The following is a 144179-nucleotide window of genomic DNA, read 5'->3' on the forward strand; positions in this document are numbered from 1 at the left end:
GTAAATGAAACTTGTACAGATGGAAGTTAGGGGGGAATAATCCGGGGTATAAACGTGGCCTGTAAATAAATAGCGGAGAACAGACTCCAGGTCTCGTCCACAGCTCAGAGATATAACATGGAGGCTCTGTAGCTATCTATATACAGTATGGGTTCGGCAGCCACCGGGATTTAGCATCTTATATAAAGGACCTGCTCCCTCTCACCACTAGGGGTCAGTCACAACCTCAGCTATACGGCCACTGTGTGAGCTAAAGCCCGGAGACAGCAGGAGGTACCCAGCCACAACCGACACTGAGGCCCCTGATCATGTGACCCCCATACTCCTCCCCTCTCTGTGACATCATCACAGGGCCTGTAAGGTACACATCTTGCCTACATTTCACTCCTCCTATTTTCCCACCCGAGGCTCCGCCCCTTCCTGTGACGTCACCGAAGCCGCGCCGTTTAGACCGTATAGTGTGTGCGGCTCTGCAGGTGGAGGTAGGTGCTGGAGATTCCCCATTACTGGGGGCATTAACCCCCTCAGTGCTGAGCCTGTTTAGTTCCTTTTCCATCTCTGTGGTGTAACAGACGTAACTTTTTGATGCTCACTGACCTATGAAGCGCAGGACACGTGACCCACACAGTCCGACATCCCCCTCCCTCCCTCCCCCTGTAGTGTGACTCTCCCGCGCTGAGTGCGGCAGGTGGCGCCGCTCTGTGGTGTGTGCGGCTCCTGCACCGGGGGGGATAGTGACGTCATTGTGTGTACTGCGCCCCCTCAGGTGATATCGGGGCACCGACCGGTCCGATACCCGGGATGGTGGCGTGTGAGGCCGCTCTCTGCACAGTGTGATGGCGGCTCCTTATCCCACAGGATAGAGCTAGTTCTCGGATGTTGATGGAGCTGTGGTGTTACCTTGTTTTTTGTGTTCAGCGTTATTTCTGTGGCTCCTTTATGAGATATCTGGCTGTTATGGTAAACCATTAACCCAAATTGCAGGAGGCCAAGATTGGAGCGATCTCTGCTCATGGCTGTTACCACAGGATCCGATAATCAATTACTAGAGCGTCACGGCGCTCACGTCAGCGTAATAACGGAGCGGAAGTTGGTTTCTTATTCGGCAATTTTTTCTTTTCTGTTTTTTTTATCGGTTTAACAACAACAAAAATCATCATAGTAACATACAATGCAGCGAGGTGCCCTGATGGGAATTCACTCAGAAAGAGCAACCAAAATTATAAAACTGGAGCAAAAATGGGCATCAAAGTGGGCACCGAAGGGCATTAATGAACGGGTTAACCCCTTAACTGGTGCCAATCTGACCAGTGACGGCTATGTGGCATCATGACTTTAAAGCCCCCCTGCGGGTCGGGTGACCTAAGTCACTGAAAGGTCACCCGACCCGCAGATACAGGGGGCTTTGTTCTTCAGCATAGGGGGCGTGGCTTCACCCCCACGTGACTACGATCGCTCTGATTGGCTGTTAAAAGTGAAACAGCCAATCAGAGCAATAGTAATATTTCATCAATGAAAATTGATGAAATATTACAATCCAGCCATGTCCGATGCTGCTGTAGCATCGGACATGGCTGGTGACAGCGATCCAACCCCCCCCCCTACCCGTTAACGGGGCGATCTGCCCCCCGCCACTGAATGACAGCGGCGATGTGCTGCCGCTGTCATCGCCTTCCCTCCGCTCCCCTCCGGCTTCCGATTGCCCCTCCTCCCACCCCCCAGTACTCACCGAGTGCCGCTATGGCTCCCGGTGTCCCGCGGTCCCTGACCATGGGCGCCGCCATATTGGAAAATGGCAGGCGCATGCACAGTGCGCCCGCCGGCTGCAATTTCCATTCATTCATTTTGATCACTGTGATAAACTCTCACAGTGATCAAAATAGAATGAAAAGTAAATAAACCCCCCGTTTATCACCCCCATAGGCAGGATCAACTAATAAAATAAAGAAATTATTTTTATTTTTCCATTAGGGTTAGGGTTGGAATTGGGGTTAGGGTTGTGGTTAGGGTTATGGTTAGGGGTGGGTTGGGATTAGGATCAGGGATGTGTTGGGGTTAGGGGTGTGTTGGGGTTAGAGTTGAAGTTAGAATTGTGGGGTTTCCACTGTTTAGGCACATCAGGGGGTCTCCAAACGCGACATGGTGCAACCATTGATTCCAGCCAATTTTGCGTTCAAAAAGTTAAACAGTGCTCCCTCCCTTCCAAGCCCCGACAGTGGTTTACCCAAACATATGGGGTATCAGCTTACTCAGGAAAAATCGCAAAACAAATTTGGGGGTCTAATTTCTCCTGGTACCCTTGGGAAAGTAAAAAATTAAGGGCTAAAAAAAAATATTTTTGTGGAAAAGGTTTTATTTTTTTATTTTCACGTCTCTGCGTTATAAACTTCTGGGAAACACTTGGGGGTTCAAAGTGCTAACCAGGCATCTAGATAAGTTCCTTGGGAGGTCTAGTTTCCAAAATGGGGTCACTTGTGAGGGGTTTCTACTGTTTACGCACATCAGGGGCTCTGCAAACGTAACGACGACCGCAGACCATTCCATCAAAGTCTGCATTTCAAAACGTCACTACTTCCATTATGAGCCCTTACGTGTGCCCAAACAATGGTTTCCCCCCCCCCCCCATATATGGGGCACCAGCATACCATGGACAAACTGTACAACTTTTGGGGTCCAATTTATCCTGCTACCCTTGTGAAAATAAAAAATTGCTGGCTGAAAATAATTTTTTTAAGGAAAAAAAATTTTTTATTTTCACGGCTCTGCGTTATAAACTTCTGTGACGCGCTTGGGGGTTCAAGGTGCTCACCACACATGTAGATAAGTTCCTTGGGGGGTCTAGTTTCCAAAATGGGGTCACTTGTGGGGGGGTTTCCACAATTTAGGTACATCAGGGGCTCTGCAAATGTTACATGATACCCGCAGACCATTCCATCAAAGTCAGCATTTCATAATGTCACTACTTCCCTTCCGAGCCCCGACGTGTGCCCAAACAGTGGTCCCCACCCACATATGGTGTACCAGCGTACTCAGGACAAACTGGACAACAACTTTTGGGGTCCAATTTCTCCTGTTAGCCTTGTGAAAATTAAAAATAGTGTGCTAAAAATCATGTTTGAGGAAAAAAAAATTTTTTATTTTCACTGCTCTGTGTTATAAACTTTTGTGAAGCACTTGGGGATTCAAAGTGCTCACTACACATCTAGATAAGTTCCTTAGGTGGTCTAGTTTCCAAAATGGGGTCACTTGTGGGGGAGCTCCAATGTTTAGGTACACAGGGGCTCTCCAAACGCAACATGGTGTCCGATAACGATTGGAGCTAATTTTCCATTCAAAAAGTCAAATAGCGCTCCTTCCTTTCCGGACCCTGCCGTGCGCTCAAACAGTGGTTTATGACCACATATGAGGTATCGGTGTACTCAGGAGAAATTGCTCAACAAATTTTGGGATCCATTTTATCATGTTGCCCATGTGAAAATGAAAATCTGAGGCTAAAAGAAATTTTTTGTGAAAAAAAGTACTTTTTTTTTTTTTTTTTACAGATCAATTTGTGAAGTACCTGGGGGTTCAAAGTGATCACTATGCATCTAGATAAGTTCCTTGGGGGGTCTAGTTTCCAAAATGGGGTCACTTGCGGAGGAGCTCCAATGTTTATGCACACAGGGGCTCTCCAAACGCGACATGGCAACCGTTAAATATTCCAGCATATTTTCCATTCAAAAAGTCAAATGGCGCTCTTTCCCTTCTGAGCCCTGCCGTGCGCCCAAACAGTGGTATTGCATTCGCCACCGTGCTCCCAGTCATCAGCAAATGCTAGCGTCCGATGGTGCCAATCTGTCCAGTGCACTATCGTACTGCATAGCGTTAGCAACCGCCAGAACGGCGCCGTGTGCAAACATTGTGCTTTCCAGCCATAAGGTTAGGCTGGTTAGTGGCGTCCGCCAGTGCTGCGCTGTATGCACCTAGTGTGCTTTATCTTTAATTTGTGTATATCCAGGCATCGCAGTAGCGACGCTGAACGCTAGTGGGTCTAGAGGGACTCTAACCCCATGTCCTTGGAGCAGGGTCCTGTGACCACAACACTAGCGCTCACTCAGCAGTATTGCGGTCCTGTGAAGCAACAGGGTCCGCTTCCTATTAACCGGGTGAAGTTAACCTGTGTGTACTAGTTATACCGCCAGTTATTGTCCGCCATTACTGAGCCTCTGAGCCGCAGTTGTCATCTCTGCACGGTGGACCCCGTGCTGCGAACGCACCTCTTACCATCTCTTTATTATTTGATGCGTTCCGCCAGCCCTAACAAGCCGGCAATTCATGTCTGGCTACTGTAAAATCACACTGACAACTCACAAAACAATAGATATATACACATAGAAAATAAATATATATATATATATATATATATATCTACACAAAAAAGACAGTCCGCACAGTAAAAAAACGGGCCCTCAACATAGGTGCACATGTCCTGAGGAACATTCTCATGTTAATGGCTGTCAATCCGAAGGAATCCCGGGTGCCTCTCCAACAAGACAGACAATCATGATCCAAATGAAAAGAAAGCAGAGGGCACTCACTGGTAAAATTCACCTTTCATTTCAACGATTAAAACGTTCATCTGGAGAATGGGAGTGCAGGAGACGATGACTGTTTCGCACTGGAGTTGCACTTCTATGGGTCACAATGAACTTTAATGAGCGGTACCACGTGACCGCTGAACACTGGTAGGAGCTGCCTGCGCTGGAGACCATGGGAAAAGTCAAGGACTGCAGAGACCGCCCCAGGAGGGGGTGAGTATGACGGAGAGGACAGGGGGAGCCATGCAATATTCATGTCCCCGTTCCACAGCCGCACACCGCTCTGTCTTCCGCGTCCTCTGGCTGTGATGTTCAGGTCAGAGGGTGTGATGATGCGGCTAGTGCGCGCCCTCTGCCTGGACAGCCACTGCAGAGACCCGGAATACAGCGGTGGTGGAATGGGGACAGGTGAATATCGCATGTGTCGGGGCCCTGAGCCAGCGCCTGGCCCCCATAGCGCGCCGGTGTCCCCGCCTGCTCAGGGCATCGGCACCTGGCGCCCAGCGACAAGAGGTGAGTATGTCATATATATATATATTTTTTTAACTCTATGGAGCATCTTATGGGGCCATTATTAACCTTTATGCAGCATTATTTGGGGCATATTTTTGTATGAAGCATCTTATGGGGCCCATCATGAACTGTATGGAGCATTATATGGGGCTCCTAATTCAATATGGATATTCAAAAACATTTAACCTACTGATGTCTCAATTAATTTTACTGGTAGGTATCTATTTTTATTTTTGAAATTTACCAGTAGCTGCTGCATTTCCCACTCTAGGCTTATACTCGAGTCAATAAGTGTTCCCAGTTTTTTGTGGCACATTTAGGGGGGTCGGCTTGTACTCGGGTCTCGACTTATACGCGAGTATATGCGGTAATATGATATTATAAATATATATACGTATCTATATACATATAAAATATATATTACATACATACAGCTCTGGCAAAAATTAAGAGACCACCACATCAAAACCCTGTCATGGCAGCCCATTCTCCAGACCTGAACCCCATTGAAAACCTCTGGAATGTAATCAAGAGGATGATGGATTGTCACAAGCCATCAAACAAAGAACTGCTTAAATTTTTGCGCCAGAAGCTGTGAAAGGCTGGTGGCAAGCATGCCAAGAAACATGAAAGCTCTTTTTAAAAATCATGGTTATTCCACAAAATATTGATGTCTGAACTCTTCCTGAGTTAAGACATTAGTATTGTTGTTTCTAAATGATTATGAACTTGTTTTCTTTGCATTATTTGAGGTCTGAAAGCACTGTTTTTTTTTTTTTTAAATTTTGACCATTTTTCTTTGTCAGAAAAAAATACAAAATTTATTGCTTGGAAATTCGGAAAAATGTTGTCAGAAGTTTATAGACTCAACAATTTACATTTTACTCAAAAATATACCTATAAAGAGAAAAATCAGACAAATTGAGCATTTGAAAGTGGTCTCTTAATTTTTGCCAGAGCTCTATATATTCTATATACAGTGTGTCCGTAAAGTCATGGTGCACTTTTGATCAGTCACTGGAAAGCAACAAAAGACGATAGAAATGTGACCTCTGCACCAAATAAAAGAAAAACTCTCCCAGTTTCATACCTATTCAGTGCAGTTTGATGTGGGCTCCATTTGTTTCCCTACACAGATCCAAACGATAGTGAAGTTCTTGCCACACACTGGTAAGGACGTCTGGTGTAACAGAGTGAATAGCGTCTGTGATTCTCTTGTTTTAAGTGCTTAAATGCATCCCTTTCGTCACGGAGTCGGAAAAATTAAAAACTGGGATGGTTTTCCTTTTACTTGGTGCAGATTTCACATTTGTGTTGTCTTTTGTTGCTTTCCTGTGACTGGTCAAAAGTGCACCATGACTTTACGGACACACTGTATATTTGTCAATGACAAATACAATTGGTATAGTGCAAAATTCTGGACATGTACTTAATTAAATGATTTATTTCACAGAAAAAAATGGCATGGGGTCCCCCTATAATTTACAACAATAGCTATGCAGACAGCTGAGGGCTGATATTTATAGACTAAAACACCGGAGAAAAAAGGGAGCAAAACGATGATTGCAAAATATACCAATGATTTTTATTTTTAAATATCATACAAAAAGTGCACAAAAATCTGATGAGTTTTGAGAAAGAACAAGCTATTGTTCGAAACACGGAATCTATTACTTGTTACTCATGTGAACACAATATTCTTTGCTCTGTTTTGGACTTGTTTTTAACAATAAATTGGACTTGAATTTGCAAAGCTGGACCTTTTTTCTTTTTCCTTGGTTACTGCGTGAAGACTGCACGTGGTCCGGGCTATCCACTACACATGCCTTCAGGTGAGCTGGCTTCTTTTTCTCTTTTTGATCTGAAATTCCCTTGTCCCATCTGATGAACTAAAACTAGAGCAGCGCAGGACATTAGCGCAGGCAAGACAGTGGCCGTATGAAACTGATCCCTGAAAAGGGCCTCTAGTGCCAAAGAAATTGCTAGGAGCAGGAACATAGTGGCTCTGTACTAGCAAATCATTAAGGTTTTTTGACCTCCGAGGCGTCATGGAGGGAGAACGACTCAAAATGGTCCCCAGAGTTGGATCAGTACCCAAGACGGACCAGTGCCTATTTAATATGCCACGCATATTTTGCCACTCATCGTTATGAGTCGAAATGAAACGAATTGGTCCGCCATCCTCAACACTTATATTCCTCTTGGTGGAGTGTAATAGACTGCCGCGTGGAGTGCGTCTAGCCCTGTCATAGCCAGCTTTTATACTCCTCCGTGTAACAACCCTGCTGGCATCACTACATGGCCTCCCATCCCCCGCACACCAACTTACTTTCTGCTTCAAGCCATGCTGTGAATACTGTCTGTTGCCAGCCCTGTGCTCCATGTGCTATGCCTCGTGTTTTCCTGCTTGCTCTCCATGTTTCCTGACTGTGTGTATAGGGGGGCGGCGCCTGAACTCTCTGGTTCTTATGCAGTCAGGGTGCACCTGGGTAATCTGTCCCTGACCAATCACCTGGAGCCCTTGACTATTTAGTTTCACTACTCCCACTGAGACATTGCCTGTGCGATGTCTATACTCAGTATCTTGCTGCTGAGGAAGCCAGGCCCTGTTCTGTGTGTCTCCTTCTCTGGAGGATTACTCTAGTCTTGCTTTGTACCTTGTCTGCCTGCCAGGAGGCTGAATATCCTGGCCCTTGAGTCTTGTTCCCAGTGCCTTGTCTGTTCTCTGTCCGCTTGCCAGGAGGCAGTATATCCTGGTCCTTGTGTCTTTGTCCCGGTGTCTCTGTCTGAACTCAGTCTTACCTCTGTCTGTCAGTCTCCCTGTTTGTGGTTCCTTCTCTTCCGTGTCTTTCCTTGTGTCCCCCCTGTCTGTGCATCTGCACCCTCGCAGCTTTATCTGTGCATCTGCACCTTCGCAGCTCTGTCTGCACGGCTCCTTAGCCGCTCTGCCTGCTCCGCACTCCTGCGGCTCTGCCTGCTCCGCACTCCTGCGGCTCTGCCTGCCTGCATCTCCTATGTGTACAGGTCCAAACCTGTCCTCTCATATACCACTCCTTCCTGCCTATATCCATACCTGCACCTCCTGTGTGAACAGGTCCAAACCTGTTCTCTCATATACCACTCCTGCCTGCCTGCATCCATACCTACACCTGCTGTGTGAACAGGTCCAAACCTGCTCTCTCATACACCACTCCCTCCTACCTACACTTGCTGTGTGAACAGGTCCCTACCTGCCCCTTCTCTTACCACGCCCGCCTGTCCTGTGTCTCCAAGCCGTGCCCGCCTGTCCTGTGTCTCCAAGCCGTGCCCGCCTGTCCTGTGTCTCCAAGCCGTGCCCGCCTGTCCTGTGTCTCCAAGCCGTGCCCGCCTGTCCTGTGTCTCCAAGCCGTGCCCGCCTGTCCTGTGTCTCCAAGCCGCGCCCTCTTGCCCAGTGTCTCAGCCTGCCTGTTAGTCACACCTGTCCGAGTGACTTGTCCCCGTGTGGGATCAGCAGCCACAGCCAGACACCACCCTGGAGTGGCACCCGACAGCTATCTGCCGCACAAGCCTGACCTCACCATCAGAGGCTCCAGTGAAGACCGAGGCAGCTGTCGTAGTCACGCCCCTTCCAGGGTAGTCTGGTTTGTGGCACAGTGGGGCCACAAACCCCCGGCTCGCGCCATTCAGCCAAGGCACGAGCGTGACACTCCGGCTATAACCACGTATCAAGAATCGATTTTTCAAATCTGTGGCTTGTTCATCAAATTTGGTATCGGTGGAACAGATTCGCCACATCCTAAGAAACTGTCCGACCGGGATGGCCCTAATGGTGGCAGAATCATGGGCGGATGTAGCATGTAATAATGTGTTGACAGATGTGGGCTTCCTGAAGACGTCCGTCTGGATGCGCCGGCTGGAATCAACCTCCAGACGCATGTCCAGGAAGTCCACAGTTTTAACGTCAAACACATATGTCAAATGAATATTAAAGATGTTATCATTTAAAGCACCCATGAAATCCCCGAGCTGGTCGGCTGTCCCATCCCACAAAAATATGATGTCATCTATATAGCGATACCAGCACAGCACATGGGAGACATCCCGCGGGCCCTTGTCGCCAAAGATCATTCTCTCCCAGGCACCAAGGAAAAGATTAGCATACGAGGGCGCAGGCCGCCCCCATGGCTGTGCCCCGCTTCTGCAGATAGAAATTGTCCTTAAAAACAAAAAAATTGTGGGTAAGGACAAAGCCGACCAGATCGAGGATAAACTCACACAAGGGGCCATCCAGGTCGGAGGTCCCCAGGAAGCGGCAAACCGCCTCAAGTCCTTGTCTGTGGTCTATGCAGGTATAGAGGCTCTCCATGTCGGCAGTAACCAAGAGGTTAGAAGATTCCACAAAGATGCCATCAAACCGCGCCAGGGCGTCCGTCGTGTCACGTATATATGAGGGGTGTGACTCCACCAAAGGTTTTAAGTAGAAGTCAACAAATCGACATATAGGTTCACACATCCTCCCAATACCCAACACGATAGGGCGCCCCGGAGGGTTGAGGGCATCCTTGTGGATCTTGGGTAAGAGGTAAAAGGTGGAGGTCCTGGGGGATCTGACCACCAAACCATCAAAGACCTTTTTATTAATCGTATTATTCTCCAAAGCCCTGTCCAGAATCAGCTGTAGTTCATGCGAGAAAGAGGCCTTGGGATCAAAGGAGAGTTTTTGGTAAGTATCAGGGTTTTTTAACTGTCGAAAAGCCTCCCTTTCGTATTTACAATTCGGCCAGATATCTATATATATTTGTAGACTAGGAAGGGGCCATGGATAGTGGTCCCCCCCCCCCTCCCCCGTCTACAAACACCAACTCTAAGCCGCCCCAGAAAAGGCGCATCTGCAACATGCGCCAATTCTAGCACACAGCCTTGCTCTTCCCACTACCCTGTAGCGGTGGCATATGGGGTAATAGTTGGGGTGTTGATGTCACCTTTGTGACATCAGGCCCTGAGGTTAGTAATGAAGATGCATCAATTAGGCACCCCCATTACTAATCCCATATAGTCAAATAGTAAGTAAAACACAGACACCCATTAAAAAATCCTTTATTTGAAATAAACAGACTCCTTTATTGTTCTTATTAAACCATACTTACAACCTCTGCTAATTCCCCAAAGTCCTCATTCTCCTGTAAAAAACATAAAATAATAAACCAACAAAATACCATACCTGTCCGTTGTTCTGTCCGACACCGTAATCCATATGAGGGGCATATACAGTTTGCAACCAGGATGGTGCTAAGAAGCAACCGTCCTGGCTGCAAGCTACTGGTGAATGAATGAAATGCTGCCAGCGCAGACTCAGTGACATCACCTCTATTCACTGAAGCTGTTCTCTAAGCCGGCATGAACTGCTGTGACCTCAAGACCGGTATTTTCCCACCAGTCACATAATGTCTGCTGGGATAACTATGTGTACTGGAAAACATAAGGCCCAACTCATTAAGGGTGGTATTGCACTCACCAATCTCAATAAACTGGCTTGCTGGTGTACCATGCATACCTTAATGAATTAGGCACATTTCTTAGCTGGTGAGCACCGCTGCCAGTAATACACTACAGTTAGACAGGAGTACATTACTGGCAAAATCTATGCCACTATAATGACGTAAAGTTTAATTAATTAGACGGCCAGGTTTAGCTGTGCCCAGTTCAGTCTCCACCCATTTTGGCAAAGCTGGTAAAGACTGGCGTGAAAATTGGTGTAAACGCCTTCATAAATCAGAGCAATAGTCTTCAGCCCCTGTGTTCTGCCTCCTATAGTCTGGTAGCTCAACACTAAGAATTTGTTTTACTTTTTTAAGCCGATTATCATGCATGGTAAATGTGGTGATGATTTTATACTACTGTCCATTATAGTAGATAGGTAAAAGAAATACAAATCAAATTAATTCTAGGTGATGATAGGGCTGGTTGATTCTTAGTAAAATCAGTTCAGTCTGGATTTACTTAAAGGAGTTGTCCAGGTTTGGCACGAAAGTCTACAGTCACTCTACTTGACTGCAGACTTGTGAATCTTTGTACCATGCGCTGTCAGGATCATCTGATGCTGGTGTTGGGACCACGATATGCACGCTTCCAGCCAAATTCCAACTAGATGTGCTCACCCTTACTCAATTCACTTAAATTGAGCGAGGCCAGACCTGTGTATTTGGAATGTGGCCGATCATATGCATGTTGCCTACTTGTGTTCACATGACCTCCCGCTCTAGGCACTAGAGAATTCTGGCAGCATGCACTGCGCGATGAGAGGATTCATAAGTCTACACTCACATGTGACTTCAGACTTTCGTACCAATCCTGGACAACCCCTTTTTGCTCTCCAGCAGGCAATACACAGGTCAGATGGCTTTTAAAGTAGAAATAGATCAGCTACTTTTGTAATTGCTGCGTCTTTCTGAAAATTCAGTCTGCTCAGAAAAATAGAGTAGTAGAAAGCTTAATATAAATGATCCTGGTGGATACTTACTGTGGCCCAGTTTTGAAGCGCCATCACTCATGTCCTCTGCAAAGGTAAAGTCTGCCTTCTCCACTGCTAGGCTATGTTCCCACAATGAGCTGTTATTGCTAGGATTTTCGCTCCATCAAAAATCTGTGGAGCTCAGCCACAGTGATCTTGGGGTTCTTCTTTACATCGCTCACTAAGGCTCTTCTCCCACGAATACTCAGTTTGGCTGGATGGCCAGGTCTAGGAAGACTTCTGGTGGTCCCAAATTTCTTCCATTTAAGGATTATGGAGGCCACTGTGCTCTTAGGAACCTTGAGTATTGCAGAAATTCTTTTGTAACCTTGGCCAGATCTGTGCCTTGCCACAATTGTCTGAGATCCTTAGCCAGTTCTCTTGACCTCATGATTCTCATTTGGTCTGACATGCACTGTGAGCTGTGAGGTCTTTTATAGACTGGTGTGTGCCTTTCCAAATCAGGTCCTATCAGTTTAATTAAACACAGCTGGACTTCAATGTTGCGTTCCCGTGCGGTTGGCGGGCACGTTAAAATGACGCCCGCGGACTCATCCACTTACAACACATGTCCCTGCGTACCCAATGTTAAGGATAGGTACGCATGCGCATCTATGCGGATCTGAAGGGAAGAAGTACGCAGCCCTATGCAGAGCACCCAAACGCAAGTGTGAACTTAGCCTAAGTATGGAATGGTGAAAGAAACACCTGGCAGGAGCCGTGAATATGAAATAAATGTGAAAAGGATAAAATTGCTAGATAAAATAGCCTTTATTATTAGAATGGCACAACAACAAGAATAAAGATAGTGCATAAAAAGGCAATTTAATACCGCTATACTAAAATGAGCGTATGTTTATAATTTTATATATGACCATAAATAAATTAAAACAAAATTAATATAATGAACCAAATAACAATATGCTCTTATATCATATATGCCCAAGCACCTCAGGCCCAGTTCAAAAGTCCCTCTGTAATTTACCCAAAAATTAGGCTTAAAAGATAAAAAAAATGTGCAAAATGGTGCAAAAAGTAATTGCTTCGAAGATGTGCACAATTGCAAATTGTGCAAAATTGCAAAAGTAGTGCTGCAAATATACAAACTGCGGCAGTGTAAAAAACATCCAAGAAATATATATGCAATATATAATTCAGTGCACTTAAGATGTCCTAAACAACCGCTGAACATGTGGACTCAAAGGTTTGAAACATAGGGTTAATAATGGGGCCGTAATCTCTGTGAGGGTGGGTAACGCGGTGTGCCTCTGGAACGCGCCCCGACGCGCATTTCGGAAAATTACCTTCGTCAGGAGGATGGTAACAGCTCAATCGGCAGGTTATTTATAGACCTGCACATCCAGGACACCAGATGAAGCGGCGCATGCGCCGTCGGCGTGAAGCGGAAGTGACGCGGCAAGTGGCGTCATGTGGGTAAACACAGCAGACGGAACTGGCGTGTCACTGCACATGTAGACACCGTTGCCGCGCAACGAACCAGAACACCAAGCTGCTCATGCGCACTATCAATGTCTGGATAGTGCCAGGAATAAGATGTAAACAAATCATAGTAATCGGCATGGCGATGTAATATATAGTACTTAGAGTGCACATATAAGATGGAGGTTAAAAATTAGCCAATAATCCTAAAAGCGGACATATATAGAGAGAATAATCGCATATAGCAATATATGTGAAATATATATACATATGTACATGAAGCATATCCATCCATGAGCAAATAATGCAATTATTGCACAAAAAGTCCAAAAAGATCAATTTAGTGCACAACAAGTTATGTGTAAGCAATTATATAAATATGTAATTGCTTACACATAACTTGTTGTGCACTAAATTGATCTTTTTGGACTTTTTGTGCAATAAGTGCATTATTTGTTGATGGATGGATATGCTTCATGTACATATGTATATATATATTTTTCACATATACTGCTATATGCGATTATTCTCTATATATGTCCGCTTTTAAGATTATTGGCTAATTTTTAACCTCCATCTTATATGTGCACTCTAAGTATCTAAGTACTATATATTACATTGCCATGCCGATTACTATGATTTGTTTACATCTTATTCCTGGTATTATCCAGACATTGATTGCGCATGAGCAGCCTGGTGTGCCGGTTCGTTGCGCAGCAACAGCATCTACATGTGCTGTGACACACCAGTTCTGTCTGCTGTGTTTACCCACATGACGCCACTTGCCGCGTCACTTCCGGTTCATGCCGACGGCGCATGCGCTGCTTCATCTGATGTCCTGGATGTGCAGGTCTATAAATAACCTGCCGATAGAGCTGTTACCATCCCCCTGACGAAGGTAATTTTCCGAAACGCCCATCGGGGCGCGTTCCAGAGGCACACCGCGTTACCCACCCTCACGGGTATTATGGCCCTATTTATTAACCCTATGTTTTAAACCTTTGAGTCCACATGTTCAGCGGTTGTTTAAGACATCTTAAGTGCACTGAATTATATATTGCATATATATTTCTTGGATGTTTTTACACTGCCGCAGTTTGTATATTTGCAGCACTACTTTTGCACAATTTGCAATTTTGCACATCTTCGGAGCAATTACTTTTTGCACCATTTTGCACATTTTTTTTTAACTTTTAAGCCAAATTTTTGGGTAAATTACAGAGGGACTTTTGAACTGGGCCTGAGGTGCTTGGGCATATATGATATAAGAGCATATTGTTATTTGGTTCATTATATTAATTTTGTTTTATTTTATTTATGGTCATATATAAAATTATAAACATATGCTCAATTTATTATAGCGGTATTAAATTGCCTTTTTATGCACTATCTTAATTCTCGTTGTTGTGCCATTCTAATAATAAAGGCTATTTTATCTAGCAATTTTATCCTTTTCACATTTATTTCATATTCACGGCTCCTGCCAGGTGTTTCTTTCGCCATTCTCAGTTGGTTTTTCATTGTGTACGTCTGCCATCTAACTATCTGGGAGAGGGCACAATTTTTCACATAGATGAATATTATATTGACTCATTGAGTCTAATTGTTTTATTTAAAGTGAGCTCTCCCAGTTAATTAAGTATGGAATGGACAAGGCAACTGTTAGGTAGATTCATAACTAGCTTAGTGATCGGACCCAAAGAGTGGTCGTAAATGGCTGCACATCCAGTTGGAAGAATGTCTCAAGTGGGGTACCACAGGGCTCTGTCCTGGGCCCTGTATTGTTCAACATCTTTATCATTGATTTAGAAGAAGGAATTGATTAAATTAGCTGATGATGCAAATCTAGGGAGGGACAGCTAATACTAGAGAAGAGAAAGAGAGGATTCAGAAAGATATAAATAAAATGGAGCAGTGGGCAGCAGCTAACAGAAAGTTTTTTTTAACAGGGAGAAATGCAAAGCGCTACATCTGGGTTATAAAAATTAAAAAGGCATATACAGAATGGGAGGAATAGGGCTAAGCAACAGCACATGTGAAAAAGACTTAGGTATATTAATAGATCACAGACTGCACTTGAGTCAACAGTGTAATGCAGCAGCAAAAAAGGCAAATAAATTCTAAGATGTATTAATAGAAGCATACAGTCTAGATCACGTGAAGTCATTATTGCCCTCTACTCCTCTTTGGTCAGATCTCATCTGGAATACTGAGTCCAGTTTTGGGCACCACATTTTAAAAAAGACATCAACAAATTGGAGCAAGCCATGCAAACCATGTCCTATGAGGAACGGTTACAGGATTTGGGAATGTTTAGCTTCCAAAAAAGAAGACTGAGAGGAGACTTAATAGCTCTCTACAAATATCTCAAGCTGTCACATTGTAGAAGGATCATCTTTATTCTCATTTGCACAAGGAAAGACTAGAAGCAATGGGATGAAACTGAATGGGAGGAGACAGAGATTAGATATTAGAAAAAACTTTGTGACGGTTAGGGTGAACAATGAATGGAACAGGCTGCCGCGAGAGGTGGTGAGTTTTCCTTCAATGGAAGTCTTCAAACAGAGGCTGGACAGACATCTGTCTGGGATGATCTAGTGAATCCTGCTTTGAGCAGGGGGGGGGGGGTTGGACCAGAAGACCCAGGAGGTCCCTTCCAACTCTACCATTCTATGATTCTATGCTTAACTGCACCCCTCAAGGTGCTAAAAAACAAGAAATTTATTAAGCCTTCAGTTGCTTCACAAGAACTAAACCATTGTGGAAGGAAAAGATTAACATTTAACTTTTTTCGCAAAAATTTTTTAGTTTACATAAACTTTTTTTATTTTCACAAAGGTATCGGGAGAAAATTGACCACAAAATTTGTTGTACAATTTCGTCTGAGTACACCAATACCCCATATGTTGGGGAAATCCACTGTTTGAGTGCCTGGCATAGCTCGGAAAGGAAGGCGCGCCGTTTGAGTTTTTCAACGCAAAATTGTCTGGAATTGAGATCAGACGCCATATCGCATTTGGAGAGCCCCTGATGTGCCTTAACAATGGAAACCCCCATAGGTGACCCCATTTTGGAAACTAGACCCCCCAAGGAACTTATCTAAATGTGTGGTGAACACTTTGAACCCCCAGGTGCTTCACCATGTCAAGTTTGGAGACCCTCTGATATGCCTAAACAGTAGAAACACCCCAAATCTATCTCTAACCCTAAGGCTGTGTTCACACGTAGCGTTTTTTTTTTGCGTTTTCGCGGCGATTTTGCCGCTAATACGCAAAAAAAAAATCCCATGCAGTCCTATGTGATTCCGCACATGCTGTGCTAAAGCTGCGGATTTTTCCGCGGCGGAATTGCATCGCGGAAAAATACGCAGCATGTTCATTCTGTGTGCAGAATCGCGGGAAAATCCGCACACATAGGAATGCATTGTTCTGCTTTCCTTCCGTATGTGGCTGTGCCCACCATGCGAAAAGTAAGCAGAACATTTGCGGATGGTACCCACGGGGTCTGGAGGAGAGGAGACTGTCCTCCAGGCCCTGGGTACCATATCCCTGTAAAAAATAGTATAAAAAATCGAGTTATGAATCTTCCGGCGTCCCACGCAGCCTTACTGATGCTCCCGCCAACTCACGTTCCCAGTAATGCTTTGCGGCAAGGACCTGTGATGACGTAGCGGTCTCGCAAGACCACTACAGTATCGCGAGACTGCTGCGTCATCAAAGGTCTCGCAAGGCATCGCTGGGAACGGGAGCATCACGAGGATCGGGGACGCTGCTCGGGACGTCGAAAGGTGAGAATAACACCATTTTTTATTTATTTTTTATTATTTTTTACATCCAATCTTTTACTATTGATGCCGCATAGGCAGCCTCAATAGTAAAAAGATGGTCACACATGTCAAACACTATGTTTGATGAGTGTGACCAACCTGTCAATCAGTTTCCTAAGCGATGCTACAGATCACTTGGAAAACGTTGCATTCTGCAAGCTAATTACGCTTGCAAATCGCTAGTTTTTCTGAGGGAAATAGGCGGGAATTAAAATGCGGTTTTCTCGCATATTTCCCGCGGAATGACATTCCGGAATTTCCGCGGCAACTCCGCAACGTGTGCACATAGCCTAACACAGCCCTAAACCCAACCTTAACCCCAACACACCCCTAACCCAAACTCTATTTTTATCTAATTACGGAGGTGACAAAAGGGAGTTTGAATTACTATTTTTTTTTTATTTGTATCACTGTGATAGGGTCTATCACAGTGCTCAAAGTGAACCAATAGGAAAAATTTCCTATTGTTGCCGAGTACTGGCTGGCAGATCTTGGCGTACGCACTGCGTACAGTATGTGTCCGCCATTTTCTTCCAGGAAGAAGACGTGGGGATGGCGGAGGTACTCTCCTCTGGTATTCTAGATCATATCAGAGGAGAGAGAAATGAATGGAAAACCAAACCTTTCCTCTTCTTTTTTTTTTTTTTTTTTGTGTATAATGACAATCAGGTGTCAGTAAAAGCCGACCCAAATCATGTTCTTCGGAGATTTTCAGATGCTGGGGGGTCCTATACACTTGTTTCTCGGCACTGTTAAAAAGCGAGGAATAAGTTCCCTTAACTGCTGCTGTTAAAAGGCGTATCGACGGTTGTTAAGGGGTTTACTGAAATTTTTTGGCTGGGGGTGATGCTGGACTTGTTGTGTAGCCGGCATTTATTGCTTGTGACAACAGCTCAGCTCTTGTGCCTTTCCTAAAACTGTGACCTGAGCACTGACTCATCATGTACATAATTTTGTGCTAAGATTATAATGATCCCGTTCCAGGGCTGCTTGGGACTCCTGTTTAGTTTTTGTACTTACTAGTAATGACTACATTAGCGGCCTAAGCAGCTCCAGTCCTTGCGAAGCGAGAATTCTCCTTCATATTTACTCGTATCTCCAGAAATTGTTTTCTTACATGAAGTTCTTTTATGATTTTCCATCTTCACCCCATTTAGATTCCCATAATATCGGATCCTTTCAGTGGCGATCTTCTATTTATGAGAATTTTCCTGATTAAGCTGTCAAGAATGGATAGGGACAAGATGGTGGAGAGGATAATACACCTCCTCCTAGAGATCCTCTTCCGGCTTACTGGAGAGGTGAGAGATTCTGATGACGTCCACATTACATCATTCTTATCTATGGGAATAACAGATGGACACAACTGGAGAGGTGAGGACTCTGGAAATGTCTGTAGTGAGATTTATTAATTTATCTTTCCATAACCAGGATTACGTAGTCGTGAAAAGGACCTCTTCTAGTGAGCGCTGTCAGGACCCTAGGTCTGAGAGATGGGGAAGAATCCTGAGCCCAATCACGAGGCCTACACCTCACCCCCTGACACATGAGGACATCAATGACCAGAAGATCCTAGAACTCACCTACAAGATGATTGAGCTGCTGACTGGAGAGGTGACACTGCTGGGAATGCTGGGACATTATACAGTTACGCTATGGAGGGACCGGGGGATGACGGTATCATTGTATGTGTCAGGTTCCTATAAGGTGTCAGGATGTCGCCGTCTATTTCTCCATGGAGGAGTGGGAGTATTTAGAAGATAACAAAGATCTGTACAAGGACGTCATGATGGAGGTTCTCCAACCCCTCACATCACCAGGTAATACACAGGACTGAATACACACGGCCTATAATTATCTGTATGTAAGGAATGAATTCAGTCCCTGTATGTGTTTCCTCCAGTTCTATCCAGTGAGACAACACCAGAGAGATGTCCCCGTCCTCTTCTTCCACAAGACTATTTAGAAGAAAATCACATTGTTCCTCAGGATCTTCAGGTAGATGGCGAGAAGGTGTCATGAAATCTTCCCTATGATGTGTAGAAAGCTGTGAAGGTCTTGTGCTCAGTCTGGTTTTATCCACCAGTATTGAGGCCAATTTATTAGAGACATTGGCCCTTTTATGGAGTTTTCCTATATGTAAATTAGACTTGGGCCAGCTACAGCATGAAATTAAGTGTTCCATTTTTTGTTGTTCAGCTTGAAGTATGAATCCATGTTTGTACGGAAAAATCGAGTAATCTCAGCGACTTTGAATCAGACATTAGTTTTTGAAATACTGGCCCTGACTAATCTGCCACTGATGACTAAACAGTAACCAACACAAAGAGGACTTAAAAATTCTCCAAAAAATTAAGAAATCACAGCATAAAAAAGGCAGAGATGTTTACCTGCCCAGGCTTCCAAAACAAATGCACTAGCAAGATGCAGTGGACCCATTTAACACAGGTGCAAAAATGCCGATGAGACAACCACTCTCATCCTGCAAATCCATGGGGGAAGTGGGTGGTGATTTGGCATGTTAATGCACAAAAATAGTCTGTGTGCGGCGCTGTTCACATATATGTGATGCAGAGCATCTGGCTCACAGCCTATTAGTAACACCCATACTCTTAGATCAGGCGTACTGCCCATTGCTATCCAAAATGCATCCTGTGTGAACAGACACCACACACTTTACAAGACCAAATGGGCCCAACTGAGGCCTGAAAGATAAAGTGCAAAAAACACATAAATAGGTGAGGTATTAGTTAATATTATGGCCAAAATATGGAAGCCCGCAACCCTCGTCAAGTCTTCACGCTTGCAAGTCCTATCGGTAAACAGAAACCAACAAAAAGAGGACTTAAAAATACTCCAAAAAATTTAAAAATCACTGTAGAAAAAAAGGCAGAGATGTTTACTTACCCAGGCCTCCAAAACAAATGCACTAGCACAATATTTTGGAAGCCTTGGCAAGTAAACATCTCTGCCTTTTTTCTGCTGTGATATTTCAAAAACTACCAACCATGTACCATTTATATGTACAATCGTGTTAAGAGTATTCTGTTATTATTGTGATGAAGGAAAAATCCAGTTAAAGGGGATCCTGTGGATGAAAACAGCTAGTTGAGAAAGATATCAAGCATCTTTCTTATGAACACAAGGTGCTCAGTCATGCAGCTGAAGTTGAATTCAATACTGATGTCCAACTAATGTGTCTGAAGGCACTTGACGTTCATTACACATCAATGGCGCTTAATATGTCTGTCTGCTGATATAACCCATATGTGCTATGGGAAAAGCTTAATTGGGTAAGAGTGAAAGAAATTTCATCCCTGTGCAGTGGAAAATATTGAACGGTTAAATGAATCTAAATTTCTGATGAACTGTAAGAATTTGGCACCAGTATCAAGAACCTTTCCGATCGGATTTCAACATTTCAGTAGGTGTAGTAATAGTGTTGGGAATGTTTTCTTGGGACGTCTGTTAGCTGCGGATAGTTGTTTGGGCCTATTGGCGTGTCGTTGAAAATCAAGGTCATCAGCTGAGTACCCTTGGTAGAAGGACCATGCACCTGTTCGCCGCCTCACCTTGTGACGTGTACCTACTAAGTCCAAGGTCCATGTTGGTACCTGGACCCTCTGTGTTGGTGAAAACGGGCAGGAAGGGTACAAGGGGAACGGGAACATGGCACACTCAGGAATTTTGGAAGCAGCGGGACAGATGAAGTGGAAGTTAGCAGAAATTGAAGCAAGCTAAAGCGTGGTGTGTACAAAAGGTGGAGTACACCAAACTAAAGTCTTAAATCTCAATCCTGGAACACAAGTGTGTGTCCTAATGGACCTTAAAAAGCCTAGGAAGATGATGTCACTGAGCAACGCTGGGCAACCTTCAAAACCTTACGTGGAGCATAACAGAGGGCAATGGACTAAGGTTTAGGAAGCAGAGCCTGAGACGTGTGTAACAGCACCATGTCACAGTGGTAGTGTAGTCATGGATTGCTTCCAAGAGCATAACTGTTATTTCTTCTCCGCTCTTCACAGTCCTCAGATCTTTAACCTATAGAACATCTCTGGGTTGAGATAAATGTGCTGTAAAGAGCAAGTCAGATCCATGTAATGTGCAGCAACTGCAAAGACCTATCCTGTCGGCATGGGTCAGTATTACTTTAGAATAATTTTATCACCTAATGGAATCTGTGACGCAATGAATTGCAGAGATTCTGAAGGCCAAAGAAGGTACGTACTATTAGATGAATGTATCTAATAATTTGGCCATTCAGTGCATATTTTATACTTGGTTGAGATGACCGGATAAAGCTGATCATAGACTAGATTACATTTCTATTTATGCAGGCTGTTGGTTAGAATTAGGAGCCAACAGCAGACCTTCAGCTCTGTGATAACTACTGCTGTAATGACATGTTTGGTAGTCATGTTCATTTATGATCTTTTCTGTTATATGATATCCTTCTCCATCTGTCTATAACTTTTACAATATTTGTTTCAGGGTGAAGATCTGCCCCATATTAATACTACAGAGACATATGTGAGGGGTGATGAGTGGTGTAAAGAGGAGATTCCTATAGATGACTGCCCAGGTGAGTAGTGACCAGCTAAATGCAGAGAAGTCACTTAGTGTTCATTCATTGGCTTCCTTAGTTATGTGTTAAAATTTTTAGGGTATAGCATAGTTTTTTTTTGTTTTTTTTTCTTTAAAAAATATGGATTGTATTCCAAGTTATTGAATGTTTAACCCCCTTAGCATATAAATAAATGAATAAAAGCACTGCATTGAGGTTGGCGACTGTATAGGGGGATCCAAAGTTGTTGATGCTGGCTGTATTGCATATTACATTACTGGCATCTGTGTCTATCAATCGCAGCCAGACATGAGCTTTGATTGCTGCTGTTAACTATTTAGATACTGCTGTCAATTACTGGTATCAGCATTTAAATGGAATGGCTGCCAGTGCATGAGCTCCACGGTTTCAATCTGCCAACTGTGACACATTAATGACTTGTAATGTATGTGAAAAGAAAGTCAGCCCTCACTCTTCTTTCACAAGAGACTTCAATCCTTTTTAATTTTCATTATTTGGACATCTAGCAAAAAAGTGCTAGCAGCGTTGCGGCAGGTCCAGAAATTTCATGCAAAGAGACATGACGGAGAACGAACATTTCGCGCTGGTTTGCGATTCTACTGATCCATGTAGAAGTGCAAACCAGCGTGAAACGTTCGTTTGTTGTATACTTCAATACTGTGCTATTGAAGTATATGGAATAAAGGATCAAATAATCACAGGTTTATGTCCACTAATCAGATTAACACCCCCTAAAAAAAATCTGTCAAAATTAATTAACATGATAAAGAGAAAAAATAGCTAAACACTAGAATTGCTTGTTTTTTGGTCATTATACCCTTTAAAGAAACACACAAAAAAAACACAAAAGCAATCACAACATCCTATGAACCATGAATGGATATCAATAAAAATGTCAGCTCAGCATGCAAGAAGACAACCCCTCCCTCCGATCATTGGAAGAATAAAAACGTTACAGATCTCGGAAAATGGTGACACAAACCAAAATTTCTGTATTTTTTTCATTAGTTAAATTAAAAAAAAAAAAATACAAGCTTGGTAATGCCGTTATTATTGTGACATGGAGAATCATTTTTTTTCAGATTGTTTTTACCACACAATGAATGCAGTAAAAATAAAGCCCCAAAAACCATGGCAGAATTTATTTTTTTTCCCCCAAATGGATTTTTTTCTGATTGACACCATTTATTTGGCCACATGTACAAAACTACAACTTATCCCACAAAAAAAACATGCCCCTTGTATGCCTATGTCACACTAGATAAAAACAATATGTCTCTTGGAAGAATGAGCGGAGAAGATGAATAGGCAAAAAAAAAAATTGTCCCTATACTGCAATTAGGTCTGTCCTCGAACTATGCAAATCCATCAGTCTTTTTGGGTTGATAGCTGCCTCCTCTTTTTCCATAACAGGTCTTTTTCTAAGCAGCTGCCACGCTTGGGGTGGGAGAGCCGCCCACCATTTCGTGCACTGCATTCTGATCTTGTTCCAATTTATACGGCTGTCTGACTGTGGCTTTATTCTGTGCGCTCTGTTTCTGTACAGTGACCGATTTTTAACTTCTGCCATGTACTTCGGTATAATGGCTTGTGTGTTTTTACCTAATTGTTCCCTGATTTCTGTTAGCGTTACGCCCATGAAGGGCCGTCCGTGTACCTTTTGTGTTGGGGGTTCTGAATTTCTCACTGGCTGAGAGTCAAATCATGTAAAGTTTTTCTAGTGAAGAATTCCACTGTTAAACTTTGCCTTGTCAACTCATGGTTGATTTAATTATGGCTCACAGAGGAGTTGTTGGGTTTTCATTTATCTTAACCCATAACCTCTCCGTAACGAGCAGATTTTCATATGTCGGGTACCTTTTTAAGCTGGAGTAGACTTCTGCTTTATTTACACAACTTTCTGGCATAGAGTATGGCCACGCTCTCCTACTTAGCCACACCCTCAATAAAATAAAACAAAGATTCAAATCGAAAATCGTACTTGGTTTTTAAGAATCTCAATTTTTTTTTTTTTTTGAAAAATCACCCAACCCTAGTTCAATCATAAGCTTCTTCTCTTTGGTCTCTGAGAGTATGTTTTTGCAGACATTGATCACCATCTTCTTTCAGGGATCGTTGGCTGGGCTGTCCTTTACCTTCCTTTTCCTCTGAATGCTATCTGAGGCGACAAGATGGCAAAATTTCTATAGAGGACGTCAGGACTTGAGGAGGGGAGGTTACTAGTGATGAGCGAGTATACTAGTTACTCCAATCCTGTGGAACTTATTTTTGGACTTCCATGCGCTGCTTGACAGAATACACGATTCCAATTATAATTGAAGAGTAATCATTTATTCCCAACGAGTTTCGAAGTAAAAACTACTTCCTCAGGGGATGACAGACATCCCCTGAGGAAGAAGTAGTTTTTACTTCGAAACGCGTTGGGAATAAATGATTAATCTTCAATTCTAATTGGAATCGTGTATTCTGTCAAGCAGCGCATGGAAGTCCAAAAATAAGTTCCACAGGATTTGATATATCGGCGGTCACTTGTTTGACCATTGGACGTGCAGCAGCTGACTACTAATCTTATATGCTTGATCTCTCCTGCAACAGGTGAGTGGATTCCTTATATTTTTTAAAAAAAGTATCATCAGATAAGACCCTATTTGCGCTTTTCTGTTCCTATAGTGTATTATACTATACTAGTTACTCGAGATTTCCCGAGCATGCTCGGGTGATCTCCAAGTGTTTAGATGTGCTCGGAGATTTAGTTTCTGTCGCCGTAGCTGCATGATTTGCAGCTGCTAGACAGCCTGAATACATGTGGGGGTTGCCTGTTTGTTAGGAAATCCCCACATGTATTCAGGCTGTCTAGCAGCTACAAATCATGCAGCTACGGCGACAGAAACTAAATCTCCGAGCACATCCAAATACTCGGAGATCACCCGAGCATGCTCGGGAAATCTTGAGTAATGCCGGGATCACACATCATGTGTGATGCGAGAAACTCGCATGAGTCTATCACATCACACCCGGCACTCAGGACCGGAGCTGCGGCGGCATGTATTTCTATGCAGCCGCAGCTCCAGTCCTGAGTGCCAGCGGCAGTGCCGGATGTTGATGCAAGAGACTCATGCGAGTTTCTCGAATCACACACGGTAGTGTGATCCCGGTCTAACGAGTATACTCGCTCATCACTAGAAGTTACTACTGCTGCAGGCTGGTGTCAGTGGCGGCAAATTAGATTGTGGAGTAGGTGAGAGGAGGAATCGCTAAGATAGAGAAGAAGGTGAAAGCAGAATCCTTATTGGGGTGACCAGGACATGGGAGAGTGGCCAGGGACTGTCAGACTCTGCCTTCTTTTTGGTAAAGAGAAAATACCGTATGCACTACATGGAGAGGTGCACAAGTAGGGTCCCACACCTTGTGTAAAGTAAGAAAAACTTTGCACTCAACTTCTGAATAGATGCAGTTGTATTTAATGCAGCCAAATTAGTTTCAACAGTTTTATTGAAAATGAAACATCATAAAACATGAAATACATTCATATTAGAGTACAAGGGATCCCCTCGCAGGGGGAAATATACAAGAAAAGACACAATATGTCATACGTTATCCTTGACTTCTTAATCTAAATTTTTAGTATTCTAGTCTTAACGAGGTGGGGAGGGAGAGAGGGGAGTTTGTAATGACTGTCAATAGTATAGAGTAAATAGATATGAGGTACTAGAGAGTTTGTTTTAGAGACTATAATTGTAAGAGACAGCTACCATGTCAGCCCGCTATGCAGATAAAGATATCATCCTGGAAAGGTCATCATCCCTATAAGCCTGAATCCAAGGGTCCCAGATATTTCGAAAAGCGTAGAGTGAATCAGATCTGATGGCTTCTATTTTCTCGTATAACATTATCAAATTAACCCTTCTCTTCACCTGCGTTATTGATGGCGTACTAGTCTTCCATCTGCTAGCTATGTGGTTTCTCGTTGCCATAGCAATAAAGTCAATAAGACGGCAGGTTCCACTATTGGCATTGATTGGTCTGTCTCCCAGCAGTAGTACTGACGGCGACAGAAGCAATTTCTTACCCAATATATTGTCAATTAATTTTACCACATCTTTCCAGAGAGACTTTACTATCGGGCATGTCCACCATATGTGGAGGGTATTCCCACTATCCGTGCACCCTCTAAAACAACCGCCAGGGACTGAATGGTAGATATTGTGCAGGAAGCTAGGTATGTAGTGAATCCTATGGAACAGTTTTAAGCGATGTTTCGGTGAGTGAAACTTGATTGCTACCCCTCATTATATTCTCGTAACACCTGTACCACCTTTGAGGTGTGAGGGAGATTTGTAGGTCTGCTTCCCATTGCTCCATAGATTTCTATTTAAAGCCGTCTCTAGGTTGATTAAATGTAGAATAGAGATGGGATATAAGGCCATTACCCAGGGGGTCATATAAACATTTTAACTCGTACGCTGTAGGTTTTATTTTTGGTGAGCCTACTGTTAGGTTTTGCAGAAAGTGGAAAATTTGTTCCAGTCTGAAAGCCTCATACCTCTGGACTTGATATTTCGCGACAAACTCTTGTTTTCTCTTCGCCACGACAGCACCCACTGAGAGAGGGGATCCGCCCCTAGGAACAGGAAACCTACAGAGAGATAAAAGGGGCGGTCCCCCTCGCTCCCTCAGTTGGTTTCCTGTTCCTAGAAGGAACCCATAGAGAGAAAGAAGCTCGCAAGAGGATACCTGGCCTGGTTGCCGCCTGTACAGCATCCATATGAGCTACGGGGGCCCCAGAGCTGGAAGCAGCGTTCGGGGGAGATCTGATATTCAACTCCCCGCTCAGCTGGTAATGCAGCGTGAGGCCTGGTAATGATGTGACTGGCTCACGTACGGTGCATAGAGCGGCAGGAGCCGACACCTATGGAGACTCCCCTTGGGGGACGCAGCATTACGGACCAGAACGTCCTGGCTCGGGGTAAGAGCACGACTCAGCGTCAAGGCTACCGGCATCCCCAGGTATGATGCGGAATGCAGTAAGATGCTGAATGCTGATTCCATACCTGACTCCTGGCGAGGAGAGGCCGACCTGGCGCGTATGAGAGGCGCAGCCCGGTGCAGAAGGCCAGCAGCCGGGGGCTTGGCATGGTGATGCAGCATATGGATGGAATAGAACTGGCTCCGGTCCGACAGCGTAGACCGGGGGAGGCCAACATGGCGCGTATGAGAGGCGCAGCACGGTGCAGAAGGCCAGCAGCCGGGGGCTTGGCATGGTTGATGCAGCATATGACTGGAGTAGAACTGGCTCCGGTCCGACAGCGTAGACCGGGAGAGGCCGTCCTGGCGCGTATGAGAGGCGCAGAAGGCCGGCAGCCGGGGGCTTGGCATGGTGGGCCTGAGTCTCAGAGGAGAGCCGAGGCAGATGGACTCCCCCCTCTGCTGATAATGAAGGCGTGAGGCAGGGGCCAGGTGAGGCCATCCTCGCTCACGGATGCAGCACGATATAGCTGGAATGTAACAGGCGCGCGTTTGCGCAGAGGGTCTGCAGTTGAAGGCATTGTATGGCCACGGATAAAAGTGGTAGACGGGAAAGCGAACCACGTCTCAGAACGCCTCGTATGGCGGTGCAAGGTACACCCACATGAAGTGGAGGTGCTACCATAGAGCAGCAGGAAGAGTGGACGCTCTAGATAGAATGGTTCCACGGAAAGAGGTGGTACACGGTGAAGCAGACCACATCTTAGGCGGAGTTTCCACAGCCGGTACCATGTGTTAATCATCAAGGAGATGCGGGGCTGCTCTCTTTAGGTGGCTGCTGAGCAGATGAAGGCCGGGCAATTACCAGAGTGGGAGACCAGCTGAAGATCCCTAGTCTGGTTGATGTGTGGGGAAAAAAAAAAAAAGTGCACTAACCTCACCCTGCTCCCTGGAGGGGAAGCTCAGTATAGCTAGACCCTCGGCTTGCAATTGGGGGCTACAGCACCCGGTAGGGGTCAGTGAAGCAGTGTGCAGGAGTTCACTCACTCTTCCTCCTGCTCTCCGAGGGTCGGCAGCCATTCCAGTCCGAGTGTGACTGCTCTCGTTAGATGGCAGCAGCTAAGTAGCTGGAAGCCAGGCAAGTACCAGAATGGAATACCAGTCATAGATCCTGGTAAACAGCAGCATACTGGTAGCAGTCCTAGAGGCACACACAATTTCATGTGCTGAGAGCCTTATGGGGGACTTCAGCAGCACATTGTCTCCGTGAAGATTGCCAGCTGCAGCTCGTTAATTGGCTCCTTCGGGTGAGGTCACTCTGACAATTGAGATGTACCATTCAGAGTGGAGGTTATCTGGAACTCTTGAGAGGTGCCCCCTTGAGTGTAACTGTGGGCCTGGTCTCTTGTTTAGCACCTTCAAGCGGGGCCGTAAGTCTATCTGTACCCCATGGGGCCTATGTATATCATATGGTATAATAGAGTCTGGATGTATCGTATTACGTCATAGCGCCTCTATGAATCGTACTGCATCATACTGTAGAATACTTCATGGTAATTCATAGTACTTCAGGGTACTTCATGGTGCTTCATAGTACGAAAGATATGCAGTGAAAGGTGGACACCACTGTATAAATTACCAAATACCACAAACATGCGCAAACATGCGCCAAAGATGAATCCAAAAAAAAAAAAAGGGAGAAAAAGCGCAAATAGTGATGCACATGCAGCCAATGATATAATTCATGGTACGTCATCTTTGCTTCGTGGTACTTCATGATATGTTAGAGTACTTCATAGTACTTCTGGTTGCATCATAATGCATCATAGTGTGCCATAGCTCATCAGATTGCTTCATGGTACTTCATGAGAGATCAGAGTACATCATTGTTTGTCATAGTACCTTGTGGTACTTCTTGTTGTGCCATAGTACATCATAGTATGTCATAGCGCATAATATTGCTGCATGGTTTGCCATGGTACTCCGTAGTACTTCATGATATGTTTTAGTACGCCATCGTATGTCATAGGACTTCATTGTGCTTCTTGTTGCATCATAGTAAGTCATAGTACTTCATATTGCTTCATGGTACTTCATAGTACTACGTCATACTTAGTATTGCTCCATAGTACTTCAGATTGCATCATAGTACTTCATAGTGCTTCATATTACTTCATGGTACTTTATAGTACCTTCACAGTACTTCATAGTGCTTCATATTGCATCACAGTACTTCATAGTGCTTCATAGTGCTTTATGGTACTTCTTGGTACTTCATGGTACTTCATGGTGCTTCATGGTACTTCATGGTGCTTCATAGTACTTCATGGTACTTCACAGTGCTTCAGAGTACTTCATGGTACCTCATGGTACTTCACATTGCTTCAGAGTACTTCATGGTACTTCACATTGCTTCAGAGTACTTCATGGTGTTTCATGGTACCTCATGGTACTTAGTGCTTCATGGTATGATATGGTACCTTCATAGTATGAGGAGGAATACGGTCAAGAACTCTGATATCTACCGCAGAGAGAATCCTGCAGAGAGCCAAAACAAACCTGTTGTTCCTATTGACCCGTTTTTGTCAGGGTAATAAACAACTTCAGAGCCTGTTCCTGGTTGCTCTCCATGTCAGAGGAGTGGACAATTCCGGAGCACACCTCCTCAGCCACCCTACCTGGCATCAAGAGGAATGGGTGCTCAGTCGGGGCATCTTCAGGATGATAGCGGCTATATGGGGCATGCTGGAGATAGATCTGTTCGCTACAATAGACGGGTTGAAAGGTTCGCTCCACTGTACAGGGCAAGACACTTTGGATGTACTCGACGCCCTTCTAAACCCTTGGACGGTTCACAAGACTCTCCGATGTTATGGTTGCCAGCTGTTACCAGGATGATGAGGTAATAAGGAGCAAGGGTCATCTTAATAGCCGGTGGGGCCAAAAAGCCATAGGTTTCATGGCTGAGAGCCATGTCATGGGTTCTCCCTCTGGATCGGGACCTGCACTCATAAAGACCCTGTTACACCCTCAGGTCAAAGGTCTACGCCTCACGGCACGTAATTTGAGGGGCAGTTACTGAAGCTAAGCAGATGACTTATTTGGCACCCTCTTGCAGGAAAATCTTTAAACTTTACATTTAGCAGACCTTTCCGGGGAGGGTCTTTATCCTTGCCATATTAGAATTCCGTCAGGAGGGCGTGAGTTTGGACTTGCAGGTAACACCCTAAAATTCCAAGTTTCGGCTCTGGAGGCCAAGTATAATTATAATGTGCGGGCAACGAAGGGGTAGTTCGATCTTTCTCTGCTTGCCAGCAAGCAAACCCGCTTCATATTCTTCAAAGACCGCCTTGGGGACCTTAGCTTAGTCCTAGATGCTTTCACACAGGGACCATTCGGGCCCATACACTTGACCTCAATAAAGTGTGTTTCATTGAAAGCCGCCTTATTGGTAGCTCTATTATCGGCAAAGAGGATGCATGATCTCCAGGCCCTGTCAATAGATCCTCCTTCCTGACAATATTTCAGGGCCGAATAGTGTCAAAGACTGACCCGTCCTACCTCCCTAGAAAGGCTGCTAAATTCCATAGATCCAAAAAATCTACCTTCCCTCTTTTTTTATGATAGCCCGGCAACACCATAGAATGAAAGATAGCATGGCCTAGATGTAAAGGGGGGCCATCTTAGTCTATATAGATAACTCTAGGCCCTGGAGGCAGAGCAGGGCTCTTTTTGTTTTTTTCTAGGGTAACAAGAAGTGTGGATCAGAAACGCATTGGCATATTCGGCAAAAAAGGAGAAGGCCCGCCACAAGGCGTGAGGGCACATTCTTCAGGAGCCATATCTTCTTCCTGGACCGAAAGGACGGATGTCCCAATTGAGCTAATATGTAAGGCCGCAACCTGGTCTTCTCCCTTTTATAATCACTACAGGCTAGATTTGTCTTCTTCCGATGACTTGGCCTTTGGTAGATCTGTCCTTAACACGGTGGGCCCTCCCAGGTGATTATCTCTGAAAATCTCTCAGTGGGTGCTGTCGTGGCAAAGAGAAAAAACTGGATTACTTACCAGTAATACTCTTTTGTAGAGCCACGACAGCACCCGCTCAATTCCCTCCCTTGATACATCCACATGTGGTTCACTCTGGTGGGTGAAGGATAGAAGCTGTATATAAATATGTGAAATGTAGCAAAAACTATATATATATATATATATATATATATATATATATATATATATATATATATATATATATATATATATATATATATAGAATTGCTTACTGAGCAAATTGACTAAAGCATGTGTGGCGGTTCCTCTTGTTCTCTGTAATCTAACTGAGGGAGCGAGGGGGACCGCCCCTTTTATCTCTCCGTAGGTTTCCTGTTCCTAGGGGCGGATCCCCTCTCTCAGTGGGTGCTGTCGTGGCTCTACAAAAGAGTGTTACCGGTAAGTAATCCGTTTTTTTGACATTACTTTAAAGTGAGTCGATAAATTCTGCAGCCTAGTTAATTTATTCTGGTGCCACCACGAGTGGTTCCGAGACGTAATTCCTGGTGGAAACATGGGGTTATTAAACAAGTTTAAAAGTGGGGAGGGCTGGGATTGTAGGGCAAATTGGAATCTGTTCGCTCTCCAGAGACGCAGGGAGTGAGAAGTATACGGCGAATGAAAGGCTAGATCCTTCGGTAAGGGTCCTGTGGCCCAGATTAGGCTATCCAAGGAATAAGGTGCTATTTGTGAGTTTTCTATTTGTGGCCAGATGGGAGTGTGTTGTTCTGCGTTGGCCCCTGCCAGCTGGGCAGTCTGGGCTGCCCTGTAATAAAGAGTATAGTTTGGCAGAGAGACTCCTCCCTGTCTTTTATGTCTGTACAAAATTTGCTGAGCGATACGGGGCTTTTTATTATTCCAGATAACATGTGTTATGTGCGAGTTTATCATTTTGAAAGTCATCAGAGGCACTGGAATGGGCAGAGATCGAAACAAATATAGGAATTGAGGCAAAGTGACCATTTTAATCGAATGGACTCTTCCTAAAAAAAGAGAGAGACAGGGAGGACCATTTTGATAAAGATTGCGTTAGTTTTTGGACAAGAGGGGTGTAGTTATGCTTAAATAACGTGGATTTGGATAGTGTAAGGTTGATTCCTAGGTAGGTGATATAGCGCTTCGCATGTCAAAAATGGAAGTTCTCCAATATTGAGGTTTGTTCAGTAGGGGACGTATTAAGGAACATGATTTCTGATTTATCAACGTTAACCTTCAAACCAGAAATTTCCTCAAAGTGTTAAGTGTATTTATAAGATTAGGCAGGAACACGTGGGTTCGTCAGAGTCAAAAGAAGATTGCCGGCAAACAGTCTGACCTTTTATTCATGTTTACCTATAGTTTGGCCTGTGATATCGGGGTGTAGGCGGATCTTTTGCGCCAATGGTTCCATTACCATAGCGAATAGAGCTGGAGACAAGGGGCAACCCTGCCTAGTTCCCCTATGAATAACTATTGGTTTTGGAGAAGTTGAGGGTAGTTTTAAATATGCTACTGGGTTATTGTAGAGGAGTTTGAGTGAGTTGACTAATTGTTGCGATATCCCCAATTTGTGCATTATATTAAACATATATGACCATGAAACGGTATCGAAAGCTTTTTCTATATCTAAAGCAAGTATAGTTAAGGGGGTTTTACGTTTGTTGGCGCTATGAATAAGATTTAGGTTTTTACGTATATTATCTAGGGCCTGCCTTGTTGGAATGAATCCAACCTGATCCCTATGAATAAGGCTAGGTAGGCATTTATTAATCCTGTTGGCTATTATGGAGGAAAAGATCTTGAGGTCCACATTCAAGAGGCATATTGGCCCCATCAAAGGGGCTGCGGCATTCTTAGCAGACGCATCAGCAGACTCCTTGCACCTGGCGGCTAGGTCGGCCGGCTTGGTTAACGCGGCTCAACGAGCTCTTTAGCTAAAGAGCTGAAAAGGAGATGCAAAGTCAAAATCGAAACTCTCTGCAATCCCGTGCTAGGGTGAGTTCCTGTTCGGAAAAATACTGGACGATTTACTCACCACAACAGGAGAGAGAAGGAAGGGATTCCCTAATCAATCTCATCCTTCCTTCAGGAGGGCGTTCAGAAGATGGCCATTTAATAGAAGGAAGCTATACAAACCGCAAAAAGATCACTGGGAATCGAAGGAAACAAAGCAGAGAGGCGCTTTGTTTAGTGGGTCCTCTGCAACAAAACGTAGTAAACACCGATAGTACAGACCCCCCTGTAGGTGGTAGGCTAACATTTTTCCACCATGAATGGAATCATATAACATCAAGTTAGTGGATCCTCGACCTAATAACATTTGGGTTAAAATTGGAGTTTTTTCGAATTCCGCAGGATTCATTCATAGTGACATCCCTTAGAGCACCAGAACAACAGGAGGAGCTCCAATTAGAAATTTTCACTCTTTTGTCTAAAAAAGTTCTGGTAGAAATGCCAGGAAATCAGGAAGGAAGGGGGGATTCTATTCCCCTTTATTCCTGGTTCCTAAACCTGATGGTTCATTCCGTACTATCATAAATCTTAGGAAATTGAATACCTTTCTGTATGAGCGTACCTTTAAGATGGAATCGATCAAGTCTACAATCAAACTTTTGTTCCCCAGATGTCTCATGGCCGGACTAGACTTGAAGGATGCGTGCTACCATCTTCCCATACACGCCAAACACCAGCAGTACCTCAGGGTGACGGTCAACCTGGCAGGTCAAATCCTTCACTTCCAATTTGCAGCAATGCCGTTCGGCCTTTCGATTGCTCCTCAGGTGTTCACGAAAATAATGCTGGAGGTGATGGCTTACCTACGTCAACAAGATACACTAATTGTGCCCTACCTAGATGATTTTCTAGTAATAGGAAGATCTGCCTCCTAATGTAAAGAATGCCTGTCTAACACCATTTCATCTTTACAGGCATTAGGATGGATTGTCAATTCAAATAAATATAGGCTGGTTCCAGAAACCCTCCAGTCCTTCCTGGGACTACACCTGGACTCCGTAAGTCAGAGGTGTCTCCTCCCAGAATCAAAATAGTTGACCATAATATCAAAAGTCGTCCTTAATTTCAAAAGTTAGATGAGCAAGGGATATCGCTCACATGTCATTGAGAAAAGCCATGTCCCTCCTGGAGTCTCTCACTCCTGTATTCCAGCAGTTCAATGGGCTCAGTACCATACTAGAATCATAGAATCGTAGAGTTGGAAGGGACCTCCTGGGCCATCTGGTCCAACCCCCTGCTCAAAGCAGGAGTCGCTAAATCATCCCAGTCAGATGTCTGTCCAGCCTCTGTTTGAAGACTTCCATTGAAGGAGAACTCACCACTTCTCGTGGCAGCTTGTTCCACTCCTTGATCACTCTGTGAAAAAGTTTTTTCTAATATCTAATCTGTCTCCCCTCCCATTCAGGTTCATCCCATTGCTTCTAGTCTTTCCTTGTGCAAATGAGAATAAAGTTGATCCTTCTACAATGTGACAGCCCTTTAGATATTTGTAGACCGCTATTAAGTCTCCTCTCAGTCTTCTCTTTTGCAAACTAAACATTCCCAAATCCTGCAACCTTTCCTCATAAGACAGGGTTTGCAGACCGGTCACCATTCTGGTCGCTCTTTTCTGAACTTGCTCCAGTTTGTTGATGTCTTTTTTAAAATGTGGTGCCCAAAACTGGACACAATATTCCAGATGAGGTCTGACCAAAGAGGAGTAGAGGGAAATAATGACTTCACGTGCTCTAGACTGTATGCTTCTGTTAATACATCATAGAATTGCATTTGCCTTTTTTGCTGCTGCATCACACTGTTGACTCATATTCAGTCTGTGATCTATTAGTATACCCAACCTTGCAACATGAGATTCTATATGCACAGCACCATTTTCAGGGGCGTTCAAATAGAAGGGTCACCCTTTCTGATGAGGTACTAGATTCCCGATCTTGGTGGTTAAATAAAAATCATCTGTCCAGGGGAGTTCCGTGGACGATGAAACCCTCCAAGATAATTACCACCGAGACTAGTCCAGATGGATGGGGTGCCCATTTCAGAGATAATCTAGCTCAGGGTCTCTGGAACACTGTTGAAATAGAACACTCCAATTGGAAGGAGTTAACGGCGGTCAATTATGCTTTGAATTATTTTCTTCTCCATCTCCGAGGATCTCACATAAGAATCCTATCAGACAGGGCTGTGGAGTCGGTAAGCCAAACCTGCGACTCCGACTCCTCAATTTCCCTTACACCGACTCCGACTCCCACATATATTGCTTATATTTAAGTGAAAAATTTATTGTAGAACAATGTGAACATCAGACATTTACTCATTTTTATGATACAATAATCAAGATATTTGGATAGAACATAATATATATTTATTGGAATACAACTTTAGAACACAAAAAACTGTAATAAATTGTAAATATGCAATACACTGTAATAATCGATTACATATATAATATATTGTATGTGTATATATATTGTGTGTGTGTGTGTGTGTATATATATATATATATATATATATATATATATATATATATATGGCAGCACTACCAAAATTATACACTTGGTGCAAAACCTATTCAGCAGTGGCCAAACAACCGAGTAATAAATAGAAAAAAAAAAAAAAACAGCACTCCAAATTAAATGTGAGAAAAGTGGATACTTTACTGATCCTCAAGTGGCGACGTTTCAACGGTGACCTGTCTTGATTATCAAGCCTTGATAAAGACGGGCCACCGTTGAAACGTCGCCACTTGAGGATCAGTAGAGTATCCACTTTTCTCACATTTAATTTGGAGTGCTGCCTAATATATATATATATATATATATATATATATATATATATATTTTACAATGTAATAAACTATGTAAGTGGAAAAAAACAGTTTTCAACAAAAACATGCTCAATAACATTTGTGCAGTCTATGAATTTGTTCTAGGAAATAGAATTGCCTCAATCAGATCCTCCTTCATAGATGACCTCAAATCTGACCTAATAATTTTAATGCTAGAGAACAACCTCTCTACACTTACTTGGGTTGGAGGCAAAGCCATAACCACATGGGCAACATCTCTAACAATTTCTGGGTATAAAGGAATTGCCTCGTGCACAGTCAGTTTTGATTAACGGTTGAATTTTTCTATTTCTTTGAGAGCAAGTGAAACATTTTGCTGAAATATGGTCAATCTGCTTGCTATAGGAGACGGAGTGAAATCTTTTTCCTTGCGGCAATGCTTTGCCTGCTCCATGTCATCCAAATACTTGTCAAAGTCAAACTCCTCATCCGATGAGGATGAAGATATGGCAGCAGTAGCACTGTCAGGACCCAAGTCCTATTGCGCCTAGCAGTCCTCCTGTAGGCCAGTCATCCTAACTGCTACCTCAGTCAGAGCTTCTTTTCCTTTAGTAAGCTGTTGATCATCAAGCAGTATACGATGACTTGGGTCCACATAAACAGCTGCCAGAAAAATGTTCCAATAGCTGTATCTGTCTCCGTTTCATTGAAGCAGAAATGCCATCTGCGATTAAACCTCCTCTTTGGGACAGGCAAAATAGCAAGTTCTTCCACTCCCTTATGAAAATGCCAGGAGTTAAATCCTCAGCTTGTAATTTTTTAGTCACAGTAAATGAGTGACTAAGCAGTTCCTTCAATTCAGCCACCTGTGTCCATTGACCTTCACTTAGGGTTACCTGAGGGTTCGCCATATCTATAAGAAACGGATTTAGTTCAAGCAATCGTTCAATCATTAAGTGCTGCCCCACCGAGTGGCTAGATCGACAATTGCCCCTTTCCCAGCACGTCTCTTCAAGATGGAATCAATTTTAGGGGTTCTGGCGGTAATAACCAATTTCCTCACTTTTCCAATCAGATTTCCAGCATGCCCCTTTTGCAGACTATCTCTTATTGCCAGGTGCAGCGTGTGCACAAGTTTCTCACTTTCTCCAACTCGGGGCCCAGGAATCGGATCCTGTGCAGGGCATGCACCCCTCCCCCTCCTCTCTCTGGTCAAGATGGCAGAAAACAGGACAGAGGAAGGGAGATTGCCCCCCTGCAGTCTGGGACCGGTGCAGGATGGGAGCACTGCAGAATACAAGTGAGTTTTGATAGGTGCGTGCCCCTGCTTCTAGGGGGGGCAGCTGCCCCCCCCCGCCCCTCGCTGGCTTCGGCCATGATTCACACACAGCGTTTTTGCGGATCCGTTTTTGGAGTAAAATGCAGTGACTCTGGGCATCCCAGCAAAGTCAATGGGTTTCAAGATATGACATTCAGACACATTGTTTTGTGAGGATCCCTTTTTGGGCTGAATGAGCATGTCAGTTTGTGTGGCGTTTTGCTATTGAAAACATTATATATGAGCTCAAAAACCTTTCAGGTGATGTGGTTTTTTAAAAAGCAGATCTGTTGCGCTGAAAAATGTACCCTCAAAAAACGCAGCAAAAACGCTGTGTGTTAATGTATCCTTAGGTCAGGAATAAAACAGCCATTTATAGGACATTTCATAACTTTCCCATATTCCTATGAAAAAATATTCAGCACATTCTGCATTGAACTACTGTACCCAATTTATTATATATTTTAGGAGTCGGTCCATTTTATTCCGACTCCACCAAAATGAGCACCGGCTCCACGACTCCGACCCCACAGCCCTGCTATCAGACAATATGACAGTGGTCACGTATTTAAATCACCAAGGCGGAACATGATCAGAAAGTCTAATGTCTACGACAAGGGATATTTTCGACTTGGCAGAAGTCAACTTGTTGTCCCTGATGGCTCTTCACATCGAAGGCGAAGAAAATACAAAAGCCAACTTTCTCAGTCTCCACACGCTATGCCAGGGAGAATGGACTCTCAACAGTCACATATTCAGGAGGATAGTAGATTTATGGGGGCTCCCACAAATAGATCTATTTGCTACCAGGGAAAACAGACAGGTGCCGAGGTTCACCTCCCTAAACACAGCATATCGGCCGGACATGATAGACTCTCTTCAGTTTCCCTGGCAGTTCGACCTAGCATACGCTTTTCCACCAATGATGTTAATCCCGCTAGTTATCAGGAAAATCAAGGAGGAAAGAGCAAGGGTGCTTTTCATAGCACCCTTCTGGCCGAAAAGACCTTGGTTCTCTTGCCTCCGAGCCATGTCAGTATGCGACCCCTAGATACTTCAGCAGACCCAGACCTGCTCTCTCAAGGACCATTCTGCCACCCTCAAGTGAAAGGCCTCCACTTGATGGCGTGGAACTTGAGAGGCAGTTATTAAGATCAAGGGGCTTCTCCGATGACCTTATCAACACACTGCTGCTGAGTAGGAAGAAATCTAGAACCACAATATATGGCAGACTGTGGAGAAAGTTTCTGGACTACTAAACGGAAGCCTTCTCTGAGGAAATTCCGATTACGGCCATCCTAGAATTTTTGCAGAAAGTCCCAGGTACTGTCCTATCAGTCATCACGTTAAAAGTCCAGGTGTCTGCTTTAGGAGCCCTTTATGGTGCTAATATAGCAGGAGATAGATGGGTGGCACGATTCATTAAGGCATGTGCACGAAGCAACCCCAGTCCACATCCCGCGTTTACCACCTTGGGATCTGAATCTGGTCCTTGATGCCCTAACTGGCCCCCCTTTGGCGCCATTAGTATCTATCTCTCTAAAAAAGAATCTCGTATAAGGTAACCCTATTATTGGCTTTAACATAGATCTGCCAGACGGGTTAGTGATATCCAGGCTCTTTCTGTAGACCCTCCCTTCCTATTAATATTCCAGGATAGGATAATACTCAAGCCAGATCCATCATACCTCCCTAAAGTGGCGACAAGTTATCATAGATCACAGGAGATTTTTCTTCCTTCCTTTTATGATAGTCTGTCAAGTCTGGAGGAAGAAGTTTCACACGTTGGATGTGAAGGGAGCAGTCTTGAGTTACATAGAGAGAACCCGGTCCTGGAGGCAGAGTAGGGCTCTGTTTATATCCTTTCAGGGCTACAGGAAAGGTCATGGGGTCACAAAGGCTACCTTGTCCCGACGGATCAGAGATGCCATCTGTCTGGCCTACTCGACAAAAGGCGAGAGTCCTCCAGAAGGAGTGAAGGCACATTCTGCTCGGGCTATGGCATCCTCCTGGGCGGAAAAGACAGACATCTCTATTGACCTTATATGTAAGGCCGCAACTTGGTCGACACCTTCGACTTTTGCAACCATTACTGGCTTGATCTATCTTCGTCATCTGACTTGGCTTTTGGTAGAGCTTGTCCTCAGCATGGTGATCCCACCCAGGTGACAGTTCTCTGCAAATCTCTCATGTGGGTGCTGTCGTGTTGAAGGATAAAAAGCCGGATTACTTATCGGTAATGCCCTTTTAATGAGTCCACGACAGTACCCACTCACTACCCTCCCTAGTCAGATATATTATGGATAGAGTAATGGTTCACTCACTGATAGACGCGGGTAGATAAGATAATATATTAAAATTGTGGATAAGTATTTGAACTAACATCTAGAGGTTCCTCTTGTACTCTGAAAATACAACTGAGGGGGAGAGGGGGACTGCCCCTTTTATTTCTGTAGGTTTCCTGTTCCTATGGGCGGATCCCTCTCTCATGTGGTTGCTGTCATGGACTTATTAAAAGGGCATTACTGGTAAGTAATCCGGCTTTTTTTTCTGAAAAAATTACGCGTTTGGTATTGCCACGTCTGAAACGACCTGCCGCATAAAACTGTCCCATTCAGTGAACACCGTATTAAAAAAAAAAAAAAAAAAGTTGTGCAAAAAACAATGCTTTTTTTATCATACCACCGAACAAAAAGCAGAATAAAATTTCAATCAAAAAGACAAATGGAAGGGGGCGTGACCTAGCGCACGATGTGAGAAGATGTGCAGTGGAGCTCTCCTGCCACAATCTCCCTTACTAAGGATACCTGAGGCGCCGCCGAACGCTGAAATCGCTCCAAAGAGTGTGCAGAGATCCGGGGAGTAGCAGTGAGTGGAGGGCGGTCTGGCGGAGAGGAGTCCCGCACGAGGATGACGCGCAGGAGACAGAAGGAGCTGGCAGCGTCGGGAAGCGCTCAGGCCCAAGATGGCACCGAGGCTGCAGAGGAGGCGGCAAGGGCAAGCGCGGCATATCAAAGAAGGATGGAGGTGATTGCTCGGCTGGAACGCTTTGCGAGGTCAGAGGAGGCTGCTAATGAGAGGTCAGCGGCTGAAGCTGAGAGACCTGACACAACGCATGTCCCTGGGAAACAGCAGGAAGGAGGGGGCCAGCCACAGAGTGGTGGGGAGGAACAGAGATTCCCTGTTGTGGCTGCACGTGCTGGCCAGCTTGAACAGCCGGACACATTAGATATAACAGAGCTGACGCTCAAAGATATATTTTCTGTGGTAATCTACAACAAGTCAGCCCTTGCAGCTCTGAACAGTCGTGTGGATGATATAAAGGGAGAGATGGCTGCGATTAATGCTGCAGTGCGCAAAGTTGAACAGAGAGAATGGAGGTGGTGGAAGAACAGGTGGGAAGCGCTGAAGACCAGGTTAATGAACTGTTGAAAAGGGGAAAAAAGTATGTGCAACGTATAGCTGAACTGGAATTTAAAACTGATGATCTGGAGAACTGCTCCCGTAGGAGCAACCTGAGGATTGTGGGGGTACCAGAAAAAGCAGAAGGAAATAACCCCACTGAGTACATTGAGTCATGGCTGAAAAATACTGTAGGAGGGGATGGTCTCACTAAAATGTTTTCCGTTGAAAGAGCACATTGTGTGCCCACCAGACCCCTGCCCCCAGGATCAGCCGCAAGAGTCATCTTGGCCAAAGTTCTGAATTATCGAGACCGGGATACTCTGCTGAGGAAAGCCAGGACCTGTGCGGAACTTACCATAGATGGCAATCGCATCTCCATCTACCCAGACTATTCTGCAGCGGTTCAAAAGCTCCGGATGACGTTTGGAGAAGTTAAAAGACGACTACAAGACATGGATGTGCGCTATTCAATGATTTACCCAGCTAAAGTGAGAGTCGTAGCTTTGGGTCGAGTGCACTTTTTTCATAATCCAGAGGAGGCGACACTCTGGCTTGACTCTAACATAGACAATATCAGAGCGGGACGGTCCCGTTGAAGCATACTCTGAGTGATGTTGAAACAGTGACTAACTGTGATTTTAGTTTGAATTTGATAAGTTAATGGTCATCTCTGAGATGAAGTAATGCCATGTTGGTTTATGTGGGTTGTGTTCGGCGGCGCAACGCTTATTGCAGTTTGATAAATGTGGACGGGAGAGTAGTTGGAGTGCAGAGCTTGTATTGTTAGGCTGTAAAAACGCCCTTCTAGTTCTCAAATAGAGAGGGAGAGAGAATTCTTATCAGCTTAAATGCTGTGGGAGACAGCTAATTTTTCGGGAGGGGGACGGGGGGGAAGGATGGGAGTTATTTCAGTTGGAAGGTTGGGACAGGGGGTAGAGGCGGGAAGGTGGGGATAGGGGGGGAGGACCGAGATTTCAGTTATAACGTGTCAAATGTTTGGTATTGCAACATATCATGGGGGGTAGAATTAAAATTCTAAGCTGGAACATTAGGGGTCTCGCTAACGTCTCAAAACGGGCCGCAATTTTACAATATCTGCTGAAGCTCAGTGATTTGCCTCCAAGAAACACATCTGGTAAAAGACAAAGTAGCTATGTTACAAAAAAGATGGGTGAGGAAGGCTTATCACTCGACGTACTCAGCCTATGCTAGAGGAGTGTCGGTGTTAATCCACACTTCTACTCCATATGAAGAAGTGGAGGTTATAATAGACAAGGATGGGCAATACGTGTTTATTTTATGTAGGATATTGAATAGATTATTTTGTATTGTGTCTTTGTATATCCCTCCACCATTTTCTGGAAAAAAGTCCAGAATTTCCTGTATCTTATCCGGGAAATGGACTGGGGTCCCGTTGCTTGTTAAAGGTGATGTGAATAATATTGCAAATGTTCATTGGGATAAGGGTAAACATACGGGGAGCAGAGAGGGAGGGAATGTGACACCTTTTGGAAACTACATGAGGGAAATTGGTTGGATTGACTTGTGGAGAGTTCGGAATATGGAGAATTACACTTACTCGTGCTACTCGGCGACGTATGGATCCCTGTCTCGCATTGATGTGGCTTTGGGAAATGAGGGGATGGATAACTTGGTACAGGAAGTGGAATATTTGCCCAGAGTCCTATCGGATCATTGTCCACTGGTGGTATCTCTACAATTGGGAGAACGGGGGAGGTTGACAGGTTTGGGATGGAAAATTCACCCCTTTTGGTTACGGTTGCTGGATATGGGAAAGATAGGAGAGGAACTGGGAGAATTCTTTAGGAAAAACGAAGGTAGTGCAGAGGGTCATATAGTCTGGGATACTATGAAGGCGTTTTTGAGAGGGATTTTATTCAGAGAAGTGTCTCGATATAAGACTAGGTCTCAAAATCTAGACAAAGCAGTGATGGAGGAATTAAGGGCGGCGGAGGAAGCATTGGGTGCGCAGTGTACTAAAGCTACGCAGACCCGCATGAGAGTGGCCCAGTCGGAAGTTAATAAATTTCACATCCGTAAGGCAGAGAGACGGCGGGCATTTCAGAACGAGGCATTCTATGCGGAGGGTAAAAAAGTGGGGCACCTGTTCTCAGTGATAGCTTCGGCACAACGGGAATCCTCACATGTGTATGCAATTAAAACTAAGGAAGGTAATGTGGTTACACAGGGGGATCAAATTTTAGATGTATTTAAACAATTTTATAGTGAGCTATACTCCTCAAAGATACATAAAGGTGAAGAGGAGATGGACAGGTATCTGAGGGCGATTGAGCTTCCTAGATTAGGGGAGGAAGACAGAGAATGGATGGATAGGCCGCTTGCAGCGGAGGAGTTGAGGGTGGCACTGGGGGACATGGCGGGTAATAAGGCCCCGGGAGCTGATGGCATTCCGGCAGAGGTGTATAAAATTTTTAATGAAGAAGTAATAACTAAATTGGAGAAGGTATTTAATGAGTCGTTGGAGAGGGGAATGTTACCTACATCTATGAGAGAGGCCATTGTTGTGGTCATTCCTAAAGCTGATAAGGACCCATTGAATCCGGAGTCCTACAGACCAATTTCACTCCTTACGGCAGATGTAAAGATTTTGGCGAAGGCCTTGGCCAACAGACTGACCCACGTGATTGATAAAGTAATCCACCCAGATCAATCGGGATTTATGCCCAATAAATCTGCAGCAATCAATTTAAGGAGGCTATATTTAAATATGCAAATTCCACCCGAAAATCCTGGAAAGAGAGTAGTGTCTTTGGATGCCCATAAGGCCTTTGATTGTGTAGAATGGAAGTACTTGTGGTCGGTTTTGTTGGGCCTTGGGTTCGGGCCTAAGTTTATATCTTGGGTGGGGTTGCTATACTCCTTTCCAACGGCAAAAATTAGAGTAAATAATGAACTATCTGATAGTTTCTCATTACATAGGGGTACGAGGCAGGGATGCCCCATTGTCTCCGTTGCTGTTTGCCCTCGCCGTGGAGCCCCTGGCCACTAAAATAAGGGATGCACAAGAGATAAAAGGATTTGTCTATGGAGTGAAGGAGGAGAAGGTGTCTTTGTATGCCAACGAAATTTTGTTATTTTTGGAGGACTCGGGAGAATTTGGATAACGCGGTGGCATTAATTGAGGAATTCGGGGAATTTTCCGGACTCAAAATCAATTGGGACAAATCGTGCATTATGCCCATTGATGAGGTAGATAGGGATATGGGGGAGGTGGAAAGGTCAGCAAAATTGAAGGTAGTTTCGGGATTTAAATATTTGGGAATACAAATCGCCCTTCCTTTGACTAGGTTTGAAGAATTGAATCTATGCCCTTTGTTACAAAAAATTTGTTCCAAAATTTCGGCATGGAATAAACTACATCTTTCGGTAATTGGAAGGGTGAACCTTTTAAAAATGATTGTGATGCCACAGCTGTTTTATGTACTGCATAATTCTCCAATTTTATCTCGCAGAGTAGGTTCCGAAAAATTAAATCGCTGTTTGGCGAACTAATATGGGGGGGGGGGGGGGAGCCCACGGTTTAAACAAGAAACTTTGCAGAGGAGGAAGGAGGTTTGGCGCTTCCTAACACCTGGGTATATTTTTTTATCAGCACAGTGCCAGCATATTGGAGGATGGGTGGTGGAGACGGGACAGGGACAATCGCCCAGTAGTTTGAGATATTTGTTTGGAAAATGGCCTCTGGGAGAGAGTTTGGAAGGGGGGCAGTTTTTAAAATTAGGCTCTTGGTTTCCTACTGTTCTCCTAATTCATAAGGTATCGGAAAAAGTTAAACAGATTAGGGGTGTCACGGGCCTTACCAAATACTCTCCTGTGTGGGATAATATAAATTTGCAAGAATTCAAGCAAATGGAAGGATTTGTGCCCTGGAGAGAGGCAGGAATCAGAAGGATGGGTCAGCTAATCGGTCAGGGGAGACTTAAGCCATTTGTGGAGCTGCAAACAGAATTCCAGCTTTCACATTCAAATTTATATCATTATAAAAGAATTCAGCATGTGTATCGGTCGCAATGTCGGAGAAAACTTATTGAGATCCAGATTGATATCACGCTGGCCTCCATTTTGGAGAACAGCGTGACAAGGGGGGCAATCTCAGAAGTGTATAGAGATTTATTATTCACCTTTCTAGTCAAACATCCCATCAAGTCTAGAGTGAAATGGGAAGCTGAATTGGGAGAGATAAATGACGATAGATGGGAATCTATTTTAGAATATGTGCCTAAGATCTCTATGAGCGAACCTGGGAGGATGTCTCAGCTATACGTAATTCATAGAGCTTACAGAACTCCCGATAGACTGTTCAAGATGGGTTTGAGGTCCGATTCCGAGTGTCCACGATGTTCGCAGGAACGGGAAGACATGCTGTGGCATTGCCCTAGATTGTCTACCTACTGGACAGTTGTATTGAATCGGATTGAACTGATATATAGGTGTGTAATCCCCAGAGACCCTTTGGTCTGTATAATAGGTTATGTGGAAGAATTAGTAGCGGTATCCATGGTCAAACTGGCGATTGCTAGACTGTTGTTCATAGCAAGGAAGTTGATTGCTCGGTTCTGGATCAGAGAAGAGCCTCCGACTAGACGAGACTTTCTTACGCAGGCGGACCATATAATTTCATTGGAAAAAAGTATTTATACCAAGAGAAATAAACTCTATGTATTTCAAAAGATATGGCAGCCATGGGTAGAATGGAGTTAGATTTGTGGGGAGGATGTATTATGACATAGATGATGTTCTTAATAAACAATTATATATGGATGTGGGAAAAAGTACCGGAATAGAATTGAGGAAGACACTGAGGGGGTCTCGGAGGGGGGGGATAGGGGGGAAAAAAGGGGGGGGGAGTTTTGTTCATAAAAATAAATGATTATATGTGAACAATTGCTTGATGTCATATATGTTATAATTGTTATCATTAATAAAAATGTATCTGATTAAAAAAAAGAGACAAATGGAAATATAAATGTTCTCTGAAAACGGCATCTTGTCCCGCAAAAAAAAACAAGCAACCTTCAGCAGAAAAATAAGTTATAGCTCTCAAAATTCAGCAATGCAAAAATAATTTTCTATAAAATAGTTTGTGTAAAATGCCAAAACATAAAAAATATAAACGTGGTAATGCTGAAATTGTACTGACCAGAAGAATAAAGCTTCCTTAGCAATTTTACTACACTTGGAATGGCATAAAAAAAAAAAACACAATTCCTGAATTGTTGGTTTTTGTTCATTCTGCCTCCCAAAAATCGGAATAGAAAGCGATCAAAAAATGCCATGTGCCCAAAAATGGTACCAATAAAAACGTCAACTCATCCCGCAAGAAACAAGCCGTCAGGTGAATGTCAGACCAATTATGGTAAAATTATAGCCCTCAAAATATAGCAATGGAAAGTGTTTTTTAGTGTGTAAGAGCAGCCAAACATTAAAAAAAACCTATATAAATCTGGTATCACTATGATCGCACCAACCCAAAGAAAAAAGTTATTTTATCACTTATACCGTACAAGGAACGGCATAAAAGAATAAATAAAACCTGTTCTTGACCTGCTGTTGATTTCTTAATCCCAAAGATCGCAGTATGGCTTAAGGCCCCGTCACACATAGCGACTCACCAGCGTTCACGACAACGATATCAACGTGTCAGGATCGCTGGTGAGTCGCTATGTGATCGCTGGTGAGCTGTCACACAGACAGCTTCACCAGGGATCAGCACAGCGACGCCAAGCGCGCGGCGTCGCTGTGTTCGTTAGTTACCAGCCCGCTGATGCAGGGAGCTGGTAACTAACATACACATCGGGTATCCCAAGGGACGTGCGTCCCTTAGATACCCGATGTGTACGTTAGTTATCAGCTCCATGCATCAGCGCGCTGGTAACTAACATACACATCGGGTATCTAAGGGACGCCCGTCTCTTGGATACCCGATGTGTACGTTAGTTACCAGCAGATCGCTGGTCTCCCGCCTGTCACACGCAGCAATGCGTGCTGGCCAGCGGGAGAGCAGCGACAAAAGAAAAGTCCAGAGGATTCCCAGAGCGATCAGCGACACTGGCAGGGGGGCTGATCGCTGTCACACACAGCGATCTCGCTGGTGAGATCGCTGTTTTGTCACAAAACTTGTGACTCGGCAGCGATCTCGCTATGTGTGACGGGGCCTTTAGCGCACATTTATCCTGCGCTGAGCGCGTGCACCGTGCTTTACATGGAAATCTCTGAAATAAATCAGACGAAACCCCCGGCAGAAGATTCCGTGTAATGAGGCAGATGGAGGCACTGTGGATGCCATCTGACCTATGATCCAGCTACTGTATGTCCTTTTTAGATGTTCGTAAATGTGCTTTCAAACACTTTTTGTGCACTTCTGAAAAGAACACCGCTGAACAAAGGTCAGATGGAGTCAAGGGTAACTCTGCTATCCTTGTGAAAATTCAAAAATATGGGGCTAAGAACATTTTTTGGGGAAAAAGATATATACTTTTTTTTCATTTTCACAAATTAACATTGTAAAATTCTATGATGCCACCTGTGGGTTCAAGGTGCTCACCACATGTCTAGATAAATTCCTTGAGGGATTTAGTTTCCAAAATGAAGTCACTTGTGCGGGGTTTCTACTGTTTAAGCACATCTGGTGCTCTCCAAACACAACATGGCATCTGCTAAAAATTCCAGCAAATTTTGCATTCTAAAAGGCAAACTGTGCTCCTTCCCTTCTGAGTCCTGCCATGCGCCCAAATGTGTATGGTGTATTGGCGTACTCTAGAGAAATTCAACAAATTGTATGGTGCATTTTCTCCTGTTACCCTTGTGAAATTAAAATGCTTGGGGCTAAAGTAAAATTGTTAATTTTTTCTTTTCACATTCCATTAATTCCTGTGAAAAACCTGAAGAGCTTATAAACTTCTTGAATGTGGTTTTGAGGACTTAGATGGGTGAAGTTTTTACAATGGTGTCAGGTGTTTTTACTTTACAATAGAAAAGTGTGCTGACAGGTTCTCTTTAAAGGGACTCTGTAGCATAGAATTAATCCTCATGGGGACAATCATTTATATACACCTTCCCACCTGCTTGTTTTCATCTATCTTCAACTTCTCTGGCACTATGAACCATATCTTTCAATCAAAGAAGAGGGGAGGGTGGATATTTAGGAAAAATAAGCAAAGTCCTGCAGGCGCCAGGAAAGGTAAGAGAGGCACAGCGCCAGCCAGAGAGAAGAAAAGCGTAGCAAGTGTACCACATCAACCTGCTCAAACTGTGGCAAGACAGGGAACTGGTGGAAGCTACATGTTGAGGGGCCAAGCCTGAAGCCAGGATCTTAGATGTCACAGTGGCCAGTTAAGCTATCGCTGGCCCAGAAACAACAGTGCCGTGAGTTGCTTTAGCGGAACTGGGACCTGTTTACGGAGTTGCCAGGATGTGCGCAGGTTGTGGAGCATAAAATCCTGACTGAACCGCATGTGAGGGTGAACCATAAGCCGTATCGTATTCACGAAGCTGAGACCCTGGTGAACATAATTCGAGTCGTTTTTTACCGTCCCCAGTCTCGTGATCACCGTCATTCACAAAATAACGGCGATCACAAAAAGTCCGGATTCCCATTCATTTCTCTCTCCTCTGATATGATCTAGCACAGTGGTTCCCAACCTTTTTTGCACCAGGGACCGTTTTCAAGCAAGACCATTCTTCCATGGCCCGGCAGGGCGGGGATGGAGGTGTGGCAGGGGCGGGGCTTTGGTCATAAGGGGGCGGGGCTATGGACACGGTTGTAGTGTAGCAGTGCATACTTATAATTAAATAACATTTATAATGTGACTCAACTCACCATAGGTTTTGAATAAGTGCTCCATCACCCCCTTCTCCCCATCATTGCCTTCACCCCATCACCCCCTTCTCCCCATCATTGCCTTCACCCCATCATTGCCTTCACCCCATCACTCCCTTCTCCCCATCATTGCCTTCACCCCATCACTGCCATCTCTCCATCATTGCCTTCACCCCATCACTCCCTTCTCCCCATCATTGCCTTCACCCCATCACTCCCTTCTCCTCATCATTGCCTTCACCCCATCACTCCCTTCTCCTCATCATTGCCTTCACCCCATCACTTCCTTCTCCCCATCATTGCCTTCACCCCATCACTCCCTTCTCCCCATCATTGCCTTCACCCCATCACTCCCTTCTCTCCATCATTGCCTTCACCCCATCAATGCATCATTGCCTTCACCCCATCACTCCCTTCTCCCCATCATTGCCTTCACCCCATCACTCCCTTCTCCCCATCATTGCCTTCACCCCATCACTCCCTTCTCCCCATCATTGCCTTCACCCCATCAATGCATCATTGCCTTCACCCCATCACTCCCTTCTCCCCATCATTGCCTTCACCCCATCAATGCATCATTGCCTTCACCCCATCACTCCCTTCTCCCCATCATTGCCTTCATCCCATCAATGCATCATTGCCTTCACCCCATCACTCCCTTCTCTCCATCATTGCCTTCACCCCATCAATGCATCATTGCCTTCACCCCATCACTCCCTTCTCCCCATCATTGCCTTCACCCCATCACTCCCTTCTCCCCATCATTGCCTTCACCCCATCACTCCCTTCTCCCCATCATTGCCTTCACCCCATCAATGCATCATTGCCTTCACCCCATCACTCCCTTCTCCCCATCATTGCCTTCACCCCATCAATGCATCATTGCCTTCACCCCATCACTCCCTTCTCCCCATCGTTGCCTTCACCCTATCAATGCATCATTGCCTTCACCCCATCACTCCCCTCTCCCCATCATTGCCTGCACCCCATCACTGCCGTCTCTCCATCACTCCCCTCATGGCCTTCTCCTCATGTCCCCATCTCCTCCAGGGCCAGGCTACACAAACACAGACCAACACACACACACACACACATTATACATACACACACACAGACACACACACATTATACATACACACACACAGACAGACAGACATACACACACACACCACCTCTCTCCTCTCACCTGTCCGCAGCATTGCCCGCGCTTCCTCGCTCTGACACAGCAGCGGCCGCGCTCTCCTCTCTGTGTCAGTCAGAGACAGGAAGCGCGGGCGGCGGGCAGGAAGCTGGACGGGTCCTTGCAGCTCCGCTCCTGCTATTACCTCTTGCAGGCAGCGGAGCTGCTTGGATCGCTCCCTGGCCGCCGCTAAGAACTGCTGCGCGCCGCCCAAGCCCCCGCTACGCCACTGACCGCCCCTGGCTCCCCTTGTGTCCGCGGACCGGCAAGGGCACTGCAGCGGCCCGGTGCTGGGCCGCGGACCGGCGGTTGGGGACCCCTGATCTAGCATATACAAGAGGAAAGAGAAATGTGGTCCACCGAGCATCCTCCCCCGGTATCTCTGGTATCCGTGGACCCCTCCTGCTCTGTCTCCAGGCCCCCTGGTGTCTTCTTCCTGGAAGTAAATGGTGGGTGCATGCACAGTGCACCCACCGAGATCTGCTGGCCGGCACCCAGCAACAATCAAGTTTTCCTACTTGTTCATTTTGATCACTGTGATAAACCCTATCACAGTAATCAACCCCCCCCCCCTTTATCAACCCCTTAGTTAAAAATAATAAAATAAATTTTTTTATTTTTTTCCATTAGGGTTGGGGTTGGAGCTAGGGTTATGGTTGGGCTAGGCTTAGGGTTGAGGTTAGAGCTAGGTTGAGGGCTAGGGTTGGGGTGTGTTGGCGTTAGGTTTGGGGTTAGGGCTGTGTTAGGGTTTGAGTTAAAATTGGGGGGTTCTGCTCTTTAGGTGCATCAGGGGGGTCTCCAAAAGCAACATGGCGCCGCCTTTGATTCCAGCCAATTTTGCGTTAAAAAAGTAAACAGTGCTCCCTCCCTTCTGAGTCCTGCCATGTGCCCAAACAGAGGCTTTCCCCCACATACAGGGTATTGGCATACTCAGGAGAAATTGCACAACAAATTTTTTTGGTCCATTTTCTCCTGTTATCCTTGTGAAAATAAAAAAGTTTGGGTCTAAAGTAAATTTTTTATGAAAAAAGTAGAATGTTCATTTTTTTTCCTTCCACGTTGCTTTAGTTTTCCTGAAGCACCTGAAGGGTTAATAAACTTCTTTTGTGGTTTTGAGCACCTTGAGGGGGGTGTAGTTTTTAGAATGGTGTCAATTTTGGGTATTTTCTGTCATACTGACCCCCCAAACTCACTTCAAATGTGAGGTGATCCCTAAAAAAAAATGGTTTCGTAAATTTTGTTGGAAAAATGATAAATCACTGGTCAACTTTTAACCCTTATAACGTCCTAAAAATTTTTTTTCCCAATATTGTGCTGATGTAAAGTTGACATGTGGGACATGTTATTTATTAACTGCATTTCTCGGCCTGGCTGCCGCACTTCATGTCCCAACTCCCAACCCTTATCCTGGGAGACTTCTGCATTCCCATTAACAGCCCCACTTCTACAACTGCTTCCCAGCTTCTATTACTAACCACTTCTCTAGGCCTCTCACAGCTCTCAACCTCCGAGGTACGCAAAGACGGTAACACCCTTGACCTGGTCTTTGTCCGGCTCTGTTCAATCTCCTGCCCAGATAACTCGCCACTTCCCCTCTCAGACCACAACATTCTCTCCTTCACGTTCACAAATCCTCGCCCACTGTCAGGAAATATGACATTTTTTTTATATTGTTCTAGTCACACATACAGAGCTATCGGCTGCAGCTTCTTGGGTTTTGAATGACACACTGCCCTTCCCCCCATTGGTTTGTAAAGTACACTGAGCTCACAAACATCCCCGTTCGCAGCTGCGTACCCCCTCATTGTGACTGTGTAAATCTAAACCACTCTTTTCATCTTCCTCGGTGGTTTGGTATCAGCAAAACCAGCCATTGTTTACAAGCACATGGTACATGATTCCATTGTGTATCTCAGATAAAATATAATGGTGCAGATTACCTACCGTATATACTCGAGTATGAGCCGAGACTCCTAATTTTGCCACAAAAAACTGGGAAAACTAATTGACTCGAGTATAAGCCGAGGGTGGTGCTACACAAGGGATAATATTGGTCCATAAAAATGCTCCATAGATAAATACCGCCCCATAAAATGCTACACAAGGGTTAATGATGGCCCAAGAAGATGCTCCATAGATAAATACCCCCCATAAAATGCTGCATTTTTTGGAAATAAAAAAACAAAACAATAAAAGTACACACATATTTAGTATCACCACGTCCGTAACGACCCGCCCTATAAAACTGTCCCACTAGTTAACCCCTTTAGCGAACCCCTTAAAAAATAAAAACAATGCTTTATCATCATACCGCTGAACACAAAGTGCAATAACGCGCGATCAAAAAGACGGATATAAATAACCATGGTACCGCTGAAAACGTCATCTTGTTCCGCAGAAAATGAGCCGCCACACAGCGTCACAATATTAAAAAGTTATAGCTCGCGATACAAAAATAATAATTTTTTTATAAAATTGTTTTCAGTGCATAAAAGCGCCAAAACTTAAAAAAAGACATAAATGAGGTATCGCTGTAATCGTACTGACCCGAAGAATAAAACCGCTTTATCAATTTTACCACACGCGGAATGGTGTAAATGCACCCCCCCCCCCCCCAAATAAATTCAAATGTCACGTGGCCGAAAATGGTACCAATAAAAACGGCAACTCGTCCCGCAAAAAATAAAACCTCACATGACTCGGTGGGTCAAAATATGGAACAATTATAGCTCTCAAAATGTGGTGATGCAAAAACTTTTTACAATAAAAAGCATCTTTTAGCTTATGACAGTTGCCAAACATAAAAACCCGCCATAAATAATAAATCAAACCTCCCTTTATCACCCCCTTAGTTAGGGAAAAATAATAAAAGTTAAAAAATAATGTATTTCCATTTTCCCATTAGGGCTAGGGTTAGGACTGAGATTAAGGTTAGAGGTGTGTTGGAGTTAGGGTTGGAGTTAGAATTGGGGGGTTTCCACTGTTTAGGCACATCAGGTGCTCTCCAAACGCAACATGGTGTCTGATCTCAATTCCAGCCAATTCTGCGTTGAAAAACGGTGCTCCTTCCCTTCCAAGCTCTGCCATGCGTCCAGTGGTTTACCCCCACATATGGGGTATCAGCCTACTAAGGACACATTGCACAACAACTTTTGGGGTCCAATTTCTCCTGTTACGCTTGGGAAAATAAAAAATTGGGGCCAAAAATATCATTTTTGTGGAAAAAAAATGTTTTTTTTATTTTTATGGCTCTACTTTATAAACTTCTGTGAAGCACTTGGGGGTTCAAAGTGCTCACCACACATCTAGATAAGTTCCTTGGGTGGTCTAGTTTTCAAAATGGGGTCACTTGTGGGGGGTTTCAACAGTTTAGGCACATCAGAGGCTCTCCAAACGCGACATGACACCCACAGACCATTCCATCAAAGTCTGCATTCCAAAAACGTCACTACTTCCCTTCCAAGCCCCGACGTGTGCCCATACAGTAGTTTTCTCCCACATATGGGGTGGGTTATCGGCGTACTCAGGATAAATTGGAAAACAACTTTTGGGGTCCAATTTATCCTTTTACCCTTGGGAAAATAAAAAAAATTGGGGACTAAAAGATCTTTGTGGAAAAAATTGATTTTTTTTTTTTATTTTCATGTCCGGGCGTTATAAATTTCTGTGAAGCACTTGGGGTTTCAAAGTTCTCACCACACATGTAGGTAAGTTCCTTGGGGGGTCTAGTTTCCAAAATGATGTCATTTGTGAGGGATTTCCACTGTTTTGGCACATCAGGGGCTTTCCAAATGCGACATGGCGTCCAATCTCAATTCCATCCAAAAAAGTCAAATGGCGCTGCTTCACTTCCGAGCTCTGCCATGTGCCCAAATAGTCGTTTACCCCCACATATGGGGTATCAGCGTACTCAGGACAAATTGCACAATAACTTTTGGGGTCCTGTTACCCTTGGGAAAATAAAAATTGGGGTTGAAAAGATCATTTTTGTGGAAAAAAAAAATGATTTTTTAATTGTACGGCTGTACATTATAAACTTCTGTGAATCCCTTGGGGGTTCAAAATTCTCACCACTTATCTAGATAAGTTCCTTGGGGGGGGGGGTCTAGTTTCCAAAATGGGGTCACTTATGGGGGGTTTCCACTGTTTAGGCACATCAGGGGCTCTCCAAACGTGACATGGTGTCCGACCTGAATTCCAGCCAATTTTGCGTTGATAAGTCAAATGGCGCTCCTTCCCTTCTGAGCTCTTCCATGCGCCGAAACAGTGGTCCCCCCCCCCCCCCCCCCACATATCAGGTATCAACGTACTCAGGACAAATTGCACAATAACTTTTGCAGTCCAATTTCTCCTGTTACCCTTGGTGAAATAAAAAAAAATTGGACCTGAAGTATTTTTTTTGTGAAAAAAGTTAAATGTTCATTTTTTTTTTTTTTTTACTTCAAATGTGATGTGGTCCCTAAAAATAAAACGGTGTTGTAAAACTGAGAAATCGCTGGTCAACTTTTAACCCTTATAAATTCCCATATTGTGCTGATGTAAAGTAAACATATGGGAAATGTTATTTATTACGTTTTTTGTGTGCCATATCTCTGATTTTAAGGGCATAAAAATTCAAAGTTGGAAAATTGCGAAATTTTCGCCAAATTTCTGTTTTTTTTTTACAAGCGCAAGTTATATGAATTAAATTTTACCACTACCATGAAGTACAATATGTCACGAGAAAACATTGTCAGAATCACCGGGATCCATGGAAGCGTTCCAGAGTTATTACCTCATAAAGGGACAGTGGTCAGAATTGTAAAAATTGGCCCGGTCATGAACGTGCAAACCACCCTTGGGAGTAAAGGGGTTAATGAGCGGTACCACGCGACCCCCTGAACGCAGGAAGAGCTGGAGCGCCCAGACCATGGAAGAAGCAGGGGGCGGCAGAGATCGCGCCAGGAGAGGGTGAGTATGATCTCTGACACCCGGCACCCCTCCCCCGCCAACCCCCAGTATATGACTCGAGTATAAGCAGAGGGGTGCACTTTCAGCCTTAAAAAATGGGCTGAAAATCTCGGCTTATACTCGAGTATATACGGTATATTTTTGACATCTACTTCATTAGAGCTATTCACCACAGCGTTTTTGGATCTCCTCGCTCACTAGGAACTAAGATACGGGTATCTGCTTCCCCGTAATACCTAGAGATATGATGTTTAGTCTCAAATGGAAGATGATGTTGTAAGCAGACATATAATACTTCCGTAGTCCCTCTACGAGCTTCCCCCCAAGAGTTATGGCCAATAGAAGGTTTTTCATAACTTTACAAAGGGGGCGTTTTACAGCCACCCCGTGAGGTCAGCACGGGGGAATTCCCTAAGTTTATGGGCTGACTATAAAACAGAAACAGCCATTTTGCAGGTTGTTCAGTACCTGGAGGAGGACAGCTATTTACCATCCATGCTGTGGTCTGAATCTTTGCCTTTGGGAACACCTCCCCCACTCCACATGGCGTGCCATTGACTGAAATATGTAAGTTTCTTCTTTTAATCCATGTTATTTTGTAATTGCCTGTTTATATTGTAATTGTCTCATTTGTAACATCTTTTTCTCGTTTTGTAAACACTGCCTATCTTTTCTGGAGTAAAACTATGAAACTTTGCTAGCTTCGTTTTCCTTGCTTTCAACGTACCTGGGACCTCTGGTTCTGCTAGTCTCAGTTTCTGTTTTCAGTTTGTTTCTGCAGCCTTCTCTTTGTTTTCGATTAGGAGGTGACCCGTTTTTGTACCCAGTCCTTAGACCTTTCAGGGACCCCCTTCCCCCCTATCTATAGGTCTTTGCTTGAGATTAACCTAGGATCGTCGGTGGGTCTATTCGCAAGGAATGGGTCACCCACTCCATCGTGGGGTATCAGCCTAGTTGTAGTGCAGAGTCAGTTTTCCACCTTCTTCCCTAGTCCTGTGCTGCAAATCCGTAACAATTCTGGCAGGGACGGAACGGAGGTTTTACATGTGTATTTCCTGCCTGGGACTGGGAATATACATACCACCCTCCCTGCAGAGTGCCAATAGCCAGTACACAGTGACGAAGCCCTTCTGGCGACTACTTATCCTAGGTGTAGTTCCCTGACTGACATGAGTGTAAGGAGGGTGCCAGAGAGCTGCAAGTTCCAAAACGAACTGAAGGTAGGATCGTGAAATTGGATCCCTGACATATTGGTGGCAGCGGTGGGATAATAGAGCATTAGTGATCTAGTTTGAGCAATCATTCCTTCACTAAAAACTTGCACGGTTTTTGCTAGGACCTTGCGCAAAAAGTTTTGGAGAATAAACTCGGTGTTTATTAGTTCTGAGACAATACAGTGTATATAGGGATTTCCCCCTTCCCTTTCCTTCGTTTTTCTGTCCTATCTTTTATTTGGCAACCATGGTTACGCTGGGAGAGGCCTGGTATAGGCAGCAGTCCAAGGATAACTCTTCGTGCCTTTTGCACGTTGAAGCAAATTAACCCCACAGGAAAAACCAAAGACCAAATGGTTGCAGAACTGGTGCGACTTGAAGCAGAGTAAGTCTGTCCCCAGAGCCCAGGAGACGCAGGACCCACCCCTAGCACAAATGGTGCTGCTGCGGCAGTCCATCCGCTGAATTCCGGCCTTACTTGCAACCAGGGTAGAGTGGACCGCCATCTGCAAATGGTCCTACAACAATGCCCCGCAGACTGTCGAGAGACGTTAGCAGCTGATCCAGCAATACCAGCGAGAGGTGGAGAGAGCTGAGTGGTAGGCCCATACTCAGAGAGACAATGAACTGCGGCTGGCCCAACATGGAGCAGTAACATCCACCTCCCGGGGTGGCGAATGCAGCACCGCTCAGTTCCCTAAACTCCAGCAAGAGCACTTTTCTGTGATTGAAAAGGACGGGGACTTGTATATTTATCTGCGAGGATTTGAGAAAACCTGAAGACAGTACCGGCTGCCAGTGAAGCAAAGGGCCCGATATTTAATTCCAGGGCTCAAAGGAAAAGCTTTGCAGGCGTTTGCGTCTCTCCCTCAAGATCAAGATGGAGACTGTGAGGCCATCAAGTAGGCCCTGATAAAGAAGTACTAGCTAACTCTTGAGGTTTACCATAGAAAGTTCCAGAACCTCCAACGTGGCCCACACGACAATTATAACGATGTGGTGCATGGACTGAGGACCCACTTTGATCAGTGTATCCAAGGATTGTCAGTAGACACCTTTGAGATGCTGCGGGACTTGATAAAAGAACAGTTCCTACATCTTTGCCCAGCTGAAGTGTGACAGTGCGTGATGGACCGGGAGCCAAAAGACGCGGATAAAGCAGCGCAGATCGCGACACCTATGAGGCCAACCATAAACTGACCTGATTTGGCGGCCCCTGAAGAGATTACTCCGGGGAAAACCTTGACTGTCACTGGGATCAGGGGCATCCGCTGTCCCTTGCCGATAGCCCGGGTGTTTATAGATTGGGGTGCAGGATGAAGGAAGTGGGGTTGTCCGAAAACTTGCCCACCAACGTTTTGTTGGGGACTGATTTGGGGAGGATGTTCGCGTGTTATGTCCCTGACACCCCCCCCCGAACTGACATTAAGGGTAATGCTAATGATAGTGATGTGAATTATCATGCTCTACCTGACAGTGATTTACCTGATAATGCTTTATCTGATAATGATTTACCCGACAGCGATTTATCTGATAATGATGCTGTCTCTACAGGTGCAGAAGCACTCAGCCACATCACACTGTGGGGTGAAATGACTGAGGAACCCCTAACAGGAGCAAGCGACCGTGCTAACGGAAATGGGGAGAGGCACGAGAACCATGAGGAAGGTGATACCGTGCAACTGACCAGCGCCACAGTGGAAGGTAGCTGCTCCATATATAGCAAGGAGGTAGTACCCATGTATATAAAAGATAGTACCCATAGCAGCTCTGGCTGATGGGTCTGTGGAAATGCCCGGGGAGACAGCCTACGTAGCTGCTGTCACCCACAGAGTGCCCAGAATGTAGGTAACGCCCTGCCTTCTGGACCCTCCTCAGTCAGAGGGATGACTGAACCAGAGACTGACCCCTAGCAGGTCCCAGAGGGTTCCCATGAGGAAGGGACCCTGATATCACCTCTGGCTGCCTCCAGCCCGGAGTTCCAAGCTACTCTGCACTCAGATGCGAGCCTGGAGACCTTGAGATACCTCGTCGAAACGCCCACCTACCGGGAGTCCGTTCCTGGTAAATCCCAAAAGGAGTGGTTGAGGGAAAGACAGTTGGTCGTCCCGTACCAATTTTTAAGGGTGAGTTGTTGCGGATTTCCCAACAGATTCCACTCGCTGGACACTTGGGGATCAGCAAAACTAAGGCCCGGCTGTGTCAACACTTCTATTGGCCCAAGATGGGGACAGATGTGACAAACTACTGCCGCTCCTGTATCGCCTGTCAAAGAGTGGGGAGGTCAGGGCCTGTTCCCAAGGCTCCCATGATCTCTTTACCCATGATAGAGGAGCCTTCGAACACTCTATCATTACTCCATTATTAAAGAAACCCGCTCTCGACCCATCCTGCACAAATAACTACAGACCAGTCTTCAATCTCCCCTTCATCTCTAAACTGTTGAAGCTCCTTGTCTACTCCCGCCTTACCTATTACCTCTCCACTCATTCACTCCTAGACCCTTCACAGTCCGGCTTCCGCCCCTTACATTCGACAGAAACTTCACTCATCAAAGTGACCAATGACCTTCTGACAGCAAAATGTAGCGGTAACCATTCTCTGCTCATTCTTCTCAACCTTTCTGCAGCTTTCGACACTGATGATCACCAGCTCCAGTCACTAGGCATTAAGGACACTGCCCTCTTCTGGTTCTCTTCCTATCTTTCTGACCGCTCCTTCAGTGTTTTGTTTGCTGGCTCCACTTCATCTCCTCTTCTCACTGTTGGGGTACCTCAGGTCTCAAACCTGGGCTTCCTTCTCTTCTCTCTCTACACGGCCCCAATTGGACAGACTATCAGCAGATTTGGGTTTTAGTATTATCTTTATGCTGATGATGCACAACTATATATGTCATCCCCTGACCTTACCCCCACTGTACTACAGAACACCAGTGACTGTCCGCAGTCTCCCAACGTCATGTCCGCTCTCTATCTGAAACTCAACCTCTCCAAAACTGAACTACTTCTGCTCCCGCCGTCTACTAACCTCCCTAAATCTGACATTTCCCTCTCTGTGGGTGACACCATAATAACACCCCAGCAGCAGGCGTGCTGTCTGGGTGTTATGTTTGACACCAATCTCTCCTTTACCTCCCATATACAATCTCTTGCCCGCTCTTACGCCAATAGAACATCTCTAGAATCCGCCCTTTCTCCTTCGTCTCATTGGGGGACACAGAGACTGTGGAAAGGGTGTATGCTACTGCCGTCTGGAGGCCGACACTAAGTATACAAAAAACAAGGTAACTCCTCCTCCGCCACATACACCTTCGCCCCGATAGCGGGCGGAAACCAGTTTTTGCTTAGTGTCTGATGGAGGCACACGCAGTCTGGATCTCTCCAGACTATTTTTTTGTTTTTTCTCGCTATGAAGAGGAGACAGGGGCGACGGAGCCTATTGAAAGGGTCCGATCTCCCCAAACCATCAACGGGCAAGCACGCGCGAGTATCGCCTCCGCGTATCCTTTCCTGCACCGAGGGACATCTCTGGGACTTTTCCCCAGACATCTATTTTTAGTTTTGTGAAGATGAGACAGTGGCAACGCATCCTATTGAAAGGATCTGATTTCCCCAAACCAACAACGGGCGACCACGTGCGAGTGTCCCTCCACGTTTCCTTTCCTGCGACGTGGGACACTATGCCAGACATAGCCCTGTCCACCCCTAGGTATCGAAACCATGGGCTTGCACAGAGGCACAAGACTAGTCTGTGCGGCCCCCACTGCTCCATCAACGCACGACGGCGGTGCTGCATGGCGGCGGACGGTCCCTCTCCTCACCCCTACAGGGCAGACGGAGCTAGGGTGCCTACACCGTCCAAAAAAGGGATTACCTCATGGCCTCGGCTGAGGGCAGGTATGGATGAGTGGGGAGGGCCCCGGGGCAGCGAGAGGCTCCAGGTTAGCGGTACGGCCAGAGGTGGCAGGTTCGGGGGCTAGAGCTACAGGTGATCCAGCAGGCTCCAATCCTCTCCCTCCTCTCCTCCCTCCTATACCTGGACGTGGAGGGCCGCGGACCCCCTGCGGGGTGAGCGCTTCATGAGAGTGCCGGCGGGATCGCCGGGATAGCGGGGCCGCCAGTGCACGGGCGGGCGGGCAGTGACTAAATTTAGCCCGTGGCTTCGGCCCAGGCCGTGGGTGGAAGTCCCGCCCCCCTGGCGTGACATATCCGGCGCCGTCCCCCATGACCGGGGCGGACACTGGATAAAATTGAGGCCCCGGCTTCGGAGCAGGGTAGGCCGTGAGCAGGTGAGCACTCGCAGCCTACCCAGAGGAAGGAGCAGGCAGACGTAGGAGCGCGGGAGAGACACGCAGGAGCCGGGTAAGTGCGACCCCATCCTGGAGCCACACTAAGGGTTACCCTCCTCCACCTCATTGCCGCTTCATAAAGAAAAAAAAAAGGGAGAGAAGACTGGCCTATTTCTGCAGTATGTCTGGGAAAGGAAAAAAGCACACGTTCCTTTATACCGCATGCGTTTCCTGTGGGGTTATGTTCCCACGAGCGCAGACTGTTAAGTTATGTGAAGCCTGTAGTTCTGAACGCGCCCAGGAGCCCTCCCCCGCAACGGAGCCCAGGGGTCTGGATCCCCCGGAATGGGCGTTATCGCTTTCTCGGTCCATGGTTTCACAAAGGCGATTGAGACCCTTCAGGCCCCGGATAGGGGTAGAGACAAAGGCTCGCCTGTTTGGGAGGGTTCATTCACCTCACAAGAGCCTCCGGCCTGCAGGGGCCGCACACTCTCTAAGCAGACGCATAAGGAGAAAACCCATATGGTGTCTCCGGGCCCCTCCGCTGCTTCGGCATCCGTGAGTGCGGCGTCTCGCTCACAGTCACCATTTTCTGGGAGCGAGCAGAGTTCAGGTGATGACGTGGAGGAATCCTTGGACCTGGATACCCCCGGGTGTCGGGAGACGGTAGACAGTCTCATTGAAGCTGTCAATCAGACTCTAGGTATTGAGGAGGATGTGTCCCTAACCGCAGGGCATAAGATATCCTTCAAAAAGGCCAGGCGACCACATAGTGTGTTTAGCACTCATCCAGAGTTCGAGGACATAGTGCAGCAGCACAGGGAACGTCCAGACAAGCGCTTTTCAGGACAAAAGACGCTAGAAACGAGATACCCATTTGCACCAGAGCTCTGTAAGAGATGGGCGGAATCGCCGATTGTGGATCCCCCAGTGTCACGCCTGGCCTCAAGATCCCTGTTGTTAGTACCTAGTGGTTCTTCCATTAAGGACCCCACGGATCGGCTCATAGAAGGTTTAGCCCGCTCGGTGTATGAGGCATCAGGAGCAGCGCGCTCTCCTTCATTTGCGCCAACATGGGGAGCCAAAACCATGATGCCATGGTCAGATTCTTTGAATATGGTCCTTCAAGATAGAGACTTGCCAGCGGAGGTGTCTGAGATAGCATATCAGATCGCGATGGCGGGTGACTATTTAATTAATGCGTCCTTGGATGCGGCTAATTGCGTGGCACTAGCGGCGGCAAATGCTATCGCCATTAGGAGAGCCTTGTGGCTAAGGCTATGGCGGGCTGATTCAATTTCTAAGAAACCGTTAACTTTCCTGCCGTATCAGGGTAACCGGCTATTTGGTGAGAAATTAGACGAACTCATTTCGGATGCCACAGGGGGGAAAGAGCAGCTTTCTTCCACAGCAGAAGATTAGACTGCCTTTTCATCAGCCTCAGGCGCGCTTTTGAGCATTTCGCACCCCCGGATGGGCAACAGCGGCCAGTTCTTCCGCCCCAATTCGCTACAACCAGGACAAGGAGCGTCAGATCACATATAGAACCAACCCGCTGGGTAGGATGCGGGGCCGACCGCCCAGGTCAAGGGGGGCCAGGTCTCAGAGGCCCTCAGCAAAATGACTCGGGGCATCAGGTACCCGAAGACAGCAGAGTAGGCGGACGTCTGCTTAGGTTCCGCCACGTCTGGGTCGAAGTGGCGCACGACGCATGGGTGGCGGAATTAGTGTCATCCGGGTACAAAATAGAATTTTTCGGGGATCCTCCAAGACGATTTTTTTCGTTCCCGTCTTCCCAAATCGGAATCCCGGGCAGAGGCATTGCTAGGGGCCATCAGGGTTCTTCAGCGCAGTGGGGTCATTGTCCCGGTTCCAGAGTACGAAAGAACTCAAGGATTTTATTCCAACCTGTTTACGGTCCCCAAGAAGGACGGAACAGTAAGGCCGGTTCTGGACCTAAAGCTCCTGAACAGGTTCATCAGAATCAGGCACTTTCGAATGGAATCCCTCCGGTCAGTGATATCGGCCATGGAGCAGGGAGAATATTTGGCTTCGATCGATGTCCAGGATGCCTACCTGCACATTCCTATTTTTCCCCCGCATCAAAGGTTCCTACGGTTTGCAATCGATGGTCGGCATTTCCAATTTGTGGCCCTGCCTTTCGGGTTGGCCACGGCCCCCAGGATATTCACGAAGGTAATGGCGGTCGTCATGGCCATTCTACATTCTCGGGGCATAGTGGTCTTGCCGTACTTAGATGACCTCTTGGTAAAGGGCCCGTCCTTTCGGGCTTGCGAGGAAAATGTCAGCATCACGCTGGATACCCTGTCTCGCCTAGGATGGTTGGTCAACGGGAAAAAGTCATCCCTTATCCCAGCTCGAAGGATTCCGTTCCTAGGGATGATTTTCAACACTTCCCGAGGGTTGGTAATTCTCCCTCAAGACAAGGCTCGGGCGCTCCGGCAGGGAGTTCGGAGTCTTCAGCAACCAGGCCCTCACACTATTCGATTCGGGATGAGGGTTCTAGGGAGGATGGTGGCGGCAATGGAAGCAATTCCGTTTGCTCAATTTCATCTTCGTCCCCTGCAGCACGCTCTCTTGGCAGCTTGGGACAGGAGTCCGTTCTCCCTCGATCATCAGTGCAGGTTGTCCTCTCAAGTCCGACGAGCACTTCGGTGGTGGACGCGCGACTCTTCGCTTCTGCAGGAGAAACCCTTTCCCCCAGATCAATGGTTGGTGATCACAACCGATGCGAGTCTTCTCGGTTGGGGAGCAGTGTTTCGCCATCACACGGCCCAGGGGCAATGGTCACCTCAGGAGGCTCGTCTCCCGATCAACTTGTTGGAGATTCGCGCGGTGCGGTTGGCACTGCAGCATTTTCAGCACTTGCTAGCAGGACACCCAGTCCGGGTTCAGTCAGACACCGCCACGGCAGTGGCGTACGTGAATCACCAGGGAGGCACGCGCAGCAGGGCAACCATGCTTGAGAGAGCATGTACTCCGTTGGGCCGAGAGGCACCACTCTGTAATCTCAGCAGTCCACATTCCAGGCGTGGAAAATTGGGCAGCAGATTTCCTAAGCCGGCAAGGTGTCGCGGCCGGGGAATGGTCCCTGCACCCCGAGGTCTTCCAGCAGATCTGCCAACGGTGGGGGACCTGATGGCCTCCAGGGAGAACGCCAAAGTGGGCATGTTTGTCGCTCGGTCTCGGGACCCACGAGCAATCGCAGTGGATGCGTTGGTTCTACCATGGAACCAGTTTCGGCTCCCATACCTGTTTCCCCCACTGCCACTTCTCCCGAGGGTCATCAGAAAGATCAAGACAGAGGGGGTCCCGGCAATTCTGCTGGCCCCAGACTGGCCCCGTCGAGTATGATACGCGGATCTAGTGCAGCTTCTCGCAGACGTGCCTTGGCGTCTGCCGGAACGACCAGACTTACTGTCCCAGGGGCCGATCTGCCACCCGAACTTAGGGGCCCTGTGTTTGACGGCATGGCCGTTGAATCTTGGATTCTGACACAGGCGGGGTTTGGGCGTGAGGTGGTTGCTACAATGGTTAGCGCCCGGAAGCCGGCCTCGGCGAGGGTTTATCATAACACTTGGAAGGTTTTCTTTCTCTGGTGTTGAGAGCACGGGGTTGCGCCATTGTCCTTCTCGGTTCCCAACATCCTGGCTTTTCTGCAGTCAGGTCTAGACGCAGGTTTGGCCCCGAGTTCCCTGAGGAGACAGATATCGGCCTTGTCTGTCCTTTTCCAGCGAAAGATCGCTACAAATATGCAGGTCAAGACGTTCATTCAAGGGGTCTCTCATTTGGTGCCCCCCTTTAGAGTGCCCATGGACGCCTGGGACCTTAACCTGGTTCTGGGTGTCCTGCAGGAAACTCCTTTTGAGCCGTTACAAGAAATCTCATTGTCATACCTTTCCAGGAAGGTTGTATTCTTGGTAGCCATAACTTCCATTAGGCGGGTCTTGGAGTTGGCAGCCCTATCTTGTAGAGCTCCGTTTCTGACTTTTTTTTTAAGGATAAGGTAGTCCTTAGGCCACCACCGCCCTTTCTGCCGAAGGTCGTGTCCTCTTTCCATATTAATGAGGACATTGTTCTGCCTTTGTTTTGTCCAGCGCCAGTACACAAAGTGGAAAAGGCGCTCCACACGTTGGACCTGGTAAGAGCTCTCAGGAGGTACGTGTCGAGGACAGCACCTTTTCGCCAGACAGACTCGTTGTTTGATTCCCGAAGGGTGCAGGAAGGGGATCGCAGCCTCACGGTCGACCATAGCCCGATGGATTTGTCTAACTATTCAGGAGGCTTACCGTATCAGAGGCACGCCGATTCCACCTGGAATAGGGGCGCACTCTACTCGGGCAGTGGGCGCCTCTTGGGCGCTTCGGCACCAGGCTTCGGCAGAGCAGGTATGCAAGGCGGCAACCTGGTCAAGCCTGCACACGTTTTCTAAGCATTACAATGTGCATACTCAGGCTTCGTCAGATGCGAGCCTGGGTAGGAAAATTCTCCAGGCAGCAGTGGCACACCTTTAGACAGGAGGGCATGTGGTTTGGATCGGTGAGTTGCTCCCACCCAGGGACTGCTTTAGGACGTCCCACGGTCTCTGTGTCCCCCAATGAGATGAAGGAGAAACATGGATTTTTGTGAGTACTCACCGTAAAATCCTTTTCTCCGAGACGCTCATTGGGGGACACAGCACCCACCCTGATAGCCAGTTGGCTCTTGTTTATTTGATTAGTATAATTCCTTGTTTAATGTAGGGTGGTCCTTTTTCAGACATATGATTTTCTGCGTTAAGGCTAATTTATTGTTATGTTCTCCTACTGCTTTTGCACTAAACTGGTTTCCGCCCGCTATCGGGGCGAAGGTGTATGCAGCGGAGGAGGAGCTAACTTGTTTTTTGTATACTTAGTGTCGGCCTCCAGACGGCAGTAGCATACACCCTTTCCACAGTCTCTGTGTCCCCCAATGAGCGTCTCGGAGAAAAGGATTTTACGGTGAGTACTCACAAAAATCCATGTTTTCTCACCATGGAAACGACAAAAACCCTAACTGTCGCTTTGATCCACTCCTGCCTGGACTACTGCAGCGCTCTGTTAATTGACCTCCCCCTTACTCGACTTTCCCCTCTCCAGTCCATCCTTAATGCAGCAGCCAGAGTTGTCCGTCTGGCTAATCGGTACTCAGACGATTAGGCAGGTAAATGTCCCCAATAGGCAGCACAGGTCCTCATTAGGCAGCACAGGTCCCCAGTAGGCAGGTAAATGTCCTCATTAGGCAGGTAAATGTCCCCATTAGGCAGGTAAATGTCCCCATTAGGCAGGTAAATGTCGCCATTAGGCAGCACAGGTCCCCATTAGGCAGGTAAATCTCCCCAATAGGACCCGACATTAAAAAAAAAAATGTACTCACCTACGTCCCCCGCTGCCCTGAAGAGGCGCCCGCTCGTCTCAGTCTTCTTCATACTCAGGCACACATGCGGCGTGACGTCATCAGGCCGCGGAGGCGGCGTGATGACAATCACGTTGTCTGTGTGCACTGTGTTCTGCTGCATACGGAGGGCTGCGTAACGCCTTTCCTTGGCGCCTGGTCCCGCCCGCGATTACAGGGCAGTGCAGTTCATGAGTTCAATGTCGGCCTGGCCGGGGGGCCGGATAAAAGTCCTTGGCGGGCCGCATGTGACCCTTGGGCCGTAGTTTGAGGACCCCTGTGTTAGACTGTAAAGCGCTGCAAAATATGTTGGCGCAATATAAATAAAGATTATTATTATTTTGTGTGACACGACTGGTTTAAGGGAACAAAAATTAAAAGTTTGAAAAGTGCTAAATTTTCAAACTTTTGGCCAGATTTCAATCTCAAAATCAGTGGAATCCGTTGAAACGTTCCAGAGCTATATAACCTCATAAAGTGACAGTGGTCTGTATTTAAAAATTGGTTTGGTCATTAAGTACAAAATTGGCTCTGTCTCTAAGGGGTTAAATCAGCACAATTTTTTTAAACGTAATTTTTTGTTGTTGGGAAGTTATAAGGGTTAAAAGTTGACCAGCATTTTCTAATTTTTCCAACAAAATTTACAAAACCATTTTTTAGGGACCACATCACGTTTGAAGAGACTTTGGGTATTTTCTGTCATATAGGCCCCTCAAAGTCACATCATTCTAAAAACTACACTCCTCAAGGTGCTCAAAACCACATTTCTCCTGAGCGTGCCAATACCCTATATGTGGAGAAAAAGTATTGTTTGAGCACACGGAAGGGAAGGAGCACCATTTAACTTTTTGAAAGCAAAATTGTCTAGAATCTAATGCTGACGCTATGTTCTTTTTGGAGAGCTCCTGGTGTGCCTAAATAGTGGAAACCCCCCACAAGTGACCCCATTTTGGATCTACATGTAACATCACTACTGGCATCCCTACATGGCTTCTCATCCCCCAACCATGCAGGGACGCTGACTTACCACTTCAGGCCGTGCAGTGAATTCCTTGTCCCCTACTATGTACAGTGAGCTCCGGTCCTCTGCTTCCTGTGTGTACTTCCTGGCTGCATGCTTATAGTTGCCGCGCCTGCACTTCCTTATTCTGAAAGAAATAGTTTGCACATTCCTAATGTGTCCCCAGCCTTTTGCTGAGATGCACTGGGTGCTTAAAGCACCTCCAGCTGTTTGGAGGTGCCTGAGCAACATTCTCTTTCAGTGTTATTGGGCAAATGCTGAGCTGCCAGGTCCTTTCCTGTTTGTGCCACCCTGTGGGCTTAATACTCAGACCTGAACCCTGAATTCCTACCTGTATCTGATCTTTCCTGTTTCTTCCACCATGGGAACTGAATACCCGGGACTGATCGCTGTACCCCTGTCTGTCCTTGTCTGAATTAGCACCAATCCCTTAACCTTTTTATATCCAAGTCTGGATCTTTCCCTAAAACCTGCTGTCTGAACCTGTACCAGGCCAGACAGGGTCCACAGTGCGTCCATCTGCCGCATTATAGGGAATATTCCACCGGGGGTTCCAATTGAATCAGAATAAATGTGAGCTGAGTCTTACTGCGATCTTTGGGTGGCAGAATGTAAAAAACAACAGCAGGTGAAGAATTGGCTTTATTTTTTTACGCCATTCCTCGTGGAGTATAAGTAATTAGACAACTTTATTTTTCAGGTCGGTGCGAATACAGCAATTCCAGATTATTTTTTTTTTATGTTTGGCTTCTCTCGAACTCTAAACGCTTTTTATTGCAAAAACTAGTTGTTGAATTTCCTTATTTTGATAGCTATAATTTTTCCATTTTTCTGCTGACAGTCATGTGAATGCTTGTTTTTTAAGGAATTGATGTTTTTATTGGTACCATTTTTGGTCACATAATGTTTTTTGATCTTTCTATTCTGATTTTTGGGAGACAGAATGAACAAAAACATGCAATTAGGGATTTCTTTTTAATTTACCTTTCAACGTGTGGTATAATTGATGGGGAAACTATTCTTCGGGTCAGTACGATTACAGCGATATTATTGTTTTTATAGCTCCATTTATTCCATGGCTTTACATGTGAGGGGGGGGTATACATAAATACAAGTACAGTAATCTTAAGCAGTACAAGTCACAACTGGTACAGGAGGAGAGAGGACCCTGACCGCGAGGGATCACAATCTACAAGGGATGGGATACAGTAGGCGAGGATAGAGCTGGTCGTGCAGCGGTTTGGTGGATCGGTGGTTACTGCAGGTTGTAGGCTTGTCGGAAGAGGTAGGTCTTCAGGTTCGTTTAGAAGGTTTCCATGGTAGGCGAGAGTCTGATATGTTGTGGTAGAGAATTCCAGAGTAGGGGGGATGCGCGGGAGAAATCTTTTATGCAATTGTGGGAAGAGGAGATACAAGGGGAGTAGAGAAGGAGATCTTGTGAGGATCGGAGGTTGTGTGCAGGTAAGTACCGGGAGACGAAATCACAGATGTATGGAGGACTCAGGTTGTGGATGGCTTTGTATGTCATAGTTAGGGTTTTGAACTGGAGTCTTTGGGTAATGGGGAGCCAGTGCAAGGATTGACAGAGGGGAGAGGCCGGGGAATAGCGGAGGGTCTGGTGGATTAGTCGGGCAGCAGAGTTTAGACTAGATTGGAGGGGTGTTAGAGGGGAGGCTACATATCAGGAGGTTGCAATAGTCAAGGCAGGAGATGAGGGCAAGGACTAGGGTTTTTGCAGATCCTTGGTTGAGGAATGTACGGATCCGTGAAATATTTTTAAGTTGAAGTCGGCAGGAAGTGGAAAGGGCTTGGATATGTGGTTTGAAAGAGATCAGTGACCAGGATAACCCCGAGGCAGCGAGCTTGTGGGACTGGAGAGAATGGGCAGCCGTTTAATTTAATGGATAGGTCCGTTGGGGAGGGGGGGGTCGTGTGAGATGGGGGAAAGGTGATGAATTCTGTTTTGTCCATATTAAGTTTTAGAAATCTAGCGGAGAAGGATGAAATAGCAGACAGATATTGAGGGATTCTGGTTAGTAAGGAGGTGATATCTGGTCCAGAGATGTAGATCTGTGTGTTATCAGCATAGAGGTGATACTGAAAGCCGTGAGATTCTAAGAGCTGTCTGAGGCCGAAGGTGTAAATGAAGAAGAGCAGGGGCCCTAGGACTGAACCTTGCGTGACTCCGACAGATAGGGGACGCAGTGAGGAGGTGGTGTGCGAGTGGGAGATGCTGAATGTCCGGTCTGTTAGGTATGACGCGATCCAAGATAAGGCCGAGTCTGTGATACCAAGAGATGAGAGGATCTGGAGTAATAGGGAATGGTCCACTGTGTCAAAGGCAGAGGACAGGTCCAGGAGGAGAAGGACAGAGTAGTGTTGCTTGGCCTTGGCGATTAATAGGTCATTGGTGACCTAAGTAGGGCAGTTTCAGTGGAGTGGTGTGGCCAGAAGCCAGATTGTAAGTGGTCAAAGAGGGAGCAAGAAGAGAGGTGGGAGGAAAAGTTCAAGATGGACGTGTTGTTCCAGTAGTTTTGAGGCATAGGGGAGAAGTGATATAGGGTGATAATACAGAGGATGAGTCAAGAGAGGTCTTTTTTAGGATAGGTGTGATTGAGGCATGTTTAAAGCTTGAGGGGAAAATACCAGTTGTTAGTGATAGGTTGAAGAGATGGTTTAGGGTTGGGATGAAGACTGGTGAGGTTTGGGATGAAGTGGGATGGGATCAGGTTAAGTGCACAGGTGGTGAGATGTGATCTTGAGAGTAGCGTGGAGAGTCTATCTTCTGTAATGGTGGAGAAGTTGGTTTTGGAGGAGGAGGGCTGGGCAGTTAGGAAGAAGGGCTCTGGGGGTTGTCGACCAAAACTGTCTCTGATGTTATCAATCTTCTGCTTGAAAAATGAGGCAAAGTCTTCAGCTGAGAGGAGGGAGGAGGTGCTGGGGGATGGAGGAGAGAATTAAAGGTGTTGAATAAGGCCTCTTTCACACTTGAGTTATTTGCATCAGTTAAAATCCGCCAAAAAGGCAGACAAGCGGATCCGTTGTCAACTGATGTTAACGGATGGCACAGGATCCGTTTTTAGACGGATCCTGAAAATGAGGAAATTTAAAGGAACCGCTGGCCGGGAAGGGAAGGGGGGAGAGAGAGAGAGATTGATTGATTGATTTTTTTTGGGTCCGGCACCCAGACAGAATTTGGGGTTAATTCAGTGTCTGGAGGATCCGCCGGCCAAAAAAACGTTGCAAGCTCCGTTTGGAAATCTTTGAGGATGTTGACGGACACTAACTTTGTGGCGGATCCTCACAAAAACGGATGCAACGGACGGGAATCAGTCAGGATCCGCCAATAATGAAAGTCAATGGGGAAAAAAACGGATCCGCAAAGAAAAATGGCGGATCCGTTTTTTTTCAAAATTGGCGGATCTTGACTGATTGTCAAAAACGGAAGTGTGAAAGAGACCTAACTGTTTAGGGTTGTGAGACAGGGAGGATATGAGAGATAAGAAGTAGGTTTGTTTTGCTGCAGTGAGTGTGTCCTTGAAAGTAGTGAGGGACTGTTTGAATGCGATGAAGTCTTCATTGGAGTGGGATCTTTTCAATCTCTGCTCAGCAGCTCTGGAAGCTTGCCTCAGTTCTTTGGTCAGGATGGTGTGCCAGGGCTGTCTGTTGATTTTGCGAGCTTTGGTATGTGTGAGAGGGGCAAATGATTCCAAAGCTACAGCTATTGTGGTGGTATATAGAGCGGCAGTGGCATCCACATTGTGTAGGGAACTTATGTCTGTAAGAGGGAGGAGGGATTCAGACAGTGAGTGTAGATCGAGGTGTTTAACCCCTTAGTGCCAGCCATTTTGCCGCTTAACCCCTTTCTGACATCAGACGTACTATCCCGTCCATGGGCCCCTATGCCCATGGACGGGATAGTACGTCTAGCGCGATCAGCGGCGCCCACGTGGTGAGCGCCGCTGATCGCGGCCGGGTGTCAGCTGATTATCACAGCTGACACCCGGCACATTGTGTCAGGGGCGGTCACGGACTGCCCCCGACACGTTAACCCCTTGCACACCGCGATCAAACATGATCACGGTGTACCGGGGGTTAAAGGGAAGCATCGGCAGGGAGGGGGCTCCCTACGTGCTTCCCTGAGTCCCCCACAGCAGCGCAATGTGCAGCGCTGCTGCGGGGGGGCTCTTTCCCTGCAGGCCCCCGAATCCAAGATGGTGACGGGGGCCCTCAGGGGCCTGCAGGGAGCTGACTTCCTCAGTGACTGCAAAGCGCAGGCATGAGGAAGTCTGCAGCAGTGCCTGTGACAGATCGCTGATCTGTCACAGTGATCTGTGATGTGACAGATCAGCGATCTGTCACAGGACAGTGATGTCCCACCTGGGACTATGTAATAAAGTTTAAAAAAAAAAAAAAAAAAAAAAAGTGTTTAAAATAATTTTTTTAAAATCGCCAGATAAATTAGAAAAAAAAAAAATATTCCCCCAATAAATCCATTTTTTTAAATAAAAAAAAAAAAAAAGTACACATTAGATATCGCCGCGTCCGTAACGACCCGCCCTATAAAACTGTCCCATTAGTTAACCCCTTTAGCAAACCCCTTAAAAAATAAAAATAAAAAACGAAGCAAAAAATGATTATCGTACCGCCAAACAAAAAGTGCAATATCGCGCGATCAAAAAGACGCATATAAATATCCATGGTACCGATGAATACGTCATCTTGTCCCGCAAAAAACGAGCTGCCATACAGCATCATCAGCGAAAAAAAAAAAAAGTTATAGCTTGCAGAATAAAGCGATGCAAAAATAATTATTTTTTTATATAAAATAGTTTTCATTGCATAAAAGCGCCAAAACATAAAAAAAATAACCTAAATGAGGTATCGCTGTAACCGTACTGTCCCGAAGAATAAAACCGCTTTATCAATTTTAACGCACCCCCCCAAAAGAAATTCATGAAACGCTGGTTTTTGTTCATTCTGCGTCCCAAAAATCGGAATAAAAAGCGATCAGAAAATGTCACGTGCCCGAAAATAGTACCAATAAAAACGTCAACTCGTCCCGCAAAAAATAAGACTTCACATGACTCGGTGGGTCAAAATATGGAAAAATTATAGCTCTCAATATATGGTAATGCAAAAATATTTTTACAATAAAATGCGTCTTTTAGCGTATGACAGCTGCCAAAAAACCCCCCGCCATAAATAGTAAATCAAACCGCCCTTTATCACCCCCTTAGTTAGGGAAAAATAATAAAATTAAAAGAAAATGTATTTATTTCCATTTTCCCGTTAGGGTTAGGGCTAGGGTTAGGGCTAGGGTTAGGATTAGGGCTAGGGTTAGGGCTGAGATTAGCGTTAGGGGTGTGTTGGGGTTCGGGTTGGAGTTAGAATTGGGGGTTTCCACTGTTTGGGCACATCAGGTGCTCTCCAAATGCAACATGGCGTCTGATCTCAATTCCAGCCAATTCTGAGTTGAAAAAGTCAAATGGTGCTCCTTCCCTTCCAAGCTCTGCCATGCGCCCAAACAGTGTTTTACCCCCACATATGGGGTATCAGCCTACTCAGGACAAATTGCAAATCAACTTTTGGGGTCCAATTTCTCCTGTTACCCTTATGAAAACAAAAAATTGGGGGCAAAAATATCATTTTTGTGGAAAAAAAAGATTTTTTTTATTTTCACGCCCGAGCGTTATAAACTTCTGTGAAGCACTTGGGGGTTCAAAGTGCTCACCACACATCTAGATAAGTTCCTTAGGGGGTCTAGCTTCCAAAATGGGGTTATTTGTGGGGGATTTCCACTGTTTAGGTACATCAGGGGCTCTCCAAAGGCAACATGACACCCGCAGACCATTCCACGTCTGCATTTCAAAACGTCACTACTTCCCTTCCAAGCCCCGACGTGTGCCCATACAGTAGTTTTCTCCCACATATGGGGTGTCAGTGTACTCAGGACAAATTGGACAACAACTTTTGGGGTCCAATTTCTCCTGGTACCCTTGCGAAAATAAAAAAAAATTTGTGACTAAAAGAATCATGTTTGTGGAAAAAATACGAATTTTTTATTTTCACGCCCGGGCGTTATAAACTTCTGTGAAGCACTGGGGGGTTCAAAGTGCTCACCACACACCTAGATAAGTTCCTTGGGGGGTCTAGTTTCCAAAATGGTGTCATTTGTGGGGGGTTTCCACTGTTTTGGTACATCAGGGGTTTTCCAATTGCGACATGGTGTCCGATCTCAATTCCAGCCAAAAACGTCAAATGGCGTTGCTTCCCTTCCGAGCTCTGCCATGCGCCCAAATAGTGGTTTACCCCCACATGTGGGGTATCAGCGTACTCAGGACAAATTGCACAATAACTTTTAGGGTCCTGTTACCCTTGGGAAAATAAAAATTGGGGGTGAAAAGATCATTTTTGTGGAAAAAATATGATTTTTTAATTGTACCGCTGTACGTTATAAACTTCTGTGAAGCCCTTGTGGGTTCAAAGTTCTCACCACATATCTAGATCAGTTCCTTGGGGGGGTCTAGTTTCCAAAATGGGGTCACTTGTGGGGGTTTCCACTGTTTAGGTACATCAGGGGCTCTCCAAACGTGACATGGCGTCCAGTCTGAATTCCAGCCAATTTTGCCTTGAAAAAGTCAAACGGCGCTCCTTCCCTTCTGAGCTCTGCCATGCACCGAAACAGTGGTTCCCCCCCACATATCAGCTATCAGCGTACTCAGGACAAATTGCACAATAACTTTTGCAGTCCAATTTATCCTGTTACCCTTGGTAAAATAAAAAAAAATTGAACCTGAAGTAATTTTTTTTGTGAAAAAAAGTTAAATGTTCATTTTTTTTAAAATATTCAAAAAATTCCTGTGAAGCACCTGAAGGGTTAATAAACTTCTTGAATGTGGTTTTGAGCACCTTAAGGGGTGCAGTTTTTAGAATTGTCACTTTTGGGTATTTTCTATCATATAGACCCCTCAAAGTGGCTTCAAATGTGATGTGATCCGTAAAAATAAAATGGTGTTGCAAAAATGAGAAATCGCTGGTCCACTTTTAACCCTTATAACTTTGGTTCCAAAATTGTGCTGAAGTAAACATGTGGGAAATGTTAGTTATCAAGTTTTTTGTGTGCCGTATCTCTGTGATTTAAGGTCATAAAAATTCAAAGTTGGAAAATTGCGAAATTTTCAAAATTTTCGCCAAATTTCCGTTTTTTTCCACAAATAAACGCAAGTTATATGAATGAAATGTTACCACTATCATGAAATACAATATGTCACGAGAAAACAATGTCAGAATCACCGGGAACCATAGAAGCGTTCCAGAGTTATGACCTCATAAAGGGACAGTGGTCAGAATTGTAAAAATTGGTCCGGTCATGAACGTGCAAACCACCCTTGGGGGTGAAGGGGCTAATTACCAGGCCAATTTTTTACAATTCTGACCACTGTCCCTTTATGAGGTTATAACTCTGGAACACTAATGGATCCTGCTGATTCTGAGACTGTTTTTTCGTGACATATTGTACTTCATGTTTGTGGTAAAATTTCTTTGATATATGACTTACGTTTATTCATGAAAAAAGGAAATATGTTGAAAATTTTCCAATTTTCAAACTTTAAATTTTTATGCCCTTAAATAAGAGAGATGTCACACAAACTTCTTATTAAATAACATTTCCCACATGTCTACTTTACATCAGCACAATTTTAGAGACAACATTTTTTTTATTAGGAAGTTATAACGGTTAAAAGTTGACCAGCGATTTATCATTTTTACAACAAAATTTACAAAACCATTTTTTTTAGGAATCACATCATGTTTAACCCCTTCATGACCTATTTTGACCTTAATGACCTGGCCATTTTTTGCAATTCTGACCAGTGTCCCTTTATGAGGTAATAACTCAGGAACTCTTCAACGCACCCTAGCAATTCTGAGATTGTTTTTTCGTGACATATTGGGCTTCATGTTAGTGGTAAACTTAGGTCGATAATTTTTACATTTATTTGTGAAAAAATTGGAAATTTAGCAAAAATTTTGCAATTTTCAAATTTTTAATTTTTATTGTTAAACCAGAGAGCTATGTGACACAAAATAGTTAATAAATAACATTTCCCACATGTCTACTTTACATCAGCACAATTTTGGAAACAATTTCTTTTTCCTTAGGAAGTTATAAGGGTTAAAAATTGACCACCAATTTCTCAGTTTTACAACAAAATTTACAAAACTATTTTTTTTAAGGACCACCTCACATTTGAAGTCACTTTGAGTGGTCTATATGACATTAAATACCTAAAAGTGACACCGTTCTAAAAACTGCACCCCTCAAGCTACTCAAAACTACATTCAAGAAGATTATTAACCCTTCAGGTGCTTCACCGGAACTAAATCAACGTGGAAGGAAAAATGGACATTTTAATTTTTCCCAAAAAAATTTTCTTTTAGCCTCAATTATTTCATTTTCACATGGGCAACAGGATAAAATGGATCCTAAAATTTTTTGGGCAATTTGTCCTGAATACACCAATGCCTCATATGTGGTCATAAACTACTATTTGGGCGCACGACAGGGCTCGGATGGGAAGGAGCGCCATTTGACTTTTTGAAAGGAAAATTAGCTCCAATCATTAGCAGATGCCATGTCGCATTTGGAGAGCCCCTGTTGTGCCTAAACATTGGAGCTCCCCCACAAGTGACCCCATTTTGGAAACTAGACCCCCAAACGAACTTATCTAGATGCATAGTGAGCACTTTGAACCCCCAGGTTCTTCACAAATTGATCCAAAGTACTTTTTTTCACAAAAATTTTCTTTCAGCCTTAATTTTTTCATTTTCACATGGGCAACAGGATAAAATGGATCCTAAAATTTGTTGGGCAATTTGTCCTGAGTACAGCGATACCTCATATGTGGTCCTAAACCACTGTTTGGGCGCACGGCAGGGCCCAGAAGGGAAGGAGCGCTATTTGACTTTTTGAATGGAAAATGAGCTCCAATCGTTAGCGGACATAATGTCGCGTATGGAGAAGCCCCTGTGTGTCTAAACATTGGAACTCCAAAACAAAAAAGAAAAAGCAGGCCACTGATAGGAATGCACACTACCAATGTATCATAAAAAGAGATGACTTTATTGATAACAAATGATTAAAAATATTAAAAAAAAAAAACTATTATTGTTAGTGTGCATTCCTATCAGTGGCCTGCTTTTTCTTTTTTGTTTTGTGCTCATGTCATAGACCACTGGTTTGCGCCTCCGCCCTGTATTTATTGAGGTATTAGCAGTGCACCAACTTATACCATTTACTAAACATTGGAACTCCCCCACAAGTGGCCCCATTTTGGAAACTAGATTCCCCAAGGAACTTATCTAGATGTGTGGTGAGCACTTTGAAACCCCAAATGCTTCACAGAAGTTTATAACACAGAGCCGTAAAACTATAAAATCATTTTTTTTTTTTTTTTTTTTTTAGCCTGCAATTTTTTATTTTCACAAGGTTAACAGGACAAATTGGACCCCAAAAGTTGTCCAGTTTGTCCTGAGTACGCTGGTACCCCATATGTGGTGGGGAACCACTGTTTGGGCACACGTCGGGGCTCAGAAGGAAAGTATTGACATTTTGAAATGCCGACTTTGATGGAATGGTCTGCGGGCTTCATGTTAAGTTGGCAGAGCCCCTGATGTGCCTAAACAGTAGAAGCCCACAAAAAGTGACACCATTCTGGAAACTAGAACCCCCAAGGAACTCATTTAGATGTGTGGTGAGCACTTTGAATCCCCAAGTGCTTAACAGAAGTTTATAACGCAGAGCCGTGAAAATTAAAATAATTTTTTTTTTCCTCAAAAATTATTTTTTTAGCCCCCAATTTTTTTATTTTTCAAAGGGTAACAGGAGAAATTAGACCCCCAAAGTTGTTGTGCAATTTTTCCTGAGTATGCTGATACCCCATATGTTGGGGTAAACCACTGTTTGGGCACACGTCGGGGCTCAGAATGGAGGGAGCACTGTTTGACTTTTTGGACGCAAAATTGTCTGGAATCAATGGTGGTGCCATTTCGCGTTTGGAGACCCCTGATGTGCCTAAATAGTGGAAACCCCTCAATTCCAACTTAACCCTAACCCCAACACACCTCTATCCCTAATCCCAACTCTAACCACAAGCCTAAACTAAAACCCAACTCACCCCTAACCCTAATCTTAACCCTAATTCCAACCCTAACCCTAATTCCAACCCTAATTCTACCCCTCACCCTAATTCCAACCCTAACCCTAATTCCAACTGTAATTCTAACCCTAACCCTAATTTGAACCCTAATCCTAATGGAAAAATAAGAATATTTTCTTTATTACTTGTCCCTACCTTTGGGGGTGATAAACGGGGGGGGGGGGGGTTTATTTACTTTTTTTTTTATTTTGATCACTGTGATAGACCCTATCACAGTGATCAGAATGAATGAATCTGCCATCTTTGAAGTTGGCGTCGCCATAGAGGAGAAAGCAGGGACACTGGGACTTAGGAGGTTCCAGGGGGGATTGGAAGGCGGAGGGGGAGCAAATACTGACGGTATCCGGGGCCCATCGCCCCCGACAGTCGTGGGGGGGGGGGTCAGATTACAGTCTCCAGCCATGGTCGATGGTATTGCAGCATCGGCCGTGGCTGGATTATAATATTTCACCAAATTTCATTGGTGAAATATTACAATTGCTCTGATTGGCTGATTCACTTTTAACAGCCAATCAGAGCGATCGTAACCACGGGGGGCTAAGCCACCCCCCCGGGTGAAGTACAAGGCCCCCTGTACCTGCGGGTTGGGTGACCTTTCATTGACCCCGGTCACCCGACTCGCAGGAGAGCAATCAATTCATGATGCCACATAGGCGTCATAGGTCGGATTAGCACCGATTTTCATGGCGCCTACGTGGCGTCAAAGGACGGGAAAGGGGTTAAAGTCATTTTGAGGGGTGTACATGACAGAAAATACCCAAAAGTGATACCATTCTAAAAACTGGACCCCTCAAGGTGCTCAAAACCACATTCAAGAAGTTTATTAACCCTTTACCTGCTTCACAGGAACTGAAGCAATGTGGAACGAAAAAATTAACATTTAACTTTTTTTGCAAAAAATTTACTTCCGAACCATTTTTTTTTTATTTTCACAAGTGATAAAGGAGAAAATGAACCTCAAAATTTGTTGTGCAATTTCTCCTGAATACGCCCAATACCCCATATGTGGGGGGTAAACGACTTTTTGGGCGCGTGGCAGAGCTCGCAAGGGAAGGAGCGCCATTTGACTTTTTCAGCGCATAATTTGCTGGAATTGTGGTTGGACGCCATGTTGCGTTTGGAGAGCCCCTGATGTGCCTAAACAGTGGAAACCCCCAAGTGACCCCATTTTGGAAACTAGAACCCATAAGGAACTTAACTAGATCTGTGGTGAGCACTTTGAACCTCCAAGTGCTTCACAGAAGCTTATAACGTAGAGCCGTGAAAATAAAAAATCATTTTTTTTTTCACAAAAATAAACTTTTCGCCCCCCAAATTTTTATTTTTACAAGGGTAAGAGGAGAAATTAGACTCCCAAAGTTGTTATGGAATTTGTCCTAAATACGCCCAATCCCCATATGTGGGGGTAAACCACTGTTTAGGCGCACAGAAGAGCTCAGAAGGGAAGGAGCACCGATTGACTTTTTCAATGCAGAATTGCCTGGAATTGAGATTGGACACCTTGGAGAGCCCCTGGCGTGCCTAAACAGTGAAAAACCCCCACAAGTGACCCCATTTTGGAAACTAGCCCTCTTAAGGAACTTATCTAGATGTGTGGTGAGCACTTTGAACCCCCAAGTGCTTCACAGAAGTGTATAACACAGAGCCGTGAAAATGAAAATCCATTTTTTATTTTCACAAGGCTAATAGGAGAAATTGGACCCCAAAAGTTGTTGTGCAATTTGTCCTGGGTACGCTGGTACCCCATTTGTGGGGGGAACTACTGTTTGGGCACATGGGAGAGCTCAGAAGAGAAGGAGCACCATTTTGGAATGCAGACTTTGATGGAATGTTCTGCGGGCGTCATGTTGTGTTTGCAGAGCCCCTGATGTGCCTAAACAGTAGAAACTCTCCCACAAGTGAACCCATTTTGGAAACTAGACCCCCGAAGGAGCTTATCTAGATGTGTGGTGAGCAGTTTGAACCCCCATGTGCTTCACAGAAGCTTATAATGCAGAGCTGTGAAAATAAAAAAATTATTTTTTTTTCCACAAAAGTGATTTTTTTTTAGCCCCCACTTTTTTATTTTCCCAATGTTAACAGGAGAAATTAGACCCCCAAAGTTGGTAAATAGTGGAAACCCCTCAATTCTAGCTCCAACCCTAACCCCAACACACCCCTAACCCTAATCCCAACCCTAACCTTAATTCCAACCCAACCCCTAATTCCAACCCTAACCCTAATGGAAAAATGATCACATAATCAGAAGCACATTAAGTAGAATGAGGTGTACTCTGGTTGGAATTCAACTGACACTAGGTCAATCAATTTGTGGATGAAGAACCACCACATCAAATCCCTGTCATGGCCAGCCTAATCTCCAGACGTGAACCCTACTGAAAACCTCTAGAATGTAATCAAGAGGAAGATGGATAGTCACAAGCCATCAAACAAAGAAAAACTGCTTAAATTTTGTACCAGGAGTGGCATAAGGTCACCCAAAAGCAGTGTGAAAGACTGGTGGAAAACATGCCAAGACACATGAAAGCTGTGATTGAAATTCATGGTCCTTCCACAAAATATTGATTTCTGAACTCTTCCTGAGTTAAAACCATGGTATTGTTTTTAAATGATTATGATCCTCTTTTCTTATACACTACCATTCCAAATTTTGGGGTCACCCAGACAATTTTGTGTTTTCCATGAAAACTCATACTTTTAGTAATCAAATGAGTTGCCAAATGAATTTAAAATCTAGTCCAGACATTGACAAAGTTCGAAAAAAAAGATTATTTGAAATAATTTTCTCCTTCAAGCTTTGTTTTCATCAAAGAATGCTTCCTTTGCAGCAATTACAGCATTGCAGACTTTTGGCAATGTAGCAGTTAATATGCTGAGGTAATCTGGAGAAATTTCACCCCATGCTTTCAGAAGCCCCTCCCCCTAGTTGCTTTGGCTTGATGGGCACTTATTGCGTTCCATACGGTCAAGCTGCTCTCACAACAGCTCAATGAGGTTGAGATCTGATGACTGCGCTGGCCACTCCATTACAGATAGAATACCAGCTGCCTGCTTCTTCCCTAAATAGTTCTTGCATAATTTGGAGGTCATTGTCTTGTTGTAGGATGAAATTTGCTCCAGTGAAGCACTGTCCTTAGGGTATGGCATGGCGATGCAAAATGGAGTGATAGCCTTCCTTATTCAAAATTCCTTTTACCTTGTACAAATCTCCCATTTTATCAGCACCAAAGCAACCCCAGACCATCACATTACCTCCACCATGCTTGACAGATGGCGATAGGCACTCTTCCAGTATCTTTTCAGTTCTGCGTCTCACAAATGTTCTTCTGTGTGAGTCAAGCACCGCAAGCTTGGATTCGTCTGTCCATAACACTTTTTCAAATCTTCCTCTATCCATTGTCTTTGTTCTTTTGCCCATATTAATCTTTTCCTTTGATTAGCCAGTCTCAGATATGGCTTTTTCTTTGCCACTCTGCCCTGAAGGTCAGCATCCCGGAGTCGCCTCTTCACTGGAAACGTTGACACTGTCGTTTTACCTGTACTATTTAATGAAGCTGCCAGTTAAGGACCTGTGAGGCGTCGATTTCTCAAACTACACACTCTAGTGTACTTGTCTTGTTGCTCAGTTGTGCAGTGGGGCCTTCCACTTCTCTTTCTGTTCTGGTTAGAGCCTGTTTGTGCTCTCCTCTGAAGGGAGTAGTACACACCATTGTAGGAAATCTTCAGTTTCTTGGCAATTTCTCGCATGGAATAGCCTTCATTTCTAAGAACAAGAATTGACTGTCGAGTTTCGCATGAAAGTTTTTTTTTTTTTTTCTGGCCATTTTGAGAGTTTAATAGAATCAACGAATGTAATGCTCCAGATTCTCAACTAGCTCAAAGGAAGATCAGGTTTATAGCTTCTCTAATCAGCCAAACTGTATTCAGCTGTGCTAACATACTTGCAAAACGGTTTTCAAGGGTATTCTAACCATCCATTAGGCTTCTTACACAGTTAGCAAACACAAAGTACCATAAGAACACTGGAGTGATGGTTGTTGTAAATGGGCCTCTATGGACCTATGAAGATATTGCATTGCAAACCAGACCTTTGCAGCTAGAATAGTCATTTACCACATTAACAATGTATAGATTGTATTTCTGAATCATTTAATGTTAGCTTCATTGGAAAAAAACTGCTTTTCTTTCAAAAATAAGGAAATTTCTAAGTGACCCTAAACTTTTACACAGTAGTGTATATATAATGTATTATATAATTCTCCATGAGGCACGAGCATATCTTTAGCTAAAAACTTAAAATAAAGATTAACCCCTTTCTGACATTTGATGTACTATCCCGTCCACGGGCCCCGGGCCCCTATGACCGGGGACTGGATAGTACGGCGCTGCTGATTGCGGCCGGATGTCAGCTGATGATCACAGCTGACACCCGGCACTATGTGTCAGGGGCGGTCACGGACCGCCCCCGGCACGTTAACCCCTGGCACACTGCGATCAAACATGATCGCAGTGTACCGGGGGTTTAGACAAGCATCGGCAGGGAGGGGGATCCCTCCGTGCTTCCCTGAGACCCCCGCAGCAGCGCGATGTGCAGCGCTGCTGCGGGGGCCTCCTTCCCTGCAGGTCCCCGGATCCAGTATGGCCTCGGGGGCCTGCAGGGAGGCGGCTTCCTCAGTGCCTGCAGAGCGCAGGCATGAGGATACCTGCTGCAGTGCCTGTGTCAGATCACTGATCTGTCACAGCGCTGTGTAACGTGTCAGATCAGCAATCTGACACATGACAGTGATGTCCCCCTGGACAATGTAATAAAGTAAAAAAATAAAGTAAAAATAAGTTATAAAAAATCGCTAAATAAAAAAAAAAAAAATTCCCTAATTCATTTTTTGGAAATAAAAAAAAAAAAAAACAATAATAGTACACAGTAGCGCCGCGTCCGTAATGAACCGCCCTATAAAACTGACCCATTAACCCCTTTAGCGAACCCCTTAAAGAATAAAAATATAAAACAATGCTTTATTATCATACCGCCGAACAAAATGTGCAATAACGCACAATCAAAAAGACGTATATAAATAACTATGGTACCGCTGAAAATGTCATCTTGTCCCGCAAAAAACAAGCCGCCATACAGCATCATCAGTGAAAAAATTTAAAAGTTACAGCTCGCAGAATAAAGCGATGCAAAAATAATTTTTTTATATAAAATTGTTTTGATTGCATAAAAGCGCCAAAAGATAAAAAATAGACATAAATGAGGTATCGCTGTAATCGTACTGACCCGAAGAATAAAACCGCTTTATCAATTTTACTGCACGCGGAACGGTGTAAACGCACCCCCCCCAAAGAAATTCATGAAACGCTGGTTCATGAAATGCTAGTTTTTATTCATTCTGCGTCCCAAAAATCGGAATAAAAAGCGATCAAGAAATGTCACGTACCCGAAAATGGTACCAATAAAAACGTCAACTCGTCCCGCAAAAAATAAGACCTCACATGACTCGGTGGGTCAAAATATGGAAACATTATAGCTCTCAAAATGTGGTGATGCAAAAACTTTTTACAATAAATAGCGACTTTTAGCGTATGACAGCTGCCAAACACAAAAACCCGCCATAAATAGTAAATCAAACCCCCCTTTATCACCCCCTTAGTTAGGGAAAAATAAAATTAAAAAAAAGTATTTATTTCCATTTTCCCATTAAGGTTAGGACTAGGGTTAGGACTGAGAGTAGGGTTAGGGGTGTGTTGGGGTTAGGGTTGGAGTTAGAATTGGGGGTTTCCACTGTTTAGGCACATCAGGTGCTCTCCAAATGCAACATGGCGTCTGATCTCAATTCCAGCCAATTCTGCGCTGAAAAAGTCAAATGGTGCTCCTTCCCTTCCAAGCTCTGCCCATGTGCCCAAACAGTATTTTACCCCAACGTATGTGGTATCAGTGTACTCAGGACAAATTGGACAACAACTTTTGGGGTCCAATTTCTCCTGTTACCCTTGGGAAAATAAAAAAATTGGGGACTAAAAGATCATGTTTGTGGAAAAAATAAGATTTTTTTTATTTTCACGCCCGGGCGTTATAAACTTCTGTGAAGTACTGGGGGGTTCAAAGTGCTCACCACACATCTAGATAAGTTCCTTGGCCGGTCCAGTTTCCAAAATGGGGTCACTTGGGGGTTTCCACAGTTTACGTACATCAGGGGCTCTCCAAAGGCAACATGACACCCACAGACCATTCCATCAAAGTCTGCATTTCAAAATGTCACTACTCTGCTAGAGTGTTGACAGCGGCTAGATGGAAAGATCCCACCCCCCCAGAGGTTGCAGGACTAATTGATAGAATTAACACTCACTGCCAGCTTGAACTAGCACTAGCTCACTCGATGACCGCCATAATAAAAAGACAGAACATTTGGCACCCCTGGATACATAGTAGACACTCCATGGTTGCCCTGCTCCAGCCTGCTTAGCCGTATATAGTTAAGATGCCGGATATTAGATATTGGATGTTGTTTGTTTTCTTTCCTTTTTGGAATATATTAGTGTACTGCAGAACACTGAGACTTATGTGTACTTGCTGTTACACATAGTTCTATCGATGCCACTCATGCCTGTTCCTCCCCTCACCCCTCCCCCCCCTTCCTTTCCTGTTTTTCATTTGTCGGTCCCCACTTTCTGCTTTTTATTTTCTTCTCTCGTTCCCCTAGTTTCATATATATGGTGGTTGTAACTATGGTTGTCAATGTTTTGACTTGTTTTCTTGTTCAACCTCAATAAAAATAGAGAAAAAAAAAAAATGTCACTACTTCCCTTCCGAGCCCCGACGTGTGCCCATACAGTAGTTTACTCCCACATATGGGGTATCAGCATACTCGGGACAAATTGGACAACCACTTTTGGGGTCCAATTCCTCCTGTTACCCTTGGCAAAATAAAAAAAATTGGGGACTAAAAGATCATGTTTGTGGAAAAAATGATTTTTTTTTTTATTTTTACGCCCGGACGTTATAAACTTCTGTGAAGCCCTTGGTGGTTCAAAGTGCTCAGCACACATCTAGTTAAGTTCCTTGGGGGGTCTAGTTTCCAAAATGGTGTCATTTGTTGGGGGGGTTTCCACTGTTTAGGCACATCAGGGGCTTTCCAAACGCGGCATGGCGTCCGATCCCAATTCCAGCCGAAAAAGTCAAATGGCGCTGCTTCCCTTCTGAGTTTTGCCATGCGCCCAAATAGTAGTTTACCCCCACATGTGGGGTATCACCTTTCTCAGGACATATTGCACAATAACTTTTGGGGTCCAGTTCCCTTGGGAAAATAAAAATTGGGGGTGAAAAGATCATTTTTGTGGAAAAAATATGATTTTTTAATTGTAGGACTATGTTATAAACTTCTGTGAAGCGCTTGTGGGTTCAAAGTTCTCACCACATATCTAGATAAGTTCCTTGGGGGGTCTAGTTTCCAAAATGGGGTCTCTTGTGGAGTGTTTCCACTGTTTAGGCACATCAGGGGCTCTCCAAACGTGACATGGCGTCCGATCTGAATTCCAGCCAATTTTGCATTGAAAAAGTCAAACGGTGCTCCTTCCCTTCTGAGCTCTTCCATGCGCCGAAACAGTGGTTCCCCCACATATCAGGTATCAGTGTACTCAGGACAAATTGCACAATAACATTTGCAGTCCAATTTCCCGTTAAACTGGGAAAATAAAAAAAATTGGACCTGAAGTAATTTTTTTGTGAAAAGTTAAATGTTCATTTTATTTTTTAAACATTCAAAAAATTCCTGTGAAGCACCTGAAGGGTTAATAAACTTCTTGAATGTGGTTTTGAGCACCTTGAGGGGTGCAGTTTTTAGAATGGTATCACTTTTGGGTATTTTCTATCATATAGACCCCTCAAAGTGACTTCAAATGTGATGTGGTCCGTAAAAATAAAATGGTGTTGCAAAAATGAGAAATCGCTGGTCCACTTTTAACCCTTATAACTTCCTAACCAAAAAAAATATTGTTTCCAAAATTGTGCTGATGTAAAGTAAACATATGGGAAATGTTATTTATTAAGTTTTTTGTGTGCCATATCTCTATGATTTAAGGGCATAAAAATTCATAGTTGGAAAATTGCAAACATTTTCAACATTTTTGCCAAATTTCCATTTTTTTCACAAATAAACGCAAGTTATTTGAATGAAATTTTACCACTAACATGAAGTACAATATGTCACGAGAAAACAATGTCAGAATCACCGGAATCCATGGATTCCGTTGGATCCATGGATCCATGGATTTATGTTTCTCCCTCTCCCATATTGATAGTTCTGCTTCACGTCACTTGTCTTATCTATTGCATTTTTTCTAGGCTGTATTGTGCATAAATATGTGACTTCAGATTTTGTATTAGTCTAGCCTGATGAAGAGACCTGAGTAGTCTCGAAAGCTTGCAATGTATTACCATCTTTTCAGTTAGCCATTAAAAGGTATCAACTACTGAGGACTCTCAATCCTGAATATTTTTCTATCCACTGGCTAACACGGTACAAAGATATACATCTTTCCTGTATCGGAATCCATGGAAGCGTTCCAGAGTTATTACCTCATAAAGAGACAGTGGTCAGAATTGTAAAAATTGGCCCGGTCATGAACGTGCAAACCACCCTTGGGGGTAAAGGGGTTAAACAACAACCACAAGATCGATTTAATCGACCAAGGTATCATTTTAATCAGTATAATGGCGCCGACCTGACACTGTCTGTAGGTTACTGTGCACAATCCTGCTGACAGGTTCCCTATAAGTGTGTTCCTGTCTCCAACCAGGATTACGATCTAAATTTTCATAAAAATGAAGAGATTCAAGGATTAAGGTTTCTCCTTGTGGAGAGTTACCTGCCAGGTCTGGCATGCCAGTGTGAGGAGAGGAGACTTAAATGCTCCCCTTGGAAATTAAATATGCAAATTGTATTTTCAGAGAAGAAGAGGACTTGAACTCTCTTCTCACATATTGGAAGTAGCAATCCTACAAGTCATTATCAACTCTTTAGCGAGCCTTGAAATATGACTTAGGATTTTTGGCTTTTATATTAAGTCCTGTTTCAAGGCCCATTAAAGTGTCAATAATGTCTGGTACTTCCGATAGGTGGCACTAGAGTTGAAGTGCTCTTCCTCTCTAAAGAGACAATTTGCATAAAAATGTATTCAGACATCACCTTGCCAGAGATATTGTTTGATAATGCTGGGTTCAAATGGCTGCGTCAAAATTTGTACTAGTTATATTTAAATTCTGCGGTCTTTAGCTCCGTCTTCAGTACTAGATTTGCATTGCAGATAAGTACATGGCTGCCTTCTATTGTATACAATATTCTGGCCCAGAACACCATGTTTCAATGGTAAATGATTACCAGTTATCAGTAGTTCTATGTATATGATCCCTTAGTCACGTGTTTACCTATATTTTGTGAACAAAGTTGGCTGTATTTGTATTGTATTTGGGGCGAAGAACTTGCAGGTATGTAGTTGCTAACCCTGCCTGTTCTGCACATTGATAATTTCTCCCAGTGATTCTCCTCATGTCTCATCGACAGAGCATCTTCTTTTCTACGCAGCTTTGTCGACAGTGTTTTAAATGCGGGGGTCATGTTGATTGCCAGCCGAGTCCTCACTGCTTAACTATGGGGGCCGAGCATGGTGTCAGTAGTGATGCCCCATCGACAGAGCTGCCTGAGCTGGCAGAGACCTTCGCCAGACAGATAGCAACGACCTGCCTGTAAGTTCTTGGTCCCACATAACTCGCCAAGCTAGATATAGAAAAGAACCAGGGACTAGAAAACATTACTTGCAAATTCTTTTGAAGATCACATTGCTGTCAGGGAGGATAGGAGACAGATACCACCTAATAACACTGACTTAGTTTGCTTTATGAGTCTCAGTTTTGCATGTAACCTACGGAGAAGATGATTAATAATGTAAAATAATATATTATGTTTTATTCTTGGCAGATAACTGTGCGAGGAGCTCAGAAGGAATTCTGATATTTTCAGATTTTGAAACAGATGAACATAGCATCACAAATGCATGTGAAGAACATTCCATTATTCCAGAAATACCTCAAGCACTTCTCAGAGAAAACTTGTCATTTGATCCTTTTCAACAGGTCTTTGCCTCTGCTTCAGATAATACCAATTTGCAAAACAAAAGTCACATAAAGGTTGCTGAACACCAAATAGCTGACATTAGGGAGAAACCATTATCATATTCAGAATTTGAGAAATCCTTTAAAAAAAAATCAGTTTTAGTTGGACATCAGAATATTCACACAAGTGAAAAGCCATATTCATGTTCAGAATGTGGGAAGTGTTTTAAACGGAAAACTAATCTTGTTCCACATCAGAATATCCACACAGGGATTATATCTTTTTCATGTTCTGAATGTGGGAAACAAAGCGAGAAATCCAAACTTGTTTCAAATAATGGTATTATTGTGCAAGAGAAGTCATTTTCATGTTCGGACTGTGGGGAACATTATGACAAGAAATCCAAACTTTCCAAACATCAGAGAATTCACACAGGGTATAAACCATTTTCAGATTCAGAATGTAGGAAACCTAGGAAGAAATCCAAACTTGTTACAGATCAGGGAATTAACACGGGAGAGAAGTCATTTTCATGTTCAGAATGTGGGAAATGTTTTATGCTGAAAGCAAATCTTTTTATACATCAGAGAAGTCACACAATGGATAAACCATTTTCAAGTTCAGAATGTGGGATACCTAGTGAGAAATCCAAACTTGTTGCAGATCAGGGAATTGACGCTGGTGAGAAGCCATTTTCATGTTCAGAATGTGAGAAATGTTTTAACCGCAAAGCAAAGCTTGATGCACATCAGAGAGCTCACACAAGAGATAAACCATTTTCATGTTCAGAATGTGGGAAATGTTTTAACCAGAAAACAATGCTTGATATACATCAGAAAATTCACACAGGGGATAAACCATTTTCAAGTTCAGAATGTGGGAAACCTAGTACGAAATCCAGACTTGTTACAGATCAGGAAATTAATAATGGAGAGAAGACATTTTCATGTTCAGACTGTGGGAAATGTTTTAAGAAGGAATCCAAACGTGATAAACATCAGAGAATTCACACAGGGGAGAAGCCATTTTCATGTTCAGAATGTGAGAAATGTTTTAACCTCAAATCAAAGCTTGATGCACATCAGAGAACTCACACAAGAGATAAACCATTTTCATGTTCAGAATGTGGGAAATATTTTAAACAGAAAACAAAGCTTGATATACATCAGAGAATTCACTCAAGGACAAAAACATTCTCAAGTTCAGTATGTGGGAAACCAAGTACGAAATCCAAACTTATTACAGATCAGGAAATTAACACTGGAGAAAATCCATTTTCATGTTCAGAATGTGGTAAATGTTTTAACCAGAAAGCAATGCTTGATATACATCAGAAAATTCACACAGGTGATAAACCATTTTCAAGTTCAGAATGTGGGATACCTAGTGAGAAATCCAAACTTGTTGCAGATCAGGGAATTGACGCTGGTGAGAAGCCATTTTCATGTTCAGAATGTGAGAAATGTTTTAACCGCAAAGCAAAGCTTGATGCACATCAGAGAGCTCACACAAGAGATAAACCATTTTCATGTTCAGAATGTGGGAAATGTTTTAACCAGAAAACAATGCTTGATATACATCAGAAAATTCACACAGGGGATAAACCATTTTCAAGTTCAGAATGTGGGAAACCTAGTACGAAATCCAGACTTGTTACAGATCAGGAAATTAATAATGGAGAGAAGACATTTTCATGTTCAGACTGTGGGAAATGTTTTAAGAAGGAATCCAAACGTGATAAACATCAGAGAATTCACACAGGGGAGAAGCCATTTTCATGTTCAGAATGTGGGAAATATTTTAAACAGAAAACAAAGCTTGATATACATCAGAGAATTCACTCAAGGACAAAAACATTCTCAAGTTCAGTATGTGGGAAACCAAGTACGAAATCCAAACTTATTACAGATCAGGAAATTAACGCTGGAGAAAATCCATTTTCATGTTCAGAATGTGGTAAATGTTTTAACCAGAAAGCAATGCTTGATATACATCAGAAAATTCACACAGGGGATAAACCATTTTCAAGTTCAGAATGTGGGAAACCTAGTACAAAATCCAGACTTGTTACAGATCAGGAAATTAACAATGGAGAGAAGCCATTTTCATGTTCAGACTGTGGGAAATGTTTTAAGAAGGAATCCAAACGTGATAAACATCAGAGAATTCACACAGGGGAGAAGGCATTTTCAAGTTCAGAATGTGGGAAACCTAGTACGAAATCCAAACATGTTACAGATCAGGAAATTAACGCTGGAGAAAATCCATTTTCATGTTCAGACTGTGGGAAATGTTTTAACCAGAAAGCAATGCTAAATATACATCAGAAAATTCACATAGCGGATAAACCATTTTCAAGTTCAGAACGTGGGAAACCTAGTACAAAATCCAAACTTGTTACAGATCAGGAAATTAACAATGGAGAGAAGCCATTTTCATGTTCAGACTGTGGAAAATGTTTTAAGAAGGAATCCAAACGTGATAAACATCAGAGAATTCACACAGGGGAGAAGCCGTTTTCATGTTCAGAATGTGGGAAACGTTTTAACCAGGAAACAAAGCTTGATATACATCAGAGAATTCACACAGGGGATAAATCATTTTCAAGTTCAGAATGTGGGAAACCTAGCAAGAAATCCAAACTTGTTACAGATCAGGAAATTAACAGGGAAGAGAAGCCATTTTCGTGTTCAGACTGTGGGAAATGTTTTAAGAAGGAATCCAATCTTGTTATACATCAGATAAAGAAGAGAGTGAAGAAGTCATGTACATGTTCAGACTGTGGGAAATGTTTTAAAAGGAAATTCAAACTTTTTGAACATCAGAAAATTCACACAGGGGAAAAGCAGTTTTCATGTTCAGAATGTGGGAAATGTTTTATTCAGGAAAAAAATCTTTTTTTACATCAGAGAATGCACACAATGGATAAACCATATTCAAGTTCAGAATGCGGTATACCTACTGAGAAATCCAAACATGATGTAGATCAGGGAATTATCACGGAAGAGGAGTCATTTTCATGTTTAGACTGTGGGAAATGTTTTAACCGCAAAGCAAAGCTTGATACACATCAGAGAATTCACACAGGATAAACCATTTTCAAATTCAGAATGTGGGAAGGTTTGGCAAGAAATCCAGATTTTGCAGATAAAAAAAATTAACATGATAGAAAAGTCATTTTTGTGTTCAGATTGTGGTAAATATTTTAACAAGAAATCCAAATTTGTTACATATCAGGCATTTCACATAGGAGAGAAGACATTTTCATGTTCTTAATGTGGGAAATACTTTAATCCTAAATCAGTTCTTTTTACACATCAGAAAATTCACATAGGTTAAAAGTCATTTTCATGTAGTGAATGTGATATTTTTTATTAAAAATTAACTTGCTAAACATCAGTTTTCACACATACGTCTAGCATTTTTAAAAAAAAAATTGTAAATGTTTATTGAAAATGTTAAACATACTGGCAAAAAAATAAAAATGACAGGTTCAGGATTTTGATTATAAGGGTTAAATGATAAAGAGAAAGGTGTGGTGAGAAACTAGAGAGTAGGGGGAGAGGGGAGTGTGCCCAAGAGGTAAGAGGATCTCACCTAGCAGGAAAGTGAAAAATTTGTTAAAGGAAAGGTGCCATCCCAAAAAAAAAATTTCAGCAATTGAAAAAATGTAAAGAATTAATGTTTACATTTTCTTAAATATTATCATTTGTTTTTAATTTTGTAAAATATGAAAAATAATTTTAAAAAGTTTGGCATTTCCACTTGTTAACACTAGGGGGAGCAGCTACTGAAGTTTGGCACAAAAACCTAGTGTACAACTAGCTCACATTACTGTCCTGCAGTAATTATGGGCGTACAGTGTCCATGATGTTTGATTTTGATATATGATCATGCCCTAAAATGGACACTGTATGGGCGGAATCTGCTGACATGGGTGTGGTGTCACTCCTCCCCTACTGGGTGCTTGCTAAGGGAAAAGAGAGGATGACATTTAGGAACACAGTGAGCAGCCATTTTGATGGGGCCTGCAAAGTTACTGACTGTCTTTTCATGTAAAGTCTGGATCAGAACAGGTCATCAATCAGCAGAAATGTTTCCTGGATTTCTGTGGAGCAGACAAGAAGATGGTCCATCCATGTGTATAAAACACAGCGCTCTATGTACAATCCCTGGCACCGAACAGGGTGCCCCCCACAGACCAGCACACTGCTCTCCTGAAATACTCTGTGCTGCTGTCACCCTGCTCCTTCCCCCATACATCTCCCTCTGTGACCCCCCCATAGACCAGCACACTGCTCTCCTGAAATACTCTGTGCTGCTGTCACCCTGCTCCTTCACCATATATCTCCCTCTGTGCCCCCCCATAGACCAGCACACTGCTCTCCTGAAATACTCTGTGCTGCTGTCACCCTGCTCCTTCCACCATACATCAGGCCCCTGTCGCCTCGCTTTCACACGTCGCCAGGACAGGATCTGAGGAGAGGAATGGGGTCTTCGGTCACCGAGGATGGCAGGCAGCAAGGATTCTGGGAGCAGGGTGACAGCAGCACAGAGTATTTCAGGAGAGCAGTATACTGGTCTATGGGGGGCACAGAGGGAGATATATGGGGGAGGAGCAGGGAGACAGCACAGAAATCCAGGAAACATTTCTGCTGATTGATGGCCTGTTCTGATCCAGACTTTGCATGCAAAGACCACATTCCCCTCCTCAGATTCTGTCCTGGCGATGTGTGAAAGCGAGGCGACAGGCGCAGTCCGGGGTGACACTGGGAAGCAGGCTGGGGGGGAATTGAGTCATGCAGTAACGATAAAAATGAGACCCCTCTCCAGCTGCTTCACCAGCCCTCCCCTGACTGCACCTATTACCCCTGACCCGTGTGCAGGTGCTCAGCCAGAACCACCCTAGAATGGGACCCCTTTTAGCAGTTCACAAATAATGCCGCCATATACTTCACACACAATGTCGCCATATAGATCATACACAATACCACCATGTAGATCACACATAAAACCAGCAGGGTGACAGCAGCACAGAGTTTCAGGAGAGCAGTATCACACCGCAGAGAATTAGATACACGGCTCAGCAGACAGTATCACACAGGAGAGGATTAGATACACGGCTCAGCAGACAGTATCACACAGGAGAGGATTAGATACACGGTTCAGCAGTCAGTATCACACGAGAGGATTAGATACACGGTTCAGCAGACTATCACACAGGATAGGAATAGATACACAGCTCAGCAGACTGTATCACACAGGATAGGAATAGATACACGGCTCAGCAGACAGTATCACACAGGAGAGGATTAGATACACAGTTCAGCAGTCAGTATCACACAGGAGAGGATTAGATACACGGTTCAACAGTCAGTATCACACTGGAGAGGATTAGATACACGGTTCAGCAGTCAGTATCACACAAGAGAGGATTAGATACACGGTTCAGCAGTCAGTATCACACAAGAGAGGATTAGATACACGGTTCAGCAGTCAGTATCACACAGGAGAGGATTAGATACACGGCTCAGCAGACTATCACAGGATAGGAATAGATACACGGCTCAGCAGTCAGTATCACACAGGAGAGGATTAGATACACGGCTCAGCAGACTATATCACACAGGATAGGAATAGATACACGGCTCAGCAGTCAGTATCACACAGGGGAGGATTAGATACACGGCTCAGCACAGTATCACACAGGAGAGGATTAGATACACGGCTCAGCAGACTATCACATGAGGATTAGATACATGGATCAGCAGTCAGTATCACAGGGGAGGATTAGATACACGGCTCAGCAGACAGTATCACACAGGATAGGATTAGATACACGGTTCAGCAGTCAGTATCACACAGGATAGGATTAGATACACGGCTCAGCAGTCAGTATCACACAGGATGGGATTAGATACACGGTTCAGCAGTCAGTATCACACAAGAGAGGATTAGATACACGGCTCAGGAGACTATCATATAGGATAGGAATAGATACACGGCACAGCACACAGTATCACACAGGAGAGGATTAGATACACGGCTCAGCAGACAGTATCACACAGGAGAGGATTAGATACACGGTTCAGCAGTCAGTATCACACAGGAGAGGATTAGATACACGGTTCAACAGTCAGTATCACATGAGAGGATTAGATACACGGTTCAGCAGTCAGTATCACACAAGAGAGGATTAGATACACGGTTCAGCAGTCAGTATCACACAGTATAGGAATAGATACACGGCTCAGCAGTCAGTATCACACAGGGGAGGATTAGATACATGGTTCAACAGTCAGTATCGCACAGGATAGGATTAGATACACGGCTCAGCAGTCAGTATCGCACAGGATAGGATTAGATACACGGCTCAGCAGTCAGTATCACACAGGATAGGATTAGATACACAGCTCAGCAGGCAGTATCACAGGAGACAGTATTACAGATATGCCCACACTGGTGTAACTGCCCCCATACACTAGACTATGGGCTGTATATGTCACTGTCACTATAAAAGCAAAGGTGTCAGATTACCGGAGATCACTGGGGCTGTGTGTGAGTGAGGAGGCGGAGACAGAGCAGGAGGACAGTGGAGCTGGAGCAGGAAGCACAGTGCAGAAAGTGGAGCTCAGCAGATAGCACTGGGCTACAGTAAAATGGCGCCCAGCCACACCTACAGCAGTGAATGGTGCAGCCCACAGGGGCGTGCCCAGTTCTCTGCTAATGAGGCTGCATGGTGGGGTCGGGAGCCGTCCGCAGTCTCCTATGTCCAGGGACGGCCATATTTGCAGACTGTATGAGTCCTCCACAGATCTGCAAATCAAGACGTCAGCGCCCTGTGGCTACATTAAAACATTATTACAAACAAACCATAAATCCTGGTTAGTACAACATTTGCTTTAACAACATGTTTTGCTACTTACTCTTTTTTTGCAAATTATATAAAATTGCGGCACCTTCCCTTTAAAGGGAAGGTGCCATCCAAAAAAAATTTTTTCAGCAATTAAAAAAATGTAAAGAGTTAATGTTTACATTTTCTTAAAAAATATCATTTGTTTTTAATTTTGCAAAATATGAAAAATAATTTTAAAAAGTTTGGCATTTCCACTTGTTAACACTAGGGGGAGCAGCTACTGAAATTTGACACAAAAACCAAGTGTACAACTAGCTCACATTACTGCCCTGCAGTAATTATGGGTGGAATCTGCTGACATGGGTGTGGTGTCACTCCTCTCCTCCCCTTCTGGGTGTTTGCTAAGGGAAAAGAGAGGATGACATCTAGGAACACAGTGATCAGCCATTTTGATGGGGCCTGCAAAGTTACTGACTGTCTTTGCATGTAAAGTCTGGATCAGGACAGGTCATCAATCAGCAGAAATGTTTCCTGGATTTCTGTGGAGCAGACAAGCAGGCGGTCCATCCATGTGTATAAAACAGCGCTCTATGTACAATCCCTGGCACCGAACAGGGTGCCCCCCATAGACCAGCACACTACTCTCCTGAAATACTCTGTGCTGCTGTCACCCTGCTCCTTCCACCATATATCAGGCCCCTGTCGCCTCGCTTTCACACATCGCCAGGACAGGATCTGAGGAGAGGAATGGGGTCTTTGGTCACCGAGGATGGCGGGCAGCACAGAGTATTTCAGGAGAGCAGTGTGCTGGTCTATGGGGGGCACAGACCACAGGGAGATATATGGGGGAAGAGCACGGTGACAGCACCACAGAAATCCAGGAAACATTTCTGCTGATTGATGGCCTGTTCTGATCCAGACTTTGCATGCAAAGACCCCATTCCCCTCCTCAGATCCTGTCCTGGCGATGTGTGAAAGCGAGGCGATAGGCGCAGTCCGGGGTGACGCTGGGAAGCAGGATGGGGGGAAATGTAGCCATACAGTAACATTAAAAATGAGGCCCCTCTCTTCAGCTGCCTCACCAGCCCTCCCCTGACTGCACCTATTACCCCTGACCCGTGTGCAGGTGCTCAGCCAGAACCACCCTAGAATGGGTCCCCTTTTAGCAGATAATACTGCCATAGTGTTCTCACATAATAGCGCCATATACTTCACACATAATGCCGCCATATAGATCATACACAATACCACCATGTAGTTCACACATAAATCCAGCAGGGTGACAGCAGCACACAGTATTTCAGGAGAGCAGTATCACACTGGATAGGATTAGATACACGGCTCAGCAGTCAGTATCACACGGGATAGGATTAGATACACAGCTCAGCAGACAGTATCACACAAGAGAGGATTAGATACACAGCTCAGCAGACAGTATCACACAGGATAGGATTAGATACACAGCTCAGCAGACAGTATCACACAGGATAGGATTAGATACACGGCTCAGCAGTCAGTATCACACGGGATAGGATTAGATACACGGCTCAGCAGTCAGTATCACACGGGATAGGATTAGATACACAGCTCAGCAGACTATCACACAGGATAGGATTAGATACACAGCTCAGCAGACTATCACACAGGATAGGATTAGATACACAGCTCAGCAGACAGTATCACACAGGAGAGGATTAGATACACAGCTCAGCAGACAGTATCACACAGGAGAGGATTAGATACAGCTCAGCAGACTAGCATACGGGATAGGATTAGATACACAGCTCAGCAGTCAGTATCACACGGAATAGGATTAGATACACAGCTCAGCAGACTATCACACAGGATAGGATTAGATACACAGCTCAGCAAACAGTATCACAGGATAGGATTAGATACACAGCTCAGCAGACAGTATCACACAGGATAGGATTAGATACACGGCTCAGCAGACAGTATCACACAGGATAGGATTAGATGCACAGCTCAGCAGACAGTATCACATAGGATTAGATACACGGATCAGCAGACTATCAGGATAGGATAAGATACACGGCTCAGCAGACAGTATCACACAGGAGAGGATTAGATACACAGCTCAGCAGACAGTCGCACACGGGATAGGATTAGATACATGGCTCAGCAGTCACTATCACACGGGATAGGATTAGATACACAGCTCAGCAGACTCACAGGATAGCATTAGATACACAGCTCAGCAGACAGTATCACACAGGATAGGATTAGATACACAGCTCAGCAGTCAGTATCACACAGGATTAGATACATGGCTCAGCAGACAGTATCACACAGGATAGGATTAGATACACAGCTCAGCAGACTATCACACAGGATAGAATTAGATACACAGCTCAGCAGACAGTATCACACAGGATAGGATTAGATTCACAGCTCAGCAGACTAACAGGATAGAATTAGATACACAGCTCAGCAGTCAATATCACAGGAGAGGATTAGATACACGGCTCAGCAGGCAGTATCACACAGGATAGGATTAGATGTCCAGCAGATTGCCAAGTGTTTTGAAAGAGCAGGGAACAGCTCCTCTGTTTTGCAAGTGCAGGGGCTGCAGCTGGCCGTGTGTTTTGGAAAGAGCAGCTGGTGTCCAGGAGCTCGTCCTGTATTCTCTCCTGCAGGTTGTATGTGCAGAGTGAACATCCAAGCCGTTATGCTGGAACAGTACAGCATCCAGGGCTCGCATCAGAGTGTAACTGGAAAGCACTGGGCTCTAATAAAATGGCGCCTGCCCACACCTACAGCTGTGAATTGAGCTGCCCACAGAGGCGTGCCCAGTTCACAGCTGATGCAGCTGCAATGATACAGATAGGGGTCGGGAGCCGACTGTTATGTCTTATGCCCAGGGACTGCCGTAAATGAGCATGGAAAGTGTCGTTCAGCAGCCAGAAAGGTAAGATGGCAGCCCCCAGTGGCTGCAATAATACAGTAAAACAAACAAACCATACACACCACTGAGTCAAGCTTAGGGGACAATATCTTTTTATACTATTTTCTATTTTACATTAAATTATGAAAAAACATGGCACCTTCCCTTTAAAGAGAATCAGAGGCTGTGAAAGCCTGTATGCGTATTAGCAGTAGAGCAAATGGGTATGATTGCTGTAGTCTGCCCAAGAAGTCTAGATTTTATTAAATTCATCTTTGTCAGACAGTTTTTCATTGATCATATACCATGAAACCCGATTTTTCACTTTCATAAAATCTAATCCTGGTTTTCTCCAGGTTGAGGCGATTGTTTAGTAGCCAGGATAATAAAGGACATTTAGAGAATGGGAATATTTAGAAATATTGGTGATATCCTTATTTAGCAAGACCTCACAGGAATTTTTCTTTAGATTGTGGCCTGTGACTGAGAGGATAATGATGTATACTCTAATCCAGAGTCTACCCACTTTGTGGCAAAACCACCTTATACCTGCAGACTGACATCCCTGAAAACATCGAGGAAAGTAGTTGGGAACAGCTTTGGTCACTGTGTGGAGTCAAGTACCATCTCATTATTTTAAGATTTTTTTTTTTGCAGCATCAGAGTAGTAAGTAGACCGCACGTAGTAGAGGACCATATCTGAGTCCAAAGTGGTGCCAATATCTGATTTTCAATGGGAGTTGTAGTTAAGGTGGCATCTAAGTTCTGTGGTTTAGGTGGGTATAGAGGAGTGAGATTGGTGCTTGGGGAATTAAGCAACATCTTTGTTCAAAAGAAGTAAGGGAGTATGGATTGGATTTGTGTGGAGACATGGTAGGGGATCAGTGGGTGCTCTAGCCCAAAACCGCATGGGCCAGGGCTCATCCCACTGAACGCCGGCTCTCCTTTTACCGTGGGCATAATACTACTCAGACAACACAGGGTGAGGGTAAAACAGTATGGCAATACTTTATTGACCCACAAAACCGACAAATAGCACATAGAACGGTCCCAGCAAAGTACCCAAGATGGTGCAAAATTGCAGATTCTCACTCTACTGCTGACACGCCAGAGCAGCTGTGACTTTAGAGCTTCCAGGACCAACTATGCCCTCCTGTGGCACACACAGAGAAGAACTGACAACAAGCTAAGGACGCTGATAGTCAACTGAAGTACAAAGCCAGGTGACCAGAGGGTCACAACCTGACCACTGAATATCTCCATGGAGCCAGGTAACCGGTGGGTCCCATTCCTGGCTTTCCCAAACTTATCCATGGGTTGAGTGGTGGTCAATGGAGCAGATCTGTATTTCTGCTGGGGCCGTGGTCCCCTAAGCTGGCATCCTATAGAATGTCAAATCTGTGTCTCTTGTGATGGAGCAATGATGCCCTGGCTACTGTTCTGTAGAGTGCTTCTTGGTGTGGTTTTGTAAAGAATCTTTGGATCTCTTGTTAGAGGTATTTCCTCTTTTTAAAGTTCACAACTGTTGTCTTTCAAGCCATCATCCAGAGGTCAAGAGGATGATGTGATGAGATTAACTTGCATTGTTTGAGTATTTAATTAATTTGCATCGTTTTTATTCCTCAGTTTTGCAAGTAAACAAGCCACTGGGTCCCGCAGAATGGTCTATCAACATATTAAACACCGATTGTTTAATGATCCTGCATCCCTGGCTTGAAATTGAAGCAGAAAATGTTCCTAGAGACCAATGGTAAAAACCCAACTGATAAAGGATTTTGTATGAATTTTATAACACAATACAACAATAAGCACAAAAAAATACGTGAGGTTCTGCAAAAAAATTGGTACATCTTACTTAATCACCCTGTCCTCAATAAAATTCTTCCTAGAAATCCCATGATAACTTACCATAGGGCACCAACCATTAGAAATATCATAGCACCAAGTTGTCTGAAGCTAGTGATTAACATGTGGGAGAAGCATACCACTAACACGATTAAAGGTGTATTTAGATGTGGAGCAAAAAACTGTTTATGTTGCCAAAGTATTGGACAAAAAAGGGATAGCATTATCTCTTTTTCCACTAAAGAAAAATTTACTATCTCCCATTTTTTAAACTGTAACTCTGAATTTTAAATTTATATGATTGAATGCCCTTGTGGCAAGCAATATGTAGGACGAACTACACAACAGCTACACAATATGTAGGACGAACTACACAACAACTACATCTACGCCTGAACTCTCATTGGCACAATATAAACAAAGGTCTTCTTACCAATGGCTTATCAAGACGTTACACCCTAACACATAATAAGGATTTTAATAAGCTAAAAATCATTCCTATTGACCACATTCCTGCTCATGTTCCGAATAGAATTATGAAACCAAATAGGAAAGAGGTGTATTGGATCTATAAATTAAGAAGCCTGAAACCGCAGGGTCTAACAGATCCCAGAGGTTTTTATTTAATTTATCAATATTGTATTTTATGGGTGTTTTTAATATTTTTAATTTATCTATGGGAGCTTAAATTTTTAATCTGATGACTGGATGATTTTAAGTGACTTGATTTTAAGTGACTAAGTGTATATTGTAGGAATTCTACTCGATCAAGAGCGACGGGAGTCAATCAGGAGGCACGTTCCTTTAAAAGTTCATAGGGTTTATTGCTTCATAACCCATAAAGCAGCACATAGCACAAGGAGTAGCCTTTAGCTCAGACGAAAGCAAGCATAAATGTCCATTATTTCAGGCTCCGTGTAATGTTTTCGGACTTTTATGCTAGATCCGTTATCTTCGCATTTAGTGTGTCGGCCATCTTGTTTCCTGGACTGTGCATTGACTTTTGCCCTCAACCAATATGGAGTCCTCAGCTTGTCGTTGGCCATCTTGTTTCCTGGCATGTGCAGTGACTTTGCCCTCAAATAACATGGAGTACTCAGCTATGATGTCCCTGCCCTGTTTCCTGCCAATTGTCCTTTTAATCAGCTCCAGCTGATTCACCTGTGCTCCTGAATCAGCTCTATTCCCAGTTTGTGACTTGGTCTGTGAAGCCTGGATCTCCTCTGCTTGGAACCATTTGTGGACACAGAACCCTTCTGCTTGCCAGCTACTTCTGACAGGAAAGTAATGGACTCTGAATATCGTTGGTTGTTTGCCTAACTCTGCAACTATCCTGCTACTGCACTACTTGTATGAAGTAATACAAGAAATGCTTAAGAAGCTTATGTCTCATGTGTCTTATTATACCCATGCGTTAGACTCTAGATAGACTGTATACCATATGACATTCAGGAGCCATGATAGAGTCTGCTGGGTCTGAGACACCGCTGCAACCTGTATAGAGATTTTTTTTTTTTTGTTTTGTTTTGGATCTTTGCCGTTGGGGAGCCGCTGCAGGCTGTGGATCCAAGATATCGATATATGTGATAGTGGTTGTGGCTTCTCACAACCTTTCCAGGTGAGCACATTCCCTTCTTTTAAGTCAGGAGTGTTACCACAGGTAAACACTATTGTGCTCCTTTTCTTTCTTTCCAGCCTCTCTGCCATACATCTTCGGGGAATATGGAGGACTCTGTTAAACATCTGTGCGAAGTAACCAATTCAATCCTTGCCGATCTACAGGCAGTAAAGGACAGCTTTGCAAGTCTGCGGGATCGGAGTGATCATAATCTACAGGTGTTCGGACAGACCACTCAGGACTTACGAACCCGAATTGAGGTTCTGGAGCGACAAGTCCAAACCCAAACTTCCACCCCGGCAATGGGAATCCCCAAGCTACCACCATTCCGCTTTGGCGGTGAACGGGAAAGATTCAGAGGATTCATTAATCAATGCAAACTGTTCTTTGCGGCTCATGCGCCTCAGTTCCTTACTGAGCGATCTAAAGTATTAACAATAATTATGCTGCTCTCCAACAAAGCTCTCGCATGGGCAAACCCTCTAATTGAGACTGACGACGACTGTCTAAATAACCTTGATGCTTTCATTTCAGCTATGGGGAAGGCATTCGATGATCCGAACCGCGGTGCTACAGCGGAATCAGCTATGTTGACTTTAAGCCAAGGTAAGCGCTCAGTAGCAGAATATGCTCTGGATTTCCGGAGATGGGCCCTCGACACCACTTGGGATAGCTCCGCTAAAAGATCGGTTTTTCGGAGAGGATTATCCTCTGTAATTAAGGACGAACTTGCTCGTGTCGACCCACCTACAGCATTAGGAGATTTTATCAACTACTGTATTCGGATCGATGCTCGGCTTACTGAACGCAGACAGGAGAGGTGGTCGGAGCTAAGGCACTCTAATCATTTATTCTCTCCCTCTCCAGCCAAGGAGTCCTTGAGCAGGATTATACGAGAACCAAAACCCGAGCCTATGCAGGTGGACTCTTTACAGAGACGGGTCAGTGATGCACGTAAGGAACAGCGACTACAGGAAAATCTGTGTTTCTATTGCGGTAAGTCAGGACATTTCATCATCAACTGCCCCAGTCGTTCTCGTAAGACAACTGCAGCCATCATACACTGCGAGTGCTGTGAGAGGGGTTCTGTCAGGTCCGCACTACAGACCCCAGAGGGAGTAGAAGATACAGACATTGATTACTCGGACTTGAACTCCGTTATCTCTGAGCCCGATGCAGGTGTTACTGCAGCAGTTTTTCCGGTCCTCTCAGCGGTTTCCCAGCTGAGCTGCAAGAACAACAATTCTCATTGCTTCATTCCCCTCAAACTCAGGGTTCACTCCGTTTGGGTATCTACCTCCGCTATGATTGATTCAGGGGCAAGCGGCAATTTTATGGACATCTCCTTTGCCCAGAGACATAACGTACATTCAGTAAAGAAGGCTACTCCTGTACAGATGGAGACCGTGGATGGCTCACTGTTAAACTCGGGACCAGTGGACCAGGAGACGGAACCCCTGAAGGTCCTCATGGGTAATGACCATCAAGAGAGTCTGTCCTTTATGCTCATCTCTTCTCCTCATTTCCCTATTATTCTAGGACTGCCTTGGCTGCAGGCTCAGAATCCTACGATTAATTGGGAGACTAAAGAACTGCACTTTCCGAAGACACAGATAAGTCCAGAAGCTTCAGTCTGCTCCATCCCTAAGGGACCACCATCAGTCTCAGAGCTACCAGCAATATACCGTGAGTATGCTGATGTGTGCGACAAAAAGAACGCAGACCTACTACCCCCTCACAGTCCATATGACTGTCCAATAGACCTATTACCAGGTGCAGGGATACCGTTTGGCAAGATTTACCCTTTGGCAGGGCCAGAGCTAAAGGCGCTAAAGGACTATATAGATGAACAGCTAGCCAAGGGCTTCATACGCCATTCTTCATCTCCCGCTGGTGCACCAATCTTCTTTGTGAAGAAGAAAGACGGATCTCTTAGGCCCTGCATAGATTATCCGGAGCTCAATAAGATCACGATCAGAAACCGTTACCCACTACCTTTGATTCCGGAATTATTGGAGAGAGTACGGCATGCAAAGCTCTTTACTAAGTTGGATCTCCGTGGGGCCTATAACTTGGTCCGCATTAGACCTGGGGATGAATGGAAGACTGCTTTCAGGTCACGCTACGGACACTTTGAATACCTGGTAATGCCATTCGGTTTATGTAATGCCCCAGCAACTTTCCAACATTTGGTGAATGACATTTTTAGAGATCTCCTGGATACATTCATTGTAATTTATTTGGATGATATCTTGATTTTTTCTAACTCCACAGAGGAACATCACAGACATGTGAAGATGGTCTTAGAACGCCTTCGACAAAACCATCTGTATATCAAACTAGAAAAGTGCGAATTCCATCGGACGGAGATCCAATTTCTGGGGTATGTAATGACGTCACGAGGAATTAGTATGGATGAGAGTAAGATCCAAGCCATTAAAGACTGGCCGGTCCCCAAGAATGTAAAGGAGGTCCAGCGCTTTATAGGGTTTGCTAATTTTTATAGGCGTTTTATCAGGAACTTTTCTGAGGTAGTGTCTCCCATCACACGGCTTTCCCGCAAGAACTCTGCTTTTACCTGGACCCCCCAGGCTCAAGAAGCATTTTCCCGCCTGAAACAGAAATTCACCACGGCACCTATTCTGGTGCATCCTAACCCTGAACGTGCCTTCATAATAGAGGTGGATGCCTCAGACAGTGCCATTGGAGCTATCCTCTCCCAGAGGACAGGCGAGAAAGAAGTCTTACATCCCTGTGCTTTCTTTTCTCGGCGGTTGTCTCCTGCAGAACGAAACTATGACGTGGGTAATAGAGAATTGTTGGCCATCATCGCAGCCTTCAAAGAATGGAGACACCACCTTCAGGGAGCTGCACAGCAGATAATCGTCTTGACTGACCACCGCAATCTCGAGTTTATCAGATCGGCTAAGTGTTTGACTCCTCGCCAGGCTCGTTGGAGTCTTTTTTTAAACCAATTCAGTTTTGTTATCTCTTATAGACCAGGATCGCGTAATGGAAAGGCCGATGCGTTGTCTAGACTCTACTCGGATGAAACTATCCCACTCACGTTTCATAAGACTGTTATCTCTGATTCCAGGTTCCTGGGGGTGATCCATAATCAAGACTTGCTTAACGATATCAAGGAAGCATACCATACGGATCCCTGGTTGGCACAACCATCTTGTGAAGTAAGTCTTGTATATAAGAATGGTGTGTGGATTCAGGGGCAACGCCTGTATATTCCTGAAGCGGCCAGAGGGAAAGTACTGCAACTCGTCCACGATTCTAAAATAGCGGGGCATAGAGGAGTTCTGAAGACTCAAGAATTCCTGTCTCGCTTCTTTTGGTGGCCCACGTACAGAAGAGACGTTCTGGATTATGTCACTTCTTGTGAAGTCTGTGCTAGATGCAAGACTCCACGTTCGTCGCCTACAGGTCTTTTACAACCCCTACCCATTCCCACCCGTCCATGGGGATCCATATCAATGGACTTCATTGTGGAGCTGCCAACCTCTCAAGGGAAGAACACAGTTCTAGTGGTGGTGGATCGGTTAACAAAGGCAGCCCATTTTATTCCGTGTGTGGGTTTACCCACTGCGAAACACACATCGGACTTGATCATCCAAAATGTGTTTCGTCTGCATGGCGTACCGGATGAGGTTGTATCTGATCGAGGGGTGCAATTCACTTCAAAGTTTTGGCAGCACTTCTGTGCTGCGTTAAACATCAAAGTTAATCTATCTTCTGCCTTTCATCCGCAGACAAATGGACAGACTGAGCGGACTAACCAGACCCTAGAACAGTATCTCCGCTGTTTTATCTGCCACCTACAAGATGACTGGGTGGATTTGCTCCCACTGGCTGAATTCTCTTACAACAATTCGCAGAGCGCTTCCACTAAGTTGTCACCCTTTTATGCCAATTTGGGTTATCATCCTAACATCCTTCCTCGATTTCCCATAGACACACCTCTCCCAGCTGTAGCCGACAGAATCACATCTCTACAACAGAACCTTGATCTACTTAAGAGGAATCGGGAATCCGCTCAGGACAGGTATAAAAAATCGGCAGATAGGTTTCGTAAACCTGCACCAACCTTCAAGGTAGGAGATTTGGTTTAGCTGTCAACTAAGAACCTTAAGATGAGAGTACCATCATCCAAATTGGGTCATAAGTACATCGGGCCTTATAAGATTACTAAGCTTGTCAGTAACGTTGCCTGTCGCCTTCAACTGCCAAGATCTATGAGGATTCACCCTGTGTTTCATGTTTCTCTACTGAAGGCTGCAACTCCCAATTCTTTCCCTGGTCGTTCTTCTTCCCCTCCTGCTCCGGTCCTCATCGATGGCCAGGAGGAGTTTGTCGTGGAAAGGATCCTGGACTCCAGGTTGCGTAGAAACGGGGTGCAATACCTGGTACAGTGGCAAGGCTATTCTTCTGAGGACAACTCGTGGGAACCAGCCTCCAATCTCCATGCGCCTCGTTTACTCCGCCAGTTCCATCAGAGGTACCCGGGAAAGCCTGGACTGGGGCCATCCGGAGGCTGTCCTTAAGGGGGGAGTAATGTAATGTTTTCGGACTTTTATGCTAGATCCGTTATCTTCGCATTTAGTGTGTCGGCCATCTTGTTTCCTGGACTGTGCATTGACTTTTGCCCTCAACCAATATGGAGTCCCCAGCTTGTCGTTGGCCATCTTGTTTCCTGGCATGTGCAGTGACTTTGCCCTCAAATAACATGGAGTACTCAGCTATGATGTCCCTGCCCTGTTTCCTGCCAATTGTCCTTTTAATCAGCTCCAGCTGATTCACCTGTGCTCCTGAATCAGCTCTATTCCCAGTTTGTGACTTGGTCTGTGAAGCCTGGATCTCCTCTGCTTGGAACCATTTGTGGACACAGAACCCTTCTGCTTGCCAGCTACTTCTGACAGGAAAGTAATGGACTCTGAATATCGTTGGTTGTTTGCCTAACTCTGCAACTATCCTGCTACTGCACTACTTGTATGAAGTAATACAAGAAATGCTTAAGAAGCTTATGTCTCATGTGTCTTATTATACCCATGCGTTAGACTCTAGATAGACTGTATACCATATGACACTCCGTCCTGGAGCCTCAGCAAAACACAGGAGGCTTATCCGTCCTCACATACAGCCAATATACATAGGCATCACCGGGTCAGCAGCCTCAGCACGTGGTCTTCAGGAAGGTAGCACACCTTCCTCCACCTAGGCCTGCCGGGACCTTCCTCATGGCCCAATCAGATCCATGCGCTCTCATGTGACCTACTCTGGTCACCTTATATGGTCTGTAGCCACGCCCACCAGATGGCTATGACCTCATTGCAGGTCCTATATCAGATTCACACCCATTCACACACACAGCTTAGTATGGGCGTTTTTAGACACGCCCCTGGGTGGGTTTGTAGGTGACTGGTCACACCTGTCTCACCAGTCACCTGGAAAGCTCTCCCTGACACAGTGTAACAAAAGCTTCAGCAGTACCTCTGCTGATCAACACACATATTCAAGCTTCCATCCAAAGGCCACCCACCTTGGGATACATAACGGTCCTTTGCCATCCTATACCCATTACCACAATGGATATGCCTGTACGCCTGTCGCCGGACAACCACACAGCGCCCCCTAGCTGACATAGTGGTCATTGCACCACTATATATATATATATCATTAAGTTTTATTTATTCATTAATTATCTTGTGATGAGAGCTGTTTTTGCCTTTTTTATGTGGATAGAGAAAACTCATGAATTGAATGTGCTCCCCTTTAGAAAGGATTAAATCCCTGGTGCTGCGGTTACAACGCTAATCCAACAATATTAGCAAGTTGTCCACCCTGTTCAATAAGTGTTCAAATCCTTAATGTTTATTTTGAATGGTTTTACATTATGGTCATATTTATTGACTTTATTTATTGCTTTATTTTTTCACCTCCTGCAGCGCAGGTGAGGTCAATCTCTATGCTTTCAGCCCTTTCTTTTCGTCTCATACCTCATAGAGTAGTTTTCTCAGAGCACAAGCTTCTTTTTTCTGGTGAAACCTTTGTATATCTAAAATTCTGTGTTATTTTGATATGATCTATTGAATTGCTAATGAAGTCTTTTCAAGACATTATCCATTTATTATATATTTATAAATGAATTGTCCATTTATCTTACATATGTTTATATATTTTTTTTACATTTCATAGATTAATCTCCTATGTGGCATTTTCTCCCTTTATTCTGCAAAATGATAGCGCTGTGGAAACCTTTTATAAATGAAGTTTTTGAATACAGCGTGTGCTGCCCTTTTTGGTGCGGGTTCACTTGCTTGGAGGCTGACGGTGGTCTTGTAAATTTTTGCAGCGCTGTATGCCTTTCTTGCGATGTGATTCTGCGGTTTTTGTGCAATATTGTATGAAGCGCCATGTGTTTTTCTCCACCTGGCTACCGTGGGATACCGAAATACTGGGATACTGAAAGATCAACCAATTCCTCCTCACTTTCCATATATTTTTTGCCTTCATCTATATATAATATAAAATAAAAACAAAAAACTGAACTAATGCACGGTGTTGCATGAAGCGCCATGTGTTTTCTCCACCTGGCCTGTGTGGGGTACTGATGGATTAATCAATTCCTCCTCGTTTTATTTTTTATCTTTATATAAAATAAAAACAAAACTGGATTATTGATTTTTTAAAAATACATTTTTTATTAATAAGTTTATTTTATTCAATTTATAAACATTTGTTTTCTAACCAGTAGTGTATTACAGTAGACTACAACCACTATCGGGCATACTAAAAGAATATTGTCAATATAGCCAAATGGTCTAATTGTCAGATAACAGATCTTGAAGATGCTGGAGCCTGTTTTTTGTGAAGTTCGTGTCCAAGGTCTTGCTTTTTGGATCACCGTTTTTTACTTTAATTTTTCTATTAGATAACCTGTAAATCAAAGATGACATGTTATTATAAGGTTATTTTTTAATGACTACTATGAATTCTATGAAGGAAACAACTTATTAACTGTTTGTTAACTATGAACTTTGACATGTGTCATCTATTTGGCGCTCGGTTTTTTTGAACTTTGTATGTACTTAAACGATGTAAATACACTACCTATGTATGTTTTATGTGGTCTTCCTGAAGAAGGGGTTGCAAAATACCTTGAAACGCGTTGAATAAACCACCATTAAACTTCAAAGAACTTCTTGGAATTTCATCATTTGGGTAGCGTGGACGAAATCCACTTTCCTTTGCAGTATACTGGTTTGCTGATTTAAGAGGCAAACATCAGCCATTCAAAAATCAACGTTAAAGACTTATATGGCAACAATGTATGGTAGATTGTGAGCCCTCGCTGGCAGGGTCTTCTCTCATCCTGTACCAGTCGTGACTTGTATTGTTTAAGATTACTGTACTTGTATGTATTATGTATACCCCTCCTCACATGTAAAGCGCCATGGAATAATAATAATAATAATTTTTATTTATATAGCGCCAACATATTCCGCAGCACTTTACAATTAAGCGGGGACATGTACAGACAATAAATTCAATACAAGTAAAGACTATTCAAACAGTGACCTTAGGAGTGAGGTCCCTGCTCGCAGGCTTACAATCTACAAGGAAATGGGGGGGGATACAGTAGGTGAGAAGTGCTTGTTAATTCAGGTCTGGCAATTATAATAAATAGGGATTTTCATATAAAGCTGCATGATCTGGTTATCAGCACCGTGTGTTTAAGTGCAATAGACAAGTATCAAGTGCAGTTATCGTGTGCATGGCGGGTGTGGAGACAGATGAATAGTAGGGTGCCGATTCAGAATAATATTTGGAAGGAGGGAACAGGGCAAAGTTAGTTTGCTGAGTAGTTGATGTGGTAGGCTTGTTTGAAGAGATGGGTTTTCAAAGCGCGCTTGAATAGGTCAGGGCTAGGTGTCAGTCTGATCGTCTGGGGAAGTGCATTCCAGAGAGCTGGAGCGGCACGAGAGAAGTCTTGGAGACGGAGGTGCGATGTTCGGATTACGGGGGATGTTAGTCTTAGGTCATTTGTAGAACGGAGGGCCCGTGTAGGGCGATAGACAGAGATGAGATAGGAGATATAAGGTGGTGCAGAACAGTGGAGAGCTTTGTGGGTGAGAGAGATGAGTTTATACTGGACCCTGTAGCGAACAGGTAGCCAGTGTAATGACTGGCACAAGATGGAGGCATCGGTGAAGCGGCTGGACAGAAATATGACCCTGGCTGCCGCGTTCAAGATGGATTGGAGAGGAGAAAGTTTGGTAAGAGGGAGACCGATCAGAAGAGAGTTGCAGTAGTCCAGACGAGAATGAATAAGAGCGACAGTAAGAGTCTTAGCAGTTTCAAAGGTGAGAAAAGGTCGGATTCTGGAGATGTTTTTAAGATGCAGGTGACAAGAGCGACTGAGTGATCGGATGTAGGGAGTAAAGGAAAGTTCAGTGTCGAATATGACCCCAAGACAGCGGGCATGCTGCTTGGGAGTTATGGTTGAACCCTCCAGGGTTATTTCGATGTTAGGTAGAGTGAGGTTAGTAGAGGGGAGAAACACAAGAAGTTCAGTTTTGGAGAGATTTAGTTTCAGATAGAGGGAGGACATGATGCTAGAGACAGCAGAGAGACAATCCTTGGTATTTTGAATTAGGGTAGGGGTGATGTCAGGGGAAGAAGTGTATAATTGGGTGTCATCGGCAGAGAGATGATACTGGAACCCAAATCTGCTGATTGTTTGTCCAATAGGGGCAGTGTATAAAGAGAAGAGGAGGGGGCCTAGGACTGAGCCCTGCGGGACCCCGATAGTAAGGGGACGAGAAGAGGAAGAGGAGCCGGAAAAAGATACAGTGAAGGAGCGGTCAGAGAGGTAGGAGGAGAACCAGGAGAGGGCTGTGTCCTTGAGGCCTATAGAGCGGAGCATAGTGAGGAGGAGCTGGTGATCCACAGTGTCAAATGCGGCAGAGAGATCCAGGAGAATCAGAAGGGAGCAATGACCTTTCGATTTAGCTGTTATTAGATCATTAGAGACTTTAGTGAGGGCAGTTTCAGTAGAGTGTAAAGAGCGGAAACCAGATTGTAAGGGGTCGAGAAGAGAGTTATCCGAGAGATAGCGGATTAGACGGGAGTGGACCAAGCGTTCCAGGAGTTTAGAGATGAAGGAAAGGTTAGAGACAGGTCTATAGTTAGCAGTGCAGTTCTGGTCCAGGGATGGCTTTTTAAGTAAAGGGGTTATGATGGCATGTTTAAATGAGGAGGGAAATATACCAATAATGGCACTATAATAAATAATAATAATAATTCATGACCAATTGAAAGACAAATGCATAAATTCAAAAGTCAACATAAAGATAAGTCTATGCCTCCTGGATTACTGAATTTGGATAATTAAAACTAAATGCTGTGTAATCACAGTGTGTTCTTCAACAGAGAGGTGATAAAATGTAGCTGTAGATATTGGAGCACTTCTTTGGGTGGTAGGTGAAATTTTTCTTGAAGGACAGGAAAAAAAATAGCTCCATTTACATTAAATTTGTGATGGAGTCTAGTGACTACCTCTGCTATGCATGTGTGGAACACTAGAGGATTTGCATCCTAAGGGAAATTGAGTGTTACCCCACAAGGGTACTAATAGAACAGGGGATATTTCATATTTTAAATTACTGAGACATTATGGGGTTTGTGTTGTACTTGCTTTGGATAGGAAGAAGCCAAAGTAGAGTGTCAAAGATCAGGAGATGGCATTCTATGGCTTCTAAAGTTAGCCATAGTGGAGATTCACTGATTGTGTGGCATAGTCAGTTGGGCCAGTTGAGCGCCTTAGTAATATTTATTTAGTTAGGTACCCCTAGACCAACTCGATGTACTGCAATGGTACAGTGTAGCCCTATTAACTCACAGAAGGCCTTTTCTGCAGACAAGTGTTAATCTGACATAGCAGTTTTAAGGTGATGGGATGGGACGCAAATTTTCAAAATGCAGAATAAGTAAATACTTTGGGGAGAAGATTCATCCCTAGGTCACCTCTTTGTACTGCTATAGTTGTACAACGAAGCCCTATTAACTCGCGGAAGGCCTCCTTTCCAGACGAGAGTTAATCTGGAGTTGAGCAAGTTTAAGGTGGTGAGATGGGATGGAGCTTGGCAAAACATGGAATTAGTAAATAATTTGGGGAGTCTAACCAAGATAACTGAAATTTTCCCCACATTTGTAATAAGTAGCGTAATTTGCGTAATGTATGGGGGTAGTTTGCAGAAAGTATTGACTCATGGCTTGCAGTTAATTTGACTCTGAGATAATCAAAATGGCTGGTGAACAATTGAAAAGGAAATTCTTGCTTTAAATGTGTCTGCGATTTTGATTGGTTAACCTCTAGACCAGATTCTTTTTCAAATTGGGTCAGGAATTGAAGTAGGGAAGGGACTTGGGTTTGGTGTGAGGTGAGATTTGCCAAAATATCATTTGCAAACACAAATATTTTAAGCGAGACTGTCGCAATCTGCATGCCTATAACGTTTAAGTCTGAGCGGAGACTGATTACCATAGGTTCAATAGCAAGCAATAAAAGTAAAGGGGAGAGTAGGCAACCTTGGCGTGTGCCTGTTTTGATTGTGAATGAGTCACCGCAAACAGTTATGTCCATGACTCTGAATCAAAGACTAATTTCAATGTTGAGTGACAAGAAAATGGCACTCATTTTATGTTGTTTCCTTACCCAAAGTTTGCTTGTGTGGCACAAAATCAACTTGGTCTTTATGAATTAGGTCACCCAACCCTGTGTTGAGGTGTTGGGCTAGAATTTTTGCTAAAAGTTTAAGATCTATGTTGATCAACTGTTTTCAAATTTTAGACCCATTTCCCTCGTCTGTGTTTGGCTTGGATATCATGGATATTGAAGATGAGTGTGGCTGAGCCCGGTTTCTTTCCATCTCTTAGAGAGGTAAAGTAGTTGGTGAGGTAAGAACTGAGAGTGGATGCATATTTTTTATTATATTAAGCCGGAAAACACATCAGGAGCTCGTTTTTTGTTTGACTTGTTGAATGGCCGCTTCTACTTCGGTGGGAGAGCTTGGCTCATCAGACTTAACATGGTAGTTCTAAGAAGTGGGGTCATGTTAATGAAAGCATTAATCTTTTGTTGATCATTAAGGTAAGGGTCATCGTATAGTATGCAAAGACATTACTTGATTTCATGGATAATGTGTTGTGTTAGCTGTGATGCCGATATCAGAAGGTAAGCGGATAGGGGCGCGAGTATAAAATTGTTATTGCAATCAGAGTAAAGTACAATCTGCATTCTCCGTGATGACCAGAACTAGCTCTGTCCAAGCGTGGACAAGGTCATGGTAAGTTGAGGGAGATGGAGAGCTTTTCAACTGGGACCTGAGACATCACCTTATGCTCCAGATCTGCAGTTCTGGCTAACCTTTCTTTCCTATGGTCAGCTTCCCGAATGCAAATTCCTCTCATAGCTGATTGTGTACCTCCCATAGTGAGATTAGTGAAGACGCGGATGGTTGGTTCAGTGAGAAGTATTCAGTTAACTGGTTACCCAGTTTTTTAAAAAGTTCTGGACAGGAGAGTATAGAGTCATTGAAAGACTGTGAGCGTGAGTACAACGAGGAGCACATTAGTTCGATTGGAAAATGGTCTGACCAGGGAGTGGTTAAAATAGGGATGGAAGAAATGTTAGCTAGTGAGGTTGGATGGACAAACATATGGTCTATCCTAGTAAATACAGAGTGGCATGGAGAGAAGTAGGTATAATCTCTATCTGTTGGGCGCATTTCCCTCCAAGCATCTACCTGTTGGTGGAGAGAAAATTGTTTAAGGAAGGAGGCAGAATCAAGGGAATAGAGTCTGCAAAGTATTCTGGTGCCTCGTGCATGTTCTGCTAAGTTAAGTAGATTAGTGAAAATGGATGAATGGTGTGTAATATAAAATCATAGTGATTATCTCTTCGAATACTAAGCCTGTGATCAGTATATAATGATTGTCTGTGTTGGTAACCTGCGATTTAAAGATGAAAGGGCCTGACTTTTTTTTTAAACATATGGCAACCCCTTTAGTTTTAATAATTTAGAACCCGAGGCTGCAAATTTTCAAACTTGCAAAAGGAGGACAAAAAACATGAGTAAAGAAAGTGTAGTCAGCTTACCAGTCTGCAATGAAATCCCCAAGCCTGCCAACGCCCAGCACGGATTGTGGTGAGCATCCACGTCAATTAGGAACAAGAGAAAAAAAAAAGTGATCATGACTAAGACTTTTTAGTTGAAATGCGTTGATCCTCCTCACTGGTGTGCTTAGTGTTTGCTATGGAGACATTTTTAAAGAACTAACATATTTTTAAGCTGTCCAATAAAGCTTTGTAAAGTTGCAGCCGCCTCCGTCTCAAGCTGGATCACTTTTTTTTTTTCTCTTGACAAAAAACATGGGTGTGATGTATGCCATACTGCATACCACATTGGCTTGTAGCTGTCTGTAATAGCGAAATGCTTTTGTGCGTTTATGTGGGGAGTTGAGGCCTCACACATTGTGCGATATAATGGTTATATAATGGTTGTGCGGCATAATGAACAATTACGTGACTGAGATTAATGGAGGAGGAGGCGGCTGTTTCCACCGAGGCCAGGTATTGGGAAACTAACAGTGAGCGTATGATATGTACACCTCTGATTCCAACTTATGTAATATGTATATATCCCTGGTACAGTCATGGTTAGCTGCACGTTAACCCAAGACTTACTCTTTGCCACTACAAGTTGTTTTTATACAGGCTGACTGGACACCTGGTTCTAATACAAATTTCAAAAACTGACCGTCACATCCGTGCATAAGCATTGTGTGAACAGGTGCTTAACCTAGAGTCACCAACTCATATACATTCAAGCAAAAAAGGAAGCACACTGTAGCGCCAAACCATGCAAACATGGAAAATGAATAATGAATTGCATTACTGCATTAGAAGTATGAAAAATTGAGAAAGTTTAGCGCATAAAATGGCCAAGTTATGTGTACCTGGAAGCCACGTTAAGGCATTTCTCCTTTTCCAGGTCCCTATTCTATGCCAATCCTCACTAAGACTGTAGTCTCCATCTGAATGGGAACCTATGAAAAATCCTCTGTTAGGACTGAAGTCTATGTCTCTGTGGAGGGGAATTGGCCCTGGTTTGATTAAAAATGCCTGCAGCTAACAGGTGGAGTGCTCAGTCAGAAGGTAAATTAATACAAATTTCAAAAACTGACCGTCACATCCAAGCATAAGCATAGTGTGAACAGGTGCTTAACCTAGAGTCACACGAGGTGCGAGTGCTGTGATTTTTTTTTATCGCACCCATTGACTTCTATTGGGGGATGCGATCCGATGCGATCCGCTTTCCAATTACAATCGCAGCATGCTGCGTTTTTTGCAGCCCGATCTTGATCTGATCCGGAAAAAAAAACGCAGATGAAGACACCATCATAGATTAACGTTGGTACGAATTCAATCCGATTTTTTATCGGATTGAAGTCGTCCAATTTCATCGCAAGTGAGCATGAGCCCTAATAGTGCCAACCTGTAGTTTACTTAGCAAAATGATGCTGACAAGTTCGCTTTAAAAGGTTCCTTTATTCTTTCCCCTCCCTATGTGTGTGCGCCTCGTCTTTTTAAGTGTTGTCTGTTAAATAAGAATTATATTATGAAAATGTGGCTGGAGTCTGATTAATTTGGCGTCCACTATAACTTCTGTTAACATTTTTAGGATAATTTGTCTTTCATTGTTTCATTATGCAGTCTGTTTTAACACCACTAGAGGGAAACATTTCCCAACAGTTTATCCTCATTGTACTTCAGTCTTTCTGATTTTCTAATTTGTTTGTCAAATTGTGACTAATTTGTCTTATTTTTTATTGTGAAAATTTTTATAAAACTCCAAAAAAAAGTTATTAAAAAAGTCTCACTCATTCATGGACTAGTAAATTTATTTGTGACTTACTCTAATGTATTGCACAAATTGATACACTCTACACAACTTACATACGCCAGCCTTATGTACTCTAACACAACTCGCCTATTCCAATCAGATGCACGCTACACAATTTACATATGCTACCATATTAGAAGATTCACATACAAAGAAAACACAAGATTAGTTTCAATATAGGGTCATTTGGGGGGGGTTCCACTGTTTAGGCACATCAGGGGCTCTCCAAATGTGACATGACTCCCGCAGACCATGCCATCAAAGTCTGAGTTCCAAAACTTTCACTCATTCATTTTAGAGCTTGACAGTGTGTCCAAATAGTAGTTTACCATCACATATGGGTTATCAGCATACGCAAGAGAAATTGCACAACAAATTGTGGGGTCCATTTTCTCCTAGCCTTATGAAAATTAAAATATTTGGGGTTACAACATTTTTGTAGGAAAAAATCTAATTTTTTCATTTTCAAAGATCATTGTAATACTCTGTGGAGCACCTCTGGGTTCAAGGTGCTCGTCACTTGTGGAGGATTTCCACTGTTTAGGCACATCAGGGGCTCTTCAAACGCGACATGGCGTCCGTTGATGAGTCCAGCCAGTTTTGCGTTTCAAAAGTCAAATGGCGCTCATTATTTTCCGAGACTCAGGAGAAATTGCGCAACAAATTGTATGGTGCACTTTTCCCTTTTACCCTTGTAAAAATACAAAATTTCGGACTATAACAACATTTTTGTGGAAAAAATGTGATTTTTTTATTTTCTCGACTCAACGTTATTAAAATATGTGAAGCACCTTTGGGGTTCAAGGTGCTCACCACACATCTAGATAAATTCCTCGAGGGGTGAGGTTAACAAAATGGAGGCACTTGTAGGGTATATCCACTGTTTAGGCACATCAGGGGCACGGCAAACGCGATATGGCCTCTGCTATCTATTCCAGACAATTTTGCGCTGCAAAATTCAAGTTGCGCTCCTTCTCTTTCGAGCTCTGCTGGTTTCCCAAACAGTTTTCCACCACATATGGGTTATTGACGTACTCAGAACAAATGGCACAACAAATTGTATGGTGCCTTTTCTGTTACCTTTGTGAAAATGCAAAATTTGGGGCTAAAGTAATATTTATGGGGGAAAAAAGTTAAATTTTCATTTTTTCCTTCCACATTGCTTTAGTTTCTGTGAAGCTACTGAAGGATTAAGTCACTTCAAATGTAATCCCTAAAAAAATGGTTTTTCTATTTTTTATGAGAAATGGCTGATCTACTTTTAACCCTTCCAACTTCCTAACAAAAAAATATTATGTCTCCCACCCACTATGCAGCTGTTCACAAAACCTAGTAAACACAGCTAAAAAAAAGACCCTCCTACTATCTACAACAGTTTTATTTCAATTCTAATAAACAGGGCGTGATTTTATATTAGGGATATATTGAGGGATGGTAGGATGTTATTTATGCTGTTTAGTAACCTTTCCCCTGATTAACCCCTATAACAAGAGGGGGGAAAACATGTTGGAAATGTAGATCTGAGCATAAATGAACGAAAGGTTCATCCATAAACTTTTTGTATGTATCATAAGCAGTACACACGATAACTATCATTTACATGCTTTATGAATTATATTTTGGAAGTTTCTCTTAAGCTTTAAAAGTATAAATGTCTGACTTCACTGGATATAGACATTTGAGTTCTGCATTTGAGTGTACACCTCATCTACATATTATAAGCATTATGTTTAAGTAGTTCCTTTAAACGTTTAGGGTAGGTTCTCACAGTGCGGATTCTCCCACGGATTATTTTGCACAGAAAACGCAGGTGTGTTTTTTATGCGTTTTGGCCGCGGATTTGATGCGGTTTTGTAAGCTAAATAAAGATATTGTATGTTATTTAACAAAAAAAAAGAATTGTGATGTCATTTCTGGTCCAACCTCATCTTTTACATTTGTCCAACCCACACTCCATTACACACACGGACAGATAGATAAATATGGGAGAATAAATGATCTTTATTTTTATATAGCGCCAACATATTCCGCAGCGCTTTACAGTTTGCACTCATTATCATCACTGTCCCCGATGGGGCTCACAATCTAATGTCTTTGGAATGTGGGAGGAAACCGGAGAACCCGGAGGAAACCCACGCAAACACGGGGAGAACATACAAACTCCTTGCAGATGTCCTTGGTGGGATTCGAACCCAGGACTCCAGTGCTGCAAGGCTGTAGTGCTATCCACTGAGCGATGGATGGATAAATAAGGGACAGATAGTTAGATATAGATAAATATATGGATATATCTATCCCATATCTATCCATCTATAGATATATCCATAGATATATCTATAGATATTTCCGTCGATATATCTATAGACATATACAGAGATATATCTAAAGATATATAGCCATATATATTTAAAAAAAAATGGGGAAAAAATGACGCAATTTTCTGCGCCAGAGGGGAAAAGCCGATTACCGGAGGCCAATATTTGTAGCCTGGGAAGGGGGTAATACCCATGGCCCCTTCCCAGGCTATGAATATCAGCCTGCAGCTGTCTGCATAACCTTTTCTGGCTATTAAAATAAGGGGACCCCCCCAAAAAAAATGACGTTGGGATCCCCCTATATTTCATAGCCAGAAAGGCTACGCAGGCGGCTGCGGGCTGATATTCATAGCCTTGGAAGGGGCCATGGATATTACCCCCTGGCTACAAATACCAGCCCACAGCCGCCCCAGAAATGGCGCATTTTTTAAGATGCGCCAATTCTGGCACTTAGCCCCTCTCTTCCACTCCTGTGTAGCCGTGGGATATGGGGTAATAAGGGGTTATGTGACCTTGCTATTGTAAGGTGACATTAAGCCCGGTTAATAATGGAGCGGCGTCAATAAGACACCAATCCATTATTTAATCTTTTGAAAGGGTTAAAAAAAACCACACACACAAGAATAAAGTCTTTTTAATTAAATAAAACACAACACGGTTTTCAACTTTTTATTTAACTCCCAGATCCAAGCGACGCCCTCATCTCCTATAAAAAAGCAAAAAATAATAAACCAACCACGTACTCCCTGTCCGACGCAGTCCAATTAATAACGAGGGTCCCACGACGATCTCCCATATAGAACAGTGACTTCAGGTGATGTCACTGCTCTACTTTATGGGGCCTCCCAGTGGTGAACTGACAGGAAACAATGTAACAAGGTTACCTGAGTTCAGAGTCTCACTTTACAGCACTGCTGCGTGAGAATTAGGGTTAGGATAATGGGACCTCTTTCCCGGCAGAGGGATACACAGCGGAGGATTACATCCACCTGTCATTTCATTGCTGGAGCCCCTGAAGAGCAGTCGCATCAGCTGATGCGGCTACTCCCCACGGGAGATCGTTGTGGGACCCTCATTATTAATTGGACTACGGCAGAAAGGTAAATATAGGTTGGTTTATTATTTTATTTTTATTACAGGTGATCGATGGCTTCAGGGAATTAGGTGTGTGCGGTGAGTACGTACTCTGTGTTATGTGTTGTATGTTATATGTATGTTCTGTATGTTGTATGTTCTGGATGTTATATGTATGCTCTGTATGTTATATGTATGTTCTGTTTCTTATATTTTGTATGTTCTGTATCTTATATGTTGTATGTATGTTCTGTATCTTATATATATGTTCTGTATCTTATATGTTGTCTTCTGTATCTTATATGTTGTATGTATGTTATATGTTGTATGTTCTGTATGTTATATGTTCCTTTATTTTATTTTATTTTTTTACATTCAACACATTAGCCGGATGATGGGACTACTACTGTAGCCCCATCGGACGATGCCTGCATACACATACACACACATACAGCACCAAAGACCCCCCCGCGCACCCGCCAGACAGAATGATGACCCAAGGACAGCCCTGCAGCCCCCCCGCAAGACCCTGCCAAACCCCCCGACAGCCCGATGACCCCCGCACAGGCCAGGTGACCCCCCTGTACAGGCCCCGCCAGACCCCCGACAGCCCGATGACCCCCGCACAGACCCCCCCGACAGCCTGATGACCCCTGGACAGGCCCAGTAACCCCCCGCACAGGCTCCGCCAGACCCCCCAACAGCCCAATTAACCCCCGCACACAGCCCACACACATACACGCCCAGTCACCGCCCACACACCATACACGTACAGTCACCGCCCACACTCTTCCCCCCTCCCAATCTGCAGCGTTTCATCCACAGCATAACCGCAGATCTTTTTGAGACATGCGGTTTTGCTGTGGATCAATGCAAGTCAATGGGTGCAGAAACGCTGCAGATCCGTGCAAAGAATTGACATGCTGCAAAAATGAACCCGCAGCGTTTCTGCGTGGATTTTTCCACAGCATGTGCACAGCAGTTTTAATTTCCATTGCCTAACATTGTACTTGTGGATCTGCATGACTTGTGGATCTGCAGAGGCAAATCCGCTGCGGATCCGCTGGAGAATCCGCACTGTGTGAACATACCCTAAGGGTCTTAATATCTGACTTCACTGGATATTGGTATTTGCTAGCTGCATTTAAAAATCATAGTATGAGCATTTGCCCTATATAGCAGCTAAAGCGTTTCACTTTATTTTTTTTTCCTATATGAGGATTTGATATATTTGGCCTATTTTATATGCATTTTCTGATGGCTATTATATGGACAAGTGATGATATATTCCGTTTGGTACTCATCTTAATGGCCTTTTGATATGTGAGACTTGGTTTGTTTAACATTGTTTTCACAATATTTTATTTTTGGTGTTATATTTAGGGCACATTAGGGTCATTGAGGGCAAGCCAATGGTGAGCGGGGGCGCCATATCGCAATCCTAGGTGCCAACCTCCACAGCAAAGGTAGGGTAATATATAAGCCTTAATAGGGCTAGACTACCTACCTCACCCTAAACATATCCCTGATATGAGAAGCCCCCGATTTTATTAATATTGAAATAAAACTGTTGTAAATTGTAGGAGGGTCTTTTTTTAGCTGTTATACAAGTTTCTCACAAAAGCCCACCCCACAATAAGGCCGATTAACTCTTCTCATCACTTAGTATGCTGGAGAATTTTTCCAGGTTCATATCACTGAGCCTAACATCCTTAGTGACACTTATCTCCATTCCAGTATTTTATGAGTGACCTTCTCACAGAGCATAAAAAAATCAAAGTTTGAAAGTTGCAACATTTTTGCCAGGTTTTCATAAATAAACGCATATCGCTAATGTGAAGTACAATATGTCATGAAAAAAAAAAATCTTAGATTCACTGGGATAGGATGAAGCATTCCAGAGTTATTACCTCATAAAGTGACATTAGTCAGAATTGAAAAAGGCGTGCGGTTTCGGCCTCTCTCTGCCTGCAGACGTGCAGTTTCTGCATCTTGCTCCACCTGTCTCAGCTTTAAGTGCATCTCTCGGCGAAGGAGGATCTTGCTTTGGCTGCTTTGGCACTAGCGACAGCAGCGAGCTCTGCTATTGACGACCTGCTGAAGCTTGCTCATGACCTCATTTTGAGTGAGGATGTGTTGTTTCGAGACATTGTGTACTTAGCTGCGTATATTAGCGGGAAACAGTCTGTGCGGCGGCTTCCACGTGGCAGGAATGATGAAGCGCTTGTTGGGTGGCTGCACTCTCCGTACTTGTGACTGTATGGCAGCCGCTACAGTATCCGCAGGCAGTGCGGTGTGGGTACAAGCGGCTCCTTAAGTCGTATTCACTATCGCAGGCGTCTAGCATCTGTTTTACTGTTCTGCTTTCATACACGGTGTGCAATCTAGCATACAGCATAAACCACTTTCTGCCTTCCAAATAAGCAGACTGTTCTCTGTAGTCTAACTTGTATATTGGTGAACAAGTATAGAATATGCAGTAAAACTATAAGAATACAAACAACATAGATAAGTATTGGGCAGATGATCACACAGCTAACACAATTACAGGGAAGTATACAGTGTGATGCAAACTTTACATAGAAATACACAGGTTTCTAATTACATCTACTGTGCACTGGCTGCTATACAGTTAATAACATCTCTGTACAACACTGAAAGAAAGATATTAATCTTACCAGATATGCTTTGCCAGGATAGCAAACTCAAGTTGGTGAGTTACAAGAGGACAAATAAACGCGTGTTTCCTATGAAGTACACAGAAGAAAATGGCATCTTCCTCTTCCCAGTATACATTGCTTCAATCCCACAATGCAACACTCTGTCTGCTGTTAAAGACACAGGCTATAAATTCAGCCACCACTAGGTGGTGCTATAACAACTAAACCAGCACACAATACAAACATATTGCCCTATTTTCAGAGGACAGAACAAGGATTAAGATGGGTGAATGTTATGATTGGGTCACCGAGGAGGACAGCAAGCCCAAGCTAAGCCACAGAAAACCAGAGAGGTTGGTAATTAAGTGGATTGTAGACCCCTCATCCTATCCACACAACTAGCAATAGCCGTGGAGCGTGCCTACGATGATCCTAGACGTCTCGGCACAGCCGGAGAGCTAACTAAGCCTAAAGCAAGAAAGGGGAAATCTAAACTGCCCCAGAGCAGACCCCAAAGGAATAGATAGCCCCCAAACATATATTGTCGGTGAGGCAAGATGAAAACACAAACACAGGTAGGAAAATAGACTGAGCAAACGATGGGGCCCACACTGACTAGACAGGACAGGAAAGGAAAGACACTGTCTGCAATCATGCAAGAAACCCTGCAAAAAAGTCCAACACGTCTGATGCAAAAAATATTGAAGTCGCATGACTTCGCCCCCACTATATCAGATCTCTGGTATATTCTGAAAGCAGAGCAAAAAGAGGCTAATCTAATAAGAGACAAAAACAAACTGGCACAAGAAGTAACATATGGATGGCGATTCAGCACAGTCCCAGCCGGAGCTGGCTGACCCACACAAAACTGAAATAGACAAAACCAGATCAAATGTAAAAAGAATAGCAAATGAACACTTAGCTGAACATGCAGGGACTGAGCTGGAAACTAAGACCTCAGGAGGCAGGAAGAAAATCACCAGCAGGGATAGAGGGAGTCGGCTGTCTTAAATCCAGTCTGAAACCCCAGATCTCCAATTGTCGTCCTCATTATCAGGTGGCAAGCCTCTGTTAATCAGATCAGCTCCATTACCTCCAGTAACCACCAGAGGGAGCCCAGAAAGAGAACTCGCAACCCCTCTGTCAATTTGACCAGCTCCACTACCTTCAGTAGTAACCAGAGCTAGGCCAGAAAGCAAATTCACAACAAGTGAATATAGGAAGTGTGTTATACTATTTGCTATCATGTAAGGCATGCCTATATTTACACAGAACACCTACAGTGCCTACAAGTAGTATTCAACCCCCTGCAGATTTAGCAGGTTTGATAAGATGCAAATAAGTTAGAGCCTTCAAACTTCACACAAGAGCAGGATTTATTAACAGATGCATAAATCTTACAAACCAAAAAGTTATGTTGCTCAGTTAAATTTTAATAAATTTTAAACATAAAAGTGTGGGTCAATTATTATTCAACCCCTAGGTTTAATATTTTGTGGAATAACCCTTGTTTGCTATTACAGCTAATAATCGTCTTTTATAAGACCTGATCAGGCCGGCACAGGTCTCTGGAGTTATCTTGGCCCACTCCTCCATGCAGATCTTCTCCAAGTTATCTAGGTTCTTTGGGTGTCTCATGTGGACTTTAATCTTGAGCTCCTTCCACAAGTTTTCAATTGGGTTAAGGTCAGGAGACTGACTAGGCCACTCCAACACCTTGATTTTTTGCCTCTTGAACCAGGCCTTGGTTTTCTTGGCTGTGTGCTTTGGGTCGTTGTCTTGTTGGAAGATGAAATGACGACCCATCTTAAGATCCTTGATGGAGGAGCGGAGGTTCTTGGCCAAAATCTCCAGGTAGGCCGTGCTATCCATCTTCCCATGGATGAGGACCAGATGGCCAGGCCCCTTGGCTGAGAAACAGCCCCACAGCATGATGCTGCCACCACCATGCTTGACTGTAGGGATGGTATTCTTGGGGTCGTATGCAGTGCCATCCAGTCTCCAAACGTCACGTGTGTGGTTGGCACCAAAGATCTCGATCTTGGTCTCATCAGACCAGAGAACCTTGAACCAGTCTGTCTCAGAGTCCTCCAAGTGATCATGAGCAAACTGTAGACGAGCCTTGACATGACGCCTTGAAAGTAAAGGTACCTTACAGGCTCGTCTGGAACGGAGACCATTGCGGTGGAGTACGTTACTTATGGTATTGACTGAAACCAATGTCCCCACTGCCATGAGATCTTCCCGGAGCTCCTTCCTTGTTGTCCTTGGGTTAGCCTTGACTCTTCGGACAAGCCTGGCCTCGGCATGGGAGGAAACTTTCAAAGGCTGTCCAGGCCGTGGAAGGCTAACAGAAGTTCCATAAGCCTTCCACTTCCGGATGATGCTCCCAACAGTGGAGACAGGTAGGCCCAACTCCTTGGAAAGGGTTTTGTACCCCTTGCCAGCCTTGTGACCCTCCACGATCTTGTCTCTGATGGCCTTGGAATGCTCCTTTGTCTTTCCCATGTTGACCATGTATGAGTGCTGTTCACAAGTTTGGGGAGGGTCTTAAATAGTCAGAAAAGGCTGGAAAAGAGATAATTAATCCAAACATGTGAAGCTCATTGTTCTTTGTGCCTGAAATACTTCTTAATACTTTAGGGGAACCAAACAGAATTCTGGTGGTTTGAGGGGTTGAATAATAAATGACCCTCTGAATAAACTTTTCACAATTTAAACAAAAATTAAACAAAGAAATAACATTCTTTTTTGCTGCAGTGCATTTCACACTTCCAGGCTGATCTACAGTCCAAATGTCACAATGCCAAGTTAATTCCGAATGTGTAAACCTGCTAAATCTGCAGGGGGTTGAATACTACTTGTAGGCACTGTATATTCGTGAAGGCTTTTCAGAACCCTTGAAGTGTGTTGGAAATCACATGCATTATTACTATTATTATTTATTTTTAGAGCACCATTGATTCCATGGTGCTGTATATGAGAAAGTTTACATAAAAAATACAAATAAAAAATACAGAGAACAAACTGCCCTCATGGACTTAGTCTTCAGGGCAATGAGGAATCTAAATCTAAATCCCACCAATATTTGGTGACCACTCTTTGGCTTGAAAACATCACCAGTTTTTCTAAGAATACTTTTCACACAGATTTTGAAGGGAGGTTATTTTGAACATCTTGGAGAACTGATCCAAGATCTTCTCTGTGGCTTGATCAAATCCTTCAGTTTCTTCAAGTGATCCCAGGCAGACTGGATGGTGTGAGATCAAGTCTCTGTGGGGACATTTAATCACTTCTAGGAATTCTTGATCATCTTTATGCTGAAGAATTTGCTGCATGTTTGAGGTTGTTGTCATACAGCAGAATAAACTTGGAGTCAATTGATAGTATTGCATTACCGATATAATTACATGATGGGCAAGTACCTACCAGTATTTCTCAGCATTGAGGACACTATTATTTGTGTCAAAATCCTCAACTCTACTTGCTGAAATACAGCCTCAAACTGGCAAGAAGCCTTCACAGTGCTCTGCAGAACCTCACTAATGTGCCGCACACCAGCCCCGTGGGGAACACACTGCCTCCTGCTACATCTAATATTTCACATTGTTACTCATTTTTCTTTATCCGTGTTCCTTCTTTCATGCATAGATGAGAAACTTGGCATTGTTCTTCCATGAAGGCCACTTTTGTCCAGACTTAACCGAACAATTGATAGATTTTTCTGCACCCCAGTTCCTGTATGTTATATACAGTACATAGTTCTGTCACTTAGCGATGTCTCCATGTAGATAGTATGTTTTTGATAGCTTTACTTCTATAAAGACAATTTCAGGCTAGACTTCCAAAAACAGTAGATGGATGTAGATAGGTCCCACTGGTTGCTGCCAGCTCTGAGCTGATGGCACAGCTGAACATCTTCTGACTTCAAATGTAAGTAACACATTATATCTTTCATCTGCTGAACTAAGTTTCCTTGGCTGATCACTGCATCTTTGGTCTTCAAAGCTTCTTCAAATAAGATTTAAAAGCACATCTTAAAACCCCAGTTTGCTTTGAAATCATTGCCTGGGACAGGCCTTGCTGATGCAGTATAACTACCTTGTGTCTTATTGCTGTGCTCATTCTTGGCATAGTATAAGACTTGAGACATGAAATAGTCTACCGCAATCTCATCTTTTTAGAAGAATTTGGCTGTTCCTCACCCAGTTCTCAGGCTCCTACTCAGTCATTTCTGTTTCACTAATGATTGTTACAACCTACAGTACAGACCAAAAGTTTGGACACACCTTCTCATTCAAAGAGTTTTCTTTATTTTCATGACTACGAAAATTGTAGATTCACTCAAAAGGCATCAAAACTATGAATTAACACATGTGGAATTATATAATTAATAAAAAAGTGTGAAACAACTGAAAATACTGTGTGTCTTATATTCTAGGTTCTTCAAAGTAGCCACCTTTTGCTTTTATTACTGCTTTGCACACTCTTGGCATTCTCTTGATGAGCTTCAAGAGGTAGTCACCAGAAATGGTTTTCACTTCATAGGTGTGCCCTGTCAGGTTTATTAAGTGGGATTTCTTGCCTTATAAATGGGGTTGGGACCATCAGTTGTGTTGTGCAGAAGTCTGGTGGATACACAGCTGATAGTCCTTCTGAATAGACTGTTAGAATTTGTATTATGGCAAGAAAAAAGCAGCTAAGTAAAGAAAAACGAGTGGCCATCATTACTTTAAGAAATGAAGGTCAGTCAGTCCGAAAAATTGGGAAAACTTTGAAAGTGTCCCCAAGTGCAGTGGCAAAAACCATCAAGCGCTACAAAGAAACTGGCTGACATGAGGACAACCCCAGGAAAGGAAGACTTTAGGCCTCTTTCACACTTCAGTTTTTTGCATCAGTTCAAATCCGCCAAAAAGTCAGACAAGCGGATCCGTTCTTAACTGATGTGAATGGATGGCACAGGATCCGTTTTCAGACGGATCCTGAAAATTTAAAGGAAACGCTGGCCGGGAAGAGAGAGAGAGAGAGAGAATTTTTTTTGTCTGGCACCCAGAAAGAATTTCGGGTTAAAACAGTGTCTGGAGGATCCGCCAGAGAAAAAAACGTTACAAGCTCCGTTTTGAAATCTTTGAGGATGGTGACGGACAGCAACTTTTGGCGGATCCTCAAAAAAACGGATGCAACGGACAGCAATCCGTCACAATCCGCCATTACTGCAAGTCAATGGGGAAAAAAACGGATCCTCAAAAAAAATTGAGGATCCGTTTTTTTTCAAAACCTGGCGGATTGTGACTGATTGTAAAAAACTGAAGTGTGAAAGAAGCCTAAGAATCACCACTGCTGCGGAGGTTAAGTTCATCCGAGTCACCAGCCTCAGAAATCGCAGGTTAACAGCAGCTCAGATTAGAGACCAGGTCAATGCCACAGAGTTCTAGCAGCAGACACATCTTTGCAACAACTGTTAAGAGGAGACTTTGTGCAGCAGGCCTTCACGGTAAAATAGCTGCTAGGAAACCACTGCTAAGGACAGGCAACAAGCAGAAGAGACTTGTTTGGGCTAAAGAACACTAAGGAATGGACATTAGACCAGTGGAAATCTGTGCTTTGGTCTGATGAGTCCAAATTTGAGATCTTTAGTTCCAACCATCGTGTCTTTGTAAGACGCAGAAAAGGTGAACGGATGGACTCTACATGCCTGGTTCCCACCGTGAAGCATGGAGGAGGTGTGATGGTGTGGGGGTGCTTTGCTGGTGACACAGTTGGGGATTTATTCAAAATTGAAGGCATACTGAACCAGCATGGCTACCACAGCATCTTGGAGCGGCATGCTATTACATCCGGTTTGCGTTTAGTTGGACCATCATTTATTTTTCAACAGGACAATGGCCCCAAACACACCTCCAGGCTGTGTAAGGGCTATTTGACCAAGAAAGAGAGTGATGGGGTGCTACGCTAGGTGACCTGGCCTCCACAGTCACCAGACCTGAACCCAATCGAGAAGGTTTGGGGTGAGCTGGACCGCAGAGTGAAGGCAAAAGGGCCAACAAGTATCTCTGGGAACTCCTTCAAGACTGTTGGAAGACCATTTCCAGTGACTACCTCTTGAAGCTCATCAAGAGAATACCAAGAGTGTGCAAAGCATTAATCAAAGCAAAAGGTGGCTACTTTGAAGAACCTAGAATATAAGACATATTTTCAGTTGTTTCACACTTTTTTGCTAATTATATAATTCCACATGTGTTAATTCATAGTTTTGATGCCTTCAGAGTGAATCTACAATTTTCGTAGTCATGAAAATAAAGAAAACTCTTTGAATGAGGTGTGTCCGAACTTTTGGTCTATACTGTACAGTTATGGCCAAAAGTATTGACACCCCTGCAATTCTGTCAGATAATACTCAGTTTCTTCCTGAAAATGATTGCAAACACAAATTCTTTGGTATTATTATCTTCATTTAATTTGTCTTAAATGAAAAAACACAAAAAGAATTGTCCTAAAGCCAAATTGGATATAATTCCACACCAAACATAAAAAAGAGGGTGGACAAAAGTATTGGCACTGTTCGAAAAATCATGTGATGCTTCTCTAATTTGTGTAGTTAACAGCACCTGTAACTTACCTGTGGCACCTAACAGGTGTTGGCAATAACTAAATCACACTTGCAGCCAGTTGACATGGATTAAAGTTGACTCAACCTCGGTCCTGTGTCCTTGTGTGTACCACATTGAGCATGGAGAAAAGAAAGGAGACCAAAGAACTGTCTCAGGACTTGAGAAACCAAATTGTGAGGAAGCATGAGCAATCTCAAGGCTACATGTCCATCTCCAAAGACCTGAATGTTCCTGTGTCTACCATGCGCAGTGTCATCAAGAAGTTTAAAGCCCATGGCACTGTGGCTAACCTCCCTAGATGTGGACGGAAAAGAAAAATTGACAAGAGATTTCAGCGCAAGATTGTGCAGATGTTGGATAAAGAACCTCGACTAACATCTAAACAAGTTCAAGCTGCCCTGCAGTCTGAGGGTACAACAGTGTCAACCCATACTATCCGTCGGCGTCTGAATGAAAAGGGACTGTATGGTAGGAGACCCAGGAAGACTCCACTTCTTACCCTGAGACATAAAAAAGCCAGGCTGGAGTTTGCCAAAACTTACCTGAAAAAGCCTAAAACGTTTTGGAAGAATGTTCTCTGGTCAGATGAGACAAAAGTAGAGCTTTTGGGCAAAAGCATCAACATAGAGTTTACAGGAGAAAAAAAGAGGCATTCAAAGAAAAGAACACGGTCCCTACAGTCAAACATGGCGGAGGTTCCCTGATGTTTTGGGGTTGTTTTGCTGCCTCTGGCACTGGACTGCTTGACCGTGTGCATGGCATTATGAAGTCTGAAGACTACCAACAAATTTTGCAGCATAATGTAGGGCCCAGTGTGAGAAAGCTGGGTCTCCCTCAGAGGTCATGGGTCTTCCAGCAGGACAATGACCCAAAACACACTTCAAAAAGCACTAGAAAATGGTTTGAGAGAAAGCACTGGAGACTTCTAAGGTGGCCAGCAATGAGTCCAGACCTGAATCCCACAGAACACCTGTGGAGAGATCTAAAAATGGCAGTTTGGAGAAGGCACCCTTCAAATATCAGGGACCTGGAGCAGTTTGCCAAAGAAGAATGGTCTGAAATTCCAGCAGAGCATTGTAAGAAACTCATTGATGGTTACCGGAAGCGGTTGGTCACAGTTATTTTGGCTAAAGGTTGTGCAACCAAGTATTAGGCTGAGGGTGCCAATACTTTTGTCTGGCCCATTTTTGGAGTTTTGTGTGAAATGATCAATGTTTTGCTTTTTGCTTCATTCTCTTTTGTGTTTTTTCATTTAAGACAAATTAAATGAAGATAATACCAAAGAATTTGTGTTTGCAATCATTTTCAGGAAGAAACTGAGCATTATCTGACAGAATTGCAGGGGTGTCAATACTTTTGGCCACAACTGTACATATCAAAATGATGATCATTATCACCTGTTTGGCATCATACGATAATCCTACAGTATCTTTAACTGTGTGCAAGTCTATCTAGAAGAAGGCAAAGTTCAGTCTCACCGAATATTGATGTGATTTAGATTTCTTGTGTTCATTCACTTTGCATTTTGTTAACTGATAAAAAATAAACTATTGACACTTCATTTGAGAACATTTTACTTTGCAGCAATTTTGTAACACCTACTTAAACTGTAACTCTGCTTCATGGACATTATACATACAGCTCTGCTACATGCATATAATACACACACAGCTGTGCTGCATACATATCATACATATACTGTTCTGCCCTCTTAATAGGGCAAAGAATGTTTTATTATGTGCTGGGTTAGTTATAGCACCATCTAGTGGTGGCTGAATTTATACCAGTGTTTTTGATAGCATTATATAGTCTGTGCCTTTAACAGAAGCAATGCACATGGGATTGAAGCAATGCTTTGTGGGAACGAAGCAGTGTATTCTGGGAGGAGGGGACTCCATTTATCTTTTGTGGATCTCATAGGATGCACATGTTATTTTGTCCTCCTGTGTAACCTTTGTTTTTCCTGCAACTTCTCTACTTGAGTCACTACCCGGCTAAAGCATATCTGGTGAGAGTCAGTGTTTTCTTGCAATGCAGTGATTCAGAGAGGTGTTATTTACTGTCTAGCAGCCAAGAGATGTCATTAACCCTTTAGTTGCCAGTTCTCAGTAAATTTAATCATAAACTAATGTATTCCTATGTAATGTTTCCATCAAAATGTACACTTCCTGTGATTGTGTTAGCTGTGATCATCTGCCCAATACTTATGCATGTTATTTGTATTCCTTGTAGTTTTACCGCGCATGGTCTATACTCTTCACAAATAAACAAGATAGACTACAGAGAACAGTCTGCTTATTTTGGAAGACAGAGCTATGGTTTATGCTGTATGCTGGATTGCACATCGTGTCAGCGTGCCTGAAGGCAGAATATATACAGCTCTGCTACATGCACACCATACACAGGCAGCTATTCTCCATGTATATCATACCATATGCATCTCTGCTCCACATATATCATATATACAGCTCTGCTACATATACATCATAGGTAGAAAAGCTATAGGGGAACAAAAGCACACAAGACCATTGGGTGATACCCATTTGGGTGAAAAGGAAAGTAAAAGGAAGATACTTACCTGGGCAGGTTGTGTACAGGCACAACTCATATGAACATCTGAAAATACCAGCTGCTGCCTCGTGGCTGGGAGATGATCTCCTCCATGATAGTTGAACAATTTGGACAATAACACGATATCGGGCTGCGCTGTTGAAATAAAGAATCATTAAGACTAAGATGAGTTGAACAGCTTTTATTTCCAAATGAAAACCGTTCAGCTCATCTTGGTCCTAAGCATTCTTTATTACAGCAGTACAGCCCAATATCATTTTATTGTCCAAATTGGTTGACATGTACATCGTACACACACAGCTCTGCTACCTGCACATCTTACACAAACAGCTACATGCATATCATACATATACTGTACAGTTATGCTGCATGCACATCATACACATGCAGCTATGCTCTATGCCAGTGGTTCCCAACCTTTCTGTCATTGAGAGTCATGTTCAGATTTGAGAGAGGGTCACAAGCCACATTTAGTTCTAAAAGAGAATCACGAACAATATCCAGCTCCAGACCCCTCACAATAGCAACACAGAGTTCTCATTGCTGATATAATGACAACCAAAGCATTTCCACAGAAATCACACCAAGGTAGTATTCTAAATTCCAGAGTTTTCAAGAATACACGTGCTTCTCACAAAGTTAGAATATAATAAAAAAGTTAATTTATTTCAGTTCTTCAATACAAAAAGTGAAACTCATATTATATAGTCATTACACACAGAGTGATCTATTTCAAGTGTTTATTTCTGTTAATGTTGATGATTATGGCTTACAGCCAATGAAAACCCAAAAGTCATTATCTCAGTAAATTAGAATACTTTATAACACCAGCTTGAAAAATGATTTTAAAATCTGAAATGTTGACCTACTTAAATGTATGTTCAGTAAATGCACTCAATACTTTGTCGGGGCTCCTTTTGCATCAATTACTGCATCAATGCAGCGTGGCATGGAGGCGATCAGTCTGTAGCACTGCTGAGAGGTTATAGAAGCTCAGGTTGCTTTGGTAGCAACCATTGTTGGGTCTGGTGTCTCTCATCTTCCTCTTGACAATACCTTATAGATTCTCTATGGGATTAAGGTCAGGTGAGTTTGCTGGCCAATAAAGCATAGTGATACTATTGTTTGTAAACCAGGTATTGGTACTTTTGGCAGTGTGGACAGGTGCCAAGTCCTGCCGGAGAATGAAATTTCCATCTCCAAAAAACTTGTCAGCAGAGGGAAGCATGAAGTGCTCTAAAAATTTCTGGTAGATGGCTGCTCTGACTTTGGTCTTGATAAAACACAGTGGACCTACACCAGCAGATGACATGGCTCCCCAAACCATCACTGATTGTGGAAACTTCACACTGGACCTCAAGCAGCTTGGATTGTGGCTTCTCCACTCCTCCTCCAGACTCTGGGACCTTGATTTCCAAATGAAAAGCAAAATTTACTTTCATCTGAAAATAACACCTTGGACCACTGAGCAACAGACAAGTTATTTTTTTCCTTGGCTCAGGTAAGACCCTTCTGGCGTCATCTATTGGTCATGAGTAGCTTGACAAAGGACTGTGACACTTGTAGCCCATGTCCTGGATTTTTCTGTGTGTGGTGGCTCTTGAAGCAATGACTCCTGCAGAAGTCCACTCCTTGTGAATCTCCTGCAAAATTTTGAGTGGGCTTTTTCTGCCACACTTTTTCCTTCCCCTCAACTTTCATTTAATATGCTTGGATACAGCACACTGTGAACAGCCAGCTTCTCTAGCAATGACCTTTTGTGGCTTACCCTCCTTGTGGAGTGTGTCAATGACTGCCTTCTGGACATATGTCAAATCAGCAGTCTTCCCCATGATTGTGGAGCATAGTGAAAAAGACTAAGGGACCTTTTTAAACACTTAGGAAGCCTTTGCCAGTGTTTTTTGTTAATTGTTCTAATTTACCAAAATAATGACTTTTGGGTTTTCATTGGCTGTAAGCCATAATCATCAAGATTAACAGAAATAAACACTTGAAATAGATCACTGTGTGTAATGACTACATAATATATGAGTTTTGCTTTTTGTATTGAAGAATTGAAATAAATTAACTTTTTCACAATGTTCTAATTTTCTGAGAAGCACCTGTATCTCCATTCGGTATTCTCACATCAATCGCTCCCACCACGCTGTTGTATCCAGTTTACCAGACCTAAACTATCACCAAACCCCAAAGGCCAGAATATGCACAGTCAGATCTGCTCTTTTGTGCATAGCTACTCACAAAATTCACCATCTGAAGACTTGCTCATCATAGTTGTTTACTAGACCTGGTGCAAATGCAGTAAGCTAGCAAACAGTCGCGAGCTACACATCATGAGCCCCCTGCTCTGTGTATATCATACATACTGTTAAATATACTTATTTTTGTATATTATTTAATTCAGGACTTGTTTCCAGATGTGATACTCTAAAGAAAATGTCACAATGTTTCTTATAAAATTTTTTTTAGTGGTTTATTGGATTGCCCACCAAAAAAGATTATTGTAACAAAACATAAAATCTTGTGAAATGTAAAATTAGATGAAATAGTTACAAAAGGAGTCTCCATTTCTTCATCTTTCCTGGGATCCTGAATGGTAAATGTCATCTGTCTCTGTTAAAAGCATGGTAGAAGTTCCTCAAGAAACACGTTGTTAAACTTACATATCAGCTGTCCATTCAACGTAGTGTCAGAGTAAAGTGTCCCTGGAGTGTGTCCGAAGAGAGTGAAGAAGAGACCCCCCCCCTTCTTCCTGTGGGTCATGTGTTCTATACATCCCACAAAGCACATGTTCTCTATATACGGGGTTGACATTTACTATGAGCTAAATTTACAGAAATAACTTATGTGAGGAATTTGGTAGAGAAAGCTACTGACCAAAAACGCAGGGATCACCACAAAAATAAATATTTTATTAATCACAGAAAGACTACACCATATAAAAACATTAAAAAGTCATAAAAAATGATATATGCAAAACACACAGAGCTCATGATAGAGCCAACAAGACAAACCCCATTGTGTGAGAACAAATGAATTGGCTCGAAAGATAATCATATGAAACACATCAAACAATAGATGACCTGTAAATATAACATATCACAAAAGGCCCCCATCAACCTCCTATTGTTGTCAAATGCCCATAATAATGGACGGGCTACAATGGTCAAAGAAAAATTGTACGTGTCTTAAAATACACTAGTATTTAGGGAGATGAAACCACTAGAACACATAATATGAGAAAACAGTTAAATATCCATAGACAAAATCAGGGGGTTAATAACAATATTCACAGTAACACAGTTGACAAAAATATGTCCATACAATGAAAAAGAGCTGCATACATTGTCCAGGGCACAGTGCGAACAATCATGCGGAAGGATTCAGAAACCTATGAAAGAGATAGATAAGGCCATGATAAGGCCTGAACAATTGAAAATGCATGAACATTTTTTTTTTTTCAATGCAAGAAAGCGGGCGGCACCGCTATTACCGTACTGGGATCCATGGCTGGCAGCAGGCGGAGAGCTCACATGCAGGATTCCCGGGTGCTTGACCTCATAGCAAAACGATAGTGGTATCCAAGAGAAAAAGATCGCACTCTGCAGGATAATGATGAATGTTTATTGACACTGAATTACATGTCACGTCGGGGATGTGAAGGAGAGTGTGTCAAATGGCTGACTACGGCCGTTTCACGCTACTCGAGCGCTTCCATGGGTCCCCGTGGGGGGGTGATCAGTCCCAATTTTCCAGCACCTGTGTCCGCTCCGAGGGTCCTTTGTCTTGTTGTCCTCCGGGGGGGGCAGAGGCGTCCCTATTCAGGGGCCCCACGTTGCGCGCCAAGCTGATAGGGAGAGAGTTAAATTAACCCTTCACGGTTGAGCCAGTGATTTCCAAATTATTCCACAGAGTGTTGCTAGCAACTCAAATGACCAAACGGAGACGTGTCTCTGTATGGGACGATCCAAAGAGATCGGTAACCCGTTTATTGTAGTCACTTATTTTATAATATTTTGCTTAATTATGCAAGGTTCTCAACTACCAATAAAATCATTTCACTTTATAAGCCAATAATATTGCAAGAAAACCGGAAACTACATATATGTCCGTACGTAGATAGCGTAGAAAGTAGTATAATAGGGATACACCTGCAGTCAGTATAGACATAAACTGAGGAAATTGGTAGAGAAAGCTACTGACCAAAATGCAGGGATCACCACAAAAATAAATATTTTATTAATCACTGAAAGACTACACCATATAAAAACATTAAAAAGTCATAAAAAGACATATGCAAAACACACAGAGCTCATAATAGAGCCAACAAGACAACCCCCTATTATATACTTGTGAAGGGTTAAAACTAAAATCAGAGCTTAAGTTTCGCTTCTCCATTTCTGTGAAGGTTTCGTTTCTTCATTTTTGTTGCAGCAAGATAAATTTTCATAATTGGCATGGGTTGTCATGAAGCCAGACTGTTTCTATCAGGTGCAAGATAAGGAGCTGGGGGGGTGTGTGTGTGTGTGTATTGCTCTGAATAAGCCATTATACTACTTTCTACGCTGTCTACGTACGGACATATATGTAGTTTCCGGTTTTCTTGCAATATTATTGGCTTATAAAGTGAAATGATTTTATTGGTAGTTGAGAACCTTGCATAATTAAGCAAAATATTATAAAATAAGTGACTACAATAAACGGGTTACCGATCTCTTTGGATCGTCCCATACAGAGACACGTCTCCGTTTGGTCATTTGAGTTGCTAGCAACACTCTGTGGAATAATTTGGAAATCACTGGCTCAACCGTGAAGGGTTAATTTAACTCTCTCCCTATCAGCTTGGCGCGCAACGTGGGGCCCCTGAATAGGGACGCCTCTGCCCCCCCGGAGGACAACAAGACAAAGGACCCTCGGAGCGGACACAGGTGCTGGAAAATTGGGACTGATCACCCCCCCACGACCACGGTAAGTTGGCAGTTATACTGTTCAGACTGACCGTTGGTGTGGTTTTCCTGTGCTTGCTGCTGCAAAGAGGATCTGAGGTTTGTCCCCTGGTGGGGTGATTCATGGGTGGAATCATATAGAGGTGTAGTCCCGTTGGGGGCCCAGTGCTCGAACCGTACCTCATAAGGCACGGACACCCCGGATTGACCAGTGATGTTGACTCTCTTTATAGTCAAAATATCCTGAAATCCTGAATTCACTGTTAGTCAGGCGTGGTGAGTGATCGAAGACTGGGTAGGATACGTAACTCAGGTATATATAGATAGATATATATAACCAGAGGTGTCCGGAGGGAGAGTCTGAGACGCCCTCCTCCTTTCACTGAGTACCGCGAATTTTGGGCTTCCCAGAGGGGGTTGACCCTGTGGAACAAACGGAGACGGCTGCTCCAGTATTGTGCACAACTGAAGTAAGGGTATTTAGCTCTAAAAGGAGAGAATTATGTTTCTGTGGAAGAAAAAGAAAAGTTTGGAATTGTGTGAAGGATCAGATACTGTTAGTCTTATGATTCAAAGACGAGGAAAGAAATTTGTCAGGAATGCAGGAAAAATATTTTCGATTCTGGGATTTCCTAAGGGCGGGAGGTTGCAGCCTACACTGTGGGATGAAGGAGTTAAAAAGAATAGAGGGAAATTGACTGATGATGGATTACTTAAAGGCGCTGAGGAATTCCGTGGCTTGGCACATGAATTGTATAATGAAGGTTATGTGGAAATTGAACAGCAAGTGAATTCTGGTTGTTTTTATTGCTATGTGGAAAAAGGAAAATTGTCTAACACTGTGAAAAAGACAGAAAGTGTTGTGGTACAGGAGAGAATTGCGAATGTGATTAACGGAGACACTGAGATCGAGGTTAATTTGTCAGGCAGTCAAATAGTTAAGAATGATTTGAAACAAGAAGTTTCCCTGCTAGATGATAAGGTCCCTCCCCAGGAAATCAAGCCTCTCCTCCCGACTGTAAGCTCTGTGCCCCTTAACCCTAAGGCACCGATGTATCCTGGACTACCGAAACTCAGTATGCCTCCACCCTATGATCCTGCTGGGTGGCTCTGTGCTGTATGCGGAGTTACTAATCCTCAGTGGAGAGAGGTTTGTTATAATTGTGGTACGAGGAGACCGGGTGCAGCAGCCCCCATGTTTCCTCTGTTGAATTCTGACGGTACTTATTACCATCCACCGGCAGCCCCAGTCCCCGTTATGCCTAGTATTGCTAGTGGTTATGAATATCCACCCCCTCCTACTTTAGTTACCAGGTCAGAGACAGGATGCTCAGAGGAGATAGAAGATTTCCAGGGGATGTATTCCAATGTTATTTCTGGACCCCACTGTTATGATGTGCTCTTTAGGATAGGGACAGGGGATCTCACGAAGCAGCACGTTGGAGCCATAGTAAATGCCGCAAATAATCAACTCCGCCATGCTGGAGGACTGGCGGCAAAAATTTCACAGAAAGGCGGACCCATGATACAGGAAGAATCTGATTCATATATACAAATGTATGGCCAGGTAGAAACAGGACAGGTTGCAGCAACCAGAGCAGGACAGCTGCCGTGTCAATATGTAATACATGCAGTGGGACCACGATATTACCCTATCAATATTCCTAGGTCCCAACAATTGCTTACTGAGGCTGTCCAGAACGCAATCCTGTATGCCTCCTCTGTCCCCCCCGGTACGATGCCTCAACGTACAGTGGCTATACCATTAATCTCTGCTGGTATTTTTCAATATCCCAGGAAGGATGCTGCCATGGTCATAGTATCAGCAATAGAGCGGTGTATACAGGAAAACCCCATAAAATTGGAGGAGGTCCGATTTGTCCTTGACAGCCGCCTAACAGCCCATCAGGCAATACAATCTCTAACTGTAACAGAGCCTCCTGCCCCGCTCCCACAGCAGATGCCTCTTGTGCCCGTACTACCTCCACCTCCTCCCCCCGAGTTGTCAGTAATATCCGAATTTGAAGAAGATAACGTGGAAAGCACTCCTGCCAAAGTATACTCCCCTCACCCCATCACAAATAGACACTGTTTGCAATCAATTACCCGATCCAGAGACTTCCCCCATGGCTTTTTACAGGCAAATGGCATCAAATCGAGACATTTATTCCACTCCCCGAAGAGATCTATTACACATACTTAGAGTAAAAGCTGGGGAGGGGTATTTTCCAATTATGAAGGGTGGCATAATGTATAATGTGGATCTGGATGGGGGAACCTATGAGAGTGGTGTTGATTTTTGCAATGCTTTAAAAGTTTGGGCACAAGATAGATTGGCGGACCAAGCTACCTCTCTCACGGATGTCACACAGGACAAGGGGGAGACTGCTGAGAAGTTCTATGGGCGTCTTATGGTAGTATTTAGAGATCTGGGATTCTCACTGTATAATAAAGCCCATACACATCTTTTTGTGGCAGCTTTGAAGTCTGGCCTTAAACCCGAGTTGCAAGAGGCGATAATCTCTGTTAGACCTGATGTTGAGAATTCCACCCTGGATGATGCTTTGAAAGTAATAAAGAGTTTTCAGAAAAATTTAACCCGTTTTGCAGCGGCAGGGAAACAGAAAAATAAGCCAGCAGCTGCAGCTGTAGCAGCTCCAGTTCCTCCGATAACAGCAGCCCCCACCATTGTGCCCAGCGCGGCTGCAAGTACGCAGCTGGTTCCTTATCACTGGAGCACACAGCAAACTATGGCCCCCCCCTCAAACTTCAGCTCCTTATTCCAGTATCTCTCCTAATACTATGAATAGAAGCCTTCTTCCCCAGATCCGCCGTGCCAATTCTCGTCTACAATGATGGCGCTGCGGGCGATCTGGTCATTTTCAGAGAGACTGTCACACTCCTGCTGATAGATGCTACCCTCAAGTTCCCTCTTCCAATCGTAATCTAAATACTGGGAACCCCAGAGGATACCCCGGTTACGGACAGCCCCAAAATCCTGATAATCGTCCATACTGAAGGGGTGGCCAACCAGAGTCTGCTATCACAATGTCTTCCACCAAACCTGGGGCATGCTCATCCGTCACGCTCCCTGTAGGGGACACTCTTGTTAGGTTCATGGTAGACACTGGGGCGGCCAATTCTATAATCAAATCAACAGATGTACCTACGGATATCCCTATTCAATTCTCAGATCAAGAGCTTGTTCTAATTGGAGTAGATGGCAGACCCAATAAACATACTCTTACAAAACCCATCCCTGTAGGACCCTTCCCCGAAGTTACTGCCCAGTTTGTAATCTCTCCCACATGTCCAGTAAATTTACTGGGGGTAGATTTGTTATCACAGTTCCGCTCCAGAATACAATTCCAAGATGATGGTCGGATGGTTCTTACGTTACATAACCCCTATGCAGATGAAGATAGTGAGGAAATTTGTATTTTGCATGCCCTTCCTACAGTCATGATGGCCCTGATAGGCCCAGATCCACCCCCAATATTGCCTGAGGATCAACGCCTCACCCCATATCTCTCAGAGATACCATCTGAACTTTGGTCCAAAGGGCCAAACGATATAGGGAAAATGCCTGTAGAACCAGTAAAAGTGTTTCTCAAACCTGGTGCCCCTTTTCCCAAAGTCCATCAATATCCTTTGAAACATGATCAGGAGCGGGGCCTTCAGGAACAAATACAAACGTTACTTGATAACGGTGCTCTGGTACTCTGTGTTTCTCCATGTAATACACCTTTGTTTCCCGTTAAGAAAAAGACCCCACCTGGCCAGCCCCCTGTGTACCGGCTGGTACAAGATCTACGGGCAGTTAATGCAGCTACTATTCTGGAAACTCCAGTGGTACCTAATCCACATACTCTTTTGTCCCAAATACCCCAGGATGCTGCTTGGTTTACAGTCATCGACCTTACCAATGCCTTCTTTAGCATTCCGTTACACCCAGATTGCTGGTTTTTGTTTGCATTCACTTTTCAGGGACGACAGTTAACATGGACAGTTATGCCACAAGGGGCCCAAAACAGTCCCAACCAGTTCGCAAAAAACATGAGCGAGTGTCTCTTGCCCTGGCAGTTAGATCACCCCCAGATCACGCTGCTTCAGTATGTGGATGATCTTTTGTTGTGTGCACAAACGGAGCAGGAAGCCATTTCTGCCACTGTCAGCCTCCTCAAGCATCTGGCAGCACTGAACTGTCGGGTTTCGGCCTCGAAACTTCAGTTCTGCCTTGGTCAAGTGATATTCTTGGGTCACTGTCTCCTTCAGGGTGTCAGACACCTCACAGAAGAAAGAAAAATAGCTGTCCGCTCCCTTCCTTTCCCAAAAGATGAAACTGAACTCCAGCGTTTTCTTGGACTGTGCACTTATTGTCGTCAGTGGATACCGGATGCATCCCGCATAATGCAACCCCTTTACAACGCCTTGAAAGATGGCATAATGAGCTACAAGGAAAGATCACCGGTTTGCATGGAAAGCCTTCATCATGCCTTCTCTGAATTGAAGCGGCTTATTGCTTCCGCCCCTGCCTTGGGCATCCCGGACTATACTCGACCGTTCCATTTGTATGTGTCTGAGAATGAAGGACACGCAGCAGGGGTACTTACACAATCACATGGCAACAGGCAACGACCAGTGGGCTATTATTTGGCCCGCCTCGACCCAGTGGCCCGAGCATCACCAAGTTGCATGAGGGCAGTTCACGCCACTCACTCGTTGCTTGACAAGACTGCAGACATAATTCTTGGACATGAAACGCATATTTTTGCCCCTCATGATATTGCAGCAATACTGAGCCTTCAGCAACCAAGACATTTGACTGTGCAACGACACTTACGGCTGCAGTGTTCACTCCTTTTGCCTGATTATGTCAAGTTGCATCGCTGTACTACAATTAACCCCGCTACTTTACTGCCGGTCCCCAAGAAAGATGGCAGCAGTGATGAGGATTTTCTCCAACATGATTGTTCCCAACTTTTGACTGAAGAAACAGCTACTCCACCCAATGTCAGTGAGAATCCACTCCCAAATCCTGATCTGGTGTTATACACGGATGGTTCAAGATATGCTGACGAGTTTGGTAGATTCCACACGGGATATGCTGTTACCACAGAGGACACTGTAGTGCACGCAGCTGCACTCCCGCCCTCGCAGTCAGCACAAGAAGCAGAACTCCAGGCTCTGTCTACTGCATATACTTTGGCCAAGAACAAACGGGCTAATATATACACGGACTCACGGTATGCATTTGGTATTGCTCACGATTTTCGGGCTCTATGGGCCAATCGAAGGTTTATTACTACTGCCGGAACCCCAGTGAAAAATGCTGAAGCTGTTAAAACCCTCATGGACTCGATCAAATTACCTACTCAGGTGGCCATTATCAAAGTTAAGGCACACGGTCCTAGGAACAGTCCACAGATTGTTGGCAACGCGTTTGCGGATATGCAAGCAAAAGCCGCCGCTCTCTTACCCGTTGAACCAACTATACCAACTATGGTGACCACACGCTCTCAGCGTAAACAGTTGCAAGAAGCATTGACCCTACAAGAACCTGATGATCTACAACAGACTGAAGTTTTCTGTCGGACCCCGCGAGATCGCTTAATGACGATGCAGAGAATGTCTCCAAAGGAAGAGGTGAAGCAATGGAAGACTGATGGGGCACGAATGGATAATGGTCTCTGGAAAAAGGACCAACTTGTGTGTCTCCCTAAGCGGATGTATCCTGCTATTGCCACATGGGCACATGGACCTACACATCGAGGAAAGAATCAGGCCCTCGCACTGGTGCAAAATTTCTACTGGGCCCCGGGAATTTCCACAGTTTTGACAGCACTCAACCGTGCCTGTAATATCTGTCAGACTTGTAATCCCGGTCAACTTCAACGTGTGCCCCCGAAGCATCTTGCTAAGCCCGACTATCCTTTCCAAAGGCTCCAGGTGGACCATATTACGTTGCCTAAGTCTGGAAGGTATGAATACTGTTTGGTTGTTGTTGACATGTTCTCCAGCTGGCCGGAAGCATTCCCTGTTACCAACATGACTGCAAAAACTACTGCGAAGAAACTGGTGATGGAAGTCATATGCAGATATGGGGTTCCAGAAGTTGTTGAAAGTGACCAAGGCCCGGCCTTTTCTTCTCATGTGTACCAAGAAGTTCTGATAATGCTTGGATCTACTGTAGCCCTCCATACTCCGTACCACCCACAATCCAGTGGGAAAGTTGAGAGGTTGAATGGCACACTGAAGGGACAACTGACCAAAATGATGCAGGAGACTACGGCTCCATGGCCAGAGCTCCTACCCATTGTACTATACCACATTCGTACTACCCCTATTGCAAAACATGGCCTGTCCCCATATGAGATATTGTTTGGTACTAGGCCCCCAGTTGCAAATTTCCAGCCCCAGCAGTTATCAGAAGAGACTGACCATGCTGTTCAATATGTTATTCAGCTTAGTAAAAATCTTGCTAACACCCATGCTCTAGTTTCTTCTTCTATTCCAGATTCAGCAGAAACCGACACCTGTCATAACCTGAAGCCTGGTGATTTGGTCGTCGTGAAAAGGCATGTCAGGAAGCACGGACTAGAACCCTTGTATGACGGTCCCTATCAAGTCCTCCTCATCACCCCTACATCAGTGAAATTAGAAGGAAGACCGACTTGGATCCACGCATCGCATTGCAAGCTGGTCAAACGAGCCAATTGCAAATAAGGGGGCATAATGTTTTGGTCTTTCGCATTTTCCATATTATTATTGGTAACCGCATGGGACAGCCTAAATTCCCCAATGTCCTTGAATAATAAGTTTATACAACATCATGAAAAATTACTGAGAGATTTGTTGGATAATTCCCAGTCTCTGGCAGACTGTTGGATCTGCACGTATTCACCAGTGTCAGCCACAAGTATCCTTTTTGGCTATCCCTGTTCCACCTGAAGAGTTATTTGCTTGGACTAACTGTTCTGACACACTCGCTAATAATGCCACAGATAATGCTAAGTTATGGAATTTAACTGTTGGTATACCTATTGTGGGATGGGTAGGATACCCCTGGTGGCAAGGTAACCTTTCAGGAAGCAGTACACAACTTCAATATTTAGCCTACAAAGGAGGGGCTTGGGTCCCTAAGAATAAGACTAGTTTAATCAATCTGGGGCAAGTTCCAAAGTATGGTCTACAAGTCAGTTTCAATGTAACTTCACACTCTACTGATGCTTTCAAACCAATGTTGCTAGAAAGAAGGTTGCATAATATGTCATGGGTGTTAGCACCGCTTCCCGTTTCGCCGCCCCCGCTGCCATACTCACCGCTCCTGCTTCTGCCCCGACTCTCTCCTCTGACGCGTCCTGCACGCGCGCCTCCGCTCCCCTCGCTTTCCGGCGGCCGGCGTCCCGACGCTCTCCTCCACTTCCCTCGGCCGCGCGCACTGTGCCTCTGCGCACGCGCCGGAGGGATAAGCCGCACGCCTCTGCCGGCAGCCACCTGTCTGGCGTGACCTGACCCGGACCGGCCTCCCGACCTATCAGAGGCCACCACCAGGTATTTCAGGCCGCCCTCCCTTAGTGGAGGCGCCTGACTATTGAGTTGCCTTTCGGTTGTCTAGGCCGCGCTCCCTGCTGCTAGTCTCTTGCAAGCTGCGCACTAGTTTACTCCTTGTGTCTTGTGCCTCCTGCTAGTCCCTGTGTCTTCCGCCTGTGTCCCCAGTGTTCCTCTGACTCTCCGGTCCGTGCCTCCTGCTAACCCCTGTGTCTCCTTCCCTTTTCAGTTCGCCTCTTCCTGGACCCCCGCCATCCTCCGTCCTTCTCCTTCTTCCTCAGCCTCTGGACCCTGGTCATCCTGGTTCCTCTCCGGACCTTCCTCTGTTCCTCATCATCTGTTCACCCTCCTGAGCCGACCCCTGGTCCTGGCTGCCGTGGCGCTAGAACTTCCCGAGTCTGTTCCCTAACGGTCCCTGTATAGGGGTCGGTCCACTTGGTGCGCTCGCTCGGGGAGGGCTCGGCGCCACGGTCCTGTGGGTCCACTCTCGTCACCTGCGTCCACAGCGTAACAGTATAGTCAGGCCATGGACCCCGCCGGGGCCGCTGCCCAAAAGGAGTTGGTTTTCCTTAGGGAGAACCAGACCCGTATTATGTCTTTTATGAAGACCATGGATTCCCGCTTGTCGGCCTTGCAGGCCGCTGACCCTGGTAACGCCTCCCAACTGGCCAGCCTCCAGCAGGAGCTGGTTCAACAACGGGACACCCAATCCCATATTCTTTCGTACATGGCTTCGGTCGACGATCGGCTGCTTTCCCTTCAATCGGCCGCCGGACGCGATTCGTCCCGCAGTTCTGATCCCGGACCCTCTCCGCCTCCCAGGCTTGGTAGACCGCCTCGGTATGGCGGCGACCCCAAGTTGTGCAGAGGCTTCTTGAATCAGTGCAGATTGCACTTCGAACTCCTGCCCCAACAGTACCCCACCGATCGGGCCAAGGTTGCCTTCATTGTCTCCCATTTGGAGGGAGAGGCACTCTCCTGGGTAAATCCCCTGTGGGAGCGGGACGATCCCGTGGTCTCCAGTCTCCAGACCTTCACTGACACTTTCCGTAGGGTCTTTGACGAGCCCGGAGTCTCTTTTTTGCCTCACCCAGGGCACTCTTACGGTCGGACAATACGCCATCCGGTTCCGTACCTTGGCCTCTGAGGTGGGGTGGAATAACGAGGCTTTGGTTGGGGCCTTCTGGCGTGGTCTCTCTGGCAAAATTAAAGATGAGCTGGCAGGGCGAGACACCCCAACCTCCTTGGAGGATTTAATTTCGTTGGCCACACGCATCGACCTTCGGTTCCAGGAACGCGCTAGGGAGACTGCTAGGGATAGGAGACCGCTTAGACCATCTGCTTCTTTTCACAGGCCGTCCAGCCCACATCCGCCTGGGGCATCCTCCAGTCCGGCGCCTGAGCCAATGCAGGTGGATCGGGTCAAGTTGGCAGAACAGCGCCGTTAGGAGAGACTGATGGAGGGTCTGTGCCTGTATTGCGGCAGCGCGTCTCACTTCCTACGCTCCTGTCCTGAGAGACCGGGAAACTCCTCCACCTAGGGCAGGTAAGAGAGGCTGATCTAGGTGTGTCTCACTCCTCTCACCCCCTTACCCTTTCAGTTCAGTTGGTTTTGGGTCAGAGACGTGGTTCGGAGGTGGCCTATGTGGATTCGGGCGCGGCAGGGAACTTCATTAGGTTGAAGGAGGTGAAGAAGTATCAGATTCCCGTGATCTCCCTGAAGACTCCACGTGTCATCGCCTCAGTAGATGGTAGACCCCTACGAGAATCTGTGTTCCTGGTAACAGAGGAGGTGTGTCTGCAAATTGGGGCCTTGCACCAGGAGCGGATCGCTTTCTACGTCCTTCCCAACCTTTCCCATGCTGTGCTGCTAGGTCTTCCGTGGCTTAGGACACATGAACCTGTCTTGGATTGGCGTTCCGGTGAGGTCCTCCGCTGGGGGCATCCCTGCCAAGAGAAGTGTCTGGGGTCTGTCCGCCCGGCCAATCCCCCACCAGCCTCCTCGGGTCCCGAGGCTCTACCAGCCGCATACTGGGCATTCTCTGACGTATTTGATAAGAAGGAGGCAGAGGTTCTTCCCCCGCATCGCCCGTATGACTGCCCTATTGATCTGCGACCCGGGACCACTCCGCCCCGAGGGCGAATTTATCCCTTGTCCCCTGCAGAGACTACGGCCATGTCCGAGTATATTCGTGAGAATTTAGCTCGAGGGTTCATACGGAAATCTTCCTCCCCGGCCGGAGCCGGGTTTTTCTTTGTAAAGAAGAAAGACGGTTCTCTCCGTCCTTGTATTGATTTCCGGGGCCTGAACGACATTACTGTGAAGAACAAGTATCCGTTGCCTCTCATTCCTGAACTCTTTGACCGGTTGCGGGGAGCCCGCATCTTCTCGAAGTTGGATCTACGCGGGGCTTACAACCTCATCCGCATTCACCCTGGTGACGAATGGAAGACCGCCTTTAACACCCGGGACGGGCATTACGAATACCTGGTTATGCCCTTCGGTCTCTGCAACGCTTCCGCGGTCTTTCAGGAGTTCGTCAATGATATCTTCCGAGACTTGTTATACTCCTGCGTGGTGGTGTATCTGGACGACATCCTTATTTTTTCCCCGGATCTGGCGTCCCATAGGAGGAGTGTTCGTCTGGTCTTACAACGTCTGCGGGAGAATCGCCTCTACGCGAAGCTTGAGAAGTTTGAGCAGTCTTCCTTGCCTTTCTTGGGCTACATCGTTTCAGATTCTGGGCTGGAGATGGATCCTGAGAAACTGTCGGCTATTCTTCGATGGCCTCGCCCTGTGGGGGTCAAGGCGATTCAAAGGTTCCTCGGCTTCGCCAACTATTACCGTCAATTTGTGCCACATTTTTCGTCCATCATCAAACCCATCTCCAGTCTCACTCGCAAGAGCGTCAACTCCTCGTCCTGGCCTCCGGAGGCTGAAGAGGCCTTTTCCTGCCTGAAGCAAGCCTTCGCGACTGCACCTGTTCTACACCGACCCGAGGCTAATAAGCCATTCATCCTGGAGGTAGA

At 44.3% G+C, this 144179-nt stretch overlaps 1 protein-coding gene across 3 annotated transcripts; it reads left to right on the forward strand.

Moving 5' to 3' along the window:
- The first annotated feature begins 289 nt into the window (after positions 1 to 289).
- LOC141070956 (uncharacterized) lies at positions 290 to 89620 on the forward strand. 3 transcript variants are annotated; one of them, XM_073559587.1, is made up of 8 exons: positions 290 to 482; positions 18004 to 18147; positions 18278 to 18460; positions 18543 to 18666; positions 18750 to 18844; positions 21338 to 21428; positions 56702 to 56851; positions 86087 to 89620. In XM_073559587.1, the coding sequence occupies exons 2-8, from the start codon at positions 18046 to 18048 to the stop codon at positions 89311 to 89313; spliced, it is 3972 nt and encodes a 1323-aa protein (XP_073415688.1). In that variant the 5' UTR covers positions 290 to 482; positions 18004 to 18045; the 3' UTR covers positions 89314 to 89620. The 3 variants fall into 3 exon arrangements, with proteins under 3 accessions (XP_073415688.1, XP_073415686.1, XP_073415689.1); XM_073559585.1 differs by lacking the exon at positions 290 to 482 and adding an exon at positions 925 to 960; XM_073559588.1 differs by lacking the exons at positions 290 to 482; positions 56702 to 56851 and adding an exon at positions 925 to 960.
- The last annotated feature ends 54559 nt before the right edge of the window (positions 89621 to 144179 follow it).

Source organism: Dendrobates tinctorius, unplaced genomic scaffold (assembly GCF_039654945.1).
Source record: "Dendrobates tinctorius isolate UK_male_01 unplaced genomic scaffold, ASM3965494v1 ptg000014l, whole genome shotgun sequence".
Classification (NCBI taxonomy): Eukaryota; Metazoa; Chordata; class Amphibia; order Anura; family Dendrobatidae; genus Dendrobates; species Dendrobates tinctorius.

What these genes read in the sequence shown, in the direction of transcription:
- LOC141070956 (XM_073559585.1), top strand. Translation starts at nt 940, where the DNA reads ATGAGATATCTGGCTGTTATG. An exon ending in TTGAGCTGCTGACTGGAGAG is followed by an intron (nt 18,461 to 18,542) that starts GTGACACTGCTG and finishes TGTATGTGTCAG; the next exon opens with GTTCCTATAAGGTGTCAGGA. An exon ending in GACCAGCGCCACAGTGGAAG is followed by an intron (nt 56,852 to 86,086) that starts GTAGCTGCTCCA and finishes TATTCTTGGCAG; the next exon opens with ATAACTGTGCGAGGAGCTCA.